The sequence below is a fragment of the Toxotes jaculatrix genome, chromosome 21 (genome assembly GCF_017976425.1).
Source record: "Toxotes jaculatrix isolate fToxJac2 chromosome 21, fToxJac2.pri, whole genome shotgun sequence".
Classification (NCBI taxonomy): Eukaryota; Metazoa; Chordata; class Actinopteri; family Toxotidae; genus Toxotes; species Toxotes jaculatrix.
Window position 1 is genome coordinate 10,925,090 of NC_054414.1, and position 122,106 is coordinate 11,047,195.

At 35.7% G+C, this 122,106-nt stretch overlaps 7 protein-coding genes across 10 annotated transcripts in view; 5 read left to right on the forward strand and 2 right to left on the reverse strand.

Annotated features, from left to right (window-relative positions):
- ngfrb (nerve growth factor receptor b) overlaps positions 1-7,495 on the reverse strand; it is a 23,272-nt gene extending 15,777 nt beyond the window's left edge. The window contains exons 1-2 of the mRNA XM_041029534.1: positions 7,168-7,495; positions 3,818-3,959 (exon numbers count right to left, since the gene is read on the reverse strand). Of these exons, the coding sequence (XP_040885468.1) occupies positions 3,818-3,959; positions 7,168-7,224 (199 nt within the window). The 5' untranslated portion in view covers positions 7,225-7,495. The remainder of the gene's footprint in view (positions 1-3,817; positions 3,960-7,167) is intronic.
- Positions 7,496-12,682: 5,187 nt separating this feature from the next.
- slc4a1b (solute carrier family 4 member 1b (Diego blood group)) lies at positions 12,683-25,904 on the forward strand. The gene is made up of 21 exons (XM_041067342.1): positions 12,683-12,855; positions 15,590-15,663; positions 16,134-16,177; positions 16,282-16,400; positions 18,330-18,376; positions 19,665-19,845; positions 20,269-20,404; positions 21,041-21,113; positions 21,404-21,446; positions 21,579-21,763; positions 22,213-22,423; positions 22,568-22,771; positions 22,853-23,001; positions 23,238-23,432; positions 23,574-23,822; positions 23,947-24,036; positions 24,113-24,279; positions 24,382-24,623; positions 24,817-24,986; positions 25,185-25,358; positions 25,623-25,904. Exons 2-21 carry the CDS (start codon positions 15,637-15,639, stop codon positions 25,701-25,703), a joined length of 2,787 nt encoding a protein of 928 aa, XP_040923276.1. The 5' UTR covers positions 12,683-12,855; positions 15,590-15,636; the 3' UTR covers positions 25,704-25,904.
- A 621-nt stretch (positions 25,905-26,525) lies between these two features.
- LOC121200959 (nucleolar transcription factor 1-like) lies at positions 26,526-32,345 on the forward strand. Of its 2 annotated transcripts, none has more exons than XM_041066474.1 (16): positions 26,526-26,895; positions 27,076-27,251; positions 27,913-27,990; positions 28,333-28,488; positions 28,596-28,660; positions 28,762-28,840; positions 29,053-29,093; positions 29,897-30,038; positions 30,214-30,255; positions 30,339-30,407; positions 30,654-30,706; positions 30,818-31,007; positions 31,094-31,141; positions 31,221-31,292; positions 31,426-31,491; positions 31,577-32,345. In XM_041066474.1, the coding sequence occupies exons 1-16, from the start codon at positions 26,862-26,864 to the stop codon at positions 31,628-31,630; spliced, it is 1,365 nt and encodes a 454-aa protein (XP_040922408.1). In that variant the 5' UTR covers positions 26,526-26,861; the 3' UTR covers positions 31,631-32,345. The 2 variants fall into 2 exon arrangements, with proteins under 2 accessions (XP_040922408.1, XP_040922409.1); XM_041066475.1 differs by having other exon boundaries at positions 31,583-32,345.
- A 232-nt stretch (positions 32,346-32,577) lies between these two features.
- atxn7l3b (ataxin 7 like 3b) lies at positions 32,578-36,808 on the forward strand. 2 transcript variants are annotated; one of them, XM_041066501.1, is made up of 9 exons: positions 32,578-32,658; positions 33,220-33,267; positions 33,402-33,527; positions 33,698-33,830; positions 34,073-34,244; positions 34,506-34,606; positions 34,746-34,768; positions 34,911-34,956; positions 35,859-36,808. In XM_041066501.1, exons 3-9 carry the CDS (start codon positions 33,477-33,479, stop codon positions 35,936-35,938), a joined length of 606 nt encoding a protein of 201 aa, XP_040922435.1. In that variant the 5' UTR covers positions 32,578-32,658; positions 33,220-33,267; positions 33,402-33,476; the 3' UTR covers positions 35,939-36,808. The 2 variants fall into 2 exon arrangements, with proteins under 2 accessions (XP_040922435.1, XP_040922433.1); XM_041066499.1 differs by lacking the exon at positions 32,578-32,658 and adding an exon at positions 32,703-32,835.
- A 351-nt stretch (positions 36,809-37,159) lies between these two features.
- Positions 37,160-51,777, forward strand: psmc5 (proteasome 26S subunit, ATPase 5). Of its 2 annotated transcripts, XM_041066903.1 has the most exons (14): positions 37,160-37,164; positions 38,590-38,593; positions 46,916-46,920; positions 48,363-48,434; positions 48,535-48,604; positions 48,728-48,825; positions 48,942-48,998; positions 49,202-49,432; positions 50,046-50,172; positions 50,286-50,476; positions 50,994-51,092; positions 51,179-51,289; positions 51,379-51,465; positions 51,602-51,777. In XM_041066903.1, exons 4-14 carry the CDS (start codon positions 48,363-48,365, stop codon positions 51,653-51,655), a joined length of 1,197 nt encoding a protein of 398 aa, XP_040922837.1. In that variant the 5' UTR covers positions 37,160-37,164; positions 38,590-38,593; positions 46,916-46,920; the 3' UTR covers positions 51,656-51,777. The 2 variants fall into 2 exon arrangements, with proteins under 2 accessions (XP_040922837.1, XP_040922836.1); XM_041066902.1 differs by lacking the exons at positions 38,590-38,593; positions 46,916-46,920 and adding an exon at positions 47,335-47,378.
- Positions 38,489-46,557, forward strand: smarcd2 (SWI/SNF related, matrix associated, actin dependent regulator of chromatin, subfamily d, member 2). Its single transcript, XM_041066901.1, has 13 exons — positions 38,489-39,062; positions 39,960-40,159; positions 41,509-41,551; positions 41,654-41,776; positions 42,084-42,203; positions 42,891-42,986; positions 43,288-43,389; positions 43,512-43,673; positions 43,801-43,898; positions 44,124-44,259; positions 44,387-44,509; positions 45,041-45,142; positions 45,267-46,557. The coding sequence occupies exons 1-13, from the start codon at positions 38,910-38,912 to the stop codon at positions 45,318-45,320; spliced, it is 1,512 nt and encodes a 503-aa protein (XP_040922835.1). The 5' UTR covers positions 38,489-38,909; the 3' UTR covers positions 45,321-46,557.
- A 589-nt stretch (positions 51,778-52,366) lies between the features above and the next one.
- Positions 52,367-113,478, reverse strand: LOC121201523 (MAGUK p55 subfamily member 3-like). Its single transcript, XM_041067398.1, has 19 exons — positions 113,442-113,478; positions 113,080-113,198; positions 112,720-112,797; positions 112,440-112,520; positions 111,835-111,972; positions 111,306-111,387; positions 110,801-110,886; positions 110,621-110,695; positions 109,915-110,111; positions 109,767-109,831; positions 109,209-109,226; positions 108,704-108,745; positions 106,704-106,769; positions 106,311-106,469; positions 54,421-54,501; positions 54,058-54,151; positions 53,754-53,862; positions 52,747-52,866; positions 52,367-52,546 (listed from the first exon to the last, which is right to left on the reverse strand). Exons 1-19 carry the CDS (start codon positions 113,476-113,478, stop codon positions 52,367-52,369), a joined length of 1,827 nt encoding a protein of 608 aa, XP_040923332.1.
- Between the last annotated feature and the right edge of the window lie 8,628 nt (positions 113,479-122,106).

The following is a 122,106-nucleotide window of genomic DNA, read 5'->3' on the forward strand; positions in this document are numbered from 1 at the left end:
CTGCAGAGGGCGCAATCAATATTGCATGTTTTATGGAATTGTATTTCGGCTGGATAGAGAACTGGGAAACACACTAAATTATGCAACAGACCCATTTGTAAGAGCAGCTTGTATATGTGTGTGTGTGTGAGAGAGAGAGAGATAGAGAAACACAGGGAGGTGGGGGATAGACTGTGAAAATGTGACCTCGAATTCTCTGTCATATGTCTAAATTGTTGACAAACCAAATCTCCTATGCACTTTTCATTTGTTTTGGGTTGAGGTGAGGTAAAGTAAAACTGAAACAATTAATTAATCAGTTAGATGACTGACAGAAAAATAATCTACAACTATTTTGACAATTGCTTAATCTTTTTAGTAAAGAAAAAACTAGTAAAAATGTGAAACATTCTTTAGTTGCAGCTTCTCACTTGAGAAGATTTATTGCTTTTCTTTGTTGTATGTGATAATAAACTTAGTATCTTGTTGTGAAGTGTTCAAACGGAAAACACAAGCAATCTGACACCATAATCTTTTGAGTTTTGAGAAACTGTGTTGGACATTTTTTATAGGCCACATGATTAATTGACTGAATGTGACAATAATCATCAGATTAATCAGCAATGAGAACATCTGTCGATTATTTTCTAAGCTAACTGCTTTTTGATAAAATGGCTTAAAATTTAAAAAAGCCAAAGTTTGAAGTTTTCACGTCTCGATTTGTTCAAAAAACAGTCCAAACCTAAAGATATTCAATATATTATCATAGAGGACTAAGAAAATCAGCAAATAAATCACATTTGAGAAGCTGGAGTCAGAGAATCTTTGGGCTTAAAAATGATTTAAACAATGAATCAATTATCAGAATTGTTGTAAATTATTTTTTATTTCAGCTCTAAACTAAACTAAACTAAACTAAACTGTGTGTGGTAGGAGATTGGAGGCTTTTGGCACTCATGCAGTCTCCATGTAGACCTTTTTCTGCTCAGCGTCTCATAGCATATCAAGTTTTCAGTCTGCGTCATTGGCCCACCAACCATGCCGAACGCTCCGATGATGATGAGATTCAAACAGAGGTGAGATGAGATAGCCACTGAGACAGAGAGACAGAGACAGATGGATAGATGAAAAGAAAGCAGAGACTGTGCCATTTGATAAGATGAATCTCTCAAATGGCACAGTCTCTCAATTCTGTCTTAAACTGGTGGTGTCAAATGTGGGACCTTCACATTTTTGTTTAATTATGTCTTCCGAAGTGGACACTCGTCCCTCACTCACATGGGGGGCTGTTGGTGTCCAGTAATATACAATTACCCCCCACTCACCCCATTATCTCCTCCCTCCCTTCAAACAGACACACACAGTCACAGTCCTCACCCCCCACTCCCCATGAGTGCTCTCAGAGCCATTATCATAATGCCATGCATCAATAATGCAAGTCAATACATTAATAACCCTAGCCTGCAGCATGGAGGGGAGGTTGAAGAAGGGGGAGGTGATGGAGGTGGAGGGAGGAGGAGGGTTACAGACGGTCTTTTCCAAGCTCAGCATATTATATCATAACAGTCCTTTCACCTCTGGTCTAACATTCAGTCCTTTGCTTTTTTCCAACACCCATAAAAGGAATCCTGAGTTTATCCACTCTGGCTACTCTGCAGAGTGAGGTTTGTGTGTTGGGTGCATGCGTGTCTGCTTCTGTGTGTGTTTGTGCGGTTAAATGTGTGTTTTCCTGGACATGTTTGTACGTGTGTGTGTGTATGTGTGTAAAAATGAGCCATTAGCTGCTGGCTGAGAAGTTCGCCATGCCTCCATTCCAGCTTTACAGCTGTTCTTGCTCTGTTTCATCTCCACTCGTCTGTTCATTCATCCAGACTCCTTTGTCTGTTTCAGCAGACTGTTCTTTTTAGCACATCAGCCAGGCCCCTGTTAATCTGTACAAAGTCTGTTTCTTATAAACGAATGCTTGTGCATACTAGATGCAAAAACTGTGGGTGATACACCTGAAACAATACATGGAAAGACGTATGGTCTACAACCCCATGCGCACCACTTCAGTGTGAAATACAAAGCCTGACACACCAAGTGTGCCTAGTTGCAACTGCTAAGCTATGGTTGGACAATCACTGTTTAGTGATTGTCAACATGTTTTCAAGTCTCAGCCATCGGTGAGACATGTTGTTGTTAAAACACTTTTGCACAGTTCAGCTCTATCAGCCTGCATTACAGATCTAATCGATATATTTGATGTGTTCTTTGTGATGTTATCTGACGAGGACCTATCTGCTTTGCATTACTTTTTTTTTTCCATGAGTCACTGCAGAGCCTCTCTGGCCTCTTTGTTGGGAGTTTTGGGAGCCTGTCACTGTCTGTATTTGTTTGTGTCTGAGCAGAGCAAGTACTGTGAGAGTGAAAATTATCACCAGGAAAATCTCCATGTTGTGCAACTGAAAGCTGCAACCACAGAGACTAAAATATTAGGTTTTTATACAAATAGAGCAATTTATGATGAGTAGTCCAAGGCTTAATGTTTTATATGAGGCAAGAACATATTATTAAGATGTAACCCTTGATCTGAGACACACTTATAAATGCACAGAAGAAAATACAAATAAATCATTTTCTCCATTTCCACATTCTCTGTGACTTCTCTCATGACCTGTGAAGTGAAGTCTGAATCATTTTCAGTCTGTGGGCCTCCTTGGCTCATGGTCTGCCATCCTTCACTGACCCAGGGAGGTTTACAGCTACTTCCTGGCCCAAGCGCAGGATAGTCAGGGAATTCATACAGACAGCAAGGAGATCTCTGGGAACTGAGCGAAGCAACTGGCTCACGACCAGCCCTGGCCTCTGAAGGCTCATGGTGACCTTTGACCTCAAATGATAATGTTACAAAAATACCTTACATGTTAATTTGTTTTGCCTACACTTCCTCATGCAGAAGACCTTAAATATCCTTCTGAGCTCTTTAGTCACCAGTCATGTTTACTAAATCTAAATCTACACTACTGGCCATCTTAATCACTGTGACATAACAACTTCCCTGATGCCCTAAATATCTAAGTTTTTTTTTTTTCAGCTACAATGCTTGGAACTGGTCCAACTCTTGTATCCTCTCAATATCACTGTCCTCATAAAGTCTTTCAGTCTAACACAGCTTTTTGTCCCTACATGGTAAGGGCCATGAGGAGGGCAGTAACGCTAGAGCACAATTAAGTCTGGAATCTATTTTACTTTCTAACTTGCAGCTGAATCAGCCTTAGTCTTTACATTTGCACTGCAATCTGTATGTTTTTCAAGATCACTGACACATGTTGCACAGCTGTATGTTAATAATGATAACATTGGGCTTAAACCAACCATCTTCTGTTCTTCGAAAGTAACCTTTCCTCTGATCTGAACTTCTGTTGAGGATTATTATGTTAGGCAATCTAAAAAAACTGTGGGACGACTCTAGGGACAAGTCACCACTTTGGTCTTGATATTTGCCAAAATATCTGGACAAAAACTAGATGGTACTGATACCACCAAGGTCCTAATTCAAACTATGCAAAGATACTGCTCTAATTTACAGAGGGAACGTCACAGTGGCAGCATAGTTGATCTAGATCACCGGCCGCACATGACATGGTGTATGTGTGTGAACATTTATGTGTGTTTTTATGTATCTGTCACTGTCTCTGGATTAAGGCATGTGCAGCACAGTTTTTTCATTGATTTTCAGGTGCACATGTGCTTTTGTGTACTTTTGCATGAATATCTTTGCACCCGTGTACATTACAAATTGTGTGTGTGTGTATACATACTGTATATTTATACAGCTGTTTTTTGTGTTACTCACTGTCAAGGCAAGGGGAGCACTCAGTCTGTTTGAGTCCACATGGACTGATGACACCCTCTCCGGGCTGACACTGCCTGCAGCATTCCCCACTGGTTGTATACTGGCCCGACAAGCAGTCCTCTTTATTGGCCAGAGCCCCAACCTGCCAGTCACCAGGGAGATCAGTCAAAGTGGGAAAAGCAAAAGAACATTAACATTCAGCATCATTAGAGCATTAACGTTAAAAAAAGAGTGTTTTTTTCTTCTTTTAAATCATTTCTAGAGGCCCATAACCGGTAAAAACATCCAGTATTTCACAAGAAAAAGTATTAGAAAGAAAGACAAAATAAACAATACTCTGAAACCAAATCTTTTTTTCCTTCTCATTCCTTTAATTATCTTGCATCTGCTGAGATTTATTTTGGAACCATCTATACCAGTGGTTCCCAGCCTCAGGTCAGGGCCCTGCAAGGGGCTGCAAAATAAATCTGGAGGGCTGTGAGATGATTAATGGGATAGGATAGGATATTCATTTGAAATATCAGATAGTAACAGGCTTCTAAAAGTATTCAAATCAATCTGAGGAAGAAAAATCACTCTGGTTTAATTGCTCACAATAAAACTATGATGTAAGGTACTGAAATGGACATTGCTTTGTTTTAAACATGCCAGAAAGTTTGGAAATCACTCTTCTTAGCCACGATTTTAACCCTGATACCACACACACGTTAAGACTCACTTTAGCCTTAATCTTTTTTTTAATCTTAATCCTTCTAGTATTACACAAGCAATAGCAAAAAGTCACAGACACATTAATAAAAGTAAACAAAATCACACGCCCAGACGAGGTGAAGCTGGATTACATCGTCTCTGCATTCTTCAAACAGTAGCCTGTTGAGTGTTTTATCTTAGCTGATGACAGGTGAAAGTACCTGTGCGTGCCTCTACACATGCGAGTGTAAATGTGTGAGAGTTCGTACACACTCACACACTCAAGCCCAGGCCTTGAAGATCTTTAAGTTTGTGTGGCCTTTTTTTTTTTACATGATATGACCGTAAAATCTCTCTCGCATTTTTCTCACCCCGAACACCTTGATCTCCACAGCAAACCTTTATAAAAACAGCAGTTGCTCTCTGACACTGAGTCAGAGAAGAAGCAGTTTGAGGCACATTTAAATAATGAACCCTACACCTCTTGACACAGGTAGAGAGCAGGTGTGTGTGCACGCGTGTGTGTGTATTGAGGGTTGCGTTAGTGTAAAGGAGGCACACTCAACATAAATCGTCAGGGTTCAGGTGTGTGTGGAATGCTGCTGACAAGAGAGGGGAGGTCTTCAAAACATTAAGAGTCCCCCCTCAGGCAACTCTGAGTCAGCTGGAAGATAATGTGTGCATATGTGTGCATGTGTGCACATGTGAATGTATACACACCCACACACGTCTCCCTCTTGCCCTTGATGGAGTCACGGCTCATTCACCTTCAAGTTTCTGGTATTCAATTATCTGTGCAGTCATTGTTCAACACTGTATGTTTGGCTTTGTGGGAAAACTTCTGACCTTTGTTTCACGCAACATGCCTGATAGCATCTGAACACTATGGAGCTGTCTTCCTGAAATCAGGAAGGTCATGATTGCCCCCTCATATACCTCGCACACCCAACAGCACACATACATTTGCGCAAACGCACAAAGGCCCATCCAACATGTGAACAAACCTGTTCCAAAATATCTGACTGACACTTTTGAAATAACTCCAACTTCTAGTGTTTGGCTTCGGCTCATTTTCTCTTTGACCCTACTCTAGCTCCGGGTGTGGGTGCAACTTCGAAACGTTTCAAAGCCCGAAAACTGAGATTAAAGTGCATCACTAATGACTGCTAAATTGTGAATACAGATGAATTAGACTGTAATGTGATTTGAGCAAATAGCTTGTGGATGAGCAGCACTTAGCAAGTTGTAGCTCGACTTGCACGTTTCCTGGAACTGGCTGGTTGTCAGATGGGAGTTTGAGGGTTGCACTCTTCAGTTTTTGTCAGCTGATTTCCCTAAAGTTCAAACAAGAAGCAAGTTGATCACACACTCAACGCAACAAGCACACGCAAATGCATGTGCAGAAGCATCTGGACGCATAGCTTCGGAGCCCGAACCAATCTTACTAATGCTGCAGTCAATTTTCAGTTGGAGGCACTTAACCTCTGGACCTCAGCTGTCAGCGCTTGTTAAGCCATTAGAGTTCCTCTGTACCAGCCTTCCAATAAGCTGGGTCTAATTTAAATCCAGGAATGGATCTTGAACTGCTGTGGGAGCACTGGTGTCAATGACATTACAGCTAATGCCATTCCCGAACAGCACTGAATCATCATCTCTTCTGAAGTGAGAGAAAGAGATGGACAGACACAGAAGAAGATAGTGATGTGAGGTGAAATGAGAGGAAAAGTGGGGGGGGGGGGGGGCGCTGGTGGTGGCTGGCTGTATCAATATTGCATGCGCTGAGCCAGCAGAGGATGCATACCCATCAGAGGCAGCAGCTGTCATGTATCAGTGATGCAGCTTGTTCCTAAACCAGGACCTTGTACAAGCCTGCAGCCCTGACTGACCACGTCCTGTCAGATGGAAGACACTGGAAAAACATATTTCCTTCCTGGGCCAGCATGGTCTCAAGGGAATTAGAGATAAGTCAGGGAGAATATGACCTGTGACTCCTCAGAGTTTTCATATATCCACTCAAGAATTCTGCTGTTGATTCCTGTTCCTTCTTGGCCAGAGCTTGGTACTCTGAAGTCTCACAGACTTTCAGAAAAAAAAAAAAAATCACCAAACTCCTCATCAGTTGACACATGGTTTATTGGGTGAGCTCCTCCACAGAGGCCACTGTGACATTGTTATTGTTCTGCTGTCTGTAGAGCCACATGTAACTGAGAAGGGTGGAACTACAGATCCAGCTACTGGAGCTATAGGGTAACAACCTGAGTGGGCTGCTGCATACATCCGCTCAGGGCAGGTGCAAGGACACGGACTCTTACGTTTAAGACCTAAAAGATTTCTGAGTGATAATTTACAAGTAGCCCATCAAAATGACGTTAAACTGATGAAATGTTATCTGCCGTGAAGTAAGATAAGTCAATAAATGTCACTTAGACTTTAGATTTTAGTTTCCTGTCAAAAAAAAGTTACGGGTGCTTAAGGCTGAAAGGAGTAAAAGAGGGTAAACTTTGTCCCAAACTCCCACCTCCTAATTCTCCTCTTTCCTCAGGCTGAGTTGATGCGCAATTGCGCAGGTGTCGCTGCGGAGCGTGACAGGGAGGATTTAACCAAGTAAACTTTGTGGCAAACACTTAACACGCACTTTGATTACTGAAGAGGCTACTCACCACTCCAAGTAACACTGCTATGAAAGCGGAATTCATCCTGTAACACCTTAGCCTCATCCCAGAAGGGTGAACGATTGGATGCAGCGCAGGAGGATGCGGTTCTCAGTGATTTCGAAGAGGAATAAACTCGGCTGTCATCGCCGCGTCTGTTTTGCGCTTCTTTTTTGGTTTTGTTGTGATAAAAGCAGCTCTCCAAGTAACTCGTAGCTGTCTGTCGAGCGTGAGTAGCAGCGAGAAAAAACTCAGTCCGTGAGTTGTAGCTGCATACAGAATCCAGTCATTGGGTAAACTCGCTGAGATTGACCCATTGGATGTTCGGCTCTGTGCGCTTTTCTCCTACTGGGCTCATATGACAGAAGCGCTCAGCTCAACGTCTTCAGGGAAGGAGCCATCTCCGTCTCCACGCCCACTGCACACACACACACACACACACACACACACACACACACACACACACAGGAACCTGCACTCTCTTTAACAACTTAAATCATGGTCTGGGATGTTCTTGCTGAGTCGGACAAACCAACCTTCTTAAATTTTAATCATCAGACAAATTAAGTCATGTGTAAATCGTCCATTTGGCCTGTCGTTTACAGGATGCACTGTCCCAAAAGTCTCACTGCAGCTAAGACAGCGGATAAAATGCAATTTTTCTCCAACTTTTTCTCCGTTTAGCAGCTTCTAAAATTGAGACGGCTCCATCGGGTTGCTGTCTGTTTTTTGCGTGGTGACTTTGTCTCCCTGAAGCATTGCACTGACCTTGTTTTCCTGCCTCTCGCTGCCTGAAGACAGCAGCCACATGAACAGAGCTCAGCAAGACTTCCCTGTGAGATAACACTGTAAATGCACCTTTAACCCAGAAACCTGAGATCCCCTCAGGTATACATCCACTGATGTTCACAGTAACATGAATGCAACAACTTAAATCTGAATAAAATTAAATCAGACCATGCGGTCTTAACTTATTCTTAGTTTGATACATAAAAACTGCATAGTTGTGTTATAAAAACCCCATGGTAAATATTATTTATTAGAGGGAGTTAAGTGGAATCACAGGGTTGCTCCCATCAGAAACACTGCTGCCTTTATTTCCTTAAGAAGAGGAAATCTACTGTTGTAGAAGGCCGACACCTAAGGCAAAATGTTGGCCTGATATAAACAGGAGACGTCATGGTGTACTTGAGTTCAGATCATGACTATACATGCCATCAGTTCTATATTAGAACAGGTTGATTTAGAAGATTGACAGAGCTGTTTGTGAAGTCTACAATTGGATGTGTCACCATCTGTCATGCTTGTGCACGGTCCTCATTAACTTAATTTCCCTGCAGCAAAATAAAAGATCTTATATATTAAGCACAGTCATAGCTGAGTTTATTTTTTGTATGAAAGCCTTTGTGAACTTCACATGGGTTTCCAGCTTCCCACAGCTGAAGTGCTCATGTTTTTACTCTGTTTTATTAAAAAAATTTAACAACAGTTTAACTAGTTTCTCATACTGTCTCTTTCCACATTGATTTCTTCAGATAAAGACGTAAAACCTCTTTGATCTTTATGTGAATATTGATGTACCTGTGTATTATACATTTAAGAATGACGTGTCTGCCTTTTGTGTATCATCTCGGTGAGTAAGTGATTTATATAGACCATATAAAAGGACTGAGGGCAGAGGGGGACATGGGGGCAGCAGATGAGGAGAGAGAGGAAGCCAGGTTTCTATGGGTGAATAAATAATGCACGAATGCAAAGAGAGAGAGAGAGAGAGAGAGAGAAGCAGACAGAAAAAAAAATCCAATTTCAGAGTCACTTGTGTGGGACAAAATAAATGAATCTAATTTTCAGTGTGGCCACTATGATTCACTAAAGACAACCACTGACAATTCTACTGGAAATCCTCTTTTTAAAAAAACCCTGCTTTTTGATGCTGAGAAGACTTGATGACCATACATCAAGTAACTTATACAGTAACTGCACAGTTTGAATATAAATGCCTCAAACATCCACTTTAACAGGAACACAAATTGGTGTCTTCTACAAAAGACGTAGGATAATCCTGTGGTAACACATTAAATAGGAGACAATGATAAGACAATAGTCAGTAAAAAAATTAATAAAGATAAAAATAACAGCTTTGCACAGTTAAACTGACCAACTAATGATTTTCAGTGCTCCCTTTTTCTTTAATATTACATTTTTTAAAAATTGGTATGATAAGAAATTCTTTAAAAAAAACATTGAAACAGCACGCCAAGAAATTTTGGAGGTTTATTTTTGGTTCAAGTTTTTGCACATTCTCTTTTTGGTGTTCAGCGGAAGAATAAAAAAAGAGGAGAGAGCATGCAGACATTTTTAAACATGCTTATTAAAAAAACAAAACTGTGCCCATTTTGTCACATGCACACAGATTCAATCACATGAACACACACACTGACCATCTGTCAACAGTGAGCGGAAAGAGGATGGGTGGTCCAGGAGTCATTCACTGTCCCATCTCAAGTTCCGAGAGAAGGATTGTGTTCCAGGTGGTCGGTCCTGCAGAAAAATGTGTGTGTGTGTGTGTGTGTTGTGTGTGTTAGTTTACATGTGCATCAGTCTTGGTAGACTTTCCATGTTTGTGCGTGTCACGTGTTTACATTCTATGATTACATCTCCCATGTACACATGTGCATTCGTACATAATATTCTTCTATATGTGAGCACTGTTCTCACCAAGACTGACCTGGACAAAAGAGACCACCTGTCACTCACACACAGAGGAGCAGAGACAGCACTGGGAATGTGATCCACAGTCTTGTTGCAAGCTTTCTTTCTAATGTACTGTAATAGATGGAGAGGCATTATATGACGAGCCAAAGAAGCCCTTAAATTACTCTCAGAGCACTCACACCAATAACTGGCATGAGAGTCATATCATGTTTTGTTTAGAGAAAAGAAAACCTTTAGAGCACTGCAGTGCGGGTGGTGCGTTCCTGTTACGTAGTATATTCGTATTTCAGCAAACCACCATCATTAAGTGCAATAATGGTTTGAGCTGTTGAGTTGGTGCAGAAGCCTTTAATTTCAGTGTGTGTGTGTGTCTGCTGTAGAGATAATATGATTGAACTCAGGTTTTTTTTTTTTTTTTTTGAACCCCGGACAGGCCAGATGGCAGCACACCCCAGTTCTTCCCGTGGGACTCCCTCATCTGCGCTTTATTGATCTGATCTATCTGAACTCCTTTTCTCTCACTTTACTGTACATCCGCCCCTCCATCCTCTGTTCACTGGCTGCCACATCTCATAGAAAAAGATAACAGAATTATTTTACCACTAATCAGCCAAAGCTGCTTGATTTAATAATAGAGCCTGATAAAAAAAAAAAAAAAAGTACTAACTTAAACAAATGTGTGTTTGTTTTCTTTCGTTTCAGCCCTCTCTGTCTGCTACAGGAAAAGACGCTTCAAGGTTTTTTCCTCCACATAGTTGCTCTCTCAAAGCTGCTATTATTGAATGTCTTTATTAAAATGAGCTGCTCTCACTTTCCTCCGAAACTCAGAATGAATGAGTGAATGAATGAGGGAAGGAATGAATGTGTTGCCTCTGTCTAAGAACTTGTGACATGACCCTTCAGCTGTGACCTGACCTGAACCCAGAGACGACGCTGGACAGGAGTGAACAGGACTGGTCCAGTGTCAACGTCATGGTAAAGGTGAGTGTGTCATCATATCATTATCTATGTGTATTCAGTCATGTCCGCACTTCCAGGTGTTATGATGGCCATGCTTTTAGTTTTGTCCACAACGTGTTTGCTCGTGCACCCTATATCAATAACACAAGTACTGATTTCAAACTTATTAGTTTCTCTCTCAATATTCTGAAGAGGGCAGACACTGAAGGGACTTTTTTAGGAGGCTGAACAGGCCTTTGTATTATTCAGATTTGGTCAGGCACAGTTCACAGTTTTAACACACTGGGATAAAAATGAGCCTCAGGCTGTTGACGGTCAATGCAGCTCATTATGCATTCAGAGACACAGAGATGAGAGATACAGAGACAGATAGAAATACATTCACTGACAGACACAATAGTAACCTGCTGTGAATTTGGACACGCAAGTCACAGAGGTACAGGATGGTTTATGTTGTACTGTAGCACTGTAAAAACTGAGGCAGTGAAACCAGGGATCTGTTAAGTTAATTTTCATTGAACACACAATTTTATCATTTTATAGTGGAAATCACACATCAAAGCATAAAGTGCATATCACAGAAAATGACACTGACTTGTTACGGTAGCAAACAGTCAAACAACAGTCAAAATATTAAATGATAAACTCATTACTTTTTTCAGTATCATTTTTGTTTCGTGTTTTCAGATACCATTATATCATTCAATACATCTTGGGGAATAAGTTCTTGAGTATTGTGCTGTAAATATATTGTGTTACTTCAAATGCAGGTATGACAACTTGACTTCTGTTTCTAGGATAAACTCTCCTCAAAAATGCAGCTTTTCTTGTTTCAGGATCATACCAGAGTTTATGACCGGCTGTCTCCACTTCAGGCAACAGCATGACTTTGGAGTAGATGCTGAATCCTCCTTCTCCTATAAGAACATAATATTAATTCACAAATTTAATTGACTTGGTCATTTGTGAAGATCCTGACAGTTTTAAAATTGTCTGCATTATGATGTTTACCATACTTACATACCATCCCGTTAGGATATAAATTGTGTTAACAAGAAACTGCAGCCTGGAAAATTACCATTGGTTGTAAATGAAAGTGAGGACACTACATCTCGCTCATAGATTTCACGGCAAATGCTGATGTGAGGCTGCCATGACTAATACAATGCTGCCCCCTGCTGAGCTGAAGACCATCATCATGTAGGGAGTGCCACTGTCCAGCAATCTCTGTGACAGGACAAATAAAATTCTACTGTTACAGATTCTGTTCTGGGAAATGGACGTACATAAACGTATATTTGGATCTTTTGTTGATACCTAATTTATCCCTCCCAACAATAAAACCCTGCTGTGTGAATGGACAGGTATGTTATTTTGAAATAAAGCATACTTCATAGATGGTTACAGCTTTTGGTTTGCCAGTGTAAAACAGTGCGTCTGGTTGGGATGATTCTTCTTCAGCACATCCTCATCTTTTAAGTTATGTGGCCTATCAAGGAGCTACAGGTACGAAAGAATTTATACTTCATCATAAATTAATCAGTGACATTATGCCCAACAACTGAAACAACTTACATCCTATAAACCCTTTAGAAAATATAACTAGTGAACAGGTACCAATTGATGACCACTGATGAGACTGGATGACTCAGTATAAAAGTGAATGAAGTTTTTTATGTTTGTATTAAACAGAAATAAAGCACGCCGTCACCCAGTCATGCCTCACCTGCCCACTAGGCACCCTCAGTAGGTTTCTCTCCTTCGCTGATCACCTGACGTCACTTGCCTCCCACCTGCCTTGCTGCTGCTCCTCGGCTTCTTCAGCTCCTCAGTATAGAGAGCAGTTTTCCAGATGCTCTTTGCCAGTTTGCTGCCTGGCTGCCAGTCACTCCTGGCTGCCTCCTGCCTGCTTCCTCCTCTGACTGCCTGTTGCTGATGTCTTGCCTGCCTGCCCACTGAGGTTTGGAGTTGTGTATTGGATCCTGCCTGCCTGCCTGCCTGCCTGCCTGCCAGTGACCAACTGTAAGCCTGATCCTAACATAGTAAACTTTCTTTTAACCATTTATGTTGTGTCACGTGTCTGCAAAAGTATAGGAACTCCTATTTTTGTGCTGTCAAAGCTTTGAATTCATTCACACAAGCACACGTGCTAAGGGCCAGCTGACTATCTTGTATTTTTCTGTTACAACCAAGATAATGATCTGTGCAGGCAGCAGTGTGCGTGTGGACACTGCTAATATAGTTTATCGGCTGTGATGCTACAATATAACGTGGTGGGGTTTTTTTTTCAACTTTTTAAAAATCATTTTAAATCATTTGAAATGTTTTATTCCGCACATTTAAATTTCAACATTGTAAAGTATTCCTAAACTATAAACTACTTTTATAACTATAAACTATAAACTATAAAGTTTTTCATCACTAATGGCTGTGAAAATAAACGAAAATGGTGCATTTTACCCTGAAGTATGCAAAATAGAAGCATAAAGTATTAATCACTGTAGAAATACAATTATTCAAGTTTGGCATAATTTGCTACAGGTTCTTTTGCGAATGATAGCTGGTATATGCTCAGCAAATCGAACCTCTCCCACTGTAATGTTGTCAGCATATTCTCAAAATAACCCTGCGAGTCGTCATATCAGCACCACACACACAGAGCGACCTCGACAGTGCCAGTTGTAACTCCTCTGGCTCAAATCTCAGTGCCAAATCTCTTCCACCGGACTTGTTGAATTATTTTATGTTTGATTTTTGTTAGTAGCACGATCACCATTTGTCTTGCGAATGGCTTGCACATTAAACTGAAAACGCCAAACAGTTGTTGTTTAATGATGTGATGGTGACTGAATCTCACTGAGAGGGTGTCTGAGGATTCAAAAAATCTGAAGAAAAGGTTTTATATTTGACAGCACTGGTTAATCGACTACTATTGTCTCACTGAATAGTGAATGAGCAGCACAACCCTGCACAAATAGTTTCATGCTTAGTGATACCTACAAACTTTAAAGTATTTATTCAACATCTGATAACATGTCACCATTGCCTGACACCTCATCCCCAGCCTCATTCTCTCTATTTGTATACACTTGGTGGCTGTTTTTAACCATAACTTTCACATCTCCATTGTTGTGGGTGAGAGCATCTACCTGTGGCCCCTGGCTGGGTGTGGTGGGGGCTGTCAGGGAGGGGTCATCTTCAGCAGGATAGCCCCTTGCTTGAGCCAGCTGTGGAAGGATGATAGCATCCCTGTGCCCCTGAACAGCTTTTATCTTCCTCTTGTCCGAGTGAGGGAGGGGTGGGTAGCCTCAGAGTGTTGGTTCCTTAAAACACTGTTCTGAGGTCAGTTCATACTAAGCAGCTGGTTAAAATGACTCCTGAACATGCTGACCGCTAATCAGGGGGTCATACTGAGTTTTGACAAAGGGTGCCTCATGGGCGGGGGGGGTTTCTACTGTTGTGCGTCATAGTGTCTTAACTTAGAACACACATCAACTGTGCCAGTATCATTTGGAAAAAACTCTCCACAGGTAAGACTTGATTTATTGATTTCTTAGATTTGAGACTGATTTGTCAAATAAGACCGTCAACGCAAAAAGCACCAGGAACTTTACTACCCCTGTTATTATTAGGAGTGACAGGTTATTGTAACTTTTGTGCGTCATATCACACAGTGAACTAACAACCTGCAAACTCAGGACCAAACAAATTTACAATAATTTAATAAAATTCTGCTCATAGGATAAATGATGTATCACACCTGATAAACCGTTGCTGGTGTCCTCTATTTACAGTTAATATGTGTCAGTACATGTGTACTAAACATTTTGATGGAAAAGCAATTAGGCTGCTGCACTTGTTGAATTATTTACATATGGGCATGTAAATACTATTTATTGTGCCTGTGTTTTTATACTGTGCTGGCGTAAATAAAATTTCATGTTGCCAAGTATGATGAATAACATCAGACAGCTAATCTAGTTGTCCAGATTTCTTTCCCCCTACTGATTAAGTAAGCAAGAACAGTTTTGAGGAACTTTTATTTTACTTGTGTATCTCCATTTCATGTCACTTTATACCTGTATTCTACTCCGCTGCAGTTCAGAAGGAAATGTACTTTTCCCTCTAAATTGAGATACATTGCTACAAATTACAATACCTTACAGCACAACATAGCATTTTTTTTCAGTAAGGAGCAAAGTATTGAAACTTTTACTCAAATCAAGGACCTGACCACTTCTTCCACTACCTGAGCACAGACAAACTCTTTAGGAGCAAAGTAAAAATCAGTATTTGATTCAAATACTGGAAACATTTACAGGGTGTAAATTACTGAAACTGAGTTTATTGCATGATATCTCAAAGGCTTAACTGGGGTTACACACAACCACTGCTGAAAGATCAATAAAATAGGCACATGCAGAGAATTTAAGACATGCCTATCATTTCCTCAGTAATTTCAGACAGTGCTTACTTGCACATGGTCTTATGTATATATTGTACATGTGTACATGTATACACCATATACTGTGTGTGTGCGTCTGTGGTATATCTCAGTTAAAACCTCTAAAAGAGGTAACACAGTGTGAAGGTTATTGTAATAACTTATGGAAAACAGCTTGTTGATGCAGTCCCAGACAGTTAGAGTCACTGTGATTGGAGGACTAAGAAAAGACACGGTGAAACGCTGACATCTATGATTTCATCTTTTGTTGGTGGTTTTTAAGGATGGATGACATGCTGCTATGTGTTACAGGTAACTGCATTTAACAACAGGAGGTACAGAGAAGAGTTTGGGATACAATGGCCTCTGACCCGGTGCCTAGGACTGTGAGTGAACACGCACGTGCACAAATACACGTATACACACACACTGGGTTTAGGACATCTGAGTCCGGACAAGGCTCATTTTAGACTTTTTTTTTTAAATGTAAAGAGGAATTCCACAGATATTATACATTAATGTACATTTTAGAACAAGAGTACAACAAACCTGCATTACAAATTGGCAGTGTGGAGTTTAAAAGATGAAGGCAATTACCAGGTGGGGAGGGTCTGACAAAGAGATGATCATCGAGCTGCACCATGGGTTGTTGCATATATGCACATAATCATTTCATTTATTTTTTTTTTCCCTCAATCTATTTATTTATTTATTATGCTCTGACTGTATCCCTGGTATGGGATATATATTGTTCTGTTATTTAAAAACAAAAAAAAGTTGCATTATGGGTGAGGTAGAGGATGAAAAATATATTTAGTTTTGGCTGCACCTGTGTTTTTTTCCTTCATCCTTACAGAGTAAAAATGAAGAGGAGTGCTCCGTTTACATCCCCTTCAGAGGGTAAGTCACCTTAACTCTGCTTCCTCGCCATCAGTGACATACTCTGCCCTTCAAGTGACTGATAGCACATTTCAAAATCCGTCTCCTTCCTCTTCACATCACAGGCCTCAGTTTCAGGCCATGGATCGATACGAGATGTTGACCATCCAAAAGGGAGAGGAAAAAGAGAAGATGAAAGCCGACTTCAACCAAAGTTTCACTCTCTATCCTGATGGTGTTGAAGGTGAGCAGGCAGGCCCTGGCGCTGTAATCCAAGCCTTTGTTGTCCTCCAAACACAGACATTAAAAGTGATAAGATGCTGGTTGGATAATGACACAGTGCGACTGGTTTTCTGCACATACCAAGTCACTGTATTTACTATCAATATTATGGGTGACACCAGAACGCATCGCTCTGTTGGATGTGTGTTTCAGAGAGAATCAGAGAGTGCATGTGCGTGTGTGTGCGTGTTTGTGTCTGTGTGTGTGTGCATGGAGTAGTCCCACCCATTATCAGGCAGCATGCACCCACACATACACACAGATGCTGCTTTAAAGACGTGGTGTTTATAAAGTCACGCTTTTTTGCCATTCTGGGGTCAGTCACTTGTCACTGCTGGCGAGTACCTGCAGGAGGTAAGTGTCACCATTTCTGCTTATGAATTGTGCTATAATACAAGTAAAGCTGTAACTTTGTAGCATGAAAAATATGGGAACAGAACACTTCTAGGAAACTGCAAACTTACTGTTTTGTCTAATGGTCAGTGCTGCAGCAGGATGAGTTTCATAGCTTAATGCAAGAGTTTCTGTTTGGTCTTGCTCAAATTGGGCCTAAACTACAAATCTTTGCAAACAGTTTATCCAGCAGTTTATACAGCAAGACAGAGAAACTGAGCTTTGCAGATTTCATGCCTTGATAAAGTGGGACAATGTAGGAGGAAATTTCATTACAAAGTGTGCAGAAAAATGTCTACAGAGGCTCTCAATGATCCAAGTCCTTGGGGGGATGCACCATTCAGTAGAACCGATTAAGCCTGAGAGGCAAAACATTTTCAAGACTAATCAGCAGGTCCGCTTTTGTTTATTCGTAAGTGTGTTGCTCAAATTTAATGATGCAATTTTGTGAAAGTTAAAGGATGGTCTGACTTGTGTTTGAGTGATCAATTAAAAAAAACACCCACAAATTATGCAAGGTGAAAAGCAAAGCAATTTTGTGTAAGCAGTAATGTTTTCTTAAGGGCTGAAAAATGATCCTCCCACATGCATTTTCAAACAACACAAAAAGTAGTCATTTTAGAAAATGCATACACACTTGAAGCATCCAAAAATATGTATTTTAATTTAGTGTGTATATGTATGTGTTCGATGTATTAAATGTATTTACGTGCATAACCAGACTGGTTAAAGTTACACATACACTATACTGTCATCTAAGTGCAATTTGAAACACTTGACCCTTCACAGAAAGATGTATTTGCAGACACGTGCACCTGTGTGATCCCACTGCACATGCACCTGCTCATGTGCATTTATTCATTGTACATATAAAAACATGCAAATTTGTACTTGATGATTCATATATGCACATACACACAAACCCACACTCACTCACACTCACACTCACACACACGCACACACACACACACACACACACACACACACACACATATGGACTGTAGACAGTGTCTTGTCAGTCTAATCTGAATCTTCCACCCTTTTGCTCAGCTGTGTTTTGGAAACTGATCGCTCTGTTGTGACAGACAACTTCAGTGCTTCGGTCCAATCTGAGATAAAATGGACACTCTGGAGATATCTTACATAAGACTTAAGTCATCCCCCGTCTACAAACCGAGTCCATTTTTCCCATACAATCAATGTCTGTATTGCAAATTTAAAAATTAATTCACTCACTCGTTCCGTTCATTCTTCACAACTTTCCAGCAAAACTTGGAACAAGAAAAGTTAAGATGGACCTCACTGCTTTTGGATTTCTGAAATCCACCCAAACACAAATTTTATTCAAACTGTAAAATGTGTATGAAAGTGAAATCAGAGATAAAAATAGGGAACATGTTCTCAGCTAAAAGGATTTACTGTGTTATTGGAAACAAATGTCTTAGTGTTGGAAAACCGAGTCGTTTTTTTAACTGGGTCCATTGTGTCTGCTCTCCAGCTGCCTGGAACATCAACACCAACGCCAACCCTGGTGCAGAGTGTCAGGTGAGGGGCGCACACACACACACACACACACACACACACACACACACACACACACACACACACACTGCCTCCCCACTCCAGCAGGCACACGACATGTATTGACACTCTAAACACATCCAGGACAAGCCATCAGTCATGTCCACACCGGAAGCTAACAGTGGCCCAGAGCCTGGGGCCCTCTGGTTGTTGAGCCAGGACAACCACCATGTTTATCTTATAGACACAAAGTGTCACCTGGACATCACCTTTCCACATTAGCCTGATCCATATCCACACTGATGCTGCCAAGAGGATGATAGAACAACACCAAAAATATCATCAGTGTTTTTGTAATGAGGTGAAGCATGAACGTGATTTTTATCTGATCCTCTCTGCCATAAGGCATGCAAAATGTTATCTTTGCTTACTTCACCTAGAAGTCTGACCCCGAGCTGAACGCAACAAGCTCAGGAATGTTCAGTGAGGTTTGTTCAAAGTCACTGCAGGAAAATGTGGGAAATTACAAAATGAGATTCAAATAGACGAGTGTATTTTCATTTTATAGCATTGTGCTCGCTCCAAATTACTCTTGATGAGAGATTAAACTGAAAGAGAGAAAAAAAGAAAATGCAAATAGTTAGGATTACATGCAAGGGAATAGAATACAGGCATCTCAGGCAAGCCGTCTTTTATGTTGCTTAGCATTATTGTTATTACTGTTATTATGAGTAGTATTGTTGTATTCATTTAATAATTTTTATGTTTATTTTATCAGTGTTGTTACTCATTGTTTTAGCAAATCTTACTGTTTCTCTCTACTCTTATCAGTAGTAGTAGTAGTAGCAGTATTTGTATTATTGTTATTATTATTGTTGTAGCAGTAATCCAAGCAGTAATCCAATTAACATGTTACACCAGTAGACAAGACCAATAATAAATTGTCTGTGTTACAACCATCAATGGATCTGAATATAAGTAGTAGTTTATTTACAGATGACTTCAAGGATATGTTTGTATTTTTTCAGGACTGTTGGAAACAAGGGACAAAATATTCAGACACATATGTCTCACACATTCAGAGACATTTGTTTCCATACTTCACTCACAGTGACATAAGTAGGAAGTGGCTATTGAAACCACAATTGTTCACCACATGCTTAAGCTGTATTTTTGTGAGATGCAGCTTTGATTCATCCACCTGTCCCGTCCACATTCTCACTCTCTGTCTCACAAAGAGAAGCATGTTTGTGCCTGCATTCCACGTTCGTGTCCATATCCATCAAACCTCTTTGTCTCTCTGTGCCTTCAGAGGTACGTGAAGCTAAAGGAGCTAATGAAGGACCAGAAGCAGGAGACCTACTGGCAGGAGACGGGGCGATGGGCAGGCTACGAGGAGAGCTTCGACCCTCAGGCCGGGGTGTGGGCGTCCTCTCAGATCTCCTACCTCACCTTCAAGAGCCTCATCCAACTCCGACGCACCATGAACACAGGTTAGGTTTTTTTTAATGAATGAATATGTCTGTGTGTAATTATTTTCAGTAGTGGAAAGTAACTAAGTGCTGTAGCCTTTTGATGGAATTCAGTTTTATGCTATGTTGTACTTCTACTCCACAACATCATTTTAAAGAGAAATATTATACTTTTTACTCCACTGTAAACTTACACATTAGTTTGCTGATTCAGGATAAAATATAATTAACAAATAAAATTTTTTAAAAAGTTGCCCCATTTTTATCAGCTACAACACTGATGCATGAATAATTACAATCCAGTAATACCATCTATGGTGAAGATGGGCCTCTTTGCATAATGAATACTTTTACTTTTGGTACTTTAAATATGGTTTGATGCTAATACAAGCAGTAATGTGCAGGTTCACCTATAATCCTTTTCTAAAATGTTCCTTTGCCAAGGTGTGACGATTTTTGACTGTGAAGAACGGACTATGGCCACCATCGCCGAGAAGATGGTCAACGAGATGGTTAACAAGAAGGAGATCAGGCCTGGAGATCGGGAGGGAGTGCTGACGGCTCTGCTTCAGAACCGCAGGTATTCCTCCAAGACATCACCCGACAATGACTCAAACACAAATTACCTGCATTTAGACGTTTAGCTGATGCTGTTATCCAAAACTGCAAGTCAGAAGGAAGAGTTTCAGTATCGTGCTCAGAGAAAGTTGAACAGAGTATGTAGCTATTGTGGAGATCAAACCTGTAATTATGGTCTGTAACCACCAAACCACCCCGTCTACTTGAGTCTTTATTAAAGGTGAACAATGTACTGAAGTTACCTTCCACTTGTTAAAACCAGGTCACTCTCAAGTGTCCAAAAAGAATAGCTGACAAATGTGGATTCTCCAAGTCCATTTTACTGTCTTAAAGATGGTTTTTTATTTCTCTTAAACAACAGGTTTTTGTTAAATAAATGAAACACCTTTCAAAAATATTGCAAACACATCTCATGTAATTCAACTAAAGATGAATATTCATCAACCCTAGGTCTATTATGTTATCACCCATTTGGGTGAACGTTTGCTTAGCCAGGTGAATGTATGCACACACCCCTTCCTCCTGCACAGGGGTCTACCAGTGAAGTGAACCACTCTGCTTGTCTGCCATCACAGACATTCAGTCTCCAGCCTGACTGACACACACAGCCAATGACACGTGTTTTTTTTTCCTCCAGCCAATCGGATGACCCAGAACGTCAAGCTCTGACTGATGGGAGGGACCTGCAGAAGTTTTCAGTCAAGGAAAGGGTAAGTTCTTGCACTGATGTGATCATCCATCTGAATGTGTTGTTCTGATAACGTGATCTGATATCGTGCCAATGGTGAGATGATGGCTGTGATCTTTGAGGTGAAAGTGACTCCTGACATCAGAGTTTAGAAAGTGATTCAGAGGAGTGAAAGATTTAGAGGATTCTGGTTTTGGATTTACTTTTGATGCATAATGTAATTTTTTTTTTTTTTTTTTAATATAGTGATTTGATAAGGATTGGAAAGTCTGATGTTTACTCACCAGGTCTGTTCATTCTGTGTTTCTTTAGAAGGATGAATCTGACCGAGTTGAGGTCTCCATGGTGCTAGTAGGTGAGCTACTGTTTGCATTTTTTCATGTAGGGTCTGGAGCATGTGTATGTATTTCTTTGCATGCACGTTTGATCCTATGAATATGTGCTGGTGTATCTTTGAATGTAATATTTCTATTTCTCTTTGAACCAGGAGCCTTGGACTTTCTGGAGAAGCCTGCAGTTGTGTTTGTGCGTCTGAAGGAGGCGGTGGTACTCGATTCTGCTTTGGAGGCCCCGGTGCCTGTACGCTTCATCTTTGTTCTGGTTGGCCCCAGCAAGACTGACATAGACTACCACGAGACTGGCCGTGCTATGGCAGCACTAATGGCGGACAGAGTGAGTTAGCTGACATTTTGGCTGTAACACCTGGTTATTAATTCTCAAATTTTCAGTCTAGGTCGGGTCTCGCGTCCTCAGTAACTCATGGTAAAGCAAGAAACATACAAGGACTTCTTGAACAGGCTTACATTCGAAGAAAAATGTAAGCAAATGTCCCTGTGTCTCTTTCTCAATCCCCCTTTTGTACGTTTTAATTATAATTTCCACTCTTCTCATCAGAGGCATCTTCATGCTTCCTTTATCTCTAGCCAAATAGGGGTTATTGTTGCATGTTACTACTAACAATAGAAACTGTGCAGGAAATAAAAAGGCTTAAACTGTGGAAACATATTGCCTCTCTGCATCACAGTTACTGACAGCATGAAATAGGTGTGCACTCCTTTTGAAATGTTCTTTAGCCCTACAACCTGCAATCTTCACATCCAGCTCCACTTTCTCCATCCCAGGTGTTCAACCAGGCAGCTTTGCAGGCAAAGAGTGCAAGAGAGCTGACAGACACCCTGGCCGACTTCATGGACTGCAGCATCGTCATCCCCCCCACCGAGATCCAGAACGAAGCGATGCTCAGCTCCATCATCAGCTTTCAGAAGAAACTACTGCAGGACAGATTCCAGTCCTCTGATCCCACTCTCTGCCTAGACTCCAAACCTCGTAGGGGTGGGTCCTAACAGTATTACATTCATAACAACCATATCAGACCGGGATAACTTTTGTTCAATAAACACATAAGCAAAACAATTATTTCCCATAACTATTATCAGTGTGTATTACTCACATTAGATTTATTTTGTTTTCCCCCAGTTTCCATCGCTAGCGGGCCTCCTCCTGAAGACCCCCTGTCCCGTACGGGTCGACCGTTTGGCGGTATGATTCGAGACATAAAGAGACGCTACCAATACTACAAGAGCGACATCACAGACGCTCTCAACTCCCAGGTCCTTGCTGCCATCATCTTCATCTACTTTGCCGCCCTGTCTCCTGCCATCACCTTCGGAGGACTTCTGGGTTTGTGTTTGTATTTGCATGTGACATGGTATTACTGTTGTATGGAGCAGACCCAATAATTGCACTTCTTTGCCACTTCAGCTGACAAAGTGGACAATATGATGGGCGTTCCAGAGCTCCTCATCTCCACCAGCATCCAGGGGATCATCTTCTGCTTTGTTGCTGCTCAGCCCATCTTGGTCATTGGTTTCTCTGGTCCTCTGTTAGTGTTTGAGGAGGCCTTCTATGCTGTAAGTTAGAACACTGAATTATATCCACATTTAAGTGAATTGTGAGTTTTTCTTAGCCACTTCTGATCCATATGAGCCCACTCACGTTCATGTTTGTGATAGATCTGTGATGCCTACTAAATTTTTGAATACCACAGCCCATCATTTCTTTAATTCACTTGCAAACTGTCACCGTGCATACAATGACAAATTTAACAGTGGCCATGGCCAACTCATCCTCCGCTTGCCTCGTTCAGTTCTGCAGCTCCCAGGGCATTGAATACATTGTTGGGAGAGTGTGGGTCGGAGTGTGGCTGGTCATTATTGTGGTGATCATTGTGGCCTGTGAGGGCAGCTTCCTGGTGCGCTTCATCTCACGCTTCACCCAAGAAATCTTCTCCATTCTCATCTCCCTCATCTTCATCTATGAAACTTTCGCCAAGCTGGGGAGGGTAAACCATCTTCATCCGTTTCACACATTTCATCTGTGCAAATGAAATCTGAGACATTTAAAAGTATGATTTTAGCTCTGTTTTTCATGGTCAGTTTATTTTTTATTTTTTTTCATCTATTCTCTCCTGACTTCTCTCTAGATTTTTAAGGCACATCCACTGATTCTCAATTATGATCATGTGAATGCAACTCTGGAAAATCCCTGGCACCCAAAGGTGGAAGAGACCATCATCCATGACAATGCCACTGGCAATACAACTGTTTTCATCAACACTATTAACTCACCTTACCCAAACACAGCCCTGCTCTCCATGTGCCTCATGTTTGGCTGCTTCTTTATTGCCTATTTCCTGCGCCAGTTCAAGAATGGAACATTTCTTCCTGGAAAGGTGAGTTGACTTTGATTGTGCATCTCAATTATATACTTATATACTTATACAATATACTTTGTCTTACTACCAATTTTTTTTTCCCTTTTTTTAAATTGTAATACTCCTGATCTGTACCTACCAGGTGAGACGTTTGATTGGTGACTTTGGTGTCCCTATCGCCATTTTCCTCATGATCGTCGTGGACTACAACATTGAAGATACCTACACTCAGGTTGGCCTGTGTTTTTCATCTTCTTTTCATGGACTGATTAGAAGTATCAAACTAAGTAGAGGCTTTTTCTGCACAGAAACTAGTGGTTCCCAAAGGTCTAATGGTGTCCAACCCAGCCAAAAGAGGCTGGCTCATCAACCCTTTCGGAGAGCACAAGCCTTTCCCTGTGTGGCTGATGTTTGCATGCTGTGTCCCAGCCTTGCTTGTCTTCATTCTCATCTTCCTGGAGTCTCAGATCACAACGTGAGTCATCACATCTCAACAGCAAAATAAATACAACCTTAGAAAACGTGACATTTCCTGCCTCTTACTGTAGTTTGATTCAAATGTTGCATCTGTCAACAGTCTGATTATAAGCAAACCTGAGAGGAAGATGGTCAAGGGCTCCGGGTTCCACTTTGACTTGCTGGTTTTAGTTGGCATGGGAGGGCTCAGCGCAATATTTGGTGTGCCGTGGCTCAGTGCTGCCACTGTGCGGTCTGTCACCCACGCCAATGCCCTCACCGTCATGAGCAAAGGACCAAAACCTGTGATAGAGAAGGTGATGGAGCAGAGGATCAGTGGCATCCTGGTGGCACTGCTGGTTGGTAGGTGCTGTCTAATCATTCAGTCTTTGTGTTTGTTCTACAATTGCTTGTGTAGACTTATGCAGGTTTATAATTTGCCATGTAAAGCTGATTACAGTTTGAGAATACCTTCAAATGGAGCACATCCTATTTTCATCACTCCTCTTTCAAAGAGAGTAAACTATTCTTTGTCTGAATGTCTATTTTTATCAAGGTCTGTCGATTCTGATGGAGCCGATCCTGAAGATGATTCCCATGTCAGCCTTGTTTGGGATCTTCCTCTACATGGGAGTCACGTCACTAAATGGCATCCAGCTGTGGGATCGCATGCTGCTGCTGCTTATCCCTAAGAAATACCACCCTGATGAACCCTACGCCACCAGAGTAAGAGTCCCATGATAACATGATGACTGTAGCTTATAGTTATATTTCAATGAATTTGACACTGTGATATGTCATGTCATGTCATGTCATAAAATCATGTTATATGCAATCAATTTGGAGCCTGCCTGGACTAGCGTAGCTAAAATGCATCCATGTCTGCTATTTTGTATAACTAATGTTTGCATGTCTTGGACACAGGTGAGCACGGGGCGAATGCACTTGTTCACAGCCATCCAGATAGTATGCCTTGCACTTCTCTGGATTGTGAAGTCCAGTCCAGTATCCCTCGCGCTTCCCTTCATACTTATCCTCACCATCCCTCTTCGCATGTTTATGACCGGGCGTCTTTTCACTGAACTGGAAATGAAATGTGTAAGTGTTTTTTGGGGAAATTCAGTCTTTTGCAGTACTTTTAACAATAAGCCTGAAAGGTTACATATAATATACGCATCTAAGAATGTATTTACAGTTCCCTAAATGAGGTGGCTGTTTCTACACCTCATCCAAGAGCTTAGGTTGTGTTTGTAAGTTTGTTTTAAATTACTTTTTTTTTTTTCTTGGAAAGGATTTTTTCCAGGGTGCCCGTGGCTGTATGTGTCCTAATGCCCTCATTCTTCTGTGTCTGTTGTGTTTTAGTTGGATGCTGATGATGCTAAAGTGACGTTCGAAGAGGAGCCGGGTCAGGATGTATACTGTGAATCTCAAATGCCATTGTAGATGTCTTCCATGACTGCTGCCAGAAATCTTTTATTTTAACAAAAATCTATTTATTTTATATAAAGCTTGAATCAATGTTACATCTATCTATGAGCACAAAGATGTTTTTTTAATGAAAAATGGAGATATAGATTTTACCTTTGTGGAGTGTGGAGTGATCAAGCTGGTAGCACTGAAGAGCTGAAGAACAACACAGAAACAGAATTGTTGTGTCTTGTTGTTATTGTGTGTTACATTGCATATACATAATAAATACATATAAATAAATATAAATATATATTATACATTAATAAAAACATAATATATAACTAAGAAATATTACCTCCCTATTGATTCATCCCATTATTTTCATTGTCATGTGGTGAACTTTTGATGGATTGTAGAAAACCAGCGCAATCAAATGATTTCCAGATTCTGTTTCTTACTTTTGTTTTAGATAATAGAAGGAGAAAAAGAGAGAGGGGATAACAACTAAATCAGTTCTCATTATGAAATAATAAATGAATGAATGTCAAAAGGCTCCAGTCATAATCTTGCTCTAGCTCCTGCTCCAGCTCCGTAATCCTGCTCCAGCCGTAATCCTGGTCAGTTCTTAAACCAGAGACTCTGACTGATAAACCAAAGGAAATGTGTTCTCCTTTTTTTATTTATTCGTGTACAGAAAGTTTAGTGCCATGAGTCTACACACTCCAGCCCAATAGGTGGCGCTCTGCAATCTCAACGCTGATTTCTGACGCTTACTGCTGCCAATAAGGACGAAGAAGAAAAAGAACCTCAAGCTCATTGGCTGTTTCCTATATTTTTGAGTAAAGTGCAGTTTGCTTGTCTCTGCTTGGTTGCTCTCACAGTTGGGACTCGCCTCACAGAAATGTGATCGGCTATGAAAAATCGAAAGCCATGTGTATTTGCAGTTTCGTGACTTTATTATGTGATTGAGCGTAACGGTAACAAGGGCAGCTAGTAAATATAACCTTTGTTTAAATATCGCCAGGTCATCGTTAATTCGTCGGTGACTAACTAAGCTAACCAACTAACTAACTAAGCTTGCTAAGTTACCCATGGTGCCGGGAGTCACGTGGATTTACCTGAACTTCTGCCCAGTTTGCATCCAGCGAACTCACCGAAAGACTTCTGCCAGAAACACATTTTATTGGAACAATGAGTGAAAGTGAAAGTGAGACCGAAAAATCTGGTGGGTAGTTTAATAAACTGGGTAACATGTTCTGTCAAATCTTGCCTTCTGACATTAAACTCTCATAATAGATTATAGAAATGACCAAACAGTAGCTGAGACTCCCTTTGCATTATAAACGTAGTTTGATTCATTCCAATGATTGACTGGTTTCTTTCTGTGTATATGCTATGATTACAGGGTGGACCAAGGAAAACCTGCAGCAGCTTTTTGCTTCACTGAAACACAACATACCGAAACGTTACATGATGTGCGTGTATACCAAAGGACTGAAGACTGTAGACTGGAAAAAAGTGGCTTTCCCTCCTTTCTCTCCTGAAGCGTGCCAAGAAAAGTGGAAAGAGATTTTTCAGAAGGTGAATCACAGCTTAACTTATTGGTTTTATAAACAGTTAACCACAGCATCACTTGTCTTGAATTTCATGTATCGCCACAGTATCGTAACCTTTTTGATTTGTTATGAGTCTGGTACACTGGGTAGGTCCTCCCTTCTCTCTCAAAACAGCTTCGCCTCTCTGTGGCATTGATTCCACAAGATGTTGGAAACATTACTTTCAGATTCTGGTCCATGTTGACATGGTTGCATCACATCATTTCTGTAGATTTGTCAGCTGCACATTCGAGCAGACCTGATGACTGGAGCTCACTGAACTCACTGTCATGGGCATGAAACAAAATGGGGGCACCTTATGTTTTGTGACATGGTTCATTATCATGCTGGAAGTAGGCATTAGAAGATGTTGAATTTTGGCTATAAAGGGATGAACATGGTCAGCAACAGATATGTTAATTGAAATACATGTTTGTTACTGAGGTGCCTGTTGAAACCATTACCCACTGGTTTTAAATGGGAAGGTAAGCAAGTTTTTCAAATTAACAAGATGGCTAATTTGAAAGATTTCCTTTTGTTATGACTGAATTCATCACACTACAATTTAGAATTTCAAGCTATTCCTTGAAGACATTCTTACAAATTTTGTTAGAGTAATATCTTTTTGTTTATCTGTTGTTTCTCAGATGCGCAAGCTTCGGTCCCTCACAGAGCTCATTACCGAAGCTGAAGATGTCCTGTCAAATCCTGTCCGAAACAGAAAGGTAAGAACAGCACAATCAAGCTTTTTTTTAAAATTACTTTATTGATCCCTCCTGGGGAAGTTACTCTCTGCATTTTACCCACACCAAGTGAACGAAACACACACACAAGCATGCATATGCACTAGAGACGCTGGGGCAGGGGGCTGCCTAGTGAGGGAGCTTGGGGAGCTGGGGTGGATCGGTGCCTTGCTCACGGGCACCACAGCCATGGTCACAGAGGCAGGGGAGGCGCGTCTCCTTCACCACCACCTTATCCCTTTTTTGCGCTTGGTCAAGGGATCAAACCCACGACCCTCCGATCTCAGGCCGGTCTGAATTTACAGTGAGTAATTTTTCCTGCAGATCCATCCAGACTTCCCAAAGAGACCCACCCCTCCAAATGCTATGTATTTTGAGGAGAACTGGGCCAAATTTCAAGAGCAGCACCCAGAGATGAGCCACAAAAAGGTAGTGGAGGTCTTGTTCAAGAAGTACAAGGTGCTCCCAGATGAAGAGAAGGTACAGTCATTGAAAGCCTATGGCTAAAACAGTGCTTCTTCTCATTATGTCATGCCTTAGGCCTCAGTTTACATAATGAACTTATTACTTATCTCTCTGAATCACAGGCTCAGTATGTGGAGAAACACCAGCTTGCCATGAAAAAATACAAGGCAAGGGTGCTGAAATTCAGGTAGGAAATTAACACACAGGCAATACAGTGTAAACACATGTAATTTGGCCTAGAAGGTTGCCTGAGGAAATTCAATGTCAGGCAAATCCTTTGTCTTTCAGGAAACAAAATCATAAATCTCCTGATCGGACGCACAGGACGTCCCAAAAGAGAAAGAAGGTGTCTGCAGACACCCCAGATGTAAGTGATGGTCCCATCAGCCAGTCCCAGTCATGAACAGTCATAGTTGGATTTTTATTTCATCCAAATGCCTATATAAATATAACACACATATGGTTTAATGGATTATATTCATTGTAAGGGCACATATTTGGTTGCAGTTACACTGCAGCAACGCTGCTGGCAAGGCTCTAAATCTTCAAACTGATGTGTGACCTCTTTTGTTAAGACAGGGTGAACAGTGTACTGAAGGTCTGCCTCCCAAGCCTCCTTTGTAAGCCCCACACACACACACACACTTTGATCAGCAGCTTGGACCTCTTTCACTGTTATTACCATATTTACTAGAATCGTGTACTTTGGTGCCAATTAAATTTTTTTAATTAATAATTCACTGGACTTTTACTGTGACACTTCATCCAAGTGTATGAAAAATAACTGCTTCCACCATTGTGGATGAGGATGTAATTTGAACCAACAGTTCAGAAGGTGCCAAAAGCAAAGTGGGTGCTTAGGGTACAGTCAGTCATTCTGTGTCTGACTCTGTTCAGGTAAAATCTCTTAAAGATTTACAAGTCAGCTTTGTAGAACTTTGACATCCAAACTTGTTTGGTTGGACCTTTAGAAACAGAAAAAATTAGGTAAGTCTTGTATTTGAGTTGTTGTTCTCACATACTGATCATACCGTTTGGGGAAACCCACTTAAACAGAGTTCAGGTAGCATAAGAGGCTGCAGGTATGATGTTAAATCTGTCTTGGCTAATAATTAAACAGCAGCAGGTTAAAGCTCCCTGATAAAGAGAGGGGTCAGCACTGAAAAGGTGCATTATATCTGGTGCCCTTTAAAAGGTAACCACAGTTACATCCTCATCCACTTGGGGGCATTACATTTCAAAGGAATACATGCTCTATGTTTCCTGTCTGCCATAAGGAATGAAGAAGACCTTTGGAGGACCAGCTCATTTAAACATATTTAACTTTTTAACATTTTGTGAATTGCCTCATGTTGACTTGGCTTTATCATAGTTTTTAACCACCTTTTGTGACTTATATTTTGTTGTGCATGTGTGTCTTCAGCAATGGCTACAATCTATTCTGCAAAGAGCAAGTGGCGTCCATGGCGGGTGTCTCAAGAAAAGAATATGTGAGTGTGTGGGCCCAACGTTGGCGAAATTTGACTGAGAGACAGAGGAACGAGTACAGTGTACGCTGCAGAGAGGTATGGACATGCACACACAAACTGTTTCACATAGACGGTCCAACAAAAACTAACTTGTTCATCAACTGCCACACCACAAAACTCTGAATCTGAGTCTTTGATGAAGATTTTCATTTTGAGTTACAATAAAAAAATCAGCTGAATCTCAATGCAACACCTGGTTCATTTCTTTCAGTTGAAGAGTCAGTACGCGATCAAGCTGAGTCAACATCTAAACGTGGGTAATATTAGAAGATTACAGTTACAGCTTTGAGCTGATGCAGAGAGTTTGTGTGATGTTGATATTTTATGTTCCCCCAGACTTCTGATGAGGACGAGCAGCAGTGGATCCGAGATGAAAGTGGCATCAAACAACCTAAAGAGCATAAGGTGAGAAGTAATTTTTAACATACAATCTTGTTAACTCTAAGGATGTTAACACTTGCTTGACAGATATTTGGGGGGACTTTTATATGACTTGATTGAACCTACATGTATTTACTCACTTCTCCAGCTTTCAGTTGTTCACTGTGCCTCATAGAAACAACAGGTTATACTCAGTGGGGATTGTTTGTGCACTCTTCACTTGTAAAAACCACACTAGATTGACCTTCTTTTTTTGTCGCTAATATACAGGGAATTACTAGAGAAGTGAAGAAACTTCTCGGTGAGCCCAAGATGCCATCTCGGTGAGCAACCTGCCTACAAGAGTCTCGGGATTCTTTAAAACCTGCAACAAGTGAAATCCTCAGTTGTCCCTCTCAAGATTAACCTGTGACTGAATTTTTCTTTGCTTATAGATCTGGTAATGTATTTTTCTGCAAGAGCCAGATGGAAATTCTTAAGGAGGAATTCCCCGATGCAAAGGAGCGCTTCATTAAGGTCAACGAAAGATGGCAAAACCTCTCCACAAAGGAGAAGGAATGTTATAAAGGGAAAGTACAGGAAAGCTTTAGAAAATACTCAATGGAACTACAGAAGTGGTTTAAGGTATAAAGAATCCTCTTATAATTATTATTATTTTTTTGTTTATCTAGGAAGTTTTTATGAACTTTAAGCTTTCTTTCATTCTTCAGACCTTGTCGGCAGAAGAGCAGGAGAACTATCGAAAAAAGAACCCCAGCGTAAGCAAGTAGTAATTTGTATTTCTTAAATTTTAGTTTTAAATGTTTTCTTAAATTCACAATATGCCTATCTTTGCAGAAATGTCAGTACCTTGACCCCAAACAAGTGAAAGTTCATAAAAGAGAAGAACTGTGCCTGAACAGAACTTCAGTAAGTCGAACTCTTGATACATCTCACGTGAAGTAATACACTCTTCATAACTACATGAAACCAATGCAAACCTCTCTGATAGTATAGGTTGTTTTATAGTGAAGGTCTATCTACATTTTTATATGTCACACAGGACTCAGAAGATGAAGACATTGACAGCAGCAGTGATGAAGAAGAACGCAATCTGGACTCTTATGAGGTTAGAAAACTAAAACATATTTAATGTACTCTGGTATTTAATTTTTTTAAACTGTGCACAGAGAATATCAACTTTTGATCCACAGGAGGAGGAGGAGGAGGAAGAAGAGGAGGGCGACATCACGTTTGACATGTATTAGATTGTGATGCGATGCAGAGGTTTCACACGCATGTCAAGTTCAGAGCTGGATTCTGGATTTGCTATAACTGCAACTTGTTCTTCTCACTAACGCCAAAGCTGAAAGAGAAATAGATTATTGTAAGTAGATATTGGACCTTAAATGGGTCCTGCTTTACAACCTAACCTGAAAATAGGATCCCTGAAAAAATACTGTTTGAGGTTCTTCATTGTGTCATTTGTTGTGCATCAATGGTGTATATTCCCACATCAGTTTAACATTACCACAGTGCAAACATGGGTCTTTTTAATCCTCTGCCATAGGAATAATGTTCAAGATGCACAGAGTGAAAAGAATGGGGGACCCCCATGCAAATACATTTGTCCCATAACACAACATAATGCATCTGAGGCTGTCTGTAAATGAAGTCATCTTTGTGAACAAAGTAGACAACAAACACACTTTATTGTACCACTACTCTGCTGATCTTCTGCTATTTAACAATAATAAACTCCATGTGTAAAGTTACTTTAGAAAGAAAGCACCACGGTCAGTTGTCACTCAAATTATCTGGTTTTATATTTATTGGGGTAAAAAAAAATGTGATGTGATTTATGTGTTTTTTGTTTTTTTTTGTTCGTTTGTTTTTGTTATTATCGCTGGCTCATTTTGTTGTTGTTTTTTAAACCCTATACAGATGTTTCTAATAAACGTGCTACATAAAGATGTGAGATGAGAGATGTGATGTACATCTTGGCAGTAAAGTAGCTGAGTTAAAAAAAACAAAACAGACATAAATGAAGACAAAAAATACCATGGTTTATGGTGACAACTATAAACCCATAACAAAAGACCAATTTACCCTCAATTGCACGGCGTTAACAAGCAGTCACATGCTGGCCTGGGTGATAAATGCACAGAGTTGGAGTTGAGAGGAGAAAAAGCCCCGACAGTGCAGCAAAGGAAGCACTCGGTGGAAAGTCGTCGTGTAGCGATCGATTGCTCCTGTCTGATCTCTCTGACGTAAAGATGGATGCCTGCCGAAACAGGTAAATAAACACAATTAGTGATTTTGAGTGACCGTGATTGCGCTATATATTCCCTGCGGCAACGCATTATTCTGGGAATGGGAACGTCGTTCTCCCACCATCGTCCATGGTTTGTTTGGTGGAGCTGAGAGGCGGACAGCCGCAGTGCAGCAGCGGCGGCAGCAGCAGCAGTGCCGGGTTCGTGGACAAGCTTCGCTGTGGTCAAATGTATTTCTTCCAACCGCAAACAGCCACCCAGTCGCATACAAATGTGCCACATCGTGTCTGTTTACTCAGCCTAGTGTGATACATTTGACACGGTTTAGCTCGTAGCTGTAGCCGCCGTTGACCTGGCAGGATACCGCCTCTCTCTTCTAACCTCTTGGCATTTTCAATTCCTCCAGCCTATTCATAGCCACGCTCTTTGTTTTCTTCGGCAAGGTTTAGGCTAAGCTGCCTTCGTTACACACCAGTGCTCGGACCGGTGCTTGAAACGTCTGGCTACCGTCTGAGTTTGTTTTCATTGTGGCGTTCAGTGCTACAGCACCAACGCTAAGTTACTGTGTTTTGTGTTATTCGTAGGTTATAAACGTGGGAAGTAACTCCCAGGCGGTGTTCAACGTGCAAGTTGTAAGTAGCTGCATCACACTCAAGGCGTCAAATGTTGACCATACACTGATTTACATTGATTGGTTAAACCGGATTTAATGGTACCTCGTTGCTAACTTGTTTGTGTGTGTGTCTGTGTTTCCCTCCTGCTGCAGCCCTTATTTTGGCCAATGCTTTGCTGCGCTACAGCATGACCACAGCAGTGTCGGCTCATCTGGTAGTTCTGGCAAATGAAAATGGAGGAGGTTTCAATGTCCAGCCTGGACAACAGCAAGCTGGAGGTACAGTAGAGTAATGCCACGGAATAACAAGGCATTACCAATAACGTGACTTCTGCAGATGCACTGCAGAGCTGTTGGATACAAACAAGGCAGCTGTAATACACACAAATAGGTGTCAGTGTATGCTTCTTGGCCTGACTTGTGTTTGTTTCCTTATCCTTCCCTACCAGGGCCTAGCTCAGGACATCCTGTCTGACTTGGTGGAGGATGCATGCCTGGGTCTTTGCTTCGAGGTCCACCGGGCCGTCAAGCAGGGCTATTTCTTCCTGGATGACACGGACCAAGAAAGCATGAGGGACTTCGGTGAGCACAAAATCACTAGAGCTACCTACGCTTAATTACCCCAGGACAACGAGAAGTTGTGTGAATTCAGTTAATTGTCCATATTATGATAATAGAACCAAAGACACAACAAGAACACGTTCAGACAATGAAATATCTCTGTAAACTGTAGGTAGGCTCATGAGTTTTGTGGCCATTTCATTCAAACAAATGATTAAACAGAAACATTTAATTAATACTGTTATAACTCTTGCTATTTCCAGAAATTGTGGACCAGCCGGGATTGGACGTTTTTGGGCAGGTGTACAACCAGTGGAAAAACAAAGAGTGTGTATGTCCCAACTGCAGCCGAAGCATTGCTGCCTCACGCTTTGCTCCACACCTGGAGAAATGCCTGGGGATGGGACGCAACAGTAGCCGCATAGCCAACCGCAGGTATGAGAGTAAAACATCCCAGTAACTGACCCTGAAGTATCTCTGTTTGTTCCAGTGAAAAACAAGATAGGCCCTCACCTGTGTACTGCACTGATGTGCACCTCTTCCTCTGTCCCATAAACTCAATAAAACTTAAAACTTAAAATGTTTTTGATAGCGCAACATGAATCACACTTCAGAATGTATTTGTTTTATAATCAAATGGTTACTTGCAGTGAGTAATGCTGAGCCATTGTGTGCCGTGTCTTACCTCTTTTATAGAATAGTCACTGGTAACAACACTAACAACAAATCAGAGAGTGACCAAGAGGATAATGATGACGTCAATGATAATGACTGGTCTTATGGGGCAGAAAAGAAAGGTAATTCACCGGTCCAGCCTCTTTTTTTGGTGATACAGAATGTTTATTGCTGATATAACCCTCTAATGAAGTTGGACACATGACACATGAAATTACTCAAATGTTTTTGAATATAAAATTGAATGTCTTTCTTTTACAGCCAAGAAAAGAAAATCTGATAAGGTACAGTACTTTTTAAAAAAAAATTTCACTGTAAAAAACCTAAAGATTAATATAACAGTCAACATAAATTCTTTTAAATAAACACACTCATCATTCCTGATTTGTCAACTCAAACAAAATATTTGTTCTCTGTTCACCTCAGAATCCAAACTCACCCAGAAGATCCAAATCATTCAAGCATAAGAGCAGTAAGTAGAAACTGTGAAACGTCTTCTTGATGGCAAATCTACAGTTTGTGTACACATGTAACGAAGTACCTATCGCTGAGGCCTGGCTCAGTCCCAAAATACAAGGAACATGGGGCATGAAAAGACTAAACCCAATAAATGCCGCAGCAGTTGGATGATACAGGATAATATTCAAGTGGTTATTTATGAAGAGTACGTCTGTTATGAGCAACCATAGGAATTTTTGGAAGCAGGTTACATGATCTGCTAGTTAAAACTATTTTAAGTCTTCGTTTGACCCTTTTGCATGATGGTGGTCCCAAATTACAGGGGAAAGGCATGGGAGCATTTTTTTTTCTCCAATATGAATAGTTAAAAATCATAAAACCTGACATTAGTATACTTCCTATGTATGTGAAGTCTTTGTTGGTGATACACACAGTGGATAATTTAATAACTATCATAGAATGTAGCATATTTTTGGATTACAGTATATGCAAAATGTTATTACATTATGAGCTTAGAAGTTTTACATCTTTAAAGGGGATTATGATATATATATATTTTAAATGCTTTAATCACAGTTTGTGCAGTTAATATGTAAGGGATTATTCTTGAGATGTGTGTTTGATGATTATAATTGATAATGGATGGACTGAGAATCACCTGACATGAAGGTGCTGTTAGTGGTGGTTACAAAAATAACCCTAGCTCCAAGACTTTAAGTCTCACTGTTGTTGTCTTACAGTTTTATGCTGATGCTTTCATTTAGAGCTGCTAACAAACATGTGCATGCAGGTATCAAGTTGTATTGTCTGGTTACTAAAAGTTTATTTGCTCCTTCCAATCAGTCAGAATTTTCAGTGGTTATGGTATGACTGGATAGACTGAATGAATGATCTTTTTGCTGTTTATTTCCAAAGGCATGATGGGTCCTAGACGTCGTATGGACAACCAGGAGAGCCCGCGCATGCTGATGAAAGATGAGGCATTCCCTCAATAACACACTCAGTTGCAAACACACATTCTCTTACCATCATGTGTGTGCACATACACACAAACACACGTACGGGAAGACCAATAACACTTCACCTTTGGTTCTCTATGATGTGATATCAATGGACGTTGATGTTATAGGTGACATTTATGGTGTTTGCTGCTCTGCAGAAGCAGTCCAGACCTCCCACTGTATACTTGATAGATTTTTTTTTTTTTCACAAAATCATCATACCAACACTCATTTTTTCTTCTTTTATTCAGTTAATTTTGTTTTAGATGTTTTTGCTGGAGTCCAAAATAATGAATATCAACATGTACAATTTCACTGCACAGAGATAGATAATGGTGTATTTCATTGAGTGGCCAAGCAGAGGCAGCTGTGTGCACATACAGTATGTTGTTTCTTAATATAAAGAAATGATTAGGTGTTTGGTGTACTTATATTTCCTCAGCTGATTTAAAAAAAATAAATCTCATTCTATGGAAAATAAGAGTTAGAGTTAAAGACAACCTTTACTAATGGTTTGTCTTTTTATTTTCACATTCACTGTCAGGCGCATAGTTCTCCAGTTGAATTACAGTACAGTGTGTGTGAGAAATGCAGCTCTCAGTTTGTCATTCACCTGTGGAAACCCTAATTGTACAAGCAGGTTTTTACTGCAGAAGGCAGGTTTCTTTTTGTTTCATTTTTGGTGGATAGATCAGCTTGTTTTCTAGCATTCAAATATGTCTTTGTATCATGTGTTTACATTGTAAAGGGTTTCTTATATCCTTTGTGTGATGTGATAGTGTAAATATTCCAATAGTTGAATTGCTGCTATCCTGGCTCAGTTTGTTTCATCTGTCTAGCAAAATAAATGATTTGTTACCTGTCTTATTGTATGGTGTACTTGAAGACTTATTAACAGGCTCTGAATAGGGTTTTGTCGGATGTAACATGACAAGAACAATCTCAGTAACCCTGCTTTGTTTAATAACCAACAGGGGATGCTGTTGATCAAATGATGGGATTTTGAATCATTTCACTTTTGATTAGAAATATACATCTGCTGGATGATGCTGCTCAGTGGTTTTTAAGTGGCAAAATGCAGAAGATTGTATCCTTGAGAAGTAGACTGTAAACACAGCAATGTTCACACAGTTTGAGCTTTGTCTCCAAAGTAAAGTTTTTAGCTCATAGAACTGAAAACTGCCAGGGGGATTCAGTTATGCTGCCTTTGTGTGCTCTTCGTAAAGTTTTATTTCTGAGTTATGTTACAGTTGTCTGTCTAGGCTAAGGTCCTGAGCAAAAAGGCTTGAAAATGAAACTTTAATGTTGGTGCTTTTGCATGCAGGATGCATTACAATTAGTGGTGAACCACATCCCCTGCAGATGTGAGATATGGTTGTATATTTAATAGTGATCCTTTTGTCTTTCATTTCTATTCTATCTTTGCCTTCACATTATAACATCCAAATTCAATGGGTATGTATATAGACATCATTGCTGGTGTTATATGGAAGTCTTATATGTGTGCTTCACCTAACCTTAACTTGAACCAAACCACTGAGGACACCACAACAGGAAACACTATTCAAAGGGGAAACAGCACTGGTTTTGGTTGCCAGTTTGTGCTCTGCCTGCCTGGGCAAGTTTTAGCAGAGACACGTTGGAAACTGAAGTGGACCCAAAAGGTCTATGAGGCCAAAGATAATCCCTAGTGGCTTCAAACCAGCTATACAACCCTGCTGCAAGCAAGGCTGAATTACCAACCAGGCAAAGCAAGCAACTGTCCTGCAGGCAACTGCCCTGTAGCCTCCAAAATCCCAAGTTTACTGCATTTCCAATTTCACCGCAAATTATGATAATTCAGTTCTTGCATTGTTATTGAATTTTCTGTCTTTTAGATAACCTCCTAGTTTTAAGACAGTCAGTATCTTTGTCAATATTGTCCTCACACTGTTCATATTCCTAAATAATGTTGTATTCAAATTACCACTAACTAACTGACAAAATGAAAACCTGGAGGCAGAGAGGATTATTCCTGCATAGGAGAACTGGTTGGTTTCTGGGCAGATCATTAAGCTTTTATGGTCTGTTGTGGCCATGCTTCTGAATGGTGCCCTGCAGGTGACAGGGTAAATGCATGGAGTGTGGTGGGTGTATGTTGGTTGATGGTGTAAACATGGGCCCAACAGCGTTTTTGCTTGAGGGGCTACCTAGCAGGTTAATCCGGCTGTGCTATGAAGTCAGTTAATTGCCACACAATGGCAGTCTTGGTAATGTGAGAGGTAAGAACGCTTCGGGGCCCGTGTGTAACACCAGAATGATAGAAAGCGGAAATAAAAAAAAACAAAAACGTCCAGGGCAACAGCAGGTATCAGTGCCTGTCAAAGTCACCTCATAGGAACTCTTTGTTTATGCGTATTTATATGAAATAATGTAAAAATGTAAAGTAAGAGAAGAAACCTTTGATCAATTGAGAAAGTAAGCGGAACATCAAAATTTCCGACATCGCTGAAGGCAGCATTCAGCATTGTGCGCGCGCGCGCGTGTTTGTGTGTGTGTAGGCAGCGAGAAGACTACTTGCTTTTGCTTTAGTCGGTCAGTTTGTCGTTACTCAGGCGTTATCATGTTTTTTTTATTAGCCTCGCTGTAAAATAGCCACCACTTAGCGATGTTCAGACTCGAGGACAAGGGGAGGAGATGACAAGCAACAGCCACCACTTGGTATCCAGCAACCAAGCAGTTGTAGGTAGAAGCAAATCCCGGAACTTGAAACGGTAGAAGGGGAGCTAACGTTAGCTAGCTTTTTGTTGACAGTGTGTCTGCTGTCAAACCAGAACCCGACCTCATTTAAAGTTACTCTAGTTAGCTAGCTGGCTACATTAAGACTTGTACCAGCGACCTTCATTTATCTGCCGGCTAGACTTTGTATTTGGACCGAAATTCGGTAGAAGTTTCCGTCACTTTTAACCACTTGTGGATCTAGAAGATGGCATCAAGAGCAGGCTTCACGGGTCCCCCGATGAATCCGAACGTGAATCCCATGAATGTGGGGCATTCAGCGGGCATGAGGATGCCAGGAATGCCTCAACCTCCGGTGGGATACCCCCGGAGCATGAATACGGCGCCACAGTACCTCCAGGTAGGTTTTCTACTTAATTTGTCTGCGTTAAATAAGGAAACTTGGTGCTGAGCGAAATGTTATCTGACTTTTGCTGTGAATACTTAAAATTTATATTACATTTGGCTGCTTATAACAGTAAATACAGCAGTCCTAAATTTGGGTGTAAACAAACTTACTCATTTAAACCGAGTCTCCGGATAGAGATGCCGAAGTAAGAACAACCTTAAGGCTCATCAGTCGTAAAATATCACGGTGTGTGAACTCTACTTCCGCATTTGAAGAGGCGTGTAATTACCGCCAAGTAAATTGAATATAACGTTTACCGTGAAAATAACATATAACATTGTGTGCGTAGATATTTGGAGGTTTAATTAGAATTAGTACAACAGAACAATGTTTTGTGCATGTGCGAAAGCGAAGATCACGTGGCTGCCCTTAGCCTCCTGTCATTTAGCTCGAAAACAAAAGTAAGTTTATCATCACCACCATCTGTCAGAGCTAACCCTGCATATATTACCCCAGTTCTGCCACCATCTGCAGCTTCATGTGGTCTTTATTTGACATGCATTATTACAGTTGTCTTGTGTGTGTCGGTTACAGCCATATGGGTTCATATAGTTGCTTTTCAAGTTGCTAGACAGAGCCACCAAAAGTATGCACCAGTGCAAAGATGCAATTTCACTGAAATGCGCTATTGATAAACCAGTATAGGTTGGTTTATTGCAGACTGTAGCTGCATATCAGTACATATCCATTAAATCTGACATCAGAATCACATCACAATGGGAACATATACTAATCTGTTGTAAACCAGTAGTGCAGAAAAGAAAATGTAACCAAAATCAGTGTGTTTTCAGCACTTGAAATTTATTATGAACCTGAAATTATAACTTCAACCTCCCTCTCTTTCTCTAGCGCCCAGGGATGCCACCCAATAGAGTTGGGGGCCCCATGGGGTCAATGGGGGGTCAGATGCCTGGTCCCTCTTACGGTGGGGGGAACATACCCATGCGGCCAGGCATGGGGCCTCCAAGCATGGACGCCTCACGGAAGCGGTTCCTTCATCAGCATCAACAGCAGCAGCAAGAGGCGTTGGGAGGAGGCCTCAGACGAGGGTAAACTGTGGAGAAGTGAGAGTGTTTGTGTGAGAGAAGGAGAAGTAAGGGAGAGAAGCAATACCAAGGTTGATTGACTAACACAGCCTTTTCACTTTACTTTCATACAAATAGGGCTACAATTAAGAGTTATTTTTTATTGTCATTGATAACTGTGAGTATTCTTTCTCTCTTAGTTGTTTGGTCAACAAAAAAAAAGAAAATTGCTTGTTTTGTTTGGACAGCAGTCCAAAAGAATACAATCAGTTTGCGATGATACAAAACAAAAAAAATGCAGCAAATCTTCATATTTGACTAGCATAGAACCTAAAAAATGTTGTCATTTTATCTATTGAATGACTTAACCTTATTCAAGTGTCAAGACTCCTCAATTTTAATTTTATTTCATAACTTGGACATACAAAACCTTGTTTTCTGACTTTGTCTGACTACAACAAACAGCTGGTGTAAAGCCATAGCCAGGTCAAATAGATTGATTTCCTCATAATAGTTTTCTTTTTTGTTCCTTTTTTGTTCCTATTTTGTTGGTTGTTGTGGCTCATTAACATTATAACACCACCACTCTTTATCTGGTATGCGTTTTTGCCTCTGCATTCTGTTTGTGAAGTTGCTGTACTGTTAAAAGCACAGCTCAGATCACGTAGACACGCGGATAGGAGTATCTCATGACTGGCCTTTGCTTTCAAAGCAGCAGACACAAGTGGGTATTTTTGACTTCAAACTGCTCAGTGACGCCACATTCATAAATGGGGCGAGCCATGATGTGAGGCATTTACAGTTTTATACACAATGAACCTCTTGTATTTTAAAGGTTTATCGCATAACAAAATTCTCAGTATAGTACGATTAGTGATCCACAAGGCCAGAAGCAACATCCCAAATTGTCATTAAAGTGCTTTGGAATTAAATTTAGTCATAATGAGGGGGAGCGTGTAATTAAATTAAAGAAACAAAACAGCTTTTATGAAGTCAGTAGCAATGATAAGTAGGAGCCTGAGGTGCTCATTCAGGGGAGTTAATGAAGAGAAAGCAGTGGCCAAGATTTTGTTATTGCACTATGAAGTTTTCACAAATACCTTATAATCAAATGAAGTGAATGAGGTCTTTCTGTTAGTCTCGTATGTGTCAGTGCGTGGTCAGTTCCTTGTAAATTGGCTAATGAAAGTCATACTTTTAAAAGGGCAAATGCTAAATGATGAGACAACATTGGCAAGTTTGCACAGTATGTCCTCATCTACTTGAGTAATATTTTAGAGAAAGCATATGGTGGTCAGTTCATTTTTTTCTTTTTTTTTAACTTTTTTTCTTCCTACTTCAGAAATAATCATTATGTTTTCTATGTGATTCAGGGCAAAAAGACGCAAGATGGCAGACAAGGTTCTCCCACAAAGGGTAGGAAGGTTTTCATCCTCTGAATCATGTCTTAGATGGAACCAATTATAATATAGTTGTTTGTATTCCTTTAATCCTTAAGTCCTTCTTTTGGCTCTTTAGATCCGAGACCTGGTCCCGGAGTCCCAGGCCTACATGGACCTCTTGGCCTTTGAGAGGAAACTGGATCAGACCATCGCCCGAAAGCGTATGGAGATTCAGGAAGCCATCAAGAAGCCCATTATGGTATCTCTTCATGATAGCAGATCAACCTACTTTAACCTTGGCAAACACTCATTGTTTTTAAAAAGAAGCCAGTCAAAGATAATGTGGTGTCCTCTCAATAAAAGCCACTGTATGTTTCGTCAGTTGAGTGCTTTTAATGTGAAACATCATCAGTAGGAAGTGAGCACTAGTATTAACTTAATACAGCTTAATACAGTCCAGTTACCAAATGAATCTGATTCAAATGTGCCATGGTTCTTTTTAAATTGAGCAGTTGAGTCTTTACTGGAATTCCTGATGTATGTGCTTATTCATCTCTGCGACACAGCAAAAACGCAAACTCAGGATCTACATTTCCAACACGTACACGCCCAGCAAGCCTGAGGGCGAGGAGGCAGAGAAGGTGTCCTCCTGGGAGCTGAGAGTGGAGGGCAAACTTTTGGAGGAAGTACGTAAATAACACAGCCATTACATTTGAATTGTCTTGCTTTGTTTCACAATTGTCTCACTGTAGTCTGACTCCAACTATTTCAGTCTGTTATTGTGTTTCTCAAAACTTCCCAGTCACTTAGCTCTGGTTGGCCTGTGTCCTTGGCTCAGACCACGCAACCAGATGTGTATTTACAGCTCTCCCCACTCCACCCCACAATTCCTAACACACACACATGCACTCATACACACAAACTCATGTTCTCTTTTGAAACAAGGAATTGAAACCACTGGCCCTTACATACCAGGAGCTGACTTGTCTCCCCTCCCTCCATCAGTTCCAGCTCAAATCATTGTGTCGTCTGGGACCACATGAAGGAGGATTTTTTTTTTATCTGTTAATTTTTCTTCTCTGGCTCATTGGGCTAGGCATGCGTAGGAGTTTTGCATGGAGTAACAGAAAAAGAAAAGGGATGTGAGGGAAAGAGTGAAAGGGGTCATGTTGTGCAAACAGTTTGACAAGGCTGGGGAGAGGGTGGGGGTGCAACAGCTTTTTCTAGTTGTCTACAGTTTTGTGCTTCGCCACCCCCAATGTGGTCAGAGCTAAACAATGCAGCTGCACGGCCTGACACAGCACAGTTAGAAGACAAAGATACCAATCTTGTTTCTCTGTTTTCACACTCTTTTATGCACCCTGAATTCCTAGCCTGGGAAGCAAAAGAGGAAGTTCTCATCTTTCTTCAAGAGCCTGGTGATCGAGCTAGATAAGGAGCTCTATGGACCTGACAACCACTTAGTAGAGGTATGACATAATGACATAAGCATTTGATGCAACCACCTCAGAACATTTTAGGCACATGGACACAGAAATGTTGTGAGGCGGCTGTTGATTCACCAACCCCAGTCCATTTTTCAGTTCTGGTGAAACAGGGGAGTTCAGCTGTAATCAGTAAAACTTTCCTTTTTAAGCCTGTTTGACAGTTCTGTAAGAAATCCCACCATATTTAGTCTAGCAACATAGAATGACTTGTGTATAAATTCACCCTACAGTTAGGGTTAAACCAGCCCAGTGTATTGGTACTATACTCATTTTTCTCTTGCAGTGGCATAGAATGCCCACCACTCAGGAGACAGATGGTTTCCAGGTTAAAAGACCCGGCGATGTGAATGTTAAATGCACCCTACTGCTCATGCTCGACCACCAGGTATGTGTGCATACACCCACACACGCGCTTTCTCAACCAGCTTATCACCAACAGTTGTATCCCTGGGACTTGGTCAGACCACTTTCCACTAACGTTGTCTTTGCCCCAATGCTTTTCCTCAGCCCCCTCAGTACAAACTGGACCCACGGCTGGCTCGTCTGCTGGGTGTGCACACACAAACGCGGGCCAGCATCATGCAAGCTCTCTGGCTCTATATCAAGAACAACAAGCTGCAGGATTGTCATGAGAAGGAGTACATCAACTGCAACCGCTATTTCAGACAAGTAATGGAATAGTTTTGAGTGGACACCAAGTGAAAAAATGCTAGCTTTGCACTTCATCATTGTGCATCTGTATTATAGCATATGAGCATGTCAGACATAATCTGTTCTCTAACCACATGCTTTTCAGATCTTCGGCTGTCCTCGCATGAGGTTCTCTGAGATTCCCATGAAACTGGCGGGCCTGCTGCAGCACCCTGACCCCATCATTATCAATCACATCATTAGGTAGGGGAGTGTGGATCATTAACCCTCTCTCTGTGTTTGTTCATGTGTTAGGTGGGCTTGTTCACCCAGAATTGCCAGTATTGTCAAGATCTCATTATTAGAAAAACATGAAAGTTTATTTTTCCTGTAAATCTGGAATCCTCCAAAGTATTTCCATAGATTCAGATACTATACTACACTCCAACCTGAATTCTTTCTCGCTGTCTTTGTGTCGTCTCTGAGTAGTGTGGACCCCACAGATCAAAAGAAAACAGCTTGTTATGACATTGATGTGGAGGTGGACGACCCACTGAAGGGCCAAATGAACAGCTTCTTGTCCTCTACAACCAACCAACAAGAAATTGCTGCACTGGAGATGAAGGTAAGGCCTACAAGTCAGTCATTGATACCTGCACCTCACAGGCATGTTCAGGAGAATTGTAATATAAGGAAAAAAATGGTTGCTAAAAGAGCGCTATCAAATGATGCGCTGGTTGTGTTTACAACAGATCCATGAGACGATTGAGTACATTAATCAGCTGAAGACCGAGAGAGACTTCATGCTGAGCTTCAGCAATAATCCACAGGAGTTCATCCAGGACTGGCTCAAGTCTCAGAGCAGAGATCTGAAGGTAAACATCTGCTCCTAACGCTAACCACATGTGCCATTGTCTCTGCAGGAGTCCATACAGAATGCCCTTTATTTTACGTGTAGCGTTGTTTGATGAGTCCACCAGCACCATGTGTTTGGCAACAAATGTGGCATCACTTTCCTCATGTTCATGTAAACAATCTCTAAAATTCAACTGTTTTGTGTGTAATGGTAATATGTTTCCAGTTCATCTGGCAAATTAACAGTTGACCAGGACCATAATTCCCTGCACCTATTGCTCACATAGGCTTCTTTAGCGCAGAGGGCCAACACAAACTGAATGAGCAAACATATTAAAACAGAGCTTCAGTAGTCAGACTAAAGCAAAATCAACATTTAGCCAATTTTACAGCATTGTTTGCCCAAGTTAAAGGAATTCAGTGGCTGGATAAAGGTCAGTGCTGTTAAAGTGTATAAATTTATCTTTTTAGATGGTATATTTGAAATATACATATATCTTTATTTGTGACATTGTGGTACCTGTTTGATAATAAATTTCTTTTTTTATCAGTTGATGACAGATGTGACTGGAAACCCAGAGGAGGAGAGAAGGACTGAGTTCTACCAGGCGCCCTGGTTACCAGAGGCAGTGGGCAGATACGTTTACTCCAAAGTAAGGAATTACAGAGCCTAATGCAGTTAAACAATGTACATGCTTGATAAATGTGTTATTGTAAGAGTTCAGGAGATTGTCATTAGTTTTTATTTGCACTAACACGCTACCTTCTTTGTTTCAGGTGCAACAGAGAAGACAAGAGTTGGAGCAGGTGCTGGGTATCCGACTCACCTAAAGACCAGCTTAGGTTTACACTTCAGATGTTAATGTCTTCTCAATTAAAATTGGAATCAGCTTGGAAAGACACAAGCTAATGTTGCAGCTTAAGCGTTCACTAAGCCATCCTCACTGACATGGTATGAGATACCAGCTTCTAAGTGGGATGCATATCTTTGTCGTTCCCATAGATAACAATTTTTAAAATCAACAGTTAATGGGACCACGTAGGTTATTTACATGTCCTTAATAATATGTTTGCCTTACATTATATGTCATTTTGAGCCTGTTCAAATAATCTTTGCTATGTTTTGCAATATATTTTGTTTATGGTACAATATGTTTTAAAAATTGTAAGTATCGGTGCTGTTTAGGTGTTTGTCACCATCACTTTGTGTCTTGTTTTGAAAGGGGCTCTGTTTACCTTCAAATTTTAAAGCCATAACCTTTAGATAGGAGCCATAACCTTTAGATAGGAACAATACCAGGTGTCTGGTAACATCTCAATAAACATGGTAGAATTAAGCATTTCATTCCAAAATATAGACAGAATTACATTTATAAAATGTTGTTTTTATCCTCAAAGAACAGAAGAATTCTTAAGATGTCTAATGACTTAGACAAGAAGCTTTTGATGCCAATAAAAACTTAACAGGTTTTTGAGCTGTGTTGTATTGATGGGTATACGATTTGAATTGAAACATTTCTTTACTATATAAGAAACCAGGATTTCCAGGACAGCTCTACTCTGGGAAGAGATCTAGCTCCTTGTTTGTGCATGGACACAAATCTCTGTCCAGCTGTAATTCAGCATTTTATTCTGTACTTCTTGAATGTTTACATGGTGTTTTCGTTTGTTATTGGGGTTTTTCATTGTCTTAAAGGCAGGAAGGGGAACTGTGGCAGGATCTTTGGGTTGAAGGGTTTTTCCTGTAAGATCCATACCTCCCAAGAAGGTTAACTGGTGTTAATAATAATAGGAATGCAGTTGTACTGTGTCAACTAGGCATGTGCACCAAATTGTTGTTTACAGCAGTATGAGAAGATCACCAGAATTTCTTGAAACATTCCATGTTAGCAGATATCACTGTGCCAAAATTTGTTTTGTGAAGAAGGCACTTAGAATTTGAGAAATGTTGTGTGTACAAATGTTTTTTTTTTTGTTTTGTTTTTTTTTGTACAGCCTCTTTGTAAAAACGTTTGCATGTTGTGTACCAATCAAAGACTTTTATCTTTTATACATTTGGAGTCTTTTTTTTTTTTTTTTTTTTTTTTACAATAAAATATGCTTACAAATGAATGTTCTATTGTTCTTTGTAGGGTCTAAAGCCTATTTTGGAATTAGATGTATATAGGTTTTTAAAAAAAAACTCATATCACTGATTTTTTTTTTTTTTGTTTCCAGGTTTGCCCAATGCTACAGCTGAAAATTGCCTTTAAAAAAGCACTAAGATTAGATTGTACTGTAACATAGTATCTTTTTTTTTATCACCTTTTTGTAATTATTTTCATATTATTTTTTATTATTATTTAAGATTCAGGCCTCTCCTCAGGCTGTACAGTGAAAGAACTGAAGTTATGCCTTGAGTGTACATGTCAGTGCTGGTCGAAGAGCTCAGGTGCTCCTCAGAGCAGTAGCTTCAACAGGTATGGCAGGTTTACCCATCTGAAAGAGCTAGGACCACACCTCAAATAACGGCAAGCACGTCCAACACTCTTCACAGACCTGAGTCTCAGCTCGTAAAGTGACACAAAGCAAAGATGTGTCAAAAAGTCACGGCTGAAATCAATTTGTTGATAAATGGTACATGTGTCTGTGTGAGTGAATTATGCTTTGAAACTCAATAAGGTCACGCTAGGTTAGCTGTAAGGTATTACAAGAGCTGCGTGGTAGGGATTTTGCGAGCCAAAGCAACTCCTGTTTCACGGCCGGGGATGAAAAACAAAGTGTAATTCCTAAAACAGGACTGTAGGCGGCGATGTGTGCATTTACTTTAGTAATTAACGCTCGACCGGATGCTCCTGCTCTCAAGCGGATGCAGAAATTTTCAAGATGGAGGTGGACGGGATTGATCAGGTAGGTGTTTTTTCTTTCTCCCGTTTTGTTGGTTTAACTGGCGTAATATCAAGGAAACGCTTTAATTGTGCATTAGTCGAATGTTTTTTTTAAAGCAGTCGTGAGACGAGAGTGGTCGTGCGGCTGTGTTGTGAATATTGAAATGTCCGTTCATTTAAAAGAGTGAATGAGTAGTATGCAGCCGGTTTGCTGTCTCATTGTAGCTAACCCCTGCTACAGAACTAGCCGAGGCTCACTGTCAGTTATACGTGTAGTTAGCTAGAGTTAGCTTCTCTGAGTGGCTGGTAGCAGCATGTCGACAACTATGTCCTCTGTTTTTGTACGTTCATAATACACAACGGGTGCTAAATATTTCACATAATGCAACTTAAGAATAATCGCCAGACGTTGTTTCGTCTATGTCTATTCGTTAACCAATGTTAACCGAGGTCAACATTGGTCAGCAGATAAACTAGCGGAGTAACTACGGAAAGTCAGATCATGTTAACTTTGTTATTATTGCTATTGTTGCACAACTTCTTCAGAATAACGAAACTTGGCTGCCTTTAAATCATTTTGATTGTGTCAGCAGTTTAGCACTACAATCCAGGCTTTAAGAGTTACCAGCCAGTGTCCACAGATTGTGTTGCGTTTGTCTGGTCAGTGTAATCTGCCATTTTATTGAAAAGAAAATCTTTTTTTAGTCGACCAATTGGAAATAAATCAACAGTAGTTCTGTTGATTAATTGTTAAGATTGTCATTTATCAAGCAAAACCCCCCAAATAAACCTAAATATTCTGTATAGTCAGCTGTCACAACCTGAATTTTGAAAACCTTACTGGAACTCTGGAAACCAGTTATGGAGATTTTTCACAATTTTACAGAATAAACAACTGTAAACAGCGTTCATTGTGTGAATCTCATAATAGCCATTCTCTGTTCTAATAGTAGAGCTCTCATTAGAAGCCTGTGTTAAAAGTGTGGTGTTTTTTTTCCTTTGACAGATGGAGATGGGGGACAATAAAGGTGGCTCAGGTCTCCGGCAATACTACTTGTCTAAGATAGAAGAGTTACAGGTGAGAAAATAATGTATCCGCAAAATTTCTGCTGGTAATATGACTCAGATTGCCCAACTTCTGGCTGCCTGTCAGTGCTGAACAGCTGTTTTCTCAACAGTTGACAGTGAATGAAAAGAGCCAGAATCTCAGACGTCTGCAGGCACAGAGGAATGAGCTCAATGCTAAAGGTACACTGTGATTCATCACTGTAACATGAGTGCATTTCAAAATATAATTCTGTCAAATGAAGCTGTGCCAAAATTATGCATGTGGGTGGAAATTCTTAAGTTCTAGTTTTTTTGTTTTCGTAGTACGTCTCCTTCGTGAGGAGCTGCAGCTACTACAGGAGCAGGGATCCTACGTTGGTGAAGTGGTTAGGGTCATGGACAAAAAGAAAGTGCTGGTCAAGGTGTGTTGTGTACTTGTTCTCCAAAGTACTTTTCAGCACGTCATATATATTATATACATACATATGTTGAGTGCTAGTTGGAAGTTTCAATCCAAATGTCTCCTCGCCATTTTCAGGTGCACCCAGAAGGAAAATTTGTTGTGGATGTGGACAAGAACATCGACATCAATGATGTAAGTAGTTGTGATTATCTTAATAATAGTTGCAAGCTAAATGGTTGCTTGTAAACACCATAACACAAGACTGAATACCAAATCAGATAAGCCTTATTAGTTGCCCTGTACAGCCAGTCACAAAGATAAAGGAGGCTTTGATTCATGAAAGGAAACTTGAAACTTAAAGTGTTCTACCATCCTTTTTGTCATTTCTGCACCAGGTGACTCCAAATTGCCGCGTGGCTCTGCGTAATGACAGCTACACCCTGCACAAGATCCTGCCCAACAAGGTGGACCCTCTGGTATCTCTCATGATGGTGGAGAAGGTCCCAGACTCCACCTATGAAATGATTGGTGGCCTGGACAAGCAGATCAAGGAGATCAAGGAAGTTATTGAGCTGCCTGTCAAGCACCCCGAGCTGTTTGAGGCTTTAGGCATTGCACAGCCCAAGGTGGGTGACTGTCAAGTTTTTTTTTTCCTCCTTTTGTAAGGAGAGCAGAGAATAGGTTCAAATTACAGAAGTGTGCTCCTTCATCTGATAGGGAGACATTTCAGTAGGGTGGATACAATGGCATCATCACCATGACCTTTTCACAGATATAGTGGTGTCATCACCATGGCTTTTTCAGATGAAGGACTTTATACTGTTGCTTTGTTTGAGACCTTTTATATTTAATTAAGGGCAATTTTTCTTTATTCACACTTTGATTAAAGAGTGCAGCTTGCCCTGAGGATTGAGAACATTTTCTTCTCAGATAATGTCCAAACTGCATTGAAGTACTGCAAAACATTTAATGTTTGTTCTTTAAAACATCAAAAAAAGAGCCTGAGGTAATACTTTCAGATGTTCTTGTTCTTGATTATAAAACAGATGAAAAACAGCAGTTTGAAAAACAGGAACCAGAGAAGTTTTGTCATTGTTGCTTGAAAATAAGTCATTAATTGATACTCAGGATAGTCACAGATAAATATTGTAATTGGCTAATTATGAACAGCTCTTGTCTTAAGCTGTCTGCATCAGTGTATAGATGGTTCTGATTTGTTTTTCCTTTGTGTGTTTGCAGGGTGTGCTGTTGTATGGTCCCCCAGGTACAGGGAAGACCTTGCTGGCCAGAGCCGTGGCCCACCACACTGACTGTACCTTCATCAGGGTTTCTGGCTCTGAGCTGGTCCAGAAGTTCATCGGAGAGGGTGAGCTCCTCTCTGTTCTTAATACTGCAATAAATTTCACATCCGTTCTTAATCAGACTTTTATTAAAAGCATCTGGTTGTGTAACCCCTCCCCCCCCTCCCCCTTGCCACAGGTGCCCGTATGGTGCGCGAGCTGTTCGTCATGGCAAGGGAGCACGCTCCCTCTATCATCTTCATGGATGAGATCGACTCCATCGGTTCATCTCGCCTGGAGGGCGGCTCAGGTGGCGACAGCGAGGTGCAGAGGACTATGTTGGAGCTGCTCAATCAGCTGGACGGTTTCGAGGCAACCAAGAACATCAAGGTATCTCACTCTCACACATACATAGTGACATATTATTGCGACAGTTTTGGAAACTGTCACAATGAATTTATTTCATTGAGTACAGTATGTTTCTTTGGTAACACTTTAAATCCTCCCATGTATAATCTATAAGCAGTATATAAACATAATAAATTAACACTCAATAATGTAGTTACAAACATAAGAACATTTAATCTTTATGGACAGTATTTTCAGTGACTTTTCCTATGAAGACATTTTGTCACTTTCTGTTTGTGCATGCTTCATAGGAGTTAAAGTTGGTAACAGCTACATTACTATGCACTTGTCTCCTTACAACCATGTTATAACACCTTTATTAAACGTTTATGTACTGCTTATAAATGCTTAAGTGTTTCTTTTAACCACTCATCTGTTCTCAATGTGCAGTATAGAAGCATTAGCAGTGTTTATTTATACAGCCTAAGTATCCAAGTACTCTAATAACTATATCAGTTTGTTTTAATTTGTCTAAAATGCACCGTCTCTGTCCCTGCAGGTCATCATGGCCACCAACCGTATCGACATCCTGGACTCAGCTCTGCTCAGACCGGGCAGGATTGACAGGAAGATTGAGTTCCCCCCTCCAAATGAAGAGGTAGATGCGTGCACAGTATATTCACATACTTACACATGCTGTGGGGGCATTTTGTATTTGAGCATATTGTAACTGTGCACCATCAGGCCCGTCTGGACATCCTGAAGATCCACTCCAGGAAGATGAATCTGACACGAGGCATTAACCTGAGGAAGATTGCAGAGCTGATGCCTGGAGCCTCTGGTGCTGAGGTTAAGGTGAGAATTGGCACACTGAATGGTAGCATTGTGGTGTTCAATGAGATAGCACACAATTTAATTTCCTTATTGTATGTGTGTATTTTTAGGGTGTCTGCACAGAGGCAGGTATGTATGCTCTGAGAGAGAGGAGAGTTCATGTCACCCAGGAGGACTTTGAGATGGCTGTGGCAAAGGTGAGTGGAATAACCTCTTCTCCTGTCTGGAATAGAATGAAGCTTATCCCATACGTTTTAGTCTTATACTCACATAATGAATGTTTCTATCTGTACCTACCTGCCTATTGAGACTGTTCGCCATACTCTTCACCAGGTGATGCAGAAAGACAGTGAGAAGAACATGTCGATCAAGAAGCTGTGGAAGTAAAATGCCTTGTGTATTCTGGCAAACAATGCAACCACATATGTATATTTTTCTTCTTTTGTTTATGGTTTGGTTTGTAATTGTTAAATAAGTCATTCTAAAGTAAACTGTTTCCCCAAATAATACTGGATGTTTCATGTTTTATTCCTCAACAGAAAAGTTCAACACGCTTTGACTAAAGTCTGAATTAAATAAGAGAAATCTTATTTCAGACTTTAGTCAAAGCCAAATCAGGTAACAGTGACATCAGTACAGTTTCCAGTTATCTGCTATTTTATTAATTAGTTTAACATGTTCAATATGGCACTTCACATTACAGCTGCTAAATGTACTGGATGTCTTTCTCGCTTTAGGAACTTTGTCCTGCATGCATGAACATCATGCCTATCAGAGCTGTTATACTGCCACTGCACTAGTTATACAGTATGGACATCAGCACTGTACCTGTATGACTATTTTACAGTGATCACTCTCCTCAGAAACGCTTGCTTGATGTTCAGATTGATGAAAAAGCAGCTTTCAGTCATTGCAGATGCTCTGTTATGATAGTGACTCCACTCAACTTACAAACCTGTATCTGTGGAATGGCTATATGGCAGTAAACACTGGATGACTCCCAACATCAAGAACCTCCAGAGGCGTCCTGCAGCTTTATCTGTTCTCGCATAGCGGTCCACTTCTCCAATATGAAGCAGTCATTCTTGGTCCAACAGACTAGCTCCTCACCCAGGACACTGGCACCCACTGAGGCTCCATCTGCACCCTCTCCAGTACGACCTGGAGCTCTGCTAAGGCACTGACTGGGTCCTCCTTCACCAAGATGTAGTCCACCCAATGGCCATAGCACTCGTCTATCCGCTCCGCTGACTGCTTCATTTCCTGTAGGTCCTCCTCCTAGTCAGTAAAAAGTGGGAGAAGTATAGATTCAGAGCAAAATTTAAATAATGATACAGTCTTTAGAGCATGAACACAGGTGGGAAAACACATCAAATGTTTCTTCAGGAAACACTGCAATTAGACATTCTTTTTGATGCAGTGTTCCTGTACGTCAAAGTATTCTAGTTTGCTATGGGCAGTGGCTTGAAGTAACTCACCGTGATCCCTAAGCTGAGTGAAGAAGAGGAGCCAAGATGTTTCCTTTGATTGTCATAGATTCGAGGCCGTACAAAGATGATGTATGGCTTGAACTCAGTGGTACGTAGAGTCTTCAGTGCCTGAACGTAGAGGGAAAAACACAAAACACTCATCCACTTCACAAGGCAGCTGGAACAGCATATATGGAACAAGGGGCTTAGCATTTTTAAACTGTACAGTGGATGTTAAATATTAGGCTGTATGTTTACTCTGTATATGAAGTCCAGTTCAAACCAAATCTAAGACAAACATGTAATATGGCTGTTATCGATGATAATAGTCTTTTTTTCAGTTCTGTAAATGCAGGGTTATCTAAAATTTAAACTTTGCCAGTACATAAGCATCAACTATCCTCAACCTAACCCAAGAACCATAGTGAGGAAGAAAAGCCAGGGGACATAAAAGCCAATAAACTTGAGGCTGACAGAGTGTGCGGGACAGTTGAAAGCACCCTTCAGTTCATTGTGTGAGCTAAGAGCTCTGCTTTGTAGAATGAATGAAGAGTTAGCCATGCTTTAAACATGACAAGTAAAATCTTCACAGCTCTAATTTAACTGTCAGAGTACAGATGCTAAAATGTGGAAAATACGGCTTCTGTTCTGCATTAATTTAAATCTTTTCTGCTGCATTCTGTATGAACTGTCAGCTACTTTTAATTAAATGAGCAGCAATAATCTTAGTGTGATAAGATAAAGTGTAGCTGACAATCTGTGATCATGAGCAGTGGTTTTATGCTAGAAGATGGATCCAAGAAATGAGGGGAGGGGTCACTTGGATTTAATCAGATGTAGGGGAAAAAATACTCTAAATCTTTTACATCAATTGTTTTCTCTCTGATCCTGTGTCTATACATGCTCCTGTACGAGTCACCAAGTCAAGAGTTGGCCTGTGAATTAGTACAGGTATTTGCCAGGTAACGCAACTGTAATCAAAATGTATGTAGCAGTGCTTCTATTTTAGTACTAACCTCTGGTTGCACATCCACTAGACAGGCTTTGTTTTGATCCAAAATTCTATGGATGGACTCCAAACTTGTGCCGTAGAGATTATCTTTATACTCCCCATACTCAATAAACCTGCAGAGACAGTGCCATCATGAATTATTCAGAAAAACAAATGGCAAATAATATCCTGAACAGTTTGGTAACAGCAATTAATTACAAATTCTGGAAAGGCTTCAATAGATCAATTTCTTGTTGAGAGGCTGAATTCTGAAATATAAAGCAAACCATTTGTTGTAATGAATTGCTTAGTTTACAAGATACACTCACTTCCCGTTCTGGATGTCAGCTTCAAAGGCTGCTTTAGTGATGAAGTAGTACTCCACGCCTTCTCTCTCATGACTCTTCCGGGCTCGAGTGGTGTCTTCAGGCCGCATGTTCAAACACAGACAGCAGGAGGATATTGTGATGAAAAAAATATAATTACTAAATGTTTGTATGTTCTTGAGGGTAACACTTTATAATATGGATACAAAACACGTGAGGCATAACTAATGCATGACTAATAATGATTTCTGATCCATGTATTTGATAATTGTCTCAGAAAACAGAACCTGCTCTGATTGAAATATGAAACTTTTTAGGATGATCTTTTCTATGTAAATGGATATCCGCTATTTTGATGGCACTCACGAGGCACAGCCAAACCATAGCGTCGAGGATTCTCAGCGATGACCTTCTGTTTGAGCTCAGAGATTCGAGCTCCCAGGGAACCTACGACCACAAAAGAGAGTAGAAAGTTATGCAAGATGATCCTGTGCTGGTGATATACCTGCATTAACAAGAGCAAAAATAATTTAATTAAATGTCTTCTCAGGTGACACTTTAATAGTCATTTTACTAGGGCTGGGCGATAAATCGGTTTTATCAATTAATTTGAATTTACTCTGTAGGTCGATTTGACCTCAAAATGTCATAAAAAAGGTCATAGTATAGTAAGGCTTCAAAATATGAGAAAAAAGTCATATTTTAGTAAGACGTCAAAATCGGCCAAAAAAAGTGAAAATATTTTTTGACCTCAAAATGTCCTAAAAAACGTCATAGTATAGTATGGCGTTTTTTTCGGGCAAAAAAAGTCACAATTTTTTTTGGACCTCAAAATGCCATAAAAAACGTCATAGTATAGTATGGCGTTTTTTTCGGGCAAAAAAAGTCAAAAATTTTTTTGACCTCAAAATGTCATAAAAAACGTCATAGTATAGTAAGGCGTCAAAATTGGCCAAAAAAAGTCAAAAATTTTTTTGACCTCAAAATGTCATAAAAAAACGTCATAGTATAGTATGGCGTTTTTTTCGGGCAAAAAAAGTCAAATTTTTTTTTACCTCAAAAAGTCATAAAAAACGTCATAGTATAGTATGGCGTTTTTTTCGGGCAAAAAAAGTCAAATTTTTTTTTGGCCTCAAACTGTCATAAAAAACGTCATAGTATAGTATGCCGTCAAAATCAGCCAAAAAAAGTCAAAAATTTTTTGGACCTCAAAATGTCATAAAAAACGTCATAGTATAGTATGGCGTTTTTTTCGGGCAAAAAAAGTCAAAATTTTTTTTGACCTCAAAATGTCATAAAAAAACGTCATAGTATAGTATGGCGTTTTTTTCGGGCAAAAAAAGTCAAATTTTTTTTTGGCCTCAAACTGTCATAAAAAAACGTCATAGTATAGTATGGCGTCAAAATCAGCCAAAAAAAGTCAAAAATTTTTTGGACCTCAAAATGTCATAAAAAACGTCATAGTATAGTATGGCGTCAAAATCGGCCAAAAAAAGTCAAAAAATTTTTTGACCTCGAAATGTCATAAAAAACGTCATAGTATAGTAAGGCGTTTTTTTCGGGCAAAAAAAGTCAAAATTTTTTTGACCTCAAAATGTCATAAAAAACGTCATAGTATAGTATGGCGTCAAAATCGGCCAAAAAAAGTCAAAAAAATTTTTGACCTCAAAATGTCATAAAAAAACGTCATAGTATAGTATGGCGTTTTTTTCGGGCAAAAAAAGTCAAACTTTTTTTGACCTCAAAATGTCATAAAAAACGTCATAGTATAGTATGGCGTCAAAATCGGCCAAAAAAAGTCAACATTTTTTTTGACCTCAAAATGTCATAACAAACGTCATAGTATAGTATGGCATCAAAATCGGCCAAAAAAAAGTCAAAAAAATTTTTTACCTCAAAATGTCATAAAAAACGTCATAGTATAGTATGGCGTTTTTTTCGGGCAAAAAAAGTCAAACTTTTTTTGACCTCAAAATGTCATAAAAAACGTCATAGTATAGTATGGCGTCAAAATCAGCCAAAAAAAGTCAAAAATTTTTTGGACCTCAAAATGTCATAAAAAACGTCATAGTATAGTATGGCGTTTTTTTCGGGCAAAAAAAGTCAAAAATTTTTTTGACCTCAAAATGTCATAAAAAAACGTCATAGTATAGTATGGCGTTTTTTTCGGGCAAAAAAAGTCAAATTTTTTTTTGGCCTCAAACTGTCATAAAAAACGTCATAGTATAGTATGGCGTCAAAATCAGCCAAAAAAAGTCACAAATTTTTTGGACCTCAAAATGTCATAAAAAACGTCATAGTATAGTATGGCGTCAAAATCGGCCAAAAAAAGTCAAAAAATTTTTTGACCTCGAAATGTCATAAAAAACGTCATAGTATAGTAAGGCGTTTTTTTCGGGCAAAAAAAGTCAAAATTTTTTTGACCTCAAAATGTCATAAAAAACGTCATAGTATAGTATGGCGTCAAAATCGGCCAAAAAAAAGTCAAAATTTTTTTGACCTCAAAATGTCATAAAAAACGTCATAGTATAGTATGGCGTCAAAATCGGCCAAAAAAAGTCAAAAATTATTTTGACCTCAAAATGTCATAAAAAACGTCATAGTATAGTATGGCGTTTTTTTCGGGCAAAAAAAGTCAAAATTTTTTTTGACCTCAAAATGTCATAAAAAACGTCATAGTATAGTATGGCGTCAAAATCGGCCAAAAAAAGTCAAAAAAATTTTTGACCTCAAAATGTCATAAAAAAACGTCATAGTATAGTATGGCGTTTTTTTCGGACAAAAAAAGTCAAATTTTATTTTGGCGTCAAAATCGGCCAAAAAAAGTCAAAAATTTTTTGGACCTCAAAATGCCATAAAAAACGTCATAGTATAGTATGGCGTCAAAATTGGCCAAAAAAAAGTCAAAAAAATTTTTGACCTCAAAATGTCGTAAAAAACGTCATAGTATAGTAAGGCGTTTTTTTCGGGCAAAAAAAGTCAAAATTTTTTTGACCTCAAAATGTCATAAAAAACGTCATAGTATAGTAAGGCGTTTTTTTCGGACAAAAAAAGTCAAAATTTTTTTGACCTCAAAATGTCATAAAAAATGTCATAGTATAGTAAGGCGTCAAAATCCGCCAAAAAAAGTCAAAAAAAATTTTGACCTCAAAATGTCATAAAAAACGTCATAGTATAGTAAGGCGTCAAAATCGGGCAAAAAAAGTCAACATTTTTTTTGACCTCAAAATGTCATAAAAAACGTCATAGTATAGTATGGCGTTTTTGTCGGGACAAAAAAAGTCAACATATTTTTTTGACCTCAAAATGACATACAAAATGTCAGTTTTTTTCAGGCAAAAAAAGTCAACATTTTTTTTGACCTCAAAATGTCATAAAAAACGTCATAGTATAGTATGGCGTTTTTTTCGGCCAAAAAAAGTCAAATTTTATTTTGGCCTCAAAATGTCATAAAAAAACGTCATAGTATAGTATGGCGTATTTTTCGGGCAAAAAAAGTCAAATTTTATTTTGGCCTCAAAATGTCATAAAAAACGTCATAGTATAGTATGGCGTTTTTTTCGGGCAAAAAAAGTCAACATTTTTTTTTGACCTCAAAAAGTCATAAAAAAACGTCATAGTATAGTATGGCGTTTTTTTCGGCCAAAAAAAGTCAAAAAATTTTTTGACCTCAAAAAATCATAAAAAACGTCATAGTATAGTATGGCGTTTTTTTCGAGCAAAAAAAGTCAAAATTTATTTTGACCTCAAAATGTCATAAAAAACGTCATAGTATAGTATGGCGTTTTTTTCGGGCAAAAAAAGTCAAAAATTTTTTTGACCTCAAAAAGTCATAAAAGACGTCATAGTATAGTATGGCGTTTTTTTCGGGCAAAAAAAGTCAACATTTTTTTTTGACCTCAAAAAGTCATAAAAAACGTCATAGTATAGTATGGCGTTTTTTTCGGGCAAAAAAGTCAAACTTTTTTTTGACCTCAAAATGTCATAAAAAACGTCATAGTATAGTATGGCGTCAAAATCGGCCAAAAAAAAGTCAAAAAAATTTTTGACCTCAAAATGTCATAAAAAACCGTCATAGTATAGTATGGCGTTTTTTTCGGGCAAAAAAAGTCAAAAATTTTTTTGACCTCAAAATGTCATAAAAAAACGTCATAGTATAGTATGGCTTTTTTTCGGGCAAAAAAAGTCAAACTTTTTTTGACCTCAAAATGTCATAAAAAACGTCATAGTATAGTATGGCGTCAAAATCGGCCAAAAAAAGTCAACATTTTTTTTGACCTCAAAATGTCGTAAAAAACGTCATAGTATAGTAAGGCGTTTTTTTCGGGCAAAAAAAGTCAAAATTTTTTTTGACCTCAAAATGTCATAAAAAACATCATAGTAAAAAAACGTCATATTATAGTATGGCGTTTTTTTCGGACAAAAAAAGTCAATTTTTTTTTTACCTCAAAAAGTCATAAAAAACGTCATAGTATAGTAAGGCGTCAAAATCGGCCAAAAAAAGTCAAAAATTTTTTTTGACCTATAAAGTCATAAAAAACGTCATAGTATAGTATGGCGTTTTTTTCGGGCAAAAAAAGTCAAATTTTTTTTTGACCTCAAAAAGTCATAAAAAACGTCATAGTATAGTATGACGTTTTTTTCGGGCAAAAAAAGTCAAATTTTTTTTTGACCTCAAAAAGTCATAAAAAACGTCACTAGTATAGTATGGCGTTTTTTTCGGGCAAAAAAAGTCAATTTTTTTTTTGACCTCAAAAAGTCATAAAAAACGTCATAGTATAGTAAGGCGTCAAAATCGGCCAAAAAAAGTCAAAATTTTTTTTGACCTCAAAAAGTCATAAAAAACGTCATAGTATAGTATGGCGTTTTTTTCGGGCAAAAAAAAAATCAATTTTTTTTTTTACCTCAAAAAGTCATAAAAAACGTCATAGTATAGTATGGCGTTTTTTTCGGGCAAAAAAAGTCAATTTTTTTTTGACCTCAAAAAGTCATAAAAAACGTCATAGTATAGTATGGCGTTTTTTTCGGGCAAAAAAAGTCAAATTTTTTTTGACCTCAAAATGTCATAAAAAACGTCATAGTATAGTAAGGCGTCAAAATCGGGCAAAAAAAGTCAAATTTTTTTTTGACTTCAAAATGTCATAAAAAACGTCATAGTATAGTATGGCGTTTTTTTCGGGCAAAAAAAGTCAATTTTTTTTTTGACCTCAAAAAGTCATAAAAAACGTCATAGTATAGTAAGGCGTCAAAATCGGCCAAAAAAAGTCAAAATTTTTTGTGACCTCAAAAAGTCATAAAAAACATCATAGTATAGTATGGCGTTTTTTTCGGCAAAAAAAAGTCAAAATTTTTTTTGACCTCAAAAAGTCATAAAAAATGTCATAGTATAGTATGGCGTTTTTTTCGGGCAAAAAAAGTCAAAATTTTTTTTGACCTCAAAATGTCATAAAAAACGTCATAGTATAGTATGGCGTTTTTTTCGGGCAAAAGAAGTCAAAATTTTTTTTGACCTCAAAATGTCATAAAAAACGTCATAGTATAGTATGGCGTCAAAATCGGCCAAAAAAAGTCAAAATTTTTTTTGACCTCAAAATGTCATAAAAAACGTCATAGTATAGTATGGCGTTTTTTTCGGGCAAAAAAAGTCAAAATTTTTTTTGACCTCAAAATGTCATAAAAAACGTCATAGTATAGTATGGCGTCAAAATCGGCCAAAAAAAGTCAAAAAAATTTTTGACCTCAAAATGTCATAAAAAAACGTCATAGTATAGTATGGCGTTTTTTTCGGACAAAAAAAGTCAAATTTTATTTTGGCCTCAAAATGTCATAAAAAACGTCATAGTATAGTATGGCGTCAAAATCGGCCAAAAACAGTCAAAATTTTTTTTGACCTCAAAAAGTCATAAAAAACATCATAGTATAGTATGGCGTTTTTGTCGGGACAAAAAAAGTCAACATTTTTTTTGACCTCAAAATGTCATACAAAATGTCAGTTTTTTTCGGGCAAAAAAAGTCAACATTTTTTTTGACCTCAAAATGTCATAAAAAACGTCATAGTATAGTATGGCGTTTTTTTCGGGCAAAAAAAGTCAAATTTTATTTTGGCCTCAAAATGTCATAAAAAACGTCATAGTATAGTATGGCGTTTTTTTCGGGCGAAAAAAGTCAACATTTTTTTTTTAACTCAAAAAGTCATAAAAAAACGTCATATTATAGTATGGCGTTTTTTTCGGACAAAAAAAGTCAAATTTTATTTTGGCCTCAAAATGTCATAAAAAACGTCATAGTATAGTATGGCGTCAAAATCCGCCAAAAAAAGTCAGAAATTTTTTGGACCTCAAAATGTCATAAAAAACGTCATAGTATAGTATGGCATTTTTTTCGGACAAAAAAAGTCAAAAATTTTTTTGACCTCAAAATGTCATAAAAAACATCATAGTATAGTATGGCGTTTTTTTCGGGCAAAAAAAGTCAAATTTTTTTTTGACTTCAAAATGTCATAAAAAACGTCATAGTATAGTATGGCGTTTTTTTCGGGCAAAAAAAGTCAATTTTTTTTTTGACCTCAAAAAGTCATAAAAAACGTCATAGTATAGTAAGGCGTCAAAATCGGCCAAAAAAAGTCAAAAATTTTTTTGACCTCAAAAAGTCATAAAAAACGTCATAGTATAGTATGGCGTTTTTTTTGGCAAAAAAAAGTCAAAATTTTTTTTGACCTCAAAAAGTCATAAAAAATGTCATAGTATAGTATGGCGTTTTTTTCGGGCAAAAAAAGTCAAAATTTTTTTTGACCTCAAAATATCATAAAAAACGTCATAGTATAGTATGGCGTTTTTTTCGGCAAAAAAAAGTCAAAATTTTTTTTGACCTCAAAAAGTCATAAAAAACGTCATAGTATAGTATGGCGTTTTTTTTTGGGCAAAAAAAGTCAAATTTTTTTTTGACCTCAAAATGTCATAAAAAACGTCATAGTATAGTATGGCGTTTTTTTCGGGCAAAAAAAGTCAAATTTTTTTTTTGACCTCAAAAAGTCATAAAAAACGTCATAGTATAGTAAGGCGTCAAAATCGTCCAAAAAAAGTCAAAAATTTTTTTGACCTCAAAAAGTCATAAAAAACGTCATAGTATAGTAAGGCGTCAAAATCGGGCAAAAAAAGTCAAAAATTTTTTTGACCTCAAAAAGTCATAAAAAACGTCATAGTATAGTATGGTGTTTTTTTCGGGCAAAAAAAGTTAAAATTTTTTTTGACCTCAAAATGTCATAAAAAACGTCACAGTATAGTAAGGCGTCAAAATCGGGCAAAAAAAGTCAAATTTTTTTTTGACCTCAAAAAGTCATAAAAAACGTTATAGTATAGTAAGGCGTCAAAATCGGCCAAAAAAAGTCAACATTTTTTTTGACCTCAAAAAGTCATAAAAAACATTATAGTATAGTATGGCGTTTTTTTCGGCAAAAAAAAGTCAAAATTTTTTTTTGACCTCAAAAAGTCATAAAAAACGTCATAGTATAGTATGGCATTTTTTTCGGGCAAAAAAAGTCAAATTTTTTTTTGACCTCAAAAAGTCATAAAAAACGTCATAGTATAGTATGGCGTTTTTTTTTGGGCAAAAAAAGTCAAATTTTTTTTTTACCTCAAAAAGTCATAAAAAATTGTCATAGTATAGTATGGCGTTTTTTTCGGGGAAAAAAAGTCAAATTTTTTTTTGACCTCAAAAAGTCATAAAAAACGTCATAGTATAGTATGGCGTTTTTTTCGGGCGAAAAAAGTCAACATTTTTTTTTAACTCAAAAAGTCATAAAAAAACGTCATAGTATAGTATGGCGTTTTTTTCGGGCAAAAAAAGTCAAATTTTTTTTTGACCTCAAAATGTCATAAAAAACGTCATAGTATAGTAAGGCGTCAAAATCGGGCAAAAAAAGTCAATTTTTTTTTTGACCTCAAAAAGTCATAAAAAACGTCATAGTATAGTAAGGCGTCAAAATCGGGCAAAAAAAGTCAACATTTTTTTTGACCTCAAAAAGTCATAAAAAACGTCATAGTATAGTATGGCGTTTTTTTCGGGGAAAAAAAGTCAAATTTTTTTTTGACCTCAAAAAGTCATAAAAAACGTCATAGTATAGTAAGGCGTTTTTTTCGGGGAAAAAAAAGTAAAAATTTTTTTTGACCTCAAAAAGTCATAAAAAACGTCATAGTATAGTAAGGCGTCAAAATCGGCCAAAAAAAGTCAACATTTTTTTTGACCTCAAAAAGTCATAAAAAACGTCAGAGTATAGTATGGCGTTTTTTTCGGCAAAAAAAGTCAAATCTTTTTTTGACCTCAAAAAGTCATAAAAAACGTCATAGTATAGTATGGCGTTTTTTTCGGGCAAAAAAAGTCAAAATTTTTTTTGACCTCAAAAAGTCATAAAAAACGTCATAGTATAGTATGGCGTTTTTTTCGGCCAAAAAAAGTCAAAAAATTTTTTGACATCAAAAAGTCATAAAAAACGTCATAGTATAGTATGGCGTTTTTTTCGGGCAAAAAAAGTCAAAATTTATTTTGACCTCAAAATGTCATAAAAAACGTCATAGTATAGTATGGCGTTTTTTTCGGGCAAAAAAAGTCAAAATTTTTTTTGACCTCAAAAAGTCATAAAAGACGTCATAGTATAGTATGGCGTTTTTTTCGGGCAAAAAAAGTCAAATTTTTTTTTGACCTCAAAAAGTCATAAAAAACGTCATAGTATAGTAAGGCGTCAAAATCGGCCAAAAAAAGTCAAAAAAAATTTTGACCTCAAAATGTCATAAAAAACGTCATAGTATAGTATGGCGTCAAAATTGGCCAAAAAAAAGTCAAAAAAATTTTTGACCTCAAAATGTCGTAAAAAACGTCATAGTATAGTAAGGCGTTTTTTTCGGGCAAAAAAAGTCAAAATTTTTTTGACCTCAAAATGTCATAAAAAACGTCATAGTATAGTAAGGCGTTTTTTTCGGACAAAAAAAGTCAAAATTTTTTTGACCTCAAAATGTCATAAAAAATGTCATAGTATAGTAAGGCGTCAAAATCCGCCAAAAAAAGTCAAAAAAAATTTTGACCTCAAAATGTCATAAAAAACGTCATAGTATAGTAAGGCGTCAAAATCGGGCAAAAAAAGTCAACATTTTTTTTGACCTCAAAATGTCATAAAAAACGTCATAGTATAGTATGGCGTTTTTGTCGGGACAAAAAAAGTCAACATATTTTTTTGACCTCAAAATGACATACAAAATGTCAGTTTTTTTCAGGCAAAAAAAGTCAACATTTTTTTTGACCTCAAAATGTCATAAAAAACGTCATAGTATAGTATGGCGTTTTTTTCGGCCAAAAAAAGTCAAATTTTATTTTGGCCTCAAAATGTCATAAAAAAACGTCATAGTATAGTATGGCGTATTTTTCGGGCAAAAAAAGTCAAATTTTATTTTGGCCTCAAAATGTCATAAAAAACGTCATAGTATAGTATGGCGTTTTTTTCGGGCAAAAAAAGTCAACATTTTTTTTTGACCTCAAAAAGTCATAAAAAAACGTCATAGTATAGTATGGCGTTTTTTTCGGCCAAAAAAAGTCAAAAAATTTTTTGACCTCAAAAAATCATAAAAAACGTCATAGTATAGTATGGCGTTTTTTTCGAGCAAAAAAAGTCAAAATTTATTTTGACCTCAAAATGTCATAAAAAACGTCATAGTATAGTATGGCGTTTTTTTCGGGCAAAAAAAGTCAAAAATTTTTTTGACCTCAAAAAGTCATAAAAGACGTCATAGTATAGTATGGCGTTTTTTTCGGGCAAAAAAAGTCAACATTTTTTTTTGACCTCAAAAAGTCATAAAAAACGTCATAGTATAGTATGGCGTTTTTTTCGGGCAAAAAAGTCAAACTTTTTTTTGACCTCAAAATGTCATAAAAAACGTCATAGTATAGTATGGCGTCAAAATCGGCCAAAAAAAAGTCAAAAAAATTTTTGACCTCAAAATGTCATAAAAAACCGTCATAGTATAGTATGGCGTTTTTTTCGGGCAAAAAAAGTCAAAAATTTTTTTGACCTCAAAATGTCATAAAAAAACGTCATAGTATAGTATGGCTTTTTTTCGGGCAAAAAAAGTCAAACTTTTTTTGACCTCAAAATGTCATAAAAAACGTCATAGTATAGTATGGCGTCAAAATCGGCCAAAAAAAGTCAACATTTTTTTTGACCTCAAAATGTCGTAAAAAACGTCATAGTATAGTAAGGCGTTTTTTTCGGGCAAAAAAAGTCAAAATTTTTTTTGACCTCAAAATGTCATAAAAAACATCATAGTAAAAAAACGTCATATTATAGTATGGCGTTTTTTTCGGACAAAAAAAGTCAATTTTTTTTTTACCTCAAAAAGTCATAAAAAACGTCATAGTATAGTAAGGCGTCAAAATCGGCCAAAAAAAGTCAAAAATTTTTTTTGACCTATAAAGTCATAAAAAACGTCATAGTATAGTATGGCGTTTTTTTCGGGCAAAAAAAGTCAAATTTTTTTTTGACCTCAAAAAGTCATAAAAAACGTCATAGTATAGTATGACGTTTTTTTCGGGCAAAAAAAGTCAAATTTTTTTTTGACCTCAAAAAGTCATAAAAAACGTCACTAGTATAGTATGGCGTTTTTTTCGGGCAAAAAAAGTCAATTTTTTTTTTGACCTCAAAAAGTCATAAAAAACGTCATAGTATAGTAAGGCGTCAAAATCGGCCAAAAAAAGTCAAAATTTTTTTTGACCTCAAAAAGTCATAAAAAACGTCATAGTATAGTATGGCGTTTTTTTCGGGCAAAAAAAAAATCAATTTTTTTTTTTACCTCAAAAAGTCATAAAAAACGTCATAGTATAGTATGGCGTTTTTTTCGGGCAAAAAAAGTCAAATTTTTTTTTGACCTCAAAAAGTCATAAAAAACGTCATAGTATAGTATGGCGTTTTTTTCGGGCAAAAAAAGTCAAATTTTTTTTGACCTCAAAATGTCATAAAAAACGTCATAGTATAGTAAGGCGTCAAAATCGGGCAAAAAAAGTCAAATTTTTTTTTGACTTCAAAATGTCATAAAAAACGTCATAGTATAGTATGGCGTTTTTTTCGGGCAAAAAAAGTCAATTTTTTTTTTGACCTCAAAAAGTCATAAAAAACGTCATAGTATAGTAAGGCGTCAAAATCGGCCAAAAAAAGTCAAAATTTTTTGTGACCTCAAAAAGTCATAAAAAACATCATAGTATAGTATGGCGTTTTTTTCGGCAAAAAAAAGTCAAAATTTTTTTTGACCTCAAAAAGTCATAAAAAATGTCATAGTATAGTATGGCGTTTTTTTCGGGCAAAAAAAGTCAAAATTTTTTTTGACCTCAAAATGTCATAAAAAACGTCATAGTATAGTATGGCGTTTTTTTCGGGCAAAAGAAGTCAAAATTTTTTTTGACCTCAAAATGTCATAAAAAACGTCATAGTATAGTATGGCGTCAAAATCGGCCAAAAAAAGTCAAAATTTTTTTTGACCTCAAAATGTCATAAAAAACGTCATAGTATAGTATGGCGTTTTTTTCGGGCAAAAAAAGTCAAAATTTTTTTTGACCTCAAAATGTCATAAAAAACGTCATAGTATAGTATGGCGTCAAAATCGGCCAAAAAAAGTCAAAAAAATTTTTGACCTCAAAATGTCATAAAAAAACGTCATAGTATAGTATGGCGTTTTTTTCGGACAAAAAAAGTCAAATTTTATTTTGGCCTCAAAATGTCATAAAAAACGTCATAGTATAGTATGGCGTCAAAATCGGCCAAAAAAAGTCAAAAATTTTTTGGACCTCAAAATGCCATAAAAAACGTCATAGTATAGTATGGCGTCAAAATTGGCCAAAAAAAAGTCAAAAAAATTTTTGACCTCAAAATGTCGTAAAAAACGTCATAGTATAGTAAGGCGTTTTTTTCGGGCAAAAAAAGTCAAAATTTTTTTGACCTCAAAATATCATAAAAAACGTCATAGTATAGTAAGGCGTTTTTTTCGGACAAAAAAAGTCAAAATTTTTTTGACCTCAAAATGTCATAAAAAATGTCATAGTATAGTAAGGCGTCAAAATCCGCCAAAAAAAGTCAAAAAAAATTTTGACCTCAAAATGTCATAAAAAACGTCATAGTATAGTAAGGCGTTTTTTTCGGACAAAAAAAGTCAACATTTTTTTTGACCTCAAAATGTCATAAAAAACGTCATAGTATAGTATGGCGTTTTTGTCGGGACAAAAAAAGTCAACATATTTTTTTGACCTCAAAATGACATACAAAATGTCAGTTTTTTTCAGGCAAAAAAAGTCAAATTTTTTTTGACCTCAAAAAGTCATAAAAAACGTCATAGTATAGTATGGCGTCAAAATCGGGCAAAAAAAGTCAAAATTTTTTTTGACCTCAAAAAGTCATAAAAAACGTCATAGTATAGTAAGGCGTCAAAATCGGGCAAAAAAAGTCAAAATTTTTTTTGACCTCAAAAAGTCATAAAAAACATCATAGTATAGTATGGCGTTTTTTTCGGGCAAAAAAAGTCAAATCTTTTTTTGACCTCAAAAAGTCATAAAAAACGTCAGAGTATAGTAAGGCGTTTTTTTCGGGGCAAAAAAAGTAAAATTTTTTTTTTACCTCAAAAAGTCATAAAAAACGTCATAGTATAGTAAGGCGTCAAAATCGGCCAAAAACAGTCAAAATTTTTTTTGACCTCAAAAAGTCATAAAAAACATCATAGTATAGTATGGCGTTTTTGTCGGGACAAAAAAAGTCAACATTTTTTTTGACCTCAAAATGTCATACAAAATGTCAGTTTTTTTCGGGCAAAAAAAGTCAACATTTTTTTTGACCTCAAAATGTCATAAAAAACGTCATAGTATAGTATGGCGTTTTTTTCGGGCAAAAAAAGTCAAATTTTATTTTGGCCTCAAAATGTCATAAAAAACGTCATAGTATAGTATGGCGTTTTTTTCGGGCGAAAAAAGTCAACATTTTTTTTTTAACTCAAAAAGTCATAAAAAAACGTCATATTATAGTATGGCGTTTTTTTCGGACAAAAAAAGTCAAATTTTATTTTGGCCTCAAAATGTCATAAAAAACGTCATAGTATAGTATGGCGTCAAAATCCGCCAAAAAAAGTCAGAAATTTTTTGGACCTCAAAATGTCATAAAAAACGTCATAGTATAGTATGGCATTTTTTTCGGACAAAAAAAGTCAAAAATTTTTTTGACCTCAAAATGTCATAAAAAACATCATAGTATAGTATGGCGTTTTTTTCGGGCAAAAAAAGTCAAATTTTTTTTTGACTTCAAAATGTCATAAAAAACGTCATAGTATAGTATGGCGTTTTTTTCGGGCAAAAAAAGTCAATTTTTTTTTTGACCTCAAAAAGTCATAAAAAACGTCATAGTATAGTAAGGCGTCAAAATCGGCCAAAAAAAGTCAAAAATTTTTTTGACCTCAAAAAGTCATAAAAAACGTCATAGTATAGTATGGCGTTTTTTTTGGCAAAAAAAAGTCAAAATTTTTTTTGACCTCAAAAAGTCATAAAAAATGTCATAGTATAGTATGGCGTTTTTTTCGGGCAAAAAAAGTCAAAATTTTTTTTGACCTCAAAATATCATAAAAAACGTCATAGTATAGTATGGCGTTTTTTTCGGCAAAAAAAAGTCAAAATTTTTTTTGACCTCAAAAAGTCATAAAAAACGTCATAGTATAGTATGGCGTTTTTTTTTGGGCAAAAAAAGTCAAATTTTTTTTTGACCTCAAAATGTCATAAAAAACGTCATAGTATAGTATGGCGTTTTTTTCGGGCAAAAAAAGTCAAATTTTTTTTTTGACCTCAAAAAGTCATAAAAAACGTCATAGTATAGTAAGGCGTCAAAATCGTCCAAAAAAAGTCAAAAATTTTTTTGACCTCAAAAAGTCATAAAAAACGTCATAGTATAGTAAGGCGTCAAAATCGGGCAAAAAAAGTCAAAAATTTTTTTGACCTCAAAAAGTCATAAAAAACGTCATAGTATAGTATGGTGTTTTTTTCGGGCAAAAAAAGTTAAAATTTTTTTTGACCTCAAAATGTCATAAAAAACGTCACAGTATAGTAAGGCGTCAAAATCGGGCAAAAAAAGTCAAATTTTTTTTTGACCTCAAAAAGTCATAAAAAACGTTATAGTATAGTAAGGCGTCAAAATCGGCCAAAAAAAGTCAACATTTTTTTTGACCTCAAAAAGTCATAAAAAACATTATAGTATAGTATGGCGTTTTTTTCGGCAAAAAAAAGTCAAAATTTTTTTTTGACCTCAAAAAGTCATAAAAAACGTCATAGTATAGTATGGCATTTTTTTCGGGCAAAAAAAGTCAAATTTTTTTTTGACCTCAAAAAGTCATAAAAAACGTCATAGTATAGTATGGCGTTTTTTTTTGGGCAAAAAAAGTCAAATTTTTTTTTGACCTCAAAAAGTCATAAAAAATTGTCATAGTATAGTATGGCGTTTTTTTCGGGGAAAAAAAGTCAAATTTTTTTTTGACCTCAAAAAGTCATAAAAAACGTCATAGTATAGTATGGCGTTTTTTTCGGGCGAAAAAAGTCAACATTTTTTTTTAACTCAAAAAGTCATAAAAAAACGTCATAGTATAGTATGGCGTTTTTTTCGGGCAAAAAAAGTCAAATTTTTTTTTGACCTCAAAATGTCATAAAAAACGTCATAGTATAGTAAGGCGTCAAAATCGGGCAAAAAAAGTCAATTTTTTTTTTGACCTCAAAAAGTCATAAAAAACGTCATAGTATAGTAAGGCGTCAAAATCGGGCAAAAAAAGTCAACATTTTTTTTGACCTCAAAAAGTCATAAAAAACGTCATAGTATAGTATGGCGTTTTTTTCGGGGAAAAAAAGTCAAATTTTTTTTTGACCTCAAAAAGTCATAAAAAACGTCATAGTATAGTAAGGCGTTTTTTTCGGGGAAAAAAAAGTAAAAATTTTTTTTGACCTCAAAAAGTCATAAAAAACGTCATAGTATAGTAAGGCGTCAAAATCGGCCAAAAAAAGTCAACATTTTTTTTGACCTCAAAAAGTCATAAAAAACGTCAGAGTATAGTATGGCGTTTTTTTCGGCAAAAAAAGTCAAATCTTTTTTTGACCTCAAAAAGTCATAAAAAACGTCATAGTATAGTATGGCGTTTTTTTCGGGCAAAAAAAGTCAAAATTTTTTTTGACCTCAAAAAGTCATAAAAAACGTCATAGTATAGTATGGCGTTTTTTTCGGCCAAAAAAAGTCAAAAAATTTTTTGACATCAAAAAGTCATAAAAAACGTCATAGTATAGTATGGCGTTTTTTTCGGGCAAAAAAAGTCAAAATTTATTTTGACCTCAAAATGTCATAAAAAACGTCATAGTATAGTATGGCGTTTTTTTCGGGCAAAAAAAGTCAAAATTTTTTTTGACCTCAAAAAGTCATAAAAGACGTCATAGTATAGTATGGCGTTTTTTTCGGGCAAAAAAAGTCAAATTTTTTTTTGACCTCAAAAAGTCATAAAAAACGTCATAGTATAGTAAGGCGTCAAAATCGGCCAAAAAAAGTCAAAAATTTTTTTGACCTCAAAAAGTCATAAAAAATGTCATAGTATAGTATGGTGTTTTTTTCGGGCAAAAAAAGTTAAAATTTTTTTTGACCTCAAAATGTCATAAAAAACGTCACAGTATAGTAAGGCGTCAAAATCGGGCAAAAAAAGTCAAATTTTTTTTTGACCTCAAAAAGTCATAAAAAACGTTATAGTATAGTAAGGCGTCAAAATCGGCCAAAAAAAGTCAACATTTTTTTTGACCTCAAAAAGTCATAAAAAACATTATAGTATAGTATGGCGTTTTTTTCGGCAAAAAAAAGTCAAAATTTTTTTTTGACCTCAAAAAGTCATAAAAAACGTCATAGTATAGTATGGCATTTTTTTCGGGCAAAAAAAGTCAAATTTTTTTTTGACCTCAAAAAGTCATAAAAAACGTCATAGTATAGTATGGCGTTTTTTTTTGGGCAAAAAAAGTCAAATTTTTTTTTGACCTCAAAATGTCATAAAAAATTGTCATAGTATAGTATGGCGTTTTTTTCGGGGAAAAAAAGTCAAATTTTTTTTTGACCTCAAAAAGTCATAAAAAACGTCATAGTATAGTATGGCGTTTTTTTCGGGCAAAAAAAGTCAAATTTTTTTTTGACCTCAAAAAGTCATAAAAAACGTCATAGTATAGTAAGGCGTCAAAATCGGGCAAAAAAAGTCAATTTTTTTTTTGACCTCAAAAAGTCATAAAAAACGTCATAGTATAGTAAGGCGTCAAAATCGGGCAAAAAAAGTCAACATTTTTTTTGACCTCAAAAAGTCATAAAAAACGTCATAGTATAGTATGGCGTTTTTTTCGGGGAAAAAAAGTCAAATTTTTTTTTGACCTCAAAAAGTCATAAAAAACGTCATAGTATAGTAAGGCGTTTTTTTCGGGGAAAAAAAAGTAAAAATTTTTTTTGACCTCAAAAAGTCATAAAAAACGTCATAGTATAGTAAGGCGTCAAAATCGGCCAAAAAAAGTCAACATTTTTTTTGACCTCAAAAAGTCATAAAAAACGTCATAGTATAGTATGGCGTTTTTTTCGGCAAAAAAAGTCAAATCTTTTTTTGACCTCAAAAAGTCATAAAAAACGTCATAGTATAGTATGGCGTTTTTTTCGGGCAAAAAAAGTCAAAATTTTTTTTGACCTCAAAAAGTCATAAAAAACGTCATAGTATAGTATGGCGTTTTTTTCGGCCAAAAAAAGTCAAAAAATTTTTTGACATCAAAAAGTCATAAAAAACGTCATAGTATAGTATGGCGTTTTTTTCGGGCAAAAAAAGTCAAAATTTATTTTGACCTCAAAATGTCATAAAAAACGTCATAGTATAGTATGGCGTTTTTTTCGGGCAAAAAAAGTCAAAATTTTTTTTGACCTCAAAAAGTCATAAAAGACGTCATAGTATAGTATGGCGTTTTTTTCGGGCAAAAAAAGTCAAATTTTTTTTTGACCTCAAAAAGTCATAAAAAACGTCATAGTATAGTAAGGCGTCAAAATCGGCCAAAAAAAGTCAAAAATTTTTTTGACCTCAAAAAGTCATAAAAAACGTCATAGTATAGTATGGCGTTTTTTTTGACCTCAAAAAGTCATAAAAAATGTCATAGTATAGTATGGCGTTTTTTTCGGGCAAAAAAAGTCAAAATTTTTTTTGACCTCAAAATGTCATAAAAAACGTCATAGTATAGTATGGCGTTTTTTTCGGCAAAAAAAAGTCAAAATTTTTTTTGACCTCAAAAAGTCATAAAAAACGTCATAGTATAGTATGGCGTTTTTTTTTGGGCAAAAAAAGTCAAATTTTTTTTTGACCTCAAAATGTCATAAAAAACGTCATAGTATAGTATGGCGTTTTTTTCGGGCAAAAAAAGTCAAATTTTTTTTTTGACCTCAAAAAGTCATAAAAAACGTCATAGTATAGTAAGGCGTCAAAATCGTCCAAAAAAAGTCAAAAATTTTTTTGACCTCAAAAAGTCATAAAAAACGTCATAGTATAGTAAGGCGTCAAAATCGGCCAAAAAAAGTCAAAAATTTTTTTGACCTCAAAAAGTCATAAAAAACGTCATAGTATAGTAAGGCGTCAAAATCGGGCAAAAAAAGTCAAAAAATTTTTTGACCTCAAAAAGTCATAAAAAACGTCATAGTATAGTATGGTGTTTTTTTCGGGCAAAAAAAGTTAAAATTTTTTTTGACCTCAAAATGTCATAAAAAACGTCACAGTATAGTAAGGCGTCAAAATCGGGCAAAAAAAGTCAAATTTTTTTTTGACCTCAAAAAGTCATAAAAAACGTTATAGTATAGTAAGGCGTCAAAATCGGCCAAAAAAAGTCAACATTTTTTTTGACCTCAAAAAGTCATAAAAAACATTATAGTATAGTATGGCGTTTTTTTCGGCAAAAAAAAGTCAAAATTTTTTTTTGACCTCAAAAAGTCATAAAAAACGTCATAGTATAGTATGGCATTTTTTTCGGGCAAAAAAAGTCAAATTTTTTTTTGACCTCAAAAAGTCATAAAAAACGTCATAGTATAGTATGGCGTTTTTTTTTGGGCAAAAAAAGTCAAATTTTTTTTTGACCTCAAAATGTCATAAAAAATTGTCATAGTATAGTATGGCGTTTTTTTCGGCAAAAAAAAGTCAAAATTTTTTTTGACCTCAAAAAGTCATAAAAAACGTCATAGTATAGTATGGCGTTTTTTTCGTGGCAAAAAAAGTCAAATTTTTTTTTGACCTCAAAAAGTCATAAAAAACGTCATAGTATAGTATGGCATTTTTTTCGGGCAAAAAAAGTCAAATTTTTTTTTGACCTCAAAAAGTCATAAAAAACGTCATAGTATAGTATGGCGTTTTTTTTTGGGCAAAAAAAGTCAAATTTTTTTTTGACCTCAAAATGTCATAAAAAATTGTCATAGTATAGTATGGCGTTTTTTTCGGGGAAAAAAAGTCAAATTTTTTTTTGACCTCAAAAAGTCATAAAAAACGTCATAGTATAGTATGGCGTTTTTTTTTGGGCAAAAAAAGTCAAATTTTTTTTTGACCTCAAAATGTCATAAAAAATTGTCATAGTATAGTATGGCGTTTTTTTCGGGGAAAAAAAGTCAAATTTTTTTTTGACCTCAAAAAGTCATAAAAAACGTCATAGTATAGTAAGGCGTTTTTTTCGGGGAAAAAAAAGTAAAAATTTTTTTTGACCTCAAAAAGTCATAAAAAACGTCATAGTATAGTAAGGCGTCAAAATCGGCCAAAAAAAGTCAACATTTTTTTTGACCTCAAAAAGTCATAAAAAACGTCATAGTATAGTATGGCGTTTTTTTCGGCAAAAAAAGTCAAATCTTTTTTTGACCTCAAAAAGTCATAAAAAACGTCATAGTATAGTAAGGCGTCAAAATCGGGCAAAAAAAGTCAAAATTTTTTTTGACCTCAAAAAGTCATAAAAAACGTCATAGTATAGTATGGCGTTTTTTTCGGGCAAAAAAAGTCAAATTTTTTTTTGACCTCAAAAAGTCATAAAAGACGTCATAGTATAGTATGGCATTTTTTTCGGGCAAAAAAAGTCAAATTTTTCTTTGACCTCAAAAAGTCATAAAAAACGTCATAGTATAGTAAGGCGTCAAAATCGGGCAAAAAAAGTCAAAATTTTTCTTGACCTCAAAGTCATAAAAAACGTCATAGTATAGTAAGGCGTCAAAATCGGGCAAAAAAAGTCACAAATTTTTTTGACCTCAAAAAGTCATAAAAAACGTCATAGTATAGTATGGCGTTTTTTTCGGGCAAAAAAAGTCAAATTTTTTTTTGACCTCAAAAAGTCATAAAAAACGTCATAGTATAGTATGGCGTTTTTTTCGGCAAAAAAAGTCAAATCTTTTTTTGACCTCAAAAAGTCATAAAAAACGTCATAGTATAGTATGGCGTTTTTTTCGGGCAAAAAAAGTCAAAATTTTTTTTGACCTCAAAAAGTCATAAAAAACGTCATAGTATAGTATGGCGTTTTTTTCGGGCAAAAAAAGTCAAAATTTTTTTTGACCTCAAAAAGTCATAAAAGACGTCATAGTATAGTATGGCGTTTTTTTCGGGCAAAAAAAGTCAAATTTTTTTTTGACCTCAAAAAGTCATAAAAAACGTTATAGTATAGTAAGGCGTCAAAATCGGCCAAAAAAAGTCAACATTTTTTTTGACCTCAAAAAGTCATAAAAAACATCATAGTATAGTATGGCGTTTTTTTCGGCAAAAAAAAGTCAAAATTTTTTTTGACCTCAAAAAGTCATAAAAAACGTCATAGTATAGTATGGCGTTTTTTTCGTGGCAAAAAAAGTCAAATTTTTTTTTGACCTCAAAAAGTCATAAAAAACGTCATAGTATAGTATGGCGTTTTTTTCGGGCAAAAAAAGTCAAATTTTTTTTTGACCTCAAAAAGTCATAAAAAACGTCATAGTATAGTATGGCGTTTTTTTCGGCAAAAAAAGTCAAATCTTTTTTTGACCTCAAAAAGTCATAAAAAACGTCATAGTATAGTAAGGCGTCAAAATCGGGAAAAAAAGTCAAAATTTTTTTTGACCTCAAAAAGTCATAAAAAACGTCATAGTATAGTATGGCGTTTTTTTCGGGCAAAAAAAGTCAAAATTTTTTTTGACCTCAAAAAGTCATAAAAAACGTCATAGTATAGTATGGCGTTTTTTTCGGGCAAAAAAAGTCAAATTTTATTTTGGCCTCAAAATGTCATAAAAAACGTCATAGTATAGTATGGCGTTTTTTTCGGGCGAAAAAAGTCAACATTTTTTTTTAAACTCAAAAAGTCATAAAAAAACGTCATATTATAGTATGGCGTTTTTTTCGGACAAAAAAAGTCAAATTTTATTTTGGCCTCAAAATGTCATAAAAAACGTCATAGTATAGTATGGCGTCAAAATCCGCCAAAAAAAGTCAGAAATTTTTTGGACCTCAAAATGTCATAAAAAACGTCATAGTATAGTATGGCATTTTTTTCGGACAAAAAAAGTCAAAAAATTTTTTGACCTCAAAATGTCATAAAAAACATCATAGTATAGTATGGCGTTTTTTTCGGGCAAAAAAAGTCAAATTTTTTTTTGACTTCAAAATGTCATAAAAAACGTCATAGTATAGTATGGCGTTTTTTTCGGGCAAAAAAAGTCAATTTTTTTTTGACCTCAAAAAGTCATAAAAAACGTCATAGTATAGTAAGGCGTCAAAATCGGCCAAAAAAAGTCAAAAATTTTTTTGACCTCAAAAAGTCATAAAAAACGTCATAGTATAGTAAGGCGTTTTTTTCGGGGCAAAAAAAGTAAAAATTTTTTTTGACCTCAAAAAGTCATAAAAAATGTCATAGTATAGTATGGCGTTTTTTTCGGGCAAAAAAAGTCAAAATTTTTTTTGACCTCAAAATATCATAAAAAACGTCATAGTATAGTATGGCGTTTTTTTCGGCAAAAAAAAGTCAAAATTTTTTTTGACCTCAAAAAGTCATAAAAAACGTCATAGTATAGTAAGGCGTTTTTTTCGGGGCAAAAAAAGTAAAAATTTTTTTTGACCTCAAAAAGTCATAAAAAATGTCATAGTATAGTATGGCGTTTTTTTCGGGCAAAAAAAGTCAATTTTTTTTTGACCTCAAAAAGTCATAAAAAACGTCATAGTATAGTATGGCGTTTTTTTCGGGCAAAAAAAGTCAAATTTTTTTTGACCTCAAAATGTCATAAAAAACGTCATAGTATAGTAAGGCGTCAAAATCGGGCAAAAAAAGTCAAATTTTTTTTTGACTTCAAAATGTCATAAAAAACGTCATAGTATAGTATGGCGTTTTTTTCGGGCAAAAAAAGTCAATTTTTTTTTTGACCTCAAAAAGTCATAAAAAACGTCATAGTATAGTAAGGCGTCAAAATCGGCCAAAAAAAGTCAAAATTTTTTGTGACCTCAAAAAGTCATAAAAAACATCATAGTATAGTATGGCGTTTTTTTCGGCAAAAAAAAGTCAAAATTTTTTTTGACCTCAAAAAGTCATAAAAAATGTCATAGTATAGTATGGCGTTTTTTTCGGGCAAAAAAAGTCAAAATTTTTTTTGACCTCAAAATGTCATAAAAAACGTCATAGTATAGTATGGCGTTTTTTTCGGGCAAAAGAAGTCAAAATTTTTTTTGACCTCAAAATGTCATAAAAAACGTCATAGTATAGTATGGCGTCAAAATCGGCCAAAAAAAGTCAAAATTTTTTTTGACCTCAAAATGTCATAAAAAACGTCATAGTATAGTATGGCGTTTTTTTCGGGCAAAAAAAGTCAAAATTTTTTTTGACCTCAAAATGTCATAAAAAACGTCATAGTATAGTATGGCGTCAAAATCGGCCAAAAAAAGTCAAAAAAATTTTTGACCTCAAAATGTCATAAAAAAACGTCATAGTATAGTATGGCGTTTTTTTCGGACAAAAAAAGTCAAATTTTATTTTGGCCTCAAAATGTCATAAAAAACGTCATAGTATAGTATGGCGTCAAAATCGGCCAAAAACAGTCAAAATTTTTTTTGACCTCAAAAAGTCATAAAAAACATCATAGTATAGTATGGCGTTTTTGTCGGGACAAAAAAAGTCAACATTTTTTTTGACCTCAAAATGTCATACAAAATGTCAGTTTTTTTCGGGCAAAAAAAGTCAACATTTTTTTTGACCTCAAAATGTCATAAAAAACGTCATAGTATAGTATGGCGTTTTTTTCGGGCAAAAAAAGTCAAATTTTATTTTGGCCTCAAAATGTCATAAAAAACGTCATAGTATAGTATGGCGTTTTTTTCGGGCGAAAAAAGTCAACATTTTTTTTTTAACTCAAAAAGTCATAAAAAAACGTCATATTATAGTATGGCGTTTTTTTCGGACAAAAAAAGTCAAATTTTATTTTGGCCTCAAAATGTCATAAAAAACGTCATAGTATAGTATGGCGTCAAAATCCGCCAAAAAAAGTCAGAAATTTTTTGGACCTCAAAATGTCATAAAAAACGTCATAGTATAGTATGGCATTTTTTTCGGACAAAAAAAGTCAAAAATTTTTTTGACCTCAAAATGTCATAAAAAACATCATAGTATAGTATGGCGTTTTTTTCGGGCAAAAAAAGTCAAATTTTTTTTTGACTTCAAAATGTCATAAAAAACGTCATAGTATAGTATGGCGTTTTTTTCGGGCAAAAAAAGTCAATTTTTTTTTTGACCTCAAAAAGTCATAAAAAACGTCATAGTATAGTAAGGCGTCAAAATCGGCCAAAAAAAGTCAAAAATTTTTTTGACCTCAAAAAGTCATAAAAAACGTCATAGTATAGTATGGCGTTTTTTTTGGCAAAAAAAAGTCAAAATTTTTTTTGACCTCAAAAAGTCATAAAAAATGTCATAGTATAGTATGGCGTTTTTTTCGGGCAAAAAAAGTCAAAATTTTTTTTGACCTCAAAATATCATAAAAAACGTCATAGTATAGTATGGCGTTTTTTTCGGCAAAAAAAAGTCAAAATTTTTTTTGACCTCAAAAAGTCATAAAAAACGTCATAGTATAGTATGGCGTTTTTTTTTGGGCAAAAAAAGTCAAATTTTTTTTTGACCTCAAAATGTCATAAAAAACGTCATAGTATAGTATGGCGTTTTTTTTCGGGCAAAAAAAGTCAAATTTTTTTTTTGACCTCAAAAAGTCATAAAAAACGTCATAGTATAGTAAGGCGTCAAAATCGTCCAAAAAAAGTCAAAAATTTTTTTGACCTCAAAAAGTCATAAAAAACGTCATAGTATAGTAAGGCGTCAAAATCGGGCAAAAAAAGTCAAAAATTTTTTTGACCTCAAAAAGTCATAAAAAACGTCATAGTATAGTATGGTGTTTTTTTCGGGCAAAAAAAGTTAAAATTTTTTTTGACCTCAAAATGTCATAAAAAACGTCACAGTATAGTAAGGCGTCAAAATCGGGCAAAAAAAGTCAAATTTTTTTTTGACCTCAAAAAGTCATAAAAAACGTTATAGTATAGTAAGGCGTCAAAATCGGCCAAAAAAAGTCAACATTTTTTTTGACCTCAAAAAGTCATAAAAAACATTATAGTATAGTATGGCGTTTTTTTCGGCAAAAAAAAGTCAAAATTTTTTTTTGACCTCAAAAAGTCATAAAAAACGTCATAGTATAGTATGGCATTTTTTTCGGGCAAAAAAAGTCAAATTTTTTTTTGACCTCAAAAAGTCATAAAAAACGTCATAGTATAGTATGGCGTTTTTTTTTGGGCAAAAAAAGTCAAATTTTTTTTTTACCTCAAAAAGTCATAAAAAATTGTCATAGTATAGTATGGCGTTTTTTTCGGGGAAAAAAAGTCAAATTTTTTTTTGACCTCAAAAAGTCATAAAAAACGTCATAGTATAGTATGGCGTTTTTTTCGGGCGAAAAAAGTCAACATTTTTTTTTAACTCAAAAAGTCATAAAAAAACGTCATAGTATAGTATGGCGTTTTTTTCGGGCAAAAAAAGTCAAATTTTTTTTTGACCTCAAAATGTCATAAAAAACGTCATAGTATAGTAAGGCGTCAAAATCGGGCAAAAAAAGTCAATTTTTTTTTTGACCTCAAAAAGTCATAAAAAACGTCATAGTATAGTAAGGCGTCAAAATCGGGCAAAAAAAGTCAACATTTTTTTTGACCTCAAAAAGTCATAAAAAACGTCATAGTATAGTATGGCGTTTTTTTCGGGGAAAAAAAGTCAAATTTTTTTTTGACCTCAAAAAGTCATAAAAAACGTCATAGTATAGTAAGGCGTTTTTTTCGGGGAAAAAAAAGTAAAAATTTTTTTTGACCTCAAAAAGTCATAAAAAACGTCATAGTATAGTAAGGCGTCAAAATCGGCCAAAAAAAGTCAACATTTTTTTTGACCTCAAAAAGTCATAAAAAACGTCAGAGTATAGTATGGCGTTTTTTTCGGCAAAAAAAGTCAAATCTTTTTTTGACCTCAAAAAGTCATAAAAAACGTCATAGTATAGTATGGCGTTTTTTTCGGGCAAAAAAAGTCAAAATTTTTTTTGACCTCAAAAAGTCATAAAAAACGTCATAGTATAGTATGGCGTTTTTTTCGGCCAAAAAAAGTCAAAAAATTTTTTGACATCAAAAAGTCATAAAAAACGTCATAGTATAGTATGGCGTTTTTTTCGGGCAAAAAAAGTCAAAATTTATTTTGACCTCAAAATGTCATAAAAAACGTCATAGTATAGTATGGCGTTTTTTTCGGGCAAAAAAAGTCAAAATTTTTTTTGACCTCAAAAAGTCATAAAAGACGTCATAGTATAGTATGGCGTTTTTTTCGGGCAAAAAAAGTCAAATTTTTTTTTGACCTCAAAAAGTCATAAAAAACGTCATAGTATAGTAAGGCGTCAAAATCGGCCAAAAAAAGTCAAAAAAAATTTTGACCTCAAAATGTCATAAAAAACGTCATAGTATAGTATGGCGTCAAAATTGGCCAAAAAAAAGTCAAAAAAATTTTTGACCTCAAAATGTCGTAAAAAACGTCATAGTATAGTAAGGCGTTTTTTTCGGGCAAAAAAAGTCAAAATTTTTTTGACCTCAAAATGTCATAAAAAACGTCATAGTATAGTAAGGCGTTTTTTTCGGACAAAAAAAGTCAAAATTTTTTTGACCTCAAAATGTCATAAAAAATGTCATAGTATAGTAAGGCGTCAAAATCCGCCAAAAAAAGTCAAAAAAAATTTTGACCTCAAAATGTCATAAAAAACGTCATAGTATAGTAAGGCGTCAAAATCGGGCAAAAAAAGTCAACATTTTTTTTGACCTCAAAATGTCATAAAAAACGTCATAGTATAGTATGGCGTTTTTGTCGGGACAAAAAAAGTCAACATATTTTTTTGACCTCAAAATGACATACAAAATGTCAGTTTTTTTCAGGCAAAAAAAGTCAACATTTTTTTTGACCTCAAAATGTCATAAAAAACGTCATAGTATAGTATGGCGTTTTTTTCGGCCAAAAAAAGTCAAATTTTATTTTGGCCTCAAAATGTCATAAAAAAACGTCATAGTATAGTATGGCGTATTTTTCGGGCAAAAAAAGTCAAATTTTATTTTGGCCTCAAAATGTCATAAAAAACGTCATAGTATAGTATGGCGTTTTTTTCGGGCAAAAAAAGTCAACATTTTTTTTTGACCTCAAAAAGTCATAAAAAAACGTCATAGTATAGTATGGCGTTTTTTTCGGCCAAAAAAAGTCAAAAAATTTTTTGACCTCAAAAAATCATAAAAAACGTCATAGTATAGTATGGCGTTTTTTTCGAGCAAAAAAAGTCAAAATTTATTTTGACCTCAAAATGTCATAAAAAACGTCATAGTATAGTATGGCGTTTTTTTCGGGCAAAAAAAGTCAAAAATTTTTTTGACCTCAAAAAGTCATAAAAGACGTCATAGTATAGTATGGCGTTTTTTTCGGGCAAAAAAAGTCAACATTTTTTTTTGACCTCAAAAAGTCATAAAAAACGTCATAGTATAGTATGGCGTTTTTTTCGGGCAAAAAAGTCAAACTTTTTTTTGACCTCAAAATGTCATAAAAAACGTCATAGTATAGTATGGCGTCAAAATCGGCCAAAAAAAAGTCAAAAAAATTTTTGACCTCAAAATGTCATAAAAAACCGTCATAGTATAGTATGGCGTTTTTTTCGGGCAAAAAAAGTCAAAAATTTTTTTGACCTCAAAATGTCATAAAAAAACGTCATAGTATAGTATGGCTTTTTTTCGGGCAAAAAAAGTCAAACTTTTTTTGACCTCAAAATGTCATAAAAAACGTCATAGTATAGTATGGCGTCAAAATCGGCCAAAAAAAGTCAACATTTTTTTTGACCTCAAAATGTCGTAAAAAACGTCATAGTATAGTAAGGCGTTTTTTTCGGGCAAAAAAAGTCAAAATTTTTTTTGACCTCAAAATGTCATAAAAAACATCATAGTAAAAAAACGTCATATTATAGTATGGCGTTTTTTTCGGACAAAAAAAGTCAATTTTTTTTTTACCTCAAAAAGTCATAAAAAACGTCATAGTATAGTAAGGCGTCAAAATCGGCCAAAAAAAGTCAAAAATTTTTTTTGACCTATAAAGTCATAAAAAACGTCATAGTATAGTATGGCGTTTTTTTCGGGCAAAAAAAGTCAAATTTTTTTTTGACCTCAAAAAGTCATAAAAAACGTCATAGTATAGTATGACGTTTTTTTCGGGCAAAAAAAGTCAAATTTTTTTTTGACCTCAAAAAGTCATAAAAAACGTCACTAGTATAGTATGGCGTTTTTTTCGGGCAAAAAAAGTCAATTTTTTTTTTGACCTCAAAAAGTCATAAAAAACGTCATAGTATAGTAAGGCGTCAAAATCGGCCAAAAAAAGTCAAAATTTTTTTTGACCTCAAAAAGTCATAAAAAACGTCATAGTATAGTATGGCGTTTTTTTCGGGCAAAAAAAAAATCAATTTTTTTTTTTACCTCAAAAAGTCATAAAAAACGTCATAGTATAGTATGGCGTTTTTTTCGGGCAAAAAAAGTCAAATTTTTTTTTGACCTCAAAAAGTCATAAAAAACGTCATAGTATAGTATGGCGTTTTTTTCGGGCAAAAAAAGTCAAATTTTTTTTGACCTCAAAATGTCATAAAAAACGTCATAGTATAGTAAGGCGTCAAAATCGGGCAAAAAAAGTCAAATTTTTTTTTGACTTCAAAATGTCATAAAAAACGTCATAGTATAGTATGGCGTTTTTTTCGGGCAAAAAAAGTCAATTTTTTTTTTGACCTCAAAAAGTCATAAAAAACGTCATAGTATAGTAAGGCGTCAAAATCGGCCAAAAAAAGTCAAAATTTTTTGTGACCTCAAAAAGTCATAAAAAACATCATAGTATAGTATGGCGTTTTTTTCGGCAAAAAAAAGTCAAAATTTTTTTTGACCTCAAAAAGTCATAAAAAATGTCATAGTATAGTATGGCGTTTTTTTCGGGCAAAAAAAGTCAAAATTTTTTTTGACCTCAAAATGTCATAAAAAACGTCATAGTATAGTATGGCGTTTTTTTCGGGCAAAAGAAGTCAAAATTTTTTTTGACCTCAAAATGTCATAAAAAACGTCATAGTATAGTATGGCGTCAAAATCGGCCAAAAAAAGTCAAAATTTTTTTTGACCTCAAAATGTCATAAAAAACGTCATAGTATAGTATGGCGTTTTTTTCGGGCAAAAAAAGTCAAAATTTTTTTTGACCTCAAAATGTCATAAAAAACGTCATAGTATAGTATGGCGTCAAAATCGGCCAAAAAAAGTCAAAAAAATTTTTGACCTCAAAATGTCATAAAAAAACGTCATAGTATAGTATGGCGTTTTTTTCGGACAAAAAAAGTCAAATTTTATTTTGGCCTCAAAATGTCATAAAAAACGTCATAGTATAGTATGGCGTCAAAATCGGCCAAAAAAAGTCAAAAATTTTTTGGACCTCAAAATGCCATAAAAAACGTCATAGTATAGTATGGCGTCAAAATTGGCCAAAAAAAAGTCAAAAAAATTTTTGACCTCAAAATGTCGTAAAAAACGTCATAGTATAGTAAGGCGTTTTTTTCGGGCAAAAAAAGTCAAAATTTTTTTGACCTCAAAATATCATAAAAAACGTCATAGTATAGTAAGGCGTTTTTTTCGGACAAAAAAAGTCAAAATTTTTTTGACCTCAAAATGTCATAAAAAATGTCATAGTATAGTAAGGCGTCAAAATCCGCCAAAAAAAGTCAAAAAAAATTTTGACCTCAAAATGTCATAAAAAACGTCATAGTATAGTAAGGCGTTTTTTTCGGACAAAAAAAGTCAACATTTTTTTTGACCTCAAAATGTCATAAAAAACGTCATAGTATAGTATGGCGTTTTTGTCGGGACAAAAAAAGTCAACATATTTTTTTGACCTCAAAATGACATACAAAATGTCAGTTTTTTTCAGGCAAAAAAAGTCAAATTTTTTTTGACCTCAAAAAGTCATAAAAAACGTCATAGTATAGTATGGCGTCAAAATCGGGCAAAAAAAGTCAAAATTTTTTTTGACCTCAAAAAGTCATAAAAAACGTCATAGTATAGTAAGGCGTCAAAATCGGGCAAAAAAAGTCAAAATTTTTTTTGACCTCAAAAAGTCATAAAAAACATCATAGTATAGTATGGCGTTTTTTTCGGGCAAAAAAAGTCAAATCTTTTTTTGACCTCAAAAAGTCATAAAAAACGTCAGAGTATAGTAAGGCGTTTTTTTCGGGGCAAAAAAAGTAAAATTTTTTTTTTACCTCAAAAAGTCATAAAAAACGTCATAGTATAGTAAGGCGTCAAAATCGGCCAAAAACAGTCAAAATTTTTTTTGACCTCAAAAAGTCATAAAAAACATCATAGTATAGTATGGCGTTTTTGTCGGGACAAAAAAAGTCAACATTTTTTTTGACCTCAAAATGTCATACAAAATGTCAGTTTTTTTCGGGCAAAAAAAGTCAACATTTTTTTTGACCTCAAAATGTCATAAAAAACGTCATAGTATAGTATGGCGTTTTTTTCGGGCAAAAAAAGTCAAATTTTATTTTGGCCTCAAAATGTCATAAAAAACGTCATAGTATAGTATGGCGTTTTTTTCGGGCGAAAAAAGTCAACATTTTTTTTTTAACTCAAAAAGTCATAAAAAAACGTCATATTATAGTATGGCGTTTTTTTCGGACAAAAAAAGTCAAATTTTATTTTGGCCTCAAAATGTCATAAAAAACGTCATAGTATAGTATGGCGTCAAAATCCGCCAAAAAAAGTCAGAAATTTTTTGGACCTCAAAATGTCATAAAAAACGTCATAGTATAGTATGGCATTTTTTTCGGACAAAAAAAGTCAAAAATTTTTTTGACCTCAAAATGTCATAAAAAACATCATAGTATAGTATGGCGTTTTTTTCGGGCAAAAAAAGTCAAATTTTTTTTTGACTTCAAAATGTCATAAAAAACGTCATAGTATAGTATGGCGTTTTTTTCGGGCAAAAAAAGTCAATTTTTTTTTTGACCTCAAAAAGTCATAAAAAACGTCATAGTATAGTAAGGCGTCAAAATCGGCCAAAAAAAGTCAAAAATTTTTTTGACCTCAAAAAGTCATAAAAAACGTCATAGTATAGTATGGCGTTTTTTTTGGCAAAAAAAAGTCAAAATTTTTTTTGACCTCAAAAAGTCATAAAAAATGTCATAGTATAGTATGGCGTTTTTTTCGGGCAAAAAAAGTCAAAATTTTTTTTGACCTCAAAATATCATAAAAAACGTCATAGTATAGTATGGCGTTTTTTTCGGCAAAAAAAAGTCAAAATTTTTTTTGACCTCAAAAAGTCATAAAAAACGTCATAGTATAGTATGGCGTTTTTTTTTGGGCAAAAAAAGTCAAATTTTTTTTTGACCTCAAAATGTCATAAAAAACGTCATAGTATAGTATGGCGTTTTTTTCGGGCAAAAAAAGTCAAATTTTTTTTTTGACCTCAAAAAGTCATAAAAAACGTCATAGTATAGTAAGGCGTCAAAATCGTCCAAAAAAAGTCAAAAATTTTTTTGACCTCAAAAAGTCATAAAAAACGTCATAGTATAGTAAGGCGTCAAAATCGGGCAAAAAAAGTCAAAAATTTTTTTGACCTCAAAAAGTCATAAAAAACGTCATAGTATAGTATGGTGTTTTTTTCGGGCAAAAAAAGTTAAAATTTTTTTTGACCTCAAAATGTCATAAAAAACGTCACAGTATAGTAAGGCGTCAAAATCGGGCAAAAAAAGTCAAATTTTTTTTTGACCTCAAAAAGTCATAAAAAACGTTATAGTATAGTAAGGCGTCAAAATCGGCCAAAAAAAGTCAACATTTTTTTTGACCTCAAAAAGTCATAAAAAACATTATAGTATAGTATGGCGTTTTTTTCGGCAAAAAAAAGTCAAAATTTTTTTTTGACCTCAAAAAGTCATAAAAAACGTCATAGTATAGTATGGCATTTTTTTCGGGCAAAAAAAGTCAAATTTTTTTTTGACCTCAAAAAGTCATAAAAAACGTCATAGTATAGTATGGCGTTTTTTTTTGGGCAAAAAAAGTCAAATTTTTTTTTGACCTCAAAAAGTCATAAAAAATTGTCATAGTATAGTATGGCGTTTTTTTCGGGGAAAAAAAGTCAAATTTTTTTTTGACCTCAAAAAGTCATAAAAAACGTCATAGTATAGTATGGCGTTTTTTTCGGGCGAAAAAAGTCAACATTTTTTTTTAACTCAAAAAGTCATAAAAAAACGTCATAGTATAGTATGGCGTTTTTTTCGGGCAAAAAAAGTCAAATTTTTTTTTGACCTCAAAATGTCATAAAAAACGTCATAGTATAGTAAGGCGTCAAAATCGGGCAAAAAAAGTCAATTTTTTTTTTGACCTCAAAAAGTCATAAAAAACGTCATAGTATAGTAAGGCGTCAAAATCGGGCAAAAAAAGTCAACATTTTTTTTGACCTCAAAAAGTCATAAAAAACGTCATAGTATAGTATGGCGTTTTTTTCGGGGAAAAAAAGTCAAATTTTTTTTTGACCTCAAAAAGTCATAAAAAACGTCATAGTATAGTAAGGCGTTTTTTTCGGGGAAAAAAAAGTAAAAATTTTTTTTGACCTCAAAAAGTCATAAAAAACGTCATAGTATAGTAAGGCGTCAAAATCGGCCAAAAAAAGTCAACATTTTTTTTGACCTCAAAAAGTCATAAAAAACGTCAGAGTATAGTATGGCGTTTTTTTCGGCAAAAAAAGTCAAATCTTTTTTTGACCTCAAAAAGTCATAAAAAACGTCATAGTATAGTATGGCGTTTTTTTCGGGCAAAAAAAGTCAAAATTTTTTTTGACCTCAAAAAGTCATAAAAAACGTCATAGTATAGTATGGCGTTTTTTTCGGCCAAAAAAAGTCAAAAAATTTTTTGACATCAAAAAGTCATAAAAAACGTCATAGTATAGTATGGCGTTTTTTTCGGGCAAAAAAAGTCAAAATTTATTTTGACCTCAAAATGTCATAAAAAACGTCATAGTATAGTATGGCGTTTTTTTCGGGCAAAAAAAGTCAAAATTTTTTTTGACCTCAAAAAGTCATAAAAGACGTCATAGTATAGTATGGCGTTTTTTTCGGGCAAAAAAAGTCAAATTTTTTTTTGACCTCAAAAAGTCATAAAAAACGTCATAGTATAGTAAGGCGTCAAAATCGGCCAAAAAAAGTCAAAAATTTTTTTGACCTCAAAAAGTCATAAAAAATGTCATAGTATAGTATGGTGTTTTTTTCGGGCAAAAAAAGTTAAAATTTTTTTTGACCTCAAAATGTCATAAAAAACGTCACAGTATAGTAAGGCGTCAAAATCGGGCAAAAAAAGTCAAATTTTTTTTTGACCTCAAAAAGTCATAAAAAACGTTATAGTATAGTAAGGCGTCAAAATCGGCCAAAAAAAGTCAACATTTTTTTTGACCTCAAAAAGTCATAAAAAACATTATAGTATAGTATGGCGTTTTTTTCGGCAAAAAAAAGTCAAAATTTTTTTTTGACCTCAAAAAGTCATAAAAAACGTCATAGTATAGTATGGCATTTTTTTCGGGCAAAAAAAGTCAAATTTTTTTTTGACCTCAAAAAGTCATAAAAAACGTCATAGTATAGTATGGCGTTTTTTTTTGGGCAAAAAAAGTCAAATTTTTTTTTGACCTCAAAATGTCATAAAAAATTGTCATAGTATAGTATGGCGTTTTTTTCGGGGAAAAAAAGTCAAATTTTTTTTTGACCTCAAAAAGTCATAAAAAACGTCATAGTATAGTATGGCGTTTTTTTCGGGCAAAAAAAGTCAAATTTTTTTTTGACCTCAAAAAGTCATAAAAAACGTCATAGTATAGTAAGGCGTCAAAATCGGGCAAAAAAAGTCAATTTTTTTTTTGACCTCAAAAAGTCATAAAAAACGTCATAGTATAGTAAGGCGTCAAAATCGGGCAAAAAAAGTCAACATTTTTTTTGACCTCAAAAAGTCATAAAAAACGTCATAGTATAGTATGGCGTTTTTTTCGGGGAAAAAAAGTCAAATTTTTTTTTGACCTCAAAAAGTCATAAAAAACGTCATAGTATAGTAAGGCGTTTTTTTCGGGGAAAAAAAAGTAAAAATTTTTTTTGACCTCAAAAAGTCATAAAAAACGTCATAGTATAGTAAGGCGTCAAAATCGGCCAAAAAAAGTCAACATTTTTTTTGACCTCAAAAAGTCATAAAAAACGTCATAGTATAGTATGGCGTTTTTTTCGGCAAAAAAAGTCAAATCTTTTTTTGACCTCAAAAAGTCATAAAAAACGTCATAGTATAGTATGGCGTTTTTTTCGGGCAAAAAAAGTCAAAATTTTTTTTGACCTCAAAAAGTCATAAAAAACGTCATAGTATAGTATGGCGTTTTTTTCGGCCAAAAAAAGTCAAAAAATTTTTTGACATCAAAAAGTCATAAAAAACGTCATAGTATAGTATGGCGTTTTTTTCGGGCAAAAAAAGTCAAAATTTATTTTGACCTCAAAATGTCATAAAAAACGTCATAGTATAGTATGGCGTTTTTTTCGGGCAAAAAAAGTCAAAATTTTTTTTGACCTCAAAAAGTCATAAAAGACGTCATAGTATAGTATGGCGTTTTTTTCGGGCAAAAAAAGTCAAATTTTTTTTTGACCTCAAAAAGTCATAAAAAACGTCATAGTATAGTAAGGCGTCAAAATCGGCCAAAAAAAGTCAAAAATTTTTTTGACCTCAAAAAGTCATAAAAAACGTCATAGTATAGTATGGCGTTTTTTTTGACCTCAAAAAGTCATAAAAAATGTCATAGTATAGTATGGCGTTTTTTTCGGGCAAAAAAAGTCAAAATTTTTTTTGACCTCAAAATGTCATAAAAAACGTCATAGTATAGTATGGCGTTTTTTTCGGCAAAAAAAAGTCAAAATTTTTTTTGACCTCAAAAAGTCATAAAAAACGTCATAGTATAGTATGGCGTTTTTTTTTGGGCAAAAAAAGTCAAATTTTTTTTTGACCTCAAAATGTCATAAAAAACGTCATAGTATAGTATGGCGTTTTTTTCGGGCAAAAAAAGTCAAATTTTTTTTTTGACCTCAAAAAGTCATAAAAAACGTCATAGTATAGTAAGGCGTCAAAATCGTCCAAAAAAAGTCAAAAATTTTTTTGACCTCAAAAAGTCATAAAAAACGTCATAGTATAGTAAGGCGTCAAAATCGGCCAAAAAAAGTCAAAAATTTTTTTGACCTCAAAAAGTCATAAAAAACGTCATAGTATAGTAAGGCGTCAAAATCGGGCAAAAAAAGTCAAAAAATTTTTTGACCTCAAAAAGTCATAAAAAACGTCATAGTATAGTATGGTGTTTTTTTCGGGCAAAAAAAGTTAAAATTTTTTTTGACCTCAAAATGTCATAAAAAACGTCACAGTATAGTAAGGCGTCAAAATCGGGCAAAAAAAGTCAAATTTTTTTTTGACCTCAAAAAGTCATAAAAAACGTTATAGTATAGTAAGGCGTCAAAATCGGCCAAAAAAAGTCAACATTTTTTTTGACCTCAAAAAGTCATAAAAAACATTATAGTATAGTATGGCGTTTTTTTCGGCAAAAAAAAGTCAAAATTTTTTTTTGACCTCAAAAAGTCATAAAAAACGTCATAGTATAGTATGGCATTTTTTTCGGGCAAAAAAAGTCAAATTTTTTTTTGACCTCAAAAAGTCATAAAAAACGTCATAGTATAGTATGGCGTTTTTTTTTGGGCAAAAAAAGTCAAATTTTTTTTTGACCTCAAAATGTCATAAAAAATTGTCATAGTATAGTATGGCGTTTTTTTCGGCAAAAAAAAGTCAAAATTTTTTTTGACCTCAAAAAGTCATAAAAAACGTCATAGTATAGTATGGCGTTTTTTTCGTGGCAAAAAAAGTCAAATTTTTTTTTGACCTCAAAAAGTCATAAAAAACGTCATAGTATAGTATGGCATTTTTTTCGGGCAAAAAAAGTCAAATTTTTTTTTGACCTCAAAAAGTCATAAAAAACGTCATAGTATAGTATGGCGTTTTTTTTTGGGCAAAAAAAGTCAAATTTTTTTTTGACCTCAAAATGTCATAAAAAATTGTCATAGTATAGTATGGCGTTTTTTTCGGGGAAAAAAAGTCAAATTTTTTTTTGACCTCAAAAAGTCATAAAAAACGTCATAGTATAGTATGGCGTTTTTTTTTGGGCAAAAAAAGTCAAATTTTTTTTTGACCTCAAAATGTCATAAAAAATTGTCATAGTATAGTATGGCGTTTTTTTCGGGGAAAAAAAGTCAAATTTTTTTTTGACCTCAAAAAGTCATAAAAAACGTCATAGTATAGTAAGGCGTTTTTTTCGGGGAAAAAAAAGTAAAAATTTTTTTTGACCTCAAAAAGTCATAAAAAACGTCATAGTATAGTAAGGCGTCAAAATCGGCCAAAAAAAGTCAACATTTTTTTTGACCTCAAAAAGTCATAAAAAACGTCATAGTATAGTATGGCGTTTTTTTCGGCAAAAAAAGTCAAATCTTTTTTTGACCTCAAAAAGTCATAAAAAACGTCATAGTATAGTAAGGCGTCAAAATCGGGCAAAAAAAGTCAAAATTTTTTTTGACCTCAAAAAGTCATAAAAAACGTCATAGTATAGTATGGCGTTTTTTTCGGGCAAAAAAAGTCAAATTTTTTTTTGACCTCAAAAAGTCATAAAAGACGTCATAGTATAGTATGGCATTTTTTTCGGGCAAAAAAAGTCAAATTTTTCTTTGACCTCAAAAAGTCATAAAAAACGTCATAGTATAGTAAGGCGTCAAAATCGGGCAAAAAAAGTCAAAATTTTTCTTGACCTCAAAGTCATAAAAAACGTCATAGTATAGTAAGGCGTCAAAATCGGGCAAAAAAAGTCACAAATTTTTTTGACCTCAAAAAGTCATAAAAAACGTCATAGTATAGTATGGCGTTTTTTTCGGGCAAAAAAAGTCAAATTTTTTTTTGACCTCAAAAAGTCATAAAAAACGTCATAGTATAGTATGGCGTTTTTTTCGGCAAAAAAAGTCAAATCTTTTTTTGACCTCAAAAAGTCATAAAAAACGTCATAGTATAGTATGGCGTTTTTTTCGGGCAAAAAAAGTCAAAATTTTTTTTGACCTCAAAAAGTCATAAAAAACGTCATAGTATAGTATGGCGTTTTTTTCGGGCAAAAAAAGTCAAAATTTTTTTTGACCTCAAAAAGTCATAAAAGACGTCATAGTATAGTATGGCGTTTTTTTCGGGCAAAAAAAGTCAAATTTTTTTTTGACCTCAAAAAGTCATAAAAAACGTTATAGTATAGTAAGGCGTCAAAATCGGCCAAAAAAAGTCAACATTTTTTTTGACCTCAAAAAGTCATAAAAAACATCATAGTATAGTATGGCGTTTTTTTCGGCAAAAAAAAGTCAAAATTTTTTTTGACCTCAAAAAGTCATAAAAAACGTCATAGTATAGTATGGCGTTTTTTTCGTGGCAAAAAAAGTCAAATTTTTTTTTGACCTCAAAAAGTCATAAAAAACGTCATAGTATAGTATGGCGTTTTTTTCGGGCAAAAAAAGTCAAATTTTTTTTTGACCTCAAAAAGTCATAAAAAACGTCATAGTATAGTATGGCGTTTTTTTCGGCAAAAAAAGTCAAATCTTTTTTTGACCTCAAAAAGTCATAAAAAACGTCATAGTATAGTAAGGCGTCAAAATCGGGAAAAAAAGTCAAAATTTTTTTTGACCTCAAAAAGTCATAAAAAACGTCATAGTATAGTATGGCGTTTTTTTCGGGCAAAAAAAGTCAAAATTTTTTTTGACCTCAAAAAGTCATAAAAAACGTCATAGTATAGTATGGCGTTTTTTTTCGGGCAAAAAAAGTCAAATTTTATTTTGGCCTCAAAATGTCATAAAAAACGTCATAGTATAGTATGGCGTTTTTTTCGGGCGAAAAAAGTCAACATTTTTTTTTAAACTCAAAAAGTCATAAAAAAACGTCATATTATAGTATGGCGTTTTTTTCGGACAAAAAAAGTCAAATTTTATTTTGGCCTCAAAATGTCATAAAAAACGTCATAGTATAGTATGGCGTCAAAATCCGCCAAAAAAAGTCAGAAATTTTTTGGACCTCAAAATGTCATAAAAAACGTCATAGTATAGTATGGCATTTTTTTCGGACAAAAAAAGTCAAAAAATTTTTTGACCTCAAAATGTCATAAAAAACATCATAGTATAGTATGGCGTTTTTTTCGGGCAAAAAAAGTCAAATTTTTTTTTGACTTCAAAATGTCATAAAAAACGTCATAGTATAGTATGGCGTTTTTTTCGGGCAAAAAAAGTCAATTTTTTTTTTGACCTCAAAAAGTCATAAAAAACGTCATAGTATAGTAAGGCGTCAAAATCGGCCAAAAAAAGTCAAAAATTTTTTTGACCTCAAAAAGTCATAAAAAACGTCATAGTATAGTAAGGCGTTTTTTTCGGGGCAAAAAAAGTAAAAATTTTTTTTGACCTCAAAAAGTCATAAAAAATGTCATAGTATAGTATGGCGTTTTTTTCGGGCAAAAAAAGTCAAAATTTTTTTTGACCTCAAAATATCATAAAAAACGTCATAGTATAGTATGGCGTTTTTTTCGGCAAAAAAAAGTCAAAATTTTTTTTGACCTCAAAAAGTCATAAAAAACGTCATAGTATAGTATGGCGTTTTTTTTTGGGCAAAAAAAGTCAAATTTTTTTTTGACCTCAAAATGTCATAAAAAACGTCATAGTATAGTATGGCGTTTTTTTCGGGCAAAAAAAGTCAAATTTTTTTTTTGACCTCAAAAAGTCATAAAAAACGTCATAGTATAGTAAGGCGTCAAAATCGTCCAAAAAAAGTCAAAAATTTTTTTGACCTCAAAAAGTCATAAAAAACGTCATAGTATAGTAAGGCGTCAAAATCGGGCAAAAAAAGTCAAAAATTTTTTTGACCTCAAAAAGTCATAAAAAACGTCATAGTATAGTATGGTGTTTTTTTCGGGCAAAAAAAGTTAAAATTTTTTTTGACCTCAAAATGTCATAAAAAACGTCACAGTATAGTAAGGCGTCAAAATCGGGCAAAAAAAGTCAAATTTTTTTTTGACCTCAAAAAGTCATAAAAAACGTTATAGTATAGTAAGGCGTCAAAATCGGCCAAAAAAAGTCAACATTTTTTTTGACCTCAAAAAGTCATAAAAAACATTATAGTATAGTATGGCGTTTTTTTTCGGCAAAAAAAAGTCAAAATTTTTTTTTGACCTCAAAAAGTCATAAAAAACGTCATAGTATAGTATGGCATTTTTTTCGGGCAAAAAAAGTCAAATTTTTTTTTGACCTCAAAAAGTCATAAAAAACGTCATAGTATAGTATGGCGGTTTTTTTTTGGGCAAAAAAAGTCAAATTTTTTTTTGACCTCAAAATGTCATAAAAAATTGTCATAGTATAGTATGGCGTTTTTTTCGGGGAAAAAAAGTCAAATTTTTTTTTGACCTCAAAAAGTCATAAAAAACGTCATAGTATAGTATGGCGTTTTTTTCGGGCGAAAAAAGTCAACATTTTTTTTTGACATCAAAAAGTCATAAAAAAACGTCATAGTATAGTATGGCGTTTTTTTCGGGCAAAAAAAGTCAAATTTTTTTTTGACCTCAAAATGTCATAAAAAACGTCATAGTATAGTAAGGCGTCAAAATCGGGCAAAAAAAGTCAATTTTTTTTTTGACCTCAAAAAGTCATAAAAAACGTCATAGTATAGTAAGGCGTCAAAATCGGGCAAAAAAAGTCAACATTTTTTTTGACCTCAAAAAGTCATAAAAAACGTCATAGTATAGTATGGCGTTTTTTTCGGGGAAAAAAAGTCAAAATTTTTTTTGACCTCAAAAAGTCATAAAAAACGTCATAGTATAGTAAGGCGTTTTTTTCGGGGAAAAAAAAGTAAAAATTTTTTTTGACCTCAAAAAGTCATAAAAAACGTCATAGTATAGTAAGGCGTCAAAATCGGCCAAAAAAAGTCAACATTTTTTTTGACCTCAAAAAGTCATAAAAAACGTCATAGTATAGTATGGCGTTTTTTTCGGCAAAAAAAGTCAAATCTTTTTTTGACCTCAAAAAGTCATAAAAAACGTCATAGTATAGTATGGCGTTTTTTTCGGGCAAAAAAAGTCAAAATTTTTTTTGACCTCAAAAAGTCATAAAAAACGTCATAGTATAGTATGGCGTTTTTTTCGGCCAAAAAAAGTCAAAAAATTTTTTGACATCAAAAAGTCATAAAAAACGTCATAGTATAGTATGGCGTTTTTTTTCGGGCAAAAAAAGTCAAAATTTATTTTGACCTCAAAATGTCATAAAAAACGTCATAGTATAGTATGGCGTTTTTTTCGGGCAAAAAAAGTCAAAATTTTTTTTGACCTCAAAAAGTCATAAAAGACGTCATAGTATAGTATGGCGTTTTTTTCGGGCAAAAAAAGTCAAATTTTTTTTTGACCTCAAAAAGTCATAAAAAACGTCATAGTATAGTAAGGCGTCAAAATCGGCCAAAAAAAGTCAAAAATTTTTTTGACCTCAAAAAGTCATAAAAAACGTCATAGTATAGTATGGCGTTTTTTTTGGCAAAAAAAAGTCAAAATTTTTTTTGACCTCAAAAAGTCATAAAAAATGTCATAGTATAGTATGGCGTTTTTTTCGGGCAAAAAAAGTCAAAATTTTTTTTGACCTCAAAATGTCATAAAAAACGTCATAGTATAGTATGGCGTTTTTTTCGGCAAAAAAAAGTCAAAATTTTTTTTGACCTCAAAAAGTCATAAAAAACGTCATAGTATAGTATGGCGTTTTTTTTTTGGGCAAAAAAAGTCAAATTTTTTTTTGACCTCAAAATGTCATAAAAAACGTCATAGTATAGTATGGCGTTTTTTTCGGGCAAAAAAAGTCAAATTTTTTTTTTGACCTCAAAAAGTCATAAAAAACGTCATAGTATAGTAAGGCGTCAAAATCGTCCAAAAAAAGTCAAAAATTTTTTTGACCTCAAAAAGTCATAAAAAACGTCATAGTATAGTAAGGCGTCAAAATCGGCCAAAAAAAGTCAAAAATTTTTTTGACCTCAAAAAGTCATAAAAAATGTCATAGTATAGTAAGGCGTCAAAATCGGGCAAAAAAAGTCAAAAATTTTTTTGACCTCAAAAAGTCATAAAAAACGTCATAGTATAGTATGGTGTTTTTTTCGGGCAAAAAAAGTTAAAATTTTTTTTGACCTCAAAATGTCATAAAAAACGTCACAGTATAGTAAGGCGTCAAAATCGGGCAAAAAAAGTCAAATTTTTTTTTGACCTCAAAAAGTCATAAAAAACGTTACAGTATAGTAAGGCGTCAAAATCGGCCAAAAAAAGTCAACATTTTTTTTGACCTCAAAAAGTCATAAAAAACATTATAGTATAGTATGGCGTTTTTTTCGGCAAAAAAAAGTCAAAATTTTTTTTTGACCTCAAAAAGTCATAAAAAACGTCATAGTATAGTATGGCATTTTTTTCGGGCAAAAAAAGTCAAATTTTTTTTTGACCTCAAAAAGTCATAAAAAACGTCATAGTATAGTATGGCGTTTTTTTTTTGGGCAAAAAAAGTCAAATTTTTTTTTGACCTCAAAATGTCATAAAAAATTGTCATAGTATAGTATGGCGTTTTTTTCGGGGAAAAAAAGTCAAATTTTTTTTTGACCTCAAAAAGTCATAAAAAACGTCATAGTATAGTATGGCGTTTTTTTCGGGCGAAAAAAGTCAACATTTTTTTTTAACTCAAAAAGTCATAAAAAAACGTCATAGTATAGTATGGCGTTTTTTTCGGGCAAAAAAAGTCAAATTTTTTTTTGACCTCAAAATGTCATAAAAAACGTCATAGTATAGTAAGGCGTCAAAATCGGGCAAAAAAAGTCAATTTTTTTTTTGACCTCAAAAAGTCATAAAAAACGTCATAGTATAGTAAGGCGTCAAAATCGGGCAAAAAAAGTCAACATTTTTTTTGACCTCAAAAAGTCATAAAAAACGTCATAGTATAGTATGGCGTTTTTTTCGGGCAAAAAAAGTCAAATCTTTTTTGACCTCAAAAAGTCATAAAAAACGTCATAGTATAGTATGGCGTTTTTTTCGGGCAAAAAAAGTCAAATTTTTTTTTGACCTCAAAAAGTCATAAAAAACGTCATAGTATAGTAAGGCGTTTTTTTCGGGGAAAAAAAAGTAAAAATTTTTTTTGACCTCAAAAAGTCATAAAAAACGTCATAGTATAGTAAGGCGTCAAAATCGGCCAAAAAAAGTCAACATTTTTTTTGACCTCAAAAAGTCATAAAAAACGTCATAGTATAGTATGGCGTTTTTTTCGGCAAAAAAAGTCAAATCTTTTTTTGACCTCAAAAAGTCATAAAAAACGTCATAGTATAGTAAGGCGTCAAAATCGGGAAAAAAAGTCAAAATTTTTTTTGACCTCAAAAAGTCATAAAAAACGTCATAGTATAGTATGGCGTTTTTTTCGGGCAAAAAAAGTCAAAATTTTTTTTGACCTCAAAAAGTCATAAAAAACGTCATAGTATAGTATGGCGTTTTTTTCGGCCAAAAAAAGTCAAAAAATTTTTTGACATCAAAAAGTCATAAAAAACGTCATAGTATAGTATGGCGTTTTTTTCGGGCAAAAAAAGTCAAAATTTATTTTGACCTCAAAATGTCATAAAAAACGTCATAGTATAGTATGGCGTTTTTTTCGGGCAAAAAAAGTCAAAATTTTTTTTGACCTCAAAAAGTCATAAAAGACGTCATAGTATAGTATGGCGTTTTTTTCGGGCAAAAAAAGTCAAATTTTTTTTTGACCTCAAAAAGTCATAAAAAACGTTATAGTATAGTAAGGCGTCAAAATCGGCCAAAAAAAGTCAAATTTTTTTTTGACCTCAAAAAGTCATAAAAAACGTCATAGTATAGTATGGCGTTTTTTTCGGGCGAAAAAAGTCAACATTTTTTTTTAACTCAAAAAGTCATAAAAAAACGTCATAGTATAGTATGGCGTTTTTTTCGGGCAAAAAAAGTCAAATTTTTTTTTGACCTCAAAATGTCATAAAAAACGTCATAGTATAGTAAGGCGTCAAAATCGGGCAAAAAAAGTCAATTTTTTTTTTGACCTCAAAAAGTCATAAAAAACGTCATAGTATAGTAAGGCGTCAAAATCGGGCAAAAAAAGTCAACATTTTTTTTGACCTCAAAAAGTCATAAAAAACGTCATAGTATAGTATGGCGTTTTTTTCGGGGAAAAAAAGTCAAATTTTTTTTTGACCTCAAAAAGTCATAAAAAACGTCATAGTATAGTAAGGCGTTTTTTTCGGGGAAAAAAAAGTAAAAATTTTTTTTGACCTCAAAAAGTCATAAAAAACGTCATAGTATAGTAAGGCGTCAAAATCGGCCAAAAAAAGTCAACATTTTTTTTGACCTCAAAAAGTCATAAAAAACGTCATAGTATAGTATGGCGTTTTTTTCGGCAAAAAAAGTCAAATCTTTTTTTGACCTCAAAAAGTCATAAAAAACGTCATAGTATAGTATGGCGTTTTTTTCGGGCAAAAAAAGTCAAAATTTATTTTGACCTCAAAATGTCATAAAAAACGTCATAGTATAGTATGGCGTTTTTTTCGGCCAAAAAAAGTCAAAATTTTTTTTGACCTCAAAAAGTCATAAAAGACGTCATAGTATAGTATGGCGTTTTTTTCGGGCAAAAAAAGTCAAATTTTTTTTTGACCTCAAAAAGTCATAAAAAACGTCATAGTATAGTAAGGCGTCAAAATCGGCCAAAAAAAGTCAAAAATTTTTTTGACCTCAAAAAGTCATAAAAAACGTCATGGTATAGTATGGCGTTTTTTTCGGGCAAAAAAAGTCAAAATTTTTTTTGACCTCAAAATGTCATAAAAAACGTCATAGTATAGTATGGCGTTTTTTTCGGCAAAAAAAAGTCAAAATTTTTTTTGACCTCAAAAAGTCATAAAAAACGTCATAGTATAGTATGGCGTTTTTTTTTGGGCAAAAAAAGTCAAATTTTTTTTTGACCTCAAAATGTCATAAAAAACGTCATAGTATAGTATGGCGTTTTTTTCGGGCAAAAAAAGTCAAATTTTTTTTTTGACCTCAAAAAGTCATAAAAAACGTCATAGTATAGTAAGGCGTCAAAATCGTCCAAAAAAAGTCAAAAATTTTTTTGACCTCAAAAAGTCATAAAAAACGTCATAGTATAGTAAGGCGTCAAAATCGGCCAAAAAAAGTCAAAAATTTTTTTGACCTCAAAAAGTCATAAAAAACGTCATAGTATAGTAAGGCGTCAAAATCGGGCAAAAAAAGTCAAAAATTTTTTTGACCTCAAAAAGTCATAAAAAACGTCATAGTATAGTATGGTGTTTTTTTCGGGCAAAAAAAGTTAAAATTTTTTTTGACCTCAAAATGTCATAAAAAACGTCACAGTATAGTAAGGCGTCAAAATCGGGCAAAAAAAGTCAAATTTTTTTTTGACCTCAAAAAGTCATAAAAAACGTTACAGTATAGTAAGGCGTCAAAATCGGCCAAAAAAAGTCAACATTTTTTTTGACCTCAAAAAGTCATAAAAAACATTATAGTATAGTATGGCGTTTTTTTCGGCAAAAAAAAGTCAAAATTTTTTTTTGACCTCAAAAAGTCATAAAAAACGTCATAGTATAGTATGGCATTTTTTTCGGGCAAAAAAAGTCAAATTTTTTTTTGACCTCAAAAAGTCATAAAAAACGTCATAGTATAGTATGGCGTTTTTTTTTTGGGCAAAAAAAGTCAAATTTTTTTTTGACCTCAAAATGTCATAAAAAATTGTCATAGTATAGTAAGGCGTCAAAATCGGGCAAAAAAAGTCAACATTTTTTTTGACCTCAAAAAGTCATAAAAAACGTCATAGTATAGTATGGCGTTTTTTTCGGGCAAAAAAAGTCAAATCTTTTTTTGACCTCAAAAAGTCATAAAAAACGTCATAGTATAGTATGGCGTTTTTTTCGGGCAAAAAAAGTCAAATTTTTTTTTGACCTCAAAAAGTCATAAAAAACGTCATAGTATAGTAAGGCGTTTTTTTCGGGGAAAAAAAAGTAAAAATTTTTTTTGACCTCAAAAAGTCATAAAAAACGTCATAGTATAGTAAGGCGTCAAAATCGGCCAAAAAAAGTCAACATTTTTTTTGACCTCAAAAAGTCATAAAAAACGTCATAGTATAGTATGGCGTTTTTTTCGGCAAAAAAAGTCAAATCTTTTTTTGACCTCAAAAAGTCATAAAAAACGTCATAGTATAGTAAGGCGTCAAAATCGGGAAAAAAAGTCAAAATTTTTTTTGACCTCAAAAAGTCATAAAAAACGTCATAGTATAGTATGGCGTTTTTTTCGGCCAAAAAAAGTCAAATTTTTTTTTGACCTCAAAATGTCATAAAAAACGTCATAGTATAGTATGGCGTTTTTTTCGGGCAAAAAAAGTCAAAATTTTTTTTGACCTCAAAAAGTCATAAAAGACGTCATAGTATAGTATGGCGTTTTTTTCGGGCAAAAAAAGTCAAATTTTTTTTTGACCTCAAAAAGTCATAAAAAACGTTATAGTATAGTAAGGCGTCAAAATCGGCCAAAAAAAGTCAACATTTTTTTTGACCTCAAAAAGTCATAAAAAACATCATAGTATAGTATGGCGTTTTTTTCGGCAAAAAAAAGTCAAAATTTTTTTTGACCTCAAAAAGTCATAAAAAACGTCATAGTATAGTATGGCGTTTTTTTCGTGGCAAAAAAAGTCAAATTTTTTTTTGACCTCAAAAAGTCATAAAAAACGTCATAGTATAGTATGGCGTTTTTTTCGGGCAAAAAAAGTCAAATTTTTTTTTGACCTCAAAAAGTCATAAAAAACGTCATAGTATAGTATGGCGTTTTTTTCGGGCAAAAAAAGTCAAAATTTTTTTTGACCTCAAAAAGTCATAAAAAACGTCATAGTATAGTATGGCGTTTTTTTCGGCCAAAAAGAGTCAAAAAAATTTTTGACATCAAAAAGTCATAAAAAACGTCATAGTATAGTATGGCGTTTTTTTCAGTCAAAAAAAGTCAAAATTTATTTTGACCTCAAAATGTCATAAAAAACGTCATAGTATAGTATGGCGTTTTTTTCGGGCAAAAAAAGTCAACATTTTTTTTGACCTCAAAAAGTCATAAAAGACGTCATAGTATAGTATGGCGTTTTTTTCGGGCAAAAAAAGTCAAATTTTTTTTTGACCTCAAAAAGTCATAAAAAACGTCATAGTATAGTATGGCGTTTTTTTCGGGCAAAAAAAGTCAAATTTTTTTTTGACCTCAAAAAGTCATAAAAAACGTCATAGTATAGTAAGGCGTCAAAATCGGGCAAAAAAAGTCAAAATTTTTTTTGACCTCAAAGTCATAAAAAACGTCATAGAATAGTAAGGCGTCAAAATCGGGCAAAAAAAGTCAAAAATTTTTTTGACCTCAAAAAGTCATAAAAAACGTCATAGTATAGTATGGCGTTTTTTTCGGGCAAAAAAAGTCAAATCTTTTTTTGACCTCAAAAAGTCATAAAAAACGTCATAGTATAGTATGGCGTTTTTTTCGGGCAAAAAAAGTCAAATTTTTTTTGACCTCAAAAAGTCATAAAAAACGTCATAGTATAGTAAGGCGTTTTTTTCAGGGCAAAAAAAGTAAAATTTTTTTTTGACCTCAAAAAGTCATAAAAAACGTTATAGTATAGTAAGGCGTCAAAATCGGCCAAAAAAAGTCAACATTTTTTTTGACCTCAAAAAGTCATAAAAAACATCATAGTATAGTATGGCGTTTTTTTTTGGGCAAAAAAAGTCAAATTTTTTTTTGACCTCAAAATGTCATAAAAAACGTCATAGTATAGTATGGCGTTTTTTTCGGGCAAAAAAAGTCCAAATTTTTTTTCACCTCAAAATGTCATAAAAAACGTCATAGTATAGTATGCTGTTTTTTTCGGCCAAAAAAAGTCAAATTTTTTTTTGACCTCAAAATGTCATAAAAAATTGTCATAGTATAGTATGGCGTTTTTTTCGGGGAAAAAAAGTCAAATTTTTTTTTGACCTCAAAAAGTCATAAAAAACGTCATAGTATAGTATGGCGTTTTTTTTTTGGGCAAAAAAAGTCAAATTTTTTTTTGACCTCAAAATGTCATAAAAAATTGTCATAGTATAGTATGGCGTTTTTTTCGGGGAAAAAAAGTCAAATTTTTTTTTGACCTCAAAAAGTCATAAAAAACGTCATAGTATAGTAAGGCGTTTTTTTCGGGGAAAAAAAAGTAAAAATTTTTTTTGACCTCAAAAAGTCATAAAAAACGTCATAGTATAGTAAGGCGTCAAAATCGGCCAAAAAAAGTCAACATTTTTTTTTACCTCAAAAAGTCATAAAAAACGTCATAGTATAGTATGGCGTTTTTTTCGGCAAAAAAAGTCAAATCTTTTTTTGACCTCAAAAAGTCATAAAAAACGTCATAGTATAGTAAGGCGTCAAAATCGGGCAAAAAAAGTCAAAATTTTTTTTGACCTCAAAAAGTCATAAAAAACGTCATAGTATAGTATGGCGTTTTTTTCGGGCAAAAAAAGTCAAAATTTTTTTTGACCTCAAAAAGTCATAAAAGACGTCATAGTATAGTATGGCGTTTTTTTCGGGCAAAAAAAGTCAAATTTTTTTTTGACCTCAAAATGTCATAAAAAACGTCATAGTATAGTATGGCGTTTTTTTGTTCGGACAAAAAAAGTCAACATTTTTTTTTTATCTCAAAATGTCATAAAAAACGTCATAGTATAGTATGGCGTTTTTGTCGGGACAAAAAAAGTCAACATTTTTTTTGACCTCAAAATGTCATACAAAATGTCAGTTTTTTTCGGGCAAAAAAAGTCAACATTTTTTTTGACCTCAAAAAGTCATAAAAAACGTCATAGTATAGTATGGCGTTTTTTTCGGGCAAAAAAAGTCAACATTTTTTTTGACCTCAAAAAGTCATAAAAAATGTCATAGTATAGTATGGCGTTTTTTTCGGGCAAAAAAAGTCAAAATTTTTTTTGACCTCAAAAAGTCATAAAAGACGTCATAGTATAGTATGGCGTTTTTTTCGGGCAAAAAAAGTCAATTTTTTTTTTTGACCTCAAAAAGTCATAAAAAACGTCATAGTATAGTAAGGCGTCAAAATCGGCCAAAAAAAGTCAAAAATTTTTTTGACCTCAAAAAGTCATAAAAAACGTCATAGTATAGTAAGGCGTCAAAATTGGGCAAAAAAAGTCAAAAATTTTTTTGACCTCAAAAAGTCATAAAAAACGTCATAGTATAGTATGGTGTTTTTTTCGGGCAAAAAAAGTCAAATTTTTTTTTGACCTCAAAAAGTCATAAAAAACGTTATAGTATAGTAAGGCGTCAAAATCAGCCAAAAAAAGTCAACATTTTTTTTGACCTCAAAAAGTCATAAAAAACATCATAGTATAGTATGGCGTTTTTTTCGGCAAAAAAAAGTCAAAATTTTTTTTGACCTCAAAAAGTCATAAAAAACGTCATAGTATAGTATGGCGTTTTTTTCGTGGCAAAAAAAGTCAAATTTTTTTTTGACCTCAAAAAGTCATAAAAAACGTCATAGTATAGTATGGCGTTTTTTTCGGGCAAAAAAAGTCAAATTTTTTTTTGACCTCAAAAAGTCATAAAAAACGTCATAGTATAGTATGGCGTTTTTTTTGGGCAAAAATAGTCAAATTTTTTTTTGACCTCAAAATGTCATAAAAAACGTCATAGTATAGTATGGCGTTTTTTTCGGGGAAAAAAAGTCAAATTTTTTTTTGACCTCAAAAAGTCATAAAAAACGTCATAGTATAGTATGGCGTTTTTTTCGGGCAAAAAAAGTCAAATTTTTTTTTGACCTCAAAAAGTCATAAAAAACGTCATAGTATAGTATGGCGTTTTTTTCGGGCAAAAGAAGTCAAATTTTTTTTTGACCTCAAAATGTCATAAAAAACGTCATAGTATAGTAAGGCGTCAAAATCGGGCAAAAAAAGTCAAATTTTTTTTTGACCTCAAAAAGTCATAAAAAACGTCATAGTATAGTAAGGCGTCAAAATCGGCCAAAAAAAGTCAAAATTTTTTTTGACCTCAAAAAGTCATAAAAAACGTCATAGTATAGTATGGCGTTTTTTTCGGCCAAAAAAAGTCAAATTTTTTTTTGACCTCAAAATGTCATAAAAAACGTCATAGTATAGTATGGCGTTTTTTTCGGGCAAAAAAAGTCAAATTTTTTTTTGACCTCAAAAAGTCATAAAAAACGTCATTGTATAGTATGGCGTTTTTTTCGGGCAAAAAAAGTCAAATTTTTTTTTGACCTCAAAAAGTCATAAAAAACGTCATAGTATAGTATGGCGTTTTTTTTGGGCAAAAATAGTCAAATTTTTTTTTGACCTCAAAATGTCATAAAAAACGTCATAGTATAGTATGGCGTTTTTTTCGGGGAAAAAAAGTCAAATTTTTTTTTGACCTCAAAAAGTCATAAAAAACGTCATAGTATAGTAAGGCGTCAAAATCGGGCAAAAAAAGTCAAATTTTTTTTGACCTCAAAAAGTCATAAAAAACGTCATAGTATAGTAAGGCGTCAAAATCGGCCAAAAAAAGTCAAAATTTTTTTTGACCTCAAAAAGTCATAAAAAACGTCATAGTATAGTATGGCGTTTTTTTCGGCCAAAAAAAGTCAAATTTTTTTTTGACCTCAAAATGTCATAAAAAACGTCATAGTATAGTATGGCGTTTTTTTCGGGCAAAAAAAGTCAAATTTTTTTTTGACCTCAAAAAGTCATAAAAAACGTCATTGTATAGTATGGCGTTTTTTTCGGGCAAAAAAAGTCAAATTTTTTTTTTACCTCAAAAAGTCAAAAAAAACGTCATAGTATAGTATGCCGTTTTTTTCGGGCAAAAAAAGTCAATTTTTTTTTTGACCTCAAAAAGTCATAAAAAATGTCATAGTATAGTAAGGCGTCAAAATCGGCCAAAAAAAGTCAAAATTTTTTTTGACCTCAAAAAGTCATAAAAAACGTCATAGTATAGTAAGGCGTCAAAATCGGGCAAAAAAAGTCAAAATTTTTTTTGACCTCAAAAAGTCATAAAAAACGTCATAGTATAGTATGGCGTTTTTTTCGGGCAAAAAAAGTCAATTTTTTTTTTTACCTCAAAAAGTCATAAAAAACGTCATAGTATAGTAAGGCGTCAAAATCGGCCAAAAAAAGTCAAAATTTTTTTTGACCTCAAAAAGTCATAAAAAACGTCATAGTATAGTATGCCGTTTTTTTCGGGCAAAAAAAGTCAAATTTTTTTTTGACCTCAAAAAGTCATAAAAAACGTCATAGTATAGTAAGGCGTCAAAATTGGCCAAAAAAAGTCAACATTTTTTTTGACCTCAAAAAGTCATAAAAAACGTCATAGTATAGTATGGCGTTTTTTTCGGCAAAAAAAAGTCAAAATTTTTTTTGACCTCAAAAAGTCATAAAAAACGTCATAGCATAGTATGGCGTTTTTTTCGGGCAAAAAAAGTCAAAATTTTTTTTGACCTCAAAAAGTCATAAAAAACGTCATAGTATAGTAAGGCGTTTTTTCGGGCAAAAAAAGTCAATTTTTTTTTTGACCTCAAAAAGTCATAAAAAATGTCATAGTATAGTAAGGCGTCAAAATCGGCCAAAAAAAGTCAAAATTTTTTTTGACCTCAAAAAGTCATAAAAAACGTCATAGTATAGTATGGCGTTTTTTTCGGGCAAAAAAAGTCAATTTTTTTTTTTACCTCAAAAAGTCATAAAAAACGTCATAGTATAGTAAGGCGTCAAAATCGGCCAAAAAAAGTCAAAATTTTTTTAGACCTCAAAAAGTCATAAAAAACGTCATAGTATAGTATGCCGTTTTTTTCGGGCAAAAAAAGTCAAATTTTTTTTTGACCTCAAAAAGTCATAAAAAACGTCATAGTATAGTAAGGCGTCAAAATTGGCCAAAAAAAGTCAAAATTTTTTTTGACCTCAAAAAGTCATAAAAAACGTCATAGCATAGTATGGCGTTTTTTTCGGGCAAAAAAAGTCAAAATTTTTTTTGACCTCAAAAAGTCATAAAAAACGTCATAGTATAGTATGGCGTTTTTTTTCGGCCAAAAAAAGTCAAAAAATTTTTTGACCTCAAAAAGTCATAAAAAACGTCATAGTATAGTATGGCGTTTTTTTCGGGCAAAAAAAGTCAAAATTTTTTTTGACCTCAAAATGTCATAAAAAACGTCATAGTATAGTATGGCGTTTTTTTCGGGCAAAAAAAGTCAACATTTTTTTTGACCTCAAAAAGTCATAAAAAACGTCATAGTATAGTAAGGCGTTTTTTTCGGGGCAAAAAAAGTAAAAATTTTTTTTGACCTCAAAAAGTCATAAAAAACGTCATAGTATAGTAAGGCGTCAAAATCGGCCAAAAAAAGTCAAAAATTTTTTTGACCTCAAAAAGTCATAAAAAACGTCATAGTAAAGTATGGCGTTTTTTTCGGGAAAAAAAAGTCAAAATTTTTTTTGACCTCAAAAAGTCATAAAAAACGTCATAGTATAGTATGGCGTTTTTTTCGGCCAAAAAAAGTCAAATTTTTTTTTGACCTCAAAAAGTCATAAAAAACGTCATAGTATAGTAAGGCGTCAAAATCGGGCAAAAAAAGTCAAAATTTTTTTTGACCTCAAAAAGTCATAAAAAACGTCATAGTATAGTATGGCGTCAAAATCGGGCAAAAAAAGTCAAAAAATTTTTTGACCTCAAAAAGTCATAAAAAACGTCATAGTATAGTATGGCGTTTTTTTCGGGCAAAAAAAGTCAAAATTTTTTTTGACCTCAAAAAGTCATAAAAAACGTCATAGTATAGTAAGGCGTTTTTTTCGGGGCAAAAAAAGTAAAATTTTTTTTTGACCTCAAAAAGTCATAAAAAACGTCATAGTATAGTAAGGCGTCAAAATCGGGCAAAAAAAGTCAAAATTTTTTTTGACCTCAAAAAGTCATAAAAAACGTCATAGTATAGTAAGGCGTCAAAATCGGGCAAAAAAAGTCAAATTTTTTTTTGACCTCAAAAAGTCATAAAAAACGTCATAGTACAGTAAGGCGTCAAAATCGGGCAAAAAAAGTCAAAAATTTTTTTGACCTCAAAAAGTCATAAAAAACGTCATAGTATAGTAAGACGTCAAAATCGGCCAAAAAAAGTCAAAATTTTTTTTGGCCTCAAAATGTCATAAAAATGGTCATAGTATAGTAAGGCGTCAAAATCGGACAAAAAAAGTCATTTTTCAGAACGGCCCCAAAATTTCATAAAAATTGTCATAGTATAGTAAGTCGTCAAAGTCGGTCAAAAAAAGTCAAATTTTTTTTTGGCCTCAAAATGTCATAAAAATGGTCATTGCAGGCTATAGTAAGGCGTCAAAATCGGCCAAAAGAAGTCATTTTTCAGAACGACATCAAAATGTCATAAAAATGGTCATAGTATAGTAAGGCGTCAAAATCGGCCAAAAAAAGCCCAATTTTTTTTTGGCCTCAAAATGTCATAAAAATGGTCATAGCCTAGCAAGTCGTCAAAATGTCATAAAAAACGTCATGATGGGGTAAGGCATCAAAATATGCCAAAAAAGTCATATTTTAGTAAGACCTCAAAATATGCCAAAAAAAGACATATTTTAGTAAGATCTCAAAATGTCATAAAAGAGGTCATAGTATAGTAAGGTATCAAAATATGCCAAAAAAAGTCATATTTTAGTAAGACCTCAAAATGTCGTAAAAAAAACGTCATGGGGGGGTAATGCATCAAAACATGCTTAAAAAAGTCATGTTTTAGTAAGACTTCAAAATGTCATAAAAACGTCATAATGATGTTTTTTATGACATTTTGAGGTCTTACTAAAATATGACGGTTTTTTTTGGCATATTTTGATGCCTTACGGCATAGGTGTAGCTGATTTCAGTATGCAGACAGTTGATTGGTCAAACTGTGTGCTCTTCATTGGTTGGAAGAAAAACCTGCAGCCACATGGCCCTTTGTGGAACAGGTTTGACACCTATGCCGTAAGGCATCAAAATATGCCAAAAAAAAAAAAAAACGTCATATTTTAGTAAGACCTCAAAATGTCATAAAAAACATCATAGTATAGTAAGGCTTCAAAATATGCCAAAAAGGTCATATTTTAGTAAGACCTCAAAATGTCATAAAAAACGTCATAGTATAGTAAGGCTTCAAAATATGCCAAAAAAGTCATATTTTAGTAAGACCTCAAAATGTCAAAATGCAGATGTTCCAGCCGTACTTTCATTCACTTTCCAGGTAAAATCTCAGAAAGAAAAATAAAATCAAAACAAAATACAATAAAAACATTTTTGAATGATATTTTATGAATTGCAGTAGCTCTCAAAGGGGAAAAAATCGGTTAAAATCGTAAATCGGGTTTCATGTGGAAAAAATCTGAGATTTTATTTTTAAGCCATATCGCCCAGCCCTACATTTTTCTTTCTAAATATACACGTGCACATTTCCTCAGTGTCACCAAAGCGCACAGTAGACCTACCTATCAGGACTATAAGGCGGGGCCTCTCACCAGGACGGGACAGGTATTGTGTTACTTCTTCATAAATCAGAAAGTCTGTGTGATTGGCATCTGGAGTGTGAGCTTCTCCAGGTGAACACTGGCGATCTTTCCTGAGACGGAAACTTCTGCGCAGGCTGGCTGTGGTCAAAGACACGCAAGTACGGACGTAAGACAGACAGCTACTCCCTCTGAAAGTCTATTAAAGATCACATTGCTACTACAAACATGGGACACTGAGAAAAATAAGTTGAATAAAGAGAAGACATAAAATTCTTTTAAATCTTACTCTCCCTGATTAAAATTCAAATTCTGTGCCATATATCACACAACACAGACGCACTGAACACCACCAGAAGAAATCAGTAAGAGTACCTGAGTAAAAATCCCATGAGAAAGCATGGCCACAGAAGGCAGGGGCTGCCTTACTCTTGGGAGAAACTACAGCTCATATTAGACCATTTATTCAACCAGCTTACTGTACAGAATTAGAAGCTTTGAAGCCATGCATGCTGTGTCTACCTCTTCACCAAACACAGACAAAGCACCTTTAGCATGTAATGTGAAAAAGAGAAGCCATTTGTGGGGCACAATGAGGTAAATGAGCTGCCATGAGGTGTCACAAATACGCTGTGCGAAGCTCAGTGGCTACAAAACACAGAATGAAAAGCCTGCTAGAGTAACAAGCGCGCACACACACACACACAAACACGAACAATGTGCTGGGTCTTTTTTTTTTTTTTTTTTAACACAAAGTGAGGCATGTGAAAATGCACCCAGACATTGATCAACTCCGAACAGACAAATGCATAAGAATAAGTGACTGCTAAAGCAAAACTTAAGCCATTTTAAACCTATACAGTTTTCACATTATTGTCCAATCGCACAAATCAAATCAAACCAATATCATCACAGTTACTTCACTGTCTAGCTCAGGGGTCGGCAATTTTAAATACTCAAAGAGCCATTTGGACAGTCTCCCACAGAAAGGAAAACACCCAGAGCCACAAAACCCTTTTGACATCTAAAATGAGGATAACAATGCATATATCGGGTATTTTTTTTTTTTTTTACTTGTATGCTACAAATAAAAACTATAGTGTGCTGCATTTATGAAATCAGTGAACTGCTACAGAGAACACGAAATTTTATTTCTGCACGTAACAAAAACATTTAGAACTCCGAAAAGAAACCCTTGGTTGATGCTTACTTTAAAACTTAAATTATCTACCTGCAGCGAACAAAAAAATGCCATCTGCTTCTGTGCTCCTTCATCATTTTATCGCATGTACTGGAGCGTGCAGTCAGCTGTCAGCCTGACCAAAAAAGGCCTATTTCACTTAATGTGAAATTTATATTTGCAAAATAATAGCCAATTAAAATATTTATTTGACCTGGTTAATGTGATTTTTGCTCCTGAATCTCAGCGCACAGTGTGTGCACATCAGTGCTGTAAGACGTGACTTTCATCAGCACACAGGACTGTATGAGCTGTCATCTGTGAAACTTTTCTTTTCTTGGATTTATCCATTGTTTACCTACCAGGGGTCGACAAGCTCAAGAAATCTTGCCGCCGGGTGTCGCACATCGGCCGTTGTGACACATATTTTAAGCGACATAAAATTTAAAAATGTTTTATTTTAATTTTTCAAGATCACCATAATCTTCAAATTTAGAATTACATTTAAAAAATGAACGAACTAAAATAAAATAAAAATATACATTTAAATTAAATACTCATTTATTTAACTGTAAAATATCTTACTCGGCACATATCTTTGTAATTCTTTAATGACTATATCTGATGAATGCTTACCAAGAAAGATTGTAAATGTGGCGGATTAAAAATAAATAATACTGTTTACATAATGAGTAGTCCTTATATTTAAATAAATTACTTTATTGTGCACTAAACATACGGAAAAGATGATCTAAGAAATCTGTAACTCAGCCACTTAAAATGTAGAATTTAATTGTACATTCTCGTATCTGAATGACATTTTGGTCAGAATTGATATGTATAATTGAAAAATGACGCAAATCTGACGTCCAGGTCAAAACGGGCTGCAGCAGTGCTGTAGGGCTCAACAAATCCACAGTCACTTTTGGTTATTAAGAGGAGTTGGGGAGTTTGATGATGAGCTAACTGGGCTGTGAGTGCCGTGGTGACGTATTACATCTGCCGGTGGGTTCAACAAGCGTGCCAGCTGTGATTTACCCTGACCCTCAAATCAAAATCAAAGCAGCACAAAAATCCAGCACAACACCTCCAGAATAGTTTGCAGTTTCTAAAAGAAGAGATGGATTAGCACACAGATATAGCACCAATGTGGTGTTGCAGTGATTAGTATAAACCCAGTGATGTGCCTCCTCACCTATGTCCTTTCCATTCAGAGCACCCTCACAGTCACAGTCTTCTGTAGGGTGGCAAGCAGGTAGAGAAGACAGGGTAAGAGGAGGGAGGAGAGGCTGATGTCGAGGGTACTTCAATATCAGAACACAGCAGGTTAAGTACATAATTTTGACAGACAGATGGAAGGGTTTTGTTGATGAAAAGTCAACTAACTGTAAAGGCCAAAAAAAGGGCAACTTACGTGTGTGACTCTATGCGCTTACGCGCGCGCGCGCGCGCGCGCGCGTGTGTGTGTGTGTGTGTGTGTGTGTGTGTGTGTGTGTGTGTGTGTGTGTGTGTGTGTGTGTGTGTGTGTGTGTGTGTGTGTGTGTGTGTGCGTGTGTGGAGGAGGGGTTCGCAAGGATCTATGTTTTCATGAGTCACAGGTGGGCTGCTGATAAGAATTTCATAAAGAAATTCAGTCATGAAAACATGCAGTCAGTCCAGGGATGAGAGATGTGCTCTAACATGAGGGTTTGTCTACGTACCTCTCTCAGCACGATCATCTGAGGACAGCATTGCAAGGAATAATACACAGTATCACTGTTGAGTGTTACAGAATATTACAGCTGCTGTTCTGCATATCATAGTATACATGATTATGTTCTCAAATGTTCTGTAAAATTTCAACATTGCCTTCCAAATGCTGCATCTAAACTGACTCCAAGCTTGCCTTACCAACTTATCTCCAATGGGATTTGTATACGTTTATTAAAGAAAGTCTATAGAAGATAAAGGCTTTTACTCTTAATTTAGTTTTTTTTTTATTCAATGGCAAGAGAAGAACGGACCTAACCATCACCCCTTGTTTTTCAAACCACTTTTTTTTTAATTGGATTAGGGAATGAAATGATGGATTATGTATTTTTTTTCTTAGAGATTAACCTCAGATCCCTTGTTATCTTTACATAATCTCTCTTTCTGTATCTCCTTGGTTAGATTTGACCTGTAATACAAACTATATCTGTAGATCTAAGCCTCTTGCACATTTGTGGTTATAAGGTTAGTGAAGACAATCGTGGTTTCAGAGCTAAAATAAGGCTTACATGTAGGAGCTTTTGGGGACACAGGAGCCGGAAAGGAACCCATTTTCATCCTGTATCTCAAACGCCTTGGAAGAAAAAAAAAAGATTTATCATTGATCGAATAAAAGGTAAGAATTATTTATTTAACTGCTGATTTGATGCCAAATACCTCTCCTGGAACTGTGTGGAGGGGACGAGGGCAGCGCGCAGGTTACAGTCGCCCACCTTCTTGGCCTGCCACCAGGTGGCGTCCTCTTGGCTCACCACCTGAAGAATGTCTCCCCTCTTGAAAGGAAGTCCTGCCTCTTGGCACGGCGTGGCCTTGTCCTCAAAGGGGGTGTAGTCAAACAGAGCCCGAAGGTAGACCTGGAGGGAGTAGGAATATTAGTTTAGCAGTGGTAACATTAAAAGTAGTTTTACATTTTGGGAAATAGGCTTATTCGCTTTCTTGCTGAGAGTTAGGGGAGAAGATCGATACCACTCTGATGTCTGTCGACTAAAGTAGGGAGATTTTGTTACCTTCGGACAGAGGCAGGCTAGCTGATTCCCCCAATTCCAGTGTTTATGCTAAGCTAGGCTAACTGACTGCAGTCTGTAGCCTTATATTGAATGAACACATACGAGAGCACGTTCAGATCTTCTCTCCCAAAATGTTGAAATCTTTCATAAATTAAGAGATAAATCCTAACGACATTATCAATGAGTGCAAGTCATCAATAGAAATCAATGACAACAAAACTCTGATGTGGAAAATTATTTAAAAAGTCAATCAAAAAATTTAATAGAAATCTTTTCCCTGTTTTAGGGGGAGGGGTAAGTGGTTGTTAACTCTTTCTAAAGCAAACAAGTTGTATATTTAGACATAAAGTCCTCACCCTGCTTTCCTTTAGTTTGTCTTCCTCAACAACAGCTGGGATGATTTTGAGTGTGATGGAGCCTTGTGACTGGGACTGATCAAAAACAACAGAGCAGCACCGTCATCCAATGTATCCACAGTAACATCAGTATCTGAACCATGATGCTCCATTGAAAAGCATTTTTTAAAAATTCTTTACCAGAATCTGACTTATTTCATCTGGTCTTTTGTGGGCTATCAGATTTCCGTTGACCTCTCGAAGCTCATCCCCTACATGTACCAGGCCTGGAAACATAAACACAACATGCACTTGCAAAATAAGCCAAGGAAAATTCCAGTATGAGTAGGACCACTAAGAGTATTTTTAAGAATATGAAGCAAGACAATTTTCTGTTGGCTAAAAGTTGTTAACATTTCCATGGCAACAACCAGGAGCAACCCATGTTTGTAATCTCAAAATATGCAATCTCGTGGCACTAATCTCAAGGATTTGATCTCTGTTGACAGTTCATGCAGTTACACAACGTAATCTCCTCACTTCTCTGTCAGTGTATCAGTAGTGATAAGAAAGTTTAACATATAGGAGTCAGATTATTTTCTTATGGCTCTTTGCTGCAGCCAGGCCCTGATATACATTTCTTTTTTTCAAGGGATAGTAAAACATCGAAATTATGGTATTTGATGCGTGAACATGTTCGTCTCACCACTGCGGTCTGCTGCCCCTCCCCTCATGATTCTGGCCACGATTACAGCTCCCGTCGCCTCGTCTCTCCTAATAGTCGCTCCCTGGTAGAAAAGATGGAACAATAAATCAGATTTCAAAACACAGATCTAATCTTAAGTTTACTGGGCTGATACAGTCCCCTGGCAGAGTGGAAAAAGCTGCTGCCCGTGTGAACGTGGGTGGCTTTTGCTGATAAAAAAAAAAAAAAAACAGTTACCTGTTGGAGTAAAGGCTAAAACTCTATGTGACTGGAGATTTGTTTGTGTATCATAATGTATGCTTGCTGCTGCCAAACTGGTGGCACTTCAGCAGATGTTTCTGACAAGTTAACACCAAATCTATTTTTTGTCCTTCACTTGAAGGATTTCCTGTAGCTTGGACTTTTATAGCATCCCACAGTGACACATATTCACACCCTGGAGCTCTCGACAGCCACAAAAGAAAAGCAGCTGTTGAGGGATAGAAGAGCTCTTATTTTGCCATGTTTTCAGGAATGAGGCGAGTCTCACCAGGGGCTCCTTGTTCTTCACCAGCCGGACGATCTTCACTGACTCTTCCTCCAGGTCGTCGTCCAGATCCTCCGGCAGCGGCGGCAGCACTGGGTCAAAGTTCTTTTGGGCCACCGTGTCGTGGGCTGACAGCACTGCCTGTATGAACAATTTACAAAAGCATACACAGACAAATGCAAATACAGGTAACTTTTCTGGACAAGAAAAGCCGAAATTGGAATGTGCCAGAAAACATGAGAGATACAAACAAAAATAAGAGGGAAAACTCCTTCTCCTTCACTGGCTACATTTGCAAATGAGTGTGCAGGATTCACAACCATCATTTCCTGCTCCCCAGAAAGCCAATAACTTGAACAGAATCACTTGATAAGACTAATTAGGCAGTGTTGTCTGTGTCTGGAGGACAGAGAAGGGGTACAGACAGCTCTGTTATGCAATAGATGATCAACGAAAGTACTGAGTGGCATTACAATAGCATTAAAGATATTGAATCTCAGAAGGGCAGAGAGGGTGTCTGGGTCAAAAGGAAAAGAGAGACACTGTCGATAACTTATCAGGTGCTTGATGTGCGATGAAAGACACAACGTGTATGTGTGTGAGTACACCTTGAGGTGAGGAGTGCTCAGCAGGAGAAGCAGTTCTCTCTCATCGTCCTCCAGCGGTCCGTTCTGAAGCTCTTCTGCCAGCTGACAATGTAAAGCAGAAAAATGAATGCTTAAAACATTTGAAAATATTTTCCCACATCTCTTCAGTAAGTAAATTTAGTGTGAGTAAATTGTATGAGTAAATTCTTATTCATACATGGTATTTAATCACAATATTATCTAATATTTTGTTTTCTATGATTTTGTTTGTATTTGAAATGTGAGGAAAGTTTGGACCTACGTCCTCAGCCAGACAGGAGGCGCTGTGTAGGACTGGAGTTGGGCTCTGTTTCTCATACTGCTTCAGTTTGTCATGGATCTACAACAAATGGATGAACAACAAATTAGCAACTAACCGGGCAAAAAACCCACACAAAACCAACATTATTTACATGAATTTTTTTCACAGCAACGCAGCAATTTTTTTCAAAAAACTCTGTTAGTACAGTCCGATCACTTTGTTGTGTTTGTGCTCCACTTTCTATGTTATCTTTAATGTTTTGTTCTTTGGAAAGAAACAGTATGCGACTGGAATTCTCTTTGTCAAACACAGTTTTACAAATATAAAGAAATCAGTTCTACTCAGATATATCTGCTGTACCTTCATGAGGTAACCAAGGCTTTTCTCGCTGAATACATCTTTGAGGAAGACCAGGTCCTCTTTATGGTTGGCATCTGGGTGGAGCTGAGAGGTGAGCAGGGCCAGAGTCTCATGCAGCCCTATGAATCATATGAACCTTTTGTCATGTATGCACACATGAAAATCTCACAGAAAGATTCTTTTTTAGCTTATTTTTGGCCAGTAACACTATCTACAAAAAGAGAACTCCTAAAATATTAGTCTTTCAGTTTGAGCTCCAGTAATGTATGCTTGATATTACAGCATGTGCATTATTTATAAGCATATATAAAGCATCAGAGAGAATGAACAAGTAGCTTGAGCATATGTTTCGGCTGCTGTACCTGTGCTTGCAGACACAATGGGCATGGCTTCAATCATTCAGAGGAGGGTGCAGAGGGGGGAGAGGAGGGAGGAAAGCAAAACAAAGCCCGTAAATTCCCTTAAATTCTCTTCTCTTCTCTTCTCTTCTCTTCTCTTCTCTTCTCTTCTCTTCTCTTCTCTTCTCTTCTCTTCTCTTCTTGTTGGCCCCGGTGAAAAATCACAGACACAACTAGGAGTGGGGGGAAAAAAAGAGACATAACACATTGTGACTCCATGTTAGAGAAGAGGCTTAGATTTGCATTTTTTAAAAAAGGGGATTAATTTAAGATTTCACAGAATTTAGGGTTTTCCTTGCATTCTATTCTCAGAATTCTTTTTGTTTCACAGAGTTGCTGAGATTAATCCAAAACTAGAGAGGCCTGAAAAAAAAAGGAGTGTGGTACTTTTTTATTTGCACTATAGGATTAAATCTGAGACATATTGTAACAGATACTGAGATAAATCATTTCATTGCTAGTAGGTGCAACAAGATGTTAAAACACTACGAAAGCAAACGTCTGATCTCTGATGCTAATATGGAGAGGGGTGAGGTTATTTCAGTTTCAGTGCCTTAGCACTCACTTACTGAAGTATATCATTTCTCATTTTAAAATTACTTCAGAATGTAAATACATTTTGAAAGGGCAACCGACCAGTCATGCTCTGACAGTGATGAATCAACCCATTACTATGCTGAAGTTTCAGTATAATTAATAGCTGCTCTCATTACTGAGGCGTAAAGCATTCATTTCATTTCTTACTGTGTGACTGTCAGGCTGGAGGGAAGTGAGGTCAGACCATACTGGCCACTTTTGTCCTATAGGATCCCTCACCTTGGCTGTCACCATGGCAACAGCAATGTAGAAATGACTGTCTGGGTGTACAATTCAAGTCGCAGATAATTAATTTAATTGAATGGTGTTTGAGCTGTGTCACATTATTCACCTCAGTACTTTGCTTCTGCGTGCAGTGAGGCATATAAATTCAAGCTGGCATCAACACAAGATTTTCATTACCACCATGTTTTGTTCAGAGCTTATCTTCATTATGATCTTTGCATAAAAATTACTGGCACCATTGTTAGTCACAGTTTTCCCATCTCACCTCCATACAAGACATCTCTTTCCACCCTGCTCATTAACTTCCCAGTGAAGACATGATTTAAAGTTTCACTGAAAAAAAAATATTAACACTTGTTGTGCGTTCTAGCGCTACTGTGACGTCAGCTGTTACAAACCAACTTTACTGTTCATCAAAGGCAACACTGAGTAAAACATTTTGAGGTGGTAACTAGAGCTCGGATTAGCCCAAATAATTAATTGACAGAAATGGCAACAATATCGATTAATCGTTTCTGATAAGAAGGAAAATGCACAATACAGTGTGTTGCTCTAACCAGTGTGTATATAACGAAAATGTGCAAAACCAACAGCAAGGTTTTCCGATAATCTAGATCAAAGAGGCAGAGTAGACACTGAATATTTGGATTGAATATTAGTGTGATGTAGCAAAAACACACTCTGCTTCTAAATTTTATAAGATTTGCTGCCTTGATTTAAATTAAATCATGAACAGCATTACATTATTCTGTGTATCTCAACAAGAATTTTAAGCATCTTTTTCCAAAAGGGAACACATTATGCAGACATAGTAAAACATCTCATTAAAAAAAAGGCTATCTGATATTATAACTCTCTCTTACACATGAGAGAGATGGAATCACACTCCTTTGTACATCTTCCTCCACAGCTGTCAGTATCAAGTTACTGTGTGGAGTCTCTGGTTAGATCATCATCCTGATTCTTAATTAGCAGTCCCTGCAGCATTACATCAGGTGAAGCAGCAGTGCATTCTTCTTGCCCACCTGCTGTATACCCGCTCTAACCTTATAACTGCTCCTGGAACTACTGGCTGTGTAGGTGGGAGGCCGAAACACCTGCTTCAGCACTAACACTCATCTGTGGGAGGGTCGCAGTAATGAGATGCCAGGTGAACAGACAGTAGTGAGTCTGTGTGTGTGCTCAGGCTTCATCCTACACACTATCCGCAGGCTGAAGGGCATTCATGAGAGCAGTTATCCGTCACATCCATCTTTACCAGCGAAATGGCATTAACTCTATCTAGGTACACAGAGCAGAACCGGCGGCAAGGTTGTAGAAAATCCACTATTAAATCCAATCAAAGGTCCACCCCACACTAGCATTGGTAAAACAAAACAACAACAAGCAACAGGGAGTGCATTTTAGTTTTTTTTTAGGATACATCTTTTTTTTCACTGATGTTTGTGTCTATATTCAGACCTTGCCTGCAAAGCTTCACAGCAGGAAGCTCCTCAGCCGACTCTCCAAAGGCAAATGCCAAATTCTTGTATCATCACGTTTGCCACCTACAGTGGACCACAATCATCACAGCAGCCACCTGCTGCATGTTTAAGGATCTTTATTCGGTCTAATACAACGATGGGTATAATGGTATCTGATAATCTGAACAACCAGGCGTGACAAAACACTAACCTCTCTTCACCATCACTTTCCCAGGCCTGGAAAAGGCAGTCCATTATTGGGAAAGGAGAAAATACTGATTCGACGATGAACATTAAGTAGCTGGACACACACAGATAAATGACTTGACTGGCACTGCTCATCAGAGATCTGCATGGACCAGGCATGGTGGTCTATGACAAACAAACTGGAAGCAAAAGTCTGTGTTCTTCCACTGTGGAAGCAACATTTCCTCTCAGCTGGAAATTTACAAAACAATTCTGCAGCAGTGTTTTCTGGCAAAGGAGGCAAAATCTAAAGCAGGCAAATCAGTCTGGCTCGCTGTTAGACATCCGCAATTACCGCAAACACGCACCCACAAACAAAAAGCCAGAAGCACCTGATCAGTTTGTTGGCAACATAGCAAGCGCTCAAGCTCCCGCCAAAGTTATTTGCTGTTAAGACAGACGAACAGAAACTTCTGTCAGCCTCATGGATTTTCCATGTTAATGTTGCTTATTTTTACAAATTATTTTCACTTGCGGCTACAAAGGTTCGTCTATGAACCAAACAAAAGAGACTTTCTAGTTTGGTATCACAAAGTTGTTAAAAACAGTCACTACTTTTTGTTGTTTTATTTTTCTCTCATCTCATGTCATTTATTCTGCCAATTTTACAGTGGGTGGTGGAAACACGCCAGCTGCCAAAGAAATTTCTAGTTTGGAAAAACACTGATTGAAGACAAGATGGCAACACGACAAAGTGGCAATTAGAAAAAGCAGCCACGGCACAAAGAGACCTTTGTTTAACTGGTGACAAGTGTTCATAAAGCCCAGATTGGAGCCATGTTTAAAATGTTTAAAGCATGATGCATTTAATTGTGCCTTAGACTGCTGAGTGGCGAAAAGGAAAGGAAAGGAAAATGTAGGTCTGCACACTGTGGCTCCCTTAGATGAAGTTTAATGAGACATCCAACAGTTACCAGTTTCAAGCTATATCTGTCTGAAGAGGAGCTTGTAGCTCAGAACGTCACTGGTGGACGTCTCATTAAACTGCAACTAAGGGAGCTGCAGTTCGCAGTGCTGGTGGATGAACCAGCTATAAATCATATATTTGCACCTCTTCCTTCAGCAAACCAGTTAGTGTAGCTCAGCATAAAGAATGGAAAACAGCTAGCTGGGTCCAGCCTCATATTTTACAGTATTTGGAGTGATACTGATCTTCTCATTTAACTCTTGACAAGAAACCAGATATTTCCCAAAATGCCAATATCACTATTCCTTTACTGTATTGTCATTTAGCTTCTGTGTTTTTCTGCTGCGCCTCAGTAAATACACACATGTTGACAAACAGACTTTCATCAGTAGTGTCTTGTAATTATGCACCTTGTCTACACAGGATCACTGCTGGAGCCTGACATGACCTTTGACCACTGCCCATGAGTGACCCTCAATCAGGCATCGATAATAATACCCCAAGATTGATTCAGTCTAATGCTGTGCCACCATCAGCATGTCTGTGCCTTCATTCACTCGCTCAGCAGGGCACTGACAAAGCAATGCTTTTAAAAAATCCATTCTGCATATCATCAGGCAAGAGATACACACAGTTTGCCAAGCTAACTGATTTATACAGCTTCTACTAACTGAATGAGCCAAAGTGGTAATATTTATGCATGTTTGTCTGTTTATTTGTCAGGATACCCGTGACACTTGGAGAACAAACAGATCCACAGAAAAGGAATGACAGATTAGATTTGCTCGTGAAAATTGTGACCAGAATGTGCGACTGCTGCCATTAGATCCATCGTTCAATTTCACATAATAAACGACTTGAAAAGACGTTTAAAATGGTCAAGGAGCAAGAGCTAGAAAAGACAACTAGAAAACAACCACAGTCCAGAAAAAGTGAGCAGTTCCTGGGTAAAACATCCTCTTGTTGCTTCAGCCCTCCTTCCCTGCACACTTGGCCCACGTTCCTGACCTACTGACCTAGGTTCCCACGTACTACTGGCAACTCCAGCCTCAACAAGATCCTCAAATTTGGTTTTATAAAAAAATCAGATCACTATCTGCTAAAGCCTCACCGGCAAATGACTCGATTCTTCAGCGTAATCTGGATATGATTGGTCTGCATGAAACACGGCTTAAACCTGACTACACCAATGCACGTTACTTGGGTTACTAAACAAGGTGGGGGTGTGACATTAATCTCTCTGTCTATTTTCAGTTTTACCTCCAGTCTTGATGTTACCTTCACCTCTTTTGAGGTTGTAGATTCTAATTATTGGTGACTTCAGCATTCACCTGAATACAGCCTGTGAAGTCTGACTATCTCTCCCATCACTTCAGTTATCTCTGATTCTAGCCATCCCTCGTAACACTGGTTCAAATGTATTTACTCCTAGGCATACACTGGTCCCTAAACTTCAAGACTAATTTTATTCTTACCTTTAAGAGTATGGTGTAAACCTGCTCTATATGAAAAATGCCCCAAGATAATTTCTGCTATGATTTGGTGCTATCTAAATAAAAATTGACTTGATTTGACTTGACCTCGTTTTTCTCCATCTCTTCTTCCCTCCATCCAATTCACTCTCTCTCTCTCACTCTCTAATCACAGGAGGCTGAGAGGAGATTAAAGCCAACATCTTTCTGCTCCCCCCCCCCCCCCCTCTCTCTCCCTCTCTCATTCACTGAGTCTATCGTCTAAATACTTAAGGTTCCCACTGGCCATATGGTGGTATTATCTAGCCTCCTTGATTTAAGATGGCAGTACATCACTGAGTATTTCAATGAATACAACCGTGCAGATAAGAAAGGACTGGTAGATTAGAGAAAAAACTGAAAAGCAGCAAAGATTTAGCCGAGGCTATTGTGAAAAGGTAACTGAATACTTTTCAATATAGTCTCTACAAACTGAACGGACTGATAAGAAAAAAGATTATTTAGCAAGAAGAACTCCAGAGCATAGCTAAATTAATTGAGTAGCTGATTCACAGAAAATTAATTAATTTTTAACTGATTTTTATCCAATAAAAGTGGATAAAATGTGTGTCCAGCTTCTCTAATGTTAACAATTTGCAGATTTTCTTTGTCTCATACAATTACAAACCAAATCCTTGTAAGGTTTTTTAATTGTTTAGACAAAGTAACTGGAAGTTGTGTCCTTGATTTTTAGGAACTTTTTAATAGAGACTTTTACAGACTGAAACCATCTTTTGATCAAATTAAACCACTCCAAAGTATTACTAACTTTCTGTGATACACAATTCATTTGGCAATATTATTAGACAAAGAAAATGTGTGATAAAAAAAAATCACCTTTAAAGAGTTTAATCAAATATATGGTTCATTTAATGTTGACTGTGTTAGCAGATGTTATCAGTACTGAGCTTAACAGTTTGACATTTTGGGTAATCAGCTTACGTACTTACGTTCTTCATGTTTCTACTCATAGTTTTCCCTTTGCATGATTAAAACAATATTTCACATTCACATGCCTCTTTTTCAGGCATCAGATGCTATGTATCACAGAGCACTGAGGTTTGTGACTGATGGTAAAATGCTCACTGTCTCGTATACGCCTTGACTGATTTGAGTTTTCCATCGGTTAAATTTGGACCCTGGGGTCTCTCTGACTCTGCCTTTTTGTCATTTATCTTCACACAACTTGGTGACTGTGACAAAATTATTCATCCTACTACAAAACCAGGTACTGACACAATCTACAGTAAAGGGTGTTACTTTATTATACTGACATTGTGCACGGAGAGCTAAACCTTATGCCACTGTCCTCTCTTTCTTCACACACACACACACACACACACACACACACACAAACATGCACGCACGCCACCTGTTTGCCAGACTCATTTGCGGTTGGACGGGTCCCGAGAGGGAGACGGAGAGGGGCGAGGTCGCCAACATGCTGCTGACGCCATCTGCCCACCACTCTGTGTGCTTGTGTGTCCGTGTCTGTGTGTGTGTGTGTGTGTAGTCCATCCACCACCTATGATGCCACCCAACCCACATGGCTGATCTGACATGTCTGACTATGGCAGATTTCATTCCAATATCCGTTTGGGAGAAAAAAAAAGTTGCCTGTTGTACATTTTGCAATAGTATCACAGTCTAATCTATGCTGTAGCAAAGATTTATATTGTGTCCCTCATTTAAAAAAAAACAAAAGCTCTCTATTCTCTTTACAAAGTGGAAAAAACATTGGCCAAGCATTATAAAGTATGTCTGCATCTGATACAGTATCTTAAAGCCCATGAAATGTTGAAAAAAAATTGTGAATAAAAATCCATCACTTCTTCTATGTCTTTAAATGTCTTTTTTTTATTCACCAAACCAAAGTCCAAAACTCAAAGATATTATTATATATTAGCTTAAAATGACACATGAGGAAGAAAAGCAGCAAATTCTCTCAAGCTAGAACCAAAAAATGTAAGCCTTTCTGTGCTATTTTTACTTGGCAAAAAACTAAACTAAACACTGATTAACAAAAGAGGTGTCTGTTATTTTTCTGTTGATCAACTAATTGTTGGTGTTCTAATAAAATGAAATGAAGCGCAGAGAAGGTCAGGAGCCAGACGGCTCTTAAGAGGCTTATAAGAAGAACATCACTTCAAAACACCTTCAACACGCCCACTCTGAGACAGAGCAGGATAAAGGATCACTTCTAGTGTTGGGAGATTGAATTTGGCTGAGGAAAGAAAAGCCACATTTGTGTGTGCCGACCAATGTCTCTTTTCACCCAGCAAACAAGAATTTCAACAGCCAAACAGGTCTGGCTTGACATGATGGTTGACAGAATGCCAATCTGGCTGGTAGGGAGCCAAACGTTAGAGGCTTTTGACTGGTGGCTGATGTTAAACTCCCACTGAGCTCATAATGATATGTGTAAATGCACAGAAAAACAGGGTGTAAAGGGGAGGCGCATGGATGGATTATCATACAATGTTAAAAAAAAAAAAAAGGCCAAACTTGCTGCAAAGAAACAAGACACCCAGAATGAAGAGACACAATGACTACAAACGATTCAACCACATTGCACATGGGCATTTCGCTCATCATTTAGTATCTCTTTTAAGGCTTTTTTGCATCTCTGTTTCAGATCCCTGTCATCTCTTAACATCTCCTTGTGGTCGTTTTGTGTCTCCTTGAAGTAGTTTGCTCCACTTTTCAACAAGACATCTTCAACAGAAGTTCTGGCCGAGGAGACTGAGGACACCAACTACAAAATGCCCACCTATCAACAATGTCCTCTTACCAATCAATTCATCTGTTTCACTTACATAACAAGTTCATAAAACATGCACCATTATCATAAAATTGAGCCGGGGGTCCTCGCGTCTCTGTTTACTAAAACCACAGTGCACGACCCTGACCTTCACTGAATCCCTCTGGCTCTCCTGCTTCTCCTGAAAGCCAATAAAGCCATAAAACAGAGCCCGTCCTGCCCTGCAGCAAAGCGTGACCAAGTCACAGCCAAAGGCCTGCCCTGTCAACCAACCTCTCACTGAGGTCACCAAGCAGCATGACGTGTTAATATTGATCAGCTTCCCCTCCTCTTTTTTTTTTTATCTAAGCAGAAGGGAAAATAGTCATTTTCAGTTATTTGATTAGCTCACGCAGTCTGAGACTGTGCACAACCACATGCAATATTCTCTTCTATCACTAGTGTTGGAGCTGGCAATCAATCACAGGTGGTACCCTCTCTGCAGCACAGCCAGGCATCCACATGGTTTACTCACACATGAAAACTGGAAACCTCAATTCATGAAAAGTCTTCACAAAAACACACACATGAATTTCATAGAGCTTAGGCACAAAACAGAATAAGGATTCTTAGGCTGGATGACAGTAAATGAACTGGTAAGGGTCCATGGAGCTATCAGCTCCGCTCTTTCTCAGACACACAGAAACAGACACTGCAAAATTGCACAGAGTTAAGTCAGTGCACATGATGAAGCACCCTTACCTGGTCGAGGCTCCTCTCAGCCTCCTCAGCGTGCGTGTTCCTCTCTGTTGTTGTCTGTCGCTCTCCAAACCTCGGCACCGCTTCTGTTTGAACACCAGTCCGCCTCCTTCTGTGTTTCCTCTCGCTGCTTTCTCTCCGTATTTCTCTCTGTCTCCAGCTGACTGGCACACATTAGATT

Bases quoted from the DNA above. Each gene is read 5' to 3' on its own strand.
- atxn7l3b (XM_041066501.1), top strand. From the start codon at position 33,477: ATGAAAATGGAGGAGGTTTCAATGTCCAGCCTGGACAACAGCAAGCTG. The intron at 33,528-33,697 runs GTACAGTAGAGT...CTTCCCTACCAG, and splicing joins TGGACAACAGCAAGCTGGAG to GGCCTAGCTCAGGACATCCT. The intron at 34,607-34,745 runs GTAATTCACCGG...TTTCTTTTACAG, and splicing joins TTATGGGGCAGAAAAGAAAG to CCAAGAAAAGAAAATCTGAT.
- slc4a1b (XM_041067342.1), top strand. From the start codon at position 15,637: ATGGCCTCTGACCCGGTGCCTAGGACT. The intron at 21,447-21,578 runs GTGAGCTACTGT...TCTTTGAACCAG, and splicing joins GGTCTCCATGGTGCTAGTAG to GAGCCTTGGACTTTCTGGAG. The intron at 22,424-22,567 runs GTGGGTCCTAAC...GTTTTCCCCCAG, and splicing joins AGACTCCAAACCTCGTAGGG to TTTCCATCGCTAGCGGGCCT.
- smarcd2 (XM_041066901.1), top strand. From the start codon at position 38,910: ATGGCATCAAGAGCAGGCTTCACGGGTCCCCCGATGAATCCGAACGTG. The intron at 41,552-41,653 runs GTAGGAAGGTTT...TTGGCTCTTTAG, and splicing joins ACAAGGTTCTCCCACAAAGG to ATCCGAGACCTGGTCCCGGA. The intron at 42,204-42,890 runs GTACGTAAATAA...CTGAATTCCTAG, and splicing joins AGGGCAAACTTTTGGAGGAA to CCTGGGAAGCAAAAGAGGAA.
- LOC121201523 (XM_041067398.1), bottom strand. From the start codon at position 113,478: ATGATTGAAGCCATGCCCATTGTGTCTGCAAGCACAG. The intron at 112,798-113,079 runs GTACAGCAGATA...CATTTGTTGTAG, and splicing joins GCCTTGGTTACCTCATGAAG to ATCCATGACAAACTGAAGCA. The intron at 109,832-109,914 runs GTATTTGGCATC...TTTTCTTCCAAG, and splicing joins TCCACACAGTTCCAGGAGAG to GCGTTTGAGATACAGGATGA.
- psmc5 (XM_041066902.1), top strand. From the start codon at position 47,355: ATGGAGGTGGACGGGATTGATCAG. The intron at 47,379-48,362 runs GTAGGTGTTTTT...TTCCTTTGACAG, and splicing joins AGGTGGACGGGATTGATCAG to ATGGAGATGGGGGACAATAA. The intron at 50,477-50,993 runs GTATCTCACTCT...CTGTCCCTGCAG, and splicing joins AGGCAACCAAGAACATCAAG to GTCATCATGGCCACCAACCG.
- LOC121200959 (XM_041066474.1), top strand. From the start codon at position 26,862: ATGAGTGAAAGTGAAAGTGAGACCGAAAAATCTG. The intron at 28,489-28,595 runs GTACAGTCATTG...TCTGAATCACAG, and splicing joins TGCTCCCAGATGAAGAGAAG to GCTCAGTATGTGGAGAAACA. The intron at 28,661-28,761 runs GTAGGAAATTAA...TTTGTCTTTCAG, and splicing joins GCAAGGGTGCTGAAATTCAG to GAAACAAAATCATAAATCTC.